The sequence below is a fragment of the Plectropomus leopardus genome, chromosome 13 (assembly GCF_026936395.1).
Source record: "Plectropomus leopardus strain MGB_pleo_1.0 chromosome 13, ASM2693639v1, whole genome shotgun sequence".
In the NCBI taxonomy this organism is placed as follows: domain Eukaryota; kingdom Metazoa; phylum Chordata; class Actinopteri; order Perciformes; family Serranidae; genus Plectropomus; species Plectropomus leopardus.
The window spans coordinates 31786711-31906904 of NC_142188.1; the positions used below are offsets into that span (position 1 = coordinate 31786711).

The 120194-nt window shown below is 38.2% G+C and overlaps 5 protein-coding genes across 14 annotated transcripts; 2 read left to right on the forward strand and 3 right to left on the reverse strand.

The window, feature by feature from the left end:
• Positions 1–10098: 10098 nt before the first annotated feature.
• On the reverse strand, positions 10099–15644 carry ppp1r35 (protein phosphatase 1, regulatory subunit 35). Of its 5 annotated transcripts, none has more exons than XM_088086835.1 (6): positions 15426–15644; positions 14253–14493; positions 13788–13866; positions 12811–12947; positions 11548–11638; positions 10099–10965 (listed from the first exon to the last, which is right to left on the reverse strand). In XM_088086835.1, exons 2-6 carry the CDS (start codon positions 14490–14492, stop codon positions 10676–10678), a joined length of 837 nt encoding a protein of 278 aa, XP_087942961.1. In that variant the 5' UTR covers position 14493; positions 15426–15644; the 3' UTR covers positions 10099–10675. The 5 variants fall into 5 exon arrangements, with proteins under 5 accessions (XP_087942961.1, XP_087942957.1, XP_087942958.1 ...); XM_088086831.1 differs by having other exon boundaries at positions 13758–13866; XM_088086832.1 differs by having other exon boundaries at positions 13758–13866; positions 15415–15644.
• A 6519-nt stretch (positions 15645–22163) lies between these two features.
• Positions 22164–36305, forward strand: LOC121954283 (cadherin-1-like). 3 transcript variants are annotated; one of them, XM_042501668.2, is made up of 12 exons: positions 22164–22350; positions 24206–24320; positions 25227–25315; positions 26362–26556; positions 27411–27551; positions 29190–29345; positions 30163–30307; positions 31338–31510; positions 33145–33273; positions 33919–34104; positions 34325–34508; positions 35714–36305. In XM_042501668.2, exons 1-11 carry the CDS (start codon positions 22300–22302, stop codon positions 34502–34504), a joined length of 1560 nt encoding a protein of 519 aa, XP_042357602.2. In that variant the 5' UTR covers positions 22164–22299; the 3' UTR covers positions 34505–34508; positions 35714–36305. The 3 variants fall into 3 exon arrangements, with proteins under 3 accessions (XP_042357602.2, XP_042357601.2, XP_042357603.2); XM_042501667.2 differs by having other exon boundaries at positions 34325–34500; XM_042501669.2 differs by having other exon boundaries at positions 22165–22350; positions 34325–34460.
• On the reverse strand, positions 36291–81129 carry vps8 (VPS8 subunit of CORVET complex). 4 transcript variants are annotated; one of them, XM_088087019.1, is made up of 45 exons: positions 80994–81129; positions 78466–78534; positions 78098–78228; positions 76811–76907; positions 75848–75880; positions 74740–74794; positions 64443–64567; positions 62742–62828; positions 62403–62470; positions 61547–61700; positions 61380–61439; positions 60681–60788; positions 59828–59908; positions 58473–58643; positions 56807–56881; positions 55829–55864; positions 55620–55710; positions 55485–55531; positions 55197–55286; positions 53628–53674; positions 52617–52839; positions 52229–52318; positions 51776–51827; positions 51581–51623; positions 50758–50830; positions 50424–50543; positions 49729–49800; positions 49174–49293; positions 48539–48595; positions 48008–48090; positions 47208–47292; positions 46805–46903; positions 45428–45517; positions 44377–44423; positions 44122–44266; positions 41719–41808; positions 41236–41409; positions 41035–41116; positions 40033–40115; positions 39335–39415; positions 38866–39035; positions 38377–38545; positions 38185–38238; positions 37641–37721; positions 36291–36776 (listed from the first exon to the last, which is right to left on the reverse strand). In XM_088087019.1, exons 1-45 carry the CDS (start codon positions 81063–81065, stop codon positions 36651–36653), a joined length of 4206 nt encoding a protein of 1401 aa, XP_087943145.1. In that variant the 5' UTR covers positions 81066–81129; the 3' UTR covers positions 36291–36650. The 4 variants fall into 4 exon arrangements, with proteins under 4 accessions (XP_087943145.1, XP_087943146.1, XP_087943147.1 ...); XM_088087020.1 differs by having other exon boundaries at positions 76811–76904; positions 78098–78231; XM_088087021.1 differs by having other exon boundaries at positions 58542–58643; positions 78098–78231.
• On the forward strand, positions 68347–71422 carry LOC121954284 (uncharacterized). Its single transcript, XM_042501670.2, has 3 exons — positions 68347–68489; positions 69506–69605; positions 69760–71422. Exons 2-3 carry the CDS (start codon positions 69538–69540, stop codon positions 70184–70186), a joined length of 495 nt encoding a protein of 164 aa, XP_042357604.2. The 5' UTR covers positions 68347–68489; positions 69506–69537; the 3' UTR covers positions 70187–71422.
• A 5497-nt stretch (positions 81130–86626) lies between the features above and the next one.
• pcca (propionyl-CoA carboxylase subunit alpha) lies at positions 86627–110137 on the reverse strand. The gene is made up of 23 exons (XM_042502659.2): positions 109999–110137; positions 106749–106826; positions 106428–106475; positions 105694–105762; positions 104898–105011; positions 104549–104602; positions 102888–103019; positions 102417–102453; positions 100614–100692; positions 100383–100485; positions 99612–99706; positions 97966–98116; positions 97245–97388; positions 96845–96919; positions 95524–95592; positions 95291–95366; positions 94969–95182; positions 94653–94755; positions 93177–93275; positions 92824–92877; positions 91735–91875; positions 87950–88027; positions 86627–87653 (listed from the first exon to the last, which is right to left on the reverse strand). The coding sequence occupies exons 1-23, from the start codon at positions 110050–110052 to the stop codon at positions 87585–87587; spliced, it is 2136 nt and encodes a 711-aa protein (XP_042358593.2). The 5' UTR covers positions 110053–110137; the 3' UTR covers positions 86627–87584.
• Between the last annotated feature and the right edge of the window lie 10057 nt (positions 110138–120194).

A 120194-nucleotide genomic window follows, 5' to 3' on the forward strand; every position in this document is an offset into this window, starting at 1 on the left:
TTATTTTGGGCCACCTCAAGGATGGACTGGACTTTGAATTCAGTAAGTGCACTTTTTTTTGTAGGGGTTAACACGACAAATGCTGTAGATGAAGGTAGATGTTATTGGAATAGCATTCAGATTACCTCAAATGGAGACACTGATGATTATTGTGTTCATAAGTGCTTCACTTTGGGGTTGTCTTGTCTGTACTCTCTTCGATAGATGTATCACTGAAAAAGTGCAGAAGCAATAGTGTTACTCCATTTTTGTACCACTAGCTAAGATGAATGTAAAAAAGTTGGCATCAAAATTACCCAAACACATGCACTGACTTGAATTCTAAATGCAGTAAGTGCTACTTGTTGGGGTAGTTTTGCTGACCTCAGAATTCTCTTCCAGAAGAAAACTGTTCTAGAATGTTTTACCATTTGAAAGATGGTTAAATCTCAAGTTAGTCATTAGTATTACCCTAACTTGAGCATTGACTTGAATGAGAAATCAGTAAGTGCTACTTGTTGGGGCAGTTTTAAGTGACAAAAGCAACTGAATGAATTGGAAGCCATATTTTCACCCTCAGATCACCTCAAATAGAGACACTGATGATTTGTTGCTCATAAGTGCTTCACTTTGGGGTTGTCTTAGTTGTGAGATTTTTTCAAGAAAAAAAACACAGATGAGGTCCAATTTTCTACCATTTTGAATGACTGTCTCCATGCTAAAAGTTGGCATCAACATTACCCAAACAGAAGCACTGACTTGAGCTGTGAATGCAGTAAGTGCTTTTTGTTGGGGTAGTGTTGCTGACCCTGGCATCCTCAGGACAACCATTCTAGATTGTGTGTTGAGCAATACTGTAACATTACTGAGTCATTAGTATTTCCTTAACTTGAGCATTGACTTGAATGACAAATCAGTAAGTGCTACTTGTTGGGGCAGTTTTAATTGACAAAATCAACTGGTTGAGCTATATTTTCTCTCAGATCACTGCAATGGAGACACTGATGGGTTTTGTGTTCATAAGTGCTTCCCTTTGGGGTTGTCTTATTATGAGTCTTCAACAGAGAGAACAACGCACAAGTGCCGACAATGTCAATGTTTCACCATTGACACACCAGTATCTCAATGAACAAAGTTGGCACCAACTTTACCCAAACACAAGCACTGACTTGAGTTCTGACTGCAGTAAGTGCTACTTGTTGGGGTTGTGTTGCTGACCGCTTCATTCCCAGGTCAGCCCTTCTTGATGGCATTTTATTGGTTTAAGAACACTGACACATTTTCCTGTTTGTATTTCCCTTACTTGAGAACTGACTTGACTGTAAATCTAGTAACTGCTACCTGTTGGCCTACTTTTTGGAGGACATTTGCAGTGCTAAGTGGCCTTCTTTGTATTGCTACAAAGTACAGCTGATGGAGCAGCAACTGGAGGCCACCAGGTGGCAATGACGTGCATCAATAAAGCTCTCTGAAGTCTAATTGACCACTCAACGACTGCAAATGGTATGCATAGATTTAAGTACCCATGATGAATGTCTGCTTATGAAGTCCAAACAGCACCATTGTTTACTTACAATTCTCAAGACCATTGAAACTACATTAAAAGGAAGGTGGAGTTGGGAAGAATTGGCTGCTTTGGGTATTTAAGACAGCCAAATTTGTGCAAGTGACATCACTTTAGCTTCTGCAGGAGACCTCACGCAGACAACACCAGAGAGAAACATCTAAACTATGAAGAATCTCATGAAAAAAGAAGCGTACACTACAAATCTCTTATTTTGGGCCACCTCAAGGATGGACTGGACTTTGAATTCAGTAAGTGCACTTTTTTTGTAGGGGTTAACACGACAAATGCTGTAGATGAAGGTAGATGTTATTGGAATAGCATTCAGATTACCTCAAATGGAGACACTGATGATTATTGTGTTCATAAGTGCTTCACTTTGGGGTTGTCTTGTCTGTACTCTCTTCGATAGATGTATCACTGAAAAGTGCAGAAGCAATAGTGTTACTCCATTTTTGTACCACTAGCTAAGATGAATGTAAAAAGTTGGCATCAAAATTACCCAAACACATGCACTGACTTGAATTCTAAATGCAGTAAGTGCTACTTGTTGGGGTAGTTTTGCTGACCTCAGAATTCTCTTCCAGAAGAAAACTGTTCTAGAATGTTTTACCATTTGAAAGATGGTTAAATCTTAAGTTAGTCATTAGTATTACCCTAACTTGAGCATTGACTTGAATGAGAAATCAGTAAGTGCTACTTGTTGGGGCAGTTTTAAGTGACAAAAGCAACTGAATGAATTGGAAGCCATATTTTCACCCTCAGATCACCTCAAATAGAGACACTGATGATTTGTTGCTCATAAGTGCTTCACTTTGGGGTTGTCTTAGTTGTGAGATTTCTTCAAGAAAAAAAAACACAGATGAGGTCCAATTTTCTACCATTTCTGAACGACTGTCTCCATGCTAAAAGTTGGCATCAACATTACCCAAACAGAAGCACTGACTTGAGCTGTGAATGCAGTAAGTGCTTTTTTGTTGGGGTAGTGTTGCTGACCCTGGCATGCTCAGGACAACCATTCTAGATTGTGTGTTGAGCAATACTGTAACATTACTGAGTCATTAGTATTTCCTTAACTTGAGCATTGACTTGAATGACAAATCAGTAAGTGCTACTTGTTGGGGCAGTTTTAATTGACAAAATCAACTGGTTGAGCTATATTTTCTCTCAGATCACTGCAATGGAGACACTGATGGGTTTTGTGTTCATAAGTGCTTCCCTTTGGGGTTGTCTTATTATGAGTCTTCAACAGAGAGAACAACGCACAAGTGCCGACAATGTCAATGTTTCACCATTGACACACCAGTATCTCAATGAACAAAGTTGGCACCAACTTTACCCAAACACAAGCACTGACTTGAGTTCTGACTGCAGTAAGTGCTACTTGTTGGGTTGTGTTGCTGACCGCTTCATTCCCAGGTCAGCCCTTCTTGATGGCATTTTATTGGTTTAAGAACACTGACACATTTTCCTGTTTGTATTTCCCTTACTTGAGAACTGACTTGACTGTAAATCTAGTAACTGCTACCTGTTGGCCTACTTTTTGGAGGACATTTGCAGTGCTAAGTGGCCTTCTTTGTATTGCTACAAAGTACAGCTGATGGAGAACCAACTGGAGGCCACCAGGTGGCAATGACGTGCATCAATAAAGCTCTCTGAAGTCTAATTGACCACTCAACGACTGCAAATGGTATGCATAGATTTAAGTACCCATGATGAATGTCTGCTTATGAAGTCCAAACAGCACCATTGTTTACTTCCAATTCTCAAGACCATTGAAACTACATTAAAAGGAAGGTGGAGTTGGGAAGAATTGGCTGCTTTGGGTATTTAAGACAGCCAAATTTGTGCAAGTGACATCACTTTAGCTTCTGCAGGAGACCTCACGCAGACAACACCAGAGAGAAACATCTAAACTATGAAGAATCTTATGAAAAAAGAAGCGTACACTACAAATCTCTTATTTTGGGCCACCTCAAGGATGGACTGGACTTTTGAATTCATTAAGTGCACTTTTTTGTAGGGGTTAACACGACAAATGCTGTAGATGAAGGTAGATGTTATTGGAATAGCATTCAGATTACCTCAAATGGAGACACTGATGATTATTGTGTTCATAAGTGCTTCACTTTGGGGTTGTCTTGTCTGTACTCTCTTCGATAGATGTATCACTGAAAAAGTGCAGAAGCAATAGTGTTACTCCATTTTGTACCACTAGCTAAGATGAATGTAAAAGTTGGCAGCAAAATTACCCAAACACATGCACTGACTTGAATTCTAAATGCAGTAAGTGCTACTTGTTGGGGTAGTTTTGCTGACCTCAGAATTCTCTTCCAGAAGAAAACTGTTCTAGAATGTTTTACCATTTGAAAGATGTTTAAATCTCAAGTTAGTCATTAGTATTACCCTAACTTGAGCATTGACTTGAATGAGAAATCAGTAAGTGCTACTTGTTGGGGCAGTTTTAAGTGACAAAAGCAACTGAATGAATTGGAAGCCATATTTTCACCCTCAGATCACCTCAAATAGAGACACTGATGATTTGTTGCTCATAAGTGCTTCACTTTGGGGTTGTCTTAGTTGTGAGATTTCTTCAAGAAAAAAAAACACAGATGAGGTCCAATTTTCTACCATTTTTGAATGACTGTCTCCATGCTAAAAGTTGGCATCAACATTACCCAAACAGAAGCACTGACTTGAGCTGTGAATGCAGTAAGTGCTTTTTTGTTGGGGTAGTGTTGCTGACCCTGGCATCCTCAGGACAACCATTCTAGATTGTGTGTTGAGCAATACTGTAACATTACTGAGTCATTAGTATTTCCTTAACTTGAGCATTGACTTGAATGACAAATCAGTAAGTGCTACTTGTTGGGGCAGTTTTAATTGACAAAATCAACTGGTTGAGCTATATTTTCTCAGATCACTGCAATGGAGACACTGATGGGTTTTGTGTTCATAAGTGCTTCCCTTTGGGGTTGTCTTATTATGAGTCTTCAACAGAGAGAACAACGCACAAGTGCCGACAATGTCAATGTTTCACCATTGACACACCAGTATCTCAATGAACAAAGTTGGCACCAACTTTACCCAAACACAAGCACTGACTTGAGTTCTGACTGCAGTAAGTGCTACTTGTTGGGGTTGTGTTGCTGACCGCTTCATTCCCAGGTCAGCCCTTCTTGATGGCATTTTATTGGTTTAAGAACACTGACACATTTTCCTGTTTGTATTTCCCTTACTTGAGAACTGACTTGACTGTAAATCTAGTAACTGCTACCTGTTGGCCTACTTTTTGGAGGACATTTGCAGTGCTAAGTGGCCTTCCTTGCATTGCTACAAAGTACAGCTGATGGAGCAGCAACTGGAGGCCACCAGGTGGCAATGACGTGCATCAATAAAGCTCTCTGAAGTCTAATTGACCACTCAACGACTGCAAATGGTATGCATAGATTTAAGTACCCATGATGAATGTCTGCTTATGAAGTCCAAACAGCACCATTGTTTACTTACAATTCTCAAGACCATTGAAACTACATTAAAAGGAAGGTGGAGTTGGGAAGAATTGGCTGCTTTGGGTATTTAAGACAGCCAAATTTGTGCAAGTGACATCACTTTAGCTTCTGCGGGAGACCTCGCGCAGACAACACCAGAGAGAAACATCTAAACTATGAAGAATCTCATGAAAAAAGAAGCGTACACTACAAATCTCTTATTTTGGGCCACCTCAGGGATGGACTGGACTTTGAATTCAGTAAGTGCACTTTTTTGTAGGGGTTAACATGACAAATGCTGTAGATGAAGATAGATGTTATTGGAATAGCATTCAGATTACCTCAAATGGAGACACTGATGATTATTGTGTTCATAAGTGCTTCACTTTGGGGTTGTCTTGTCTGTACTCTCTTCGATAGATGTATCACTGAAAAAGTGCAGAAGCAATAGTGTTACTCCATTTTTGTACCACTAGCTAAGATGAATGTAAAGTTGGCATCAAAATTACCCAAACACATGCACTGACTTGAATTCTAAATGCAGTAAGTGCTACTTGTTGGGGTAGTTTTGCTGACCTCAGAATTCTCTTCCAGAAGAAAACTGTTCTAGAATGTTTTACCATTTGAAAGATGGTTAAATCTTAAGTTAGTCATTAGTATTACCCTAACTTGAGCATTGACTTGAATGAGAAATCAGTAAGTGCTACTTGTTGGGGCAGTTTTAAGTGACAAAAGCAACTGAATGAATTGGAAGCCATATTTTCACCCTCAGATCACCTCAACTAGAGACACTGATGATTTGTTGCTCATAAGTGCTTCACTTTGGGGTTGTCTTAGTTGTGAGATTTCTTCAAGAAAAAAAAACACAGATGAGGTCCAATTTTCTACCATTTCTGAACGACTGTCTCCATGCTAAAAATTGGCATCAACATTACCCAAACAGAAGCACTGACTTGAGCTGTGAATGCAGTAAGTGCTGTTTTGTTGGGGTAGTGTTGCTGACCCTGGCATCCTCAGGACAACCATTCTAGATTGTGTGTTGAGCAATACTGTAACATTACTGAGTCATTAGTATTTCCTTAACTTGAGCATTGACTTGAATGACAAATCAGTAAGTGCTACTTGTTGGGGCAGTTTTAATTGACAAAATCAACTGGTTGAGCTATATTTTCTCTCAGATCACTGCAATGGAGACACTGATGGGTTTTGTGTTCATAAGTGCTTCCCTTTGGGGTTGTCTTATTATGAGTCTTCAACAGAGAGAACAACGCACAAGTGCCGACAATGTCAATGTTTCACCATTGACACACCAGTATCTCAATGAACAAAGTTGGCACCAACTTTACCCAAACACAAGCACTGACTTGAGTTCTGACTGCAGTAAGTGCTACTTGTTGGGGTTGTGTTGCTGATCGCTTCATTCCCAGGTCAGCCCTTCTTGATGGCATTTTATTGGTTTAAGAACACTGACACATTTTCCTGTTTGTATTTCCCTTACTTGAGAACTGACTTGACTGTAAATCTAGTAACTGCTACCTGTTGGCCTACTTTTTGGAGGACATTTGCAGTGCTAAGTGGCCTTCCTTGCATTGCTACAAAGTACAGCTGATGGAGCAGCAACTGGAGGCCACCAGGTGGCAATGACGTGCATCAATAAAGCTCTCTGAAGTCTAATTGACCACTCAACGACTGCAAATGGTATGCATAGATTTAAGTACCCATGATGAATGTCTGCTTATGAAGTCCAAACAGCACCATTGTTTACTTACAATTCTCAAGACCATTGAAACTACATTAAAAGGAAGGTGGAGTTGGGAAGAACTGGCTGCTTTGGGTATTTAAGACAGCCAAATTTGTGCAAGTGACATCACTTTAGCTTCTGCGGGAGACCTCACGCAGACAACACCAGAGAGAAACATCTAAACTATGAAGAATCTCATGAAAAAAGAAGCGTACACTACAAATCTCTTATTTTGGGCCACCTCAAGGATGGACTGGACTGAATTCAGTAAGTGCACTTTTTTTGTAGGGGTTAACACGACAAATGCTGTAGATGAATATAGATGTTATTGGAAATAGAATTCAGATTACCTCAAATGGAGACACTGATGATTGTTGTGTTCATAAGTGCTTGTCTGTACTTGTCTGTACTCTCTTCGATAGATGTTTCACTGAAAAAGTGCTGAAGCAATAGTGTTACTCCATGTTTGTACCACTAGCTAAGATGAATGGAAAAAGTTGGCATCAAAATTACCCAAACACATGCACCGACTTGAATTCTAAATGCAGTAAGTGCTACTTGTTGGGGTAGTTTTGCTGACCTCAGAATTCAATGGAGACACTGATGGGTTTTGTGTTCATAAGTGCTTCCCTTTGGGGTTGTCTTATTATGAGTCTTGAACAGAGAGAACAACGCACAAGTGCAGACAATGTCAATGTTTTCACCATTGACACACCAGTATCTCAATGTCTTCTAGAAGAAAACTTTTGTACTGAATGTTTTACCATTTGAAAGATGGTTAAATCTTATGTCCGTCATTAGTATTACCCTGACTTGAGCATTGACTTGAATTAGAAATCAGTAAGTGCTACTTGTTGGGGTAATTTTGCTGAATTCTCTTCTCTTCTACTACTGACTTCTCTTCTTCTAATGACTTACTTAGCCGTAGTGGTGTAGTCTCGAGTCAGTAGTGCCAACTTCCTGGGGTTGTAGATCACAGTCTGACCTGGTCCCTGAACACCACATCTCTGGTGAATAGAGCACAGCAGCAACTGCACTTTCTATGTTGGATGAACAGAGCACACCTTCCCCCTCCCTGGTCTGGAGGCTGTAATGCCTCAGACTAGACGTCAGTCCAGAGGACAGAGGAAAAGATTGAGGCTTCTCTACCTTCCATCCAGGCAATTGCACCAAAGCACCGTCTGACCAGGGCTCACAACATCATGAAAGACCCCACCCATCCCCACCATGAAATGTTCTTTCTGTTGGCCTCTGGCAAAAGGATCTGCAGCATTTTAAGTAAAACAGACAGGTTATACAATAGTTTCTTCCCCAAAGCCATCAGAACTCTGAGTGCCCTATATACCCCCACCACCCCCTATTGCACTACATAAAACTGTTCCATCTGTGTTATGTGTATTTTTTTAAATTCACTACTCATAATTGTGTAATCACCCTACTGCAGTATATTTATGCATATGTGCAATTTTATTTATCTATTTATTCTATTTTCATATACATACACACACACATTTCTGTTTTGTATTCCTTCTATTTCAGAGCCAGTTCAATGAAATCCATTCAATGTACAATTCAAGTGTATATCTGGGATGACAATAAAGATGATCTATCTATGTATCGATCAGACTGGGGTAGACCAGTCTGATCGATACACAATACACGATACACAATACAAGCCCCTCTCCAACTAGACTTAAATGGTAGCTTAGGTCATTCTGTCGGGTACAAATGTCTATTAGAACGGCCTACCACCTGCAAAAATGGAGTTATATGTAACGTAGGTCAACTGGACATGAACAAATGTCTATCAAAATTGTCAACCACCTCTCTTAGAGTTCAGTGATGAGTTGGTCATTTTGTCACAGACAAATATCGATCAGAATGGACTACTACCTGTTCAAATAGAGTTACATGTGGAGTGGGTCATTCTGATGGGTAAAACTATCAGAATGGCTAGAATTGTTATCGCTGTTAGAATACTGGCATGGTATGCTTTATAGTTAAAAGCTTGCTTGCTGCAGCTAACAGTTGCATATAAATATGCAAATTTGCATAAAAGTAAATGATAGCAACTTGGAATAAAACATAGGATTTCTTACTTTCAATCGTTCAGCCTGTTCATATGCTTTCACTATTTCTGCTGCCCTGAAACATTATGCAAACATCACAACTCTGCAACTTAGGTTTCAATGAACTTTCCCTATTTCCCACTCGTGATTATGAATTTGGAGGTCTGTGTACAGAAGAGTGAGAAGATGTAGAAGATGAAAAAAGGAAAACTGAATTGTGGGGGAATGCAGAGGACAAAGCAAGGTGCCTGCACAGTGACTCCTCTTGTACACCATGCAGTGTTCAAGAGGAGTTCAATTAATTAAAGTTAATAAAATCAGAGTGGAAAATGGATAGATGCATGCAGCAGCCACCAAGAAGATAAGCAATAATGAAATGGTTGGAGAGCCAAAGCAGCCGGAGAAGAGAAATAGAGGAGATAACATCTGCATGGAAAACAGGGGCCCTCATTGCCATGGTGGTGAGTTGTGCAGTGGTATACAGGGAAGTTTGACAAAGATAGACTTTCACATTTTGCTCTATGGCAAAATTCATCAGTAAATACACCATCCATAAATTTTAAAGCCTTAATGTAACTTAAAAGACATTTAGTAATAGGTGGCTAAATAAGACTTATAGCAACTTGAGTGAAGTTGCTATAACTTGGAAAGACTGATTTCAACAAACTTGGAAAGACTGATTTCAACAAACTTGTCATTTTTAATTTGCAACAACTTAACAAAATTAAGTACACATAGCTGCACTTTCAGTTAACTTAACAATTAGATGTAACATAAATTAAGCATAATAGTTAAATTACAGATCATCATCACGCTGAAAATCACTTTACAATTTTGTTATAGTGGTGACGTTGAAGTCACACGACTGTGGTGTATAGTTTATTTATGGCCTAATGTTACTATTTTGCAGTTAGTGTTTGCATTTTGGCTTTAAAAATAATTAAAGTGGTGCTTGTCTGTAAAAACTAGCTTGCTGAATTTTTTTTTTCCAGTTATCCAAACTGTAATAAAAAAATCCCATAGCCTTTTTGACAGAGTAAAAGTTTGATGATTGGCTGGGCCCAACTTCGAGTTATTATTTCTCACTTTTGAGAAGAGTTTTAACGGACTGAATAAAGAGGAGGAAGAGAGAGAGAGAGGGAAAATGAGAGAACGGGTGGAGCAAGGTGAATTGGGTGGCAGCAATGGAGGAGATGTAAACAACATGCAGCAAAGAGTAGTACTGTGCATACTAATCACACCAAGGAGAGCAGCCTACTTTGACGAAATACTTTATTTTATTTTTTTTTAAAATATATTTATAAAATGCAAAATGTAATATACTATAGGCCTATTTCTACAATACAAATTATTTTTTTTAATCAGGCTCAGGCTCAAACTGCTGCCGTGAGTCAGGCTCAAGTTGGGCTTGAATAAAAACTGGGGTCGGGCCTGATTTTTTTGAGCCCAATCAAAGCTCTAAAACCAGGGTGATGTTGACTTTCATGTCGGCCTACAAATAAACGACATCCTTGCAGCACTCTTACCATGTTCTGATTCTACGCAGTAATTCCTCTGTCTACTTCAGCTGAGTTACGCTCAGTTTTGTCCTTTATTTACAAAAAAACATTCTGATTGGACCACCTGCAGCTCAGCATCAGTCATGACATTATCACAAAGTTAATGTGCTAACGAAGACTTTATTGGAAAAACTAAATGTAGCTTTTTATAAGAACAAAAAGGGATTTCAGTTTATATAAATAATTGAAAAAATAGATGATTGTTATGATTCAATGACTTCACACACAGTCCCTGTGTGTGTGTGTGTGTGTGTGTGTCAGGGTGTGACCTCTCAGAATCTCCCTCTTCTGTAGAGGTCAAAGGTGGAGTTGGCCGGCCGTGGTGATGGGCGGGGCTTCTCGTTGACAGGCTCATCCTCCAGTGGGAGGGGCTTCTGCCTGAGGTGGTCAGAGGTCATGAAGAACCGAGAGGAGGGCACCTCTGCTGCCTTGGAGCCATGGCTAAGAAGCGGGGCGGGCAGCGGCAACCTGTGCTGCTGCACTTGGCTGATCAGCTGATCCTCCTTCACGTCCACACAGACCAGCGAGCTGAAGAGGAGCTGAGAGCGAGAGACATTCACTTCTGCAGAGAGAGAGAGAGACAGACAGAGAGAGAGAAAGAGATTGGCAGTAAAAATGATTGTAAAAGTGTCACCTAGTGGAAATAGCATGTATTTTTCCATAAGCCAAATGTAGTTATGCTTTGATGGCTGTGGAATCAAAACTGCAGTTTGAATGGGTGTCAATGGCACATTTTTACCTTAACAGTATGAATATAACAATTTAGTTTCCACAGAGTATTTTAGACTTATTGTAGGAGCTGAACTGGAAATTCAAAAATCAAACAATCTTGTCAAAATGTATGCCATATGCATGAACACAGCCAAAATGAAGAAAAAACGATCAAAGAAAAGCACATACAATGCATAAAACAGTCCCCAAGGGTTAAATGTGTCCTCGTTACCCTCACTTGTGTCTTTTCCTTACATCTTAGTCCCCTCCAACCTACTGAGGATAGAGTGAAGAATAGGGGTACAGAGGAAGTTTTTAGAGAAATGACTCGTCCTCTTTCCTCTGACCTATCAGCTAAAGCGATGTCCGTTTCTGATGATGATGGCACAGCTGAATCACCCCTTTTGTGTGTGTATGTGTGTGTCTTTGTCACCTTCAGTAGCTCTGGTGTTAATCAGGTGTTTGGTCCTCTCTGACTTCAGTAAAGTCTCCCGAACAGCTTTCTGGGAGTTAAACTCTGCCCCCTGCAGGAAAGCAGACATGTTGCCATGGGAACCATTTGTTAATCCGCTCAGCTGTGAATTGTGTTAGTCTGACTAAAACTGGACTTTTAAAATACTGTACATGTAAACATGTTAGTCCGACTGAAAACATACTCAATCAAATATCTCAAAATCGGACTAACGCACTTCGATAATGTGAGTGAAAGTTAAGCTATTCGGTCATGTAAACACCTTTGTCAGACAGAGTTTGCTCAGTGCTGTTTGATTATATTTACATGGTGTGGCGGTTTTCTACCCGAAGTTATTGCGAAACACTTATGATTGTGATGCAGTCTAAATCATAGACTGAGTACATAATATAGGTTTTTAACAACTATCTGAAAGGAGGCATATCTCCACCTGCTGTGGAGGAGTCAGACATTCTTCTGTCAATAAATGGATTCTCCCCCGCTGCTTGTATACTGGGACAAGGACCGTTAAAAACTGTTAAATGGCCTAATAGAGTGATGTAATGAGTTCTAAAACACAGAAGTCCGGCAGCCTTTTTGCTCTTCCGGTTCCCTCGTCTTAGAGTCTCAAAGTTTTTTAGATGGGTTTTCGGTAAAATGCCTTAAATAAGGTCTGTGGTGAACACAGGCTAAAGATATTTAGACATTTTGTTCTGCAACATACCTGGTACATACCTACAAAACAAACATGATTTTTTAACTTTTACTCATCTCTAAAAAGGCGGTTGCTAACAAGTGGCTAAATAAGAAAACTCATTAAACCCACTTTTACAGCTGTACAGACTCGCACTCAAACATGTAGATTTATTTGTTTATAAAATCTTTCAATTGTGTTTTAACATGTTTTTACAGTGTTTGTAGTTGTGTGACCACGATGTAGTTGGGTTTTAGCCTGACAATAGCTTTTTGCTTCTGGTGATTTCATTCACGCTTCAAAACACACAAAAGTGGTGTTCATCTGTGAAGATTATCATGCTAAAAAACGTGTAAGTCTCAAACTTATTTGCCACAGAGTTTATTTTTGGCAATAATCGAAAATCCCATTCAAAAATCCCATAAGGTTTTTGATGAGGGAACCAGTGCGACGCTAACTTCCTGGTTGGCCTACAAAAATACTTCATCACCTCACCACTCTATCATGTTATAACTGAAGCTCCACTTAACTGTGCATGTAAATGTACTGACTGATAAAGTGTGAACCTGCAGTGACTGAAGCTCCGCCTTCAGAGCCAGAGTGGTGTTCAGCTCCGCCCTCCCCAAACAGCCTGGATCCTGATTGGATACAGCAGCAGGAGGCTCCATCGACTGTGTGGTGCCTCCACCTACAGAAAGAGAGGAAGAGAAAAACTGTTTGGACTTTGAGTTTACTACAAGAATCTTTAGTTCAATGAAGAGGAAAGTTTGATTATTTACAGATGAAATAAACAAACTCAGACATGGTCCTGTTGTTGGCAGGCAGTTTGCAGACAGAATACATTTTATGAACCTTTAGGGCCCACTTTAATATTACACACTCGAATCACTCTTTTATGCGCTTTTCAAAATCAAGCATTCAAAAATATTTTACATTAATATTATTTTCTACTTGCATTGAGTTATTTTTTTTAACCAACATCAGTCATAATTATACATATAAAATATTCATTAATTTTCAGAGTTTTAACCCTTTAAATGCTAGGGTTTTGTCATGATGCCACTATGTTTTTAGATGAAAAAAAAACACAAACATGAATTATTTTCAATATACTACAAACAAAGTAGATGTTCTTTTTTGCTGACTATCACAGCTTGTAATGTGTCACTGATTTGCTGACTGCTGCAGTTTGAATGGGTTTTCCATGGTGCATTTTTTTCACTTAACACTCTGAATTTAACAATTTAGTTTCCACAGTGTATTTTAGACTTATTGTAGGAGCTGAGCTGGAAATTCAAAGATGAAACAAAAATATACAATCTTGCCGAAATGTATGCCTTATGCATAAACACAGCCAAATTGATCAAATTGAAAAGTTTAAATTCACCAAAAAGTTCCTACGGATTAATTGTGTGTTAGAGCTTAAAGAATCATGTAACGTCATCCGAGGTAATTTCCAGATATGGCTAGCTACTGCTAACTGTTGGCATCTGGTTACCATGGCAACATCCTCTGCTCCTCCTCTGACCTTTTACTGGCTGCTGAGGTGGAGCGCCTCTGCTCTGCTCCAGTGTTACAGTGACGACCATCCCCTCGTCAGAACACACCTGCAGGAAACCACAAACATGAGATTCATCCCAATACCTTTATTTCACATCTGCGATTCCCTCACTCGCATCTTAGCTCCTCCCGCGTGAGACACAAGAGAGAGGTGTGAGGGCACCATTTCATGGACAAAAAATTCCAAAACTTTTCCTGACTTTTCGAGGACCCATAACCCTTTGAAACCTAAGCAAATTGGCTCAGTTTCTTTCCTTAGCATGGGAAGAATACAATGAGCAACAGAAGAAGAAATGACCCACAAGAATTTGAAAAGGGAAAAAAAAGATGAACAAAAAAGAAAAATCGCAGCTGGATCAGCTGTCAGACGACTTTATAAACAGCTGTAGACACACACACACACACACACCAGGGTTATATGATATGTCATCACCTGTGTGTTCCCCTTTCTTCCGCTCTGTCCTTGGCGGCTCGTCTTCAGCTGTGATTTATCACTTTGCTGACTGGTCATCGTTGGGCGGGGCCTCAGGTGTGTGTGGCTGGTCTTGGGAGCGGGACTGAGCGTGACAGAAAGGTCGAGCTCAGGACAGCCAGTCAGGGAGGGGGAGGATGAGAGGGGGAGGGGCGCAGGGGGAGGAGGATGCGGGGAGGAGAGGACGGAAGAAGACATCATCCTGACAGGAAACAACAGAGTAAGATTGGATTTTCAAAATGCTGTGATCGAACATTTGTGACATAAGAACAGTTTATTTCATTAAACCACAGCCTAGACCTAAATGAAAAGTATGAAACTATAACAACTAGATAAGTATGAAAATTTAAAAAAAAATTTAAAAAGTATTGACTTGATTGATTGGACTATTAGGGCTGATATTTGGCATTTATTTTAATGACTGCTGATAAAATTAAGCTATAGCTAAACTATATTTTTTTTTCCAGTGACTTTTTTTGGAAAAAAAAGTTGCAGGGAATTTGCTGTATATGATGTTGAACGTTTCACTTTTGATTAAACATTTGCTGAAGGAATTTAAGCAAACTTCTGTGTTGGAGTTTGTTGTATTCCAAATTCTAAATATTGACAGAAAGATTTTTTATTGTAAATGCATATCGGTTCCAAATATCAGTTGGCGGTCTAATTAATCACTAATAATTGGTTTTGGTATTGGCTGTGAAAAACAGATAGATAGATAGATAAACGGGTTAGAAACGTGTAAAAACTATACAGGTTAACTGAGGCCAGATGATAGTTAGCTGCTGACAGTTTAGTCTGTTAGTTAACAGGTAGCACAAGTTAGAGAGTCACTTTATTCATTAACTGTAGTCTTTAACGTGTTAAAGCGTGAACACAGATAACGTTGGTTTGGTTAGTTACCGTGGTAACGTTAATGTCCATAAATATGACAATTATCAGCTGTCGTTAGCTTTCAGTTGCTGAGTTTCTAGTGACTAAATACTGACACGGCTCTGTGGCATATTACTTCATGTTAGCTCAGTTTGTTTCTGTTTGATTTTAGTCGGACTGTTTGTGATGTTTTTCCCTCTAAATATCGGTAAACACTGAAGCTACAGTTAGCCTGTGACACACACATCCTTACCCGTGTGTTACCTGTTTCAGTCCGGATAGAAACGATCCGCAGAAACATCTGTTCCCCTCCTTCAGAACAAACCTCAGCCTGTCTCTCTCCCTGAAGACGACTTCAACCGTTTTATTAGCTGACGCTTTCAGGACGGAAAGAATCCGTTTCTACCATGGTTTCTACTTTAAACTTCCCTCCGTCATCTTCTTCTTTGCCTTCTTGCTCGTCTTCTTCTCCGAGATTTATGGGCGGTTGGCAAAGAACGTTTTGGTGCATTACCGCCTCCAGCTGGTATGGAGTGTGAATTGCTTTTCCTCTTCTATTTTGAACTTTATTCAATATTACATCAGAAAAGTTTAAAAAAAAAAAAAAAAAAAAGGCAGATCATGGCCATGTTCACATCCTACACCTGAAACGAACCGAATGAGCAGCAACCAAAAAGATCAAATCATTAGACAGCCACAAGCAACCCTGCAACCAAAGAGTAAATCAAAAGACACAAAAGCGTTAGGGAAATAAAATTCAATTTAAAAAACAGTGGTCATTCAGGAACTAGGACCAAACTTAATATTATCATATGTTAGAATCAGAATACTGTTCACCATACTGTTTAGAAAGATGAAAATAACTGACAGGTTAATCAGCAGTGAAAACAATCATCAGCTGCAGCCCTAGAGGCCATTTACAAGCTGCCTCCTATTTCTTCGCCCTCTTTTATCTTTTAGAATTTAATCATAAATACACACTCAAATACTTATATATACATACATATTTTACCTGTCTTTACACTTGTGGATGTAAATTACAGATTCACTTGACCATGGAAACTTGGAGAAAAAAAACCCAAAATGACTTTACCTGTATCAGCTGAACATCACTCAGACGTTACATTCAACTGATTTTATGGATTTAAAGGGATTTGTTTGGTTCAGAAGTTTAGAGGGTGATTCTCGTCCAGTTGTCAGGGTTAGAATGACACAGTTCCACTTTCTATGATGTAATAGAACATACTGTCAGAATGTCATTAGAACTGGTTCTGATTAGAACCACAGAAAAAGAGCCCTATAGTAAAAAGGACCAATTCTGAAATTAGTATTATATAAAGGAGTTTCACCCTGATGATAAGATGTGCTTCAAACTCATGAAATTATATCATGCACTATTCATAAATGATGCTACAACAAGTATAGTCATTATTAGTATAAAACAAGTAACGATGAAATCAAATAAAAAATCTGTCTAATGTTTGTAGGCTACACTGTAATAAACTGTTGTAAAAATATGGCAAAATTCTACCAGTAATGTGCAGTTTTTCCATAATACAGTAAAATACCATAAATCGTGATGCTTTTTGGAGCCTATATTACACTGTAAACCTCACAAAACCCCCACAACATCAAGGTTTGTTACAGTTTAAGTAAAATTACCAATAAAACACTGTGATAACATTTATTAGAAGCAAAAGTCCTGCATTCAAACTCCTACTTTACTGAGATTACATGGTTTACTAATAAAACAAAATATAATTTAATTTCCAAAGCAAAGGCATCTGTTTTGCAGAAAATTTGTAATTACACAATATTATCATATACTGCATTTTTAGATTTTTAATATTGATTCACCACGTGGCAGTAGCTCACTGTTATAGATGATGGAGCTAGTCTATATTTTAGTTACAGCTAGATGTATAATATTTTCTTAACATAACTTTAAGTCGATATTTTGTGTTCAAATGCATGCAAACAAATAAGTCCAAACTAGGGTTGTTCTATATACAGCACACAATTTCAAAACGACCACAGGAAACAACAACAATCTCCATAATGACAAGTTGAATATTGAAAACTGCAGCTTTTGCCAAAGATTTGGCTCCTGCATTAAGGATTGTTCTTCATTCTTTCTTTGTTCTTTCTGTGAATTGTTTGGAAGGTATACAGCAAACAACAACTTGTGAACGCCCGATGTTGATCCATTTTGTGACACGGCCAGGTGCGGAAGAACTCCTCCTTTGCTTTTGACGTCAGAGTGTGAGCCGTTATCTCTGCCTGCAACACACTGCACGCCTGAGCAGCGTGTGACGGTAACCTCGCCAAAATGCATCGTCTTCCGCACTCACGGTGTTCATGCTGTTAGCACTGTTGTTGTGACGCTTCTGCAGGGCTGTTTGCTGCTATGCATACTGTATTTCTATATTTACAATCACAAATTGGCACAGCTGGCAAAGTGTGTGCCACCTCACTTCAGTCTCCCCCGTGATGAACAATTGTTGTTGGTGGTGTTGTGCCTTTTCTAGTAATGACTTCAGTTGTTGTATAGGGAAATAAGAGGTCATTTACGTACTGTGGGGCCTGGCCATGTAGGGCTTCATAAGTGAGCAACAAAATTTCGAAACGGATATTGAAATCAACAGGAAGCCAATGCAAACAAGGTAGAAATTGGAGTAATACGAGACCATCTGTTGGATTTAGTTAGGAGCTTTGCAGCAGCATTTTGTCCCAAGATGTGGACAGATGTGAAAATCACAGACTGGACAATCAGGAAGACATAGACATATAAGAAGTACTCACTTTCAGGTGACTCCAAACACACCTAAACCTCCTCTCAGACATAGCAACCTGGGAGAAAAACTAAAGCTCATCATCCACACTGATAAGAGAAAGAAAACAAACACAGAGCTTCATCATGGGCTGTGGGCCAAGATAGCTTCAGGTCTTGTTGTGGCAGAAATGTAGAGGTTGAGCGTGAGAAAACTAAAGAAAGGCAGTTAAAACATCGATCAAATCTGACAATGTTTTGGGAAAATTCTTTGGAGCTAACCCTAACCCCTCACGGGTAATTATTGCACAATGAAAGACCCGCAGCAAGGTTACTGGCAGCAGGTGCATAGACAGTTTCTTTGGAATATGACCCTTTACAGGAAGAGATTGCACAATGACAAAACCAGACAATTGGTTTTTTTGTGAATTGTTTGGAAGGTATACAGCGAACAACAACTTGTGAACATGTTGATCCATTTTGTGACACGGCCAGGTGTGGAAGAACAACATGCTTGGAAGAACACTCCGAAATTTAAACAAACAAAAAAAATACTTAACAGGGAAACAATGGAAGAAAACTCTGGTAGAGCAAACTTCTGGTTTATCGTACGTGTCACAGACACGAGTCACAAAGTGCCTCACAAACAAATTAAAATTAAATAGAATGAAATAAAATCCAGATAAAATATATAGTGAGAGCTAAAACACAGTAGAGAGAGATAAAAACACAGTATTATAACGTAAAACAAACTGTTTCTCAAAATCGCTGAGAGACTATTCCAAAGCTTAAGGGCTGCCAACTGGAAGGAGCAGTTTTGAAATGTGTCCAAGGAACACTTAGTTCACACATACTTTGTCCATACATACATTTTTATATTTGTATTTGTACAGTATTTGCCTCCTTTGTTTTTGACATCAGAGTGTGAGCTGTTATCTCTGCCTGCAACACACTGCACGCCTGAGCAGTGTGTGACGGTAACCTCGCCGAAATGCATCGTCTTCCACACTCACGGTGTTCAAGCTGTTAGCACTGTTGTTGTGATGCTTCTGCAGGGTTTTTTGCTGCTATGAATACTATATTTAAACATTTATAATCACAAATTCCACTCATTTATGAAGTTGTGCAGCTCCTGCATCATCAACAACACAGTCCTACAAATATTTCAAAATAAAATTCCTTGTGTCAACAACTTATTGGATCCGTCAACAGACGTTGTCAGAGGACTTTTATTTTAAAACGGAGGCGGGGAAGCAGGTATATTTAATAAAGACACTGAAACGATAATGAAAGGTGGTATAGAGTCAGTATAATTATCAAAACACCATTTTCATGGCCTTTTTCTGCTGACAGCCACATGCAGTATGCAGAAAAAATTGGCGAGCCACTGTTTCACTAGATGTTCTGCAGCTGACAAGCAGCTGAGATGCACCTGACAAGTGTTTCTCACATAGGCAAAGTATGTGCCACCTCACTTCAGTCTCCCCCGTGATGAACAATTGTTGTTGGTGGTGTTGTGCCTTTTCCAGTAATGACTTCAGTTGTTGTATAGGGAAATAAGAGGTAATTTACGTACTGTGGGGCCTGGCCATGTAAGGCTTCATAAGTGAACAACAAAATTTCGAAACGGATATTGAAATCAACAGGAAGCCAATGCAAACAAGGTAGAAATTGGAGTAATACGAGACCATCTGTTGGATTTAGTTAGGAGCTTTGCAGCAGCATTTTGTCCCAAGATGTGGACAGATGTGAAAATCACAGACTGGACAATCAGGAAGACATAGACATATAAGAAGTACTCACTTTCAGGTGTCTCCAAACACACCTAAACCTCCTCTCAGACATAGCAACCTGGGAGAAAAACTAAAGCTCATCATCCACACTGATAAGAGAAAGAAAACAAACACAGAGCTTCATCATGGGCTGTGGGCCAAGATAGCTTCAGGTCTTGTTGTGGCAGAAATGTAGAGGTTGAGCGTGAGAAAACTAAAGAAAGGCAGTTAAAACATCGATCAAATCTGACAATGTTTTGGGAAAATTCTTTGGAGCTAACCCGAACCCCTCACGGGTAATTATTGCACAATGAAAGACTCGCAGCAAGGTTACTGGCAGCAGGTGCATAGACAGTTTCTTTAGAATATGACCCTTTACAGGAAGAGATTGCACAATGACAAAACCAGACAAAAACAGAACTATTTACTAAGAAATACCTGAAAGTTAACACAAATAGATGAGTTTCAAAGTGAGATTTAAAGGCAACAATTGTCTGATGTCAGCAGGGAGGCTAATTATATAATAATAGTGATCAGACAGACTGGCAGAATTTTTGGCACCAAGATGAATTGTCTCAGACTTGCTGGAAAAGACAAACCTGACTTCTACTTGTCCTCACTTGCACATAACTTTGGCAGTGCATCTGGGTTCTGGGTTAGGGTTTATTATAGGGCCAGCTGTGGCTCAAGACGTAGTGGGTTTGCTTGGCAGTTGCAGCAGAAAATCGCAGAGTGATACTACAAAAATCCTGCACCGAAACTCCAAGATAACCATCATTCGACAAATCTCATCAGTATCATTCCATATATTGGCAATCTCTCTTGGACCATGATGGAAGGCTGCTTGATAGCTACCCAGCAGGAAACATTCCCACAACATTGGTCTAGCATTACCTACAAGTTACAATAATGTTTTAAAGAAAACATTTTAATCTAATGTTAAAAAACATTTTAAGGATGTTTGTCATTTCAAATTATGTTCCTATAGGGTTAAATGCTGACTAACATTTTAACTGCAACATTCTGAGGGTGTTTTGCTGACGTTGAGAGGTGACAGATCATAGAATATTCTTTTATAAAATGTTCCCACAATGTTACATGAGAACGAAGGAAGAACCTTTTTAAAGCAATATTCAGAACATGTAACTGAGGCCTAAAATTACAGAGCTTTTTTTTTCAATAAAAAAAATGATGTGATACTGTATGTTAACAATACAAAACATTTTAGGTGCCATCTTGGTATCTGTTTTTTAGCAAGATGTTAAAAAAAGAAACATGTTTAACTTTTTTGATGTTTATAGAGAATGATAGTCTAACTTTGATTAGAACATTCTGGGGCCTGAAAGAAAACTTGTCGCTGAAAACGTTACTAAACATTTTTGCGTGACTGCCTCTGCTTTTCAAAATTGTGGTCAGGGTATATCCGAAATACATTTGGATATATGAGTCCTAGGATTCTGTTCGCAAGAAGTATGACACATGTTATGTATGTTCTGAACTGTGAGGGAAGTTTCAGTTTGCTTATATTCATTGATCCACATATTGCATAAGGAAATCCAGAAGCTCAAAACGTTAATTGGCAAGCAGTTCCATTGGATTGAATAGGCCATCCATTCACCATGCCATCTAGGCAACTGTTCTTTAGTTTTATTATTATTATGATTATCAGGCACAATGTGACACCATAAAAGTTCACTGTACTCCCACTACATGATTAGTCTTGATCTCTGAATAGCGAGTTTAGCTCATGTCACATAGTCAACAAGGGTAGAAAAAATGACCGTTAGGTAACTAATGCTTTGCTGACATTCTACTTGAGTTTAACTAAAGTTGCTGGTATGTAATTTTAACTTAAAAGTAAAAATGACTGACTTTTAAATAGAGTTTTTACACTGGTTTGTTAAAAAAAATCTATTTCAAAATGTCTTTGGTGAATGGTTCGGTCAAACTTAATTGAGCATGTAATGGGCCACATAACATGCAAACTGCACACTAAAAATGAAATAACTGAAATATACAGTTTGGACATACAGAGTTGCATTTTTAGGCTATAGGTATGGAAATGGCAAGTGTGAATATATTTCCTTACTTTCTCTATATGCGAGGTAAAGATACAAAATGCAGGATTTCCCTTAAAAACAAGGTCTAGACTTATACAAGACCCACCAAGTGTTTTCTCATGACGCACTTGAAGTGTGACTGTCAGTGGACACTGGACAAAAAGTTGTGCAATATATCTTAGCTCAGACACAGCTTATAGCTGGTTTTGATAAGAGGACTGGCATTGTATTGATTATGATCTGATGATGATATTTGTTGATTATTAATTAATAGGGAGTGACAGAAACTACTGATGTCTGTCTCTTCAAGTGTGTTCGACCTGTATGAACATATAAGGAATATGAAACACATCCACCTGTACGCTGATGTCACACACTGAAAGTACTTAAAGTACTTGCAGCAACTCGTTCAGCTGAGCTCAGTCTGAATCTACCTTCAGGAGAGAAGACAAGAAGCAATAACAGATTGTTTTTTTTTCTTTTGTTGTGAGGAATATTGAAATTATTCTGCAAAATACTGAGAAGACATCAGACAAATGGAGACTGCCTGGTTTGTGGTTTTGAGCCTTTTAATCATCTTTTTCCAGGTGAGATTTCCTGCTGTCATTGCAACAAAAGCTAAAATCTCATAGATTTTCATTCAAATAAGTGTTCAAGTTACTATGTCTTGCCAAAAGTAGTAACCAGGCTAACAGGGAATGTTCCCACAACACTGGCTAACATTACCTACAAGTTGCAATAATGTTTTAATGAAAATACTTTAATCTAGTGTTAAAAAAACATTTTAATGATATTTATCATTTTTAATAATGCTCCTATGAGGTTAAATGCTAACTAACTGCAACATTCTAAGGATGTTTTGGTGATGTTGAGAGGTGACAGATCATAGAATGTTCTTTAATAAAACATTCCCACAATGTAACATGACAACAAAGGAAGAATAATTTCCAAGCAACATGCATGCTATTGAGGCCTGAGATTACAATACATATTGTAATCTGATATGTTACAAAAAATAAATAAATATATATTTTTTTATGTTTAAAGAGAATTTTACCTTAACTTTAAGAACATTCTTGCTGCTGAGAAACATTACTAAAACATTGCATTGGTTGCACTGTACCATTCTCAGAATGGTCAGTGAGCATTGGAACATAACGGTGATTGAGCCAAGGACCCACTGATGAAAGCCCTTGTGTTTGCAGCATTATGAGCTCGGGGTCTGTGCGACATTCCCAGGAAAAATCACAAGTGGCGCACAATCAATAATTTTCTGATTAACACAAACATGCGCACACTTACACGCACACATACACACACACACACACACACTGTCAATGCTCATACAACGAGCTGTAAAAAATACATTTGCCTCATTCTGAGAAGACAACAGATCCAATGCTGAAACTACAGCTGCAAATCCAGACACAGCTGGCTGTGTGTAACAGAATAAAAGGTGGAGAAATGGTATAAATGAATTGGCATGAATGTTACCTGAACATTACTGCCAAAAAACAGGACCATTATATTCTATCTGCCAGTCTGTCTGTCTGCACCCACTCACACACCTTATACACACAGAGTCCTATTATAAAACTGATTCTTATGCAAAGTCAAAAAGACAATTTTTTTTATCAGGTATGTCAAAATTCAGTAAGTCAATGATAGGTGCCACAACCTCAGGAGGGGCAAAAAGAGACAGACTCATAGTAAAATTGGAAAAATTGAATAATCAATCAAAATTATTTATCCAAGTAATTAAACATAGTGCACAAATAGGAGGGAGATATCTACAATCAGTAGTGCAGGGAGTGGATCGGCAAAAATGTGCTGTAGGGGTGTTGTGCTGCAAAAACAAAGACAGCAAAGACGCGGTGCAGAGTTCTGCCAGCCAGAGACTGACTGCTGCTGCTCTTACTGTATGTGCACGGAGCAAAGCAGGCTTTGGTGTGTCCCGTGACACTGATTGGGCTCTTCAAATCTGCTGCACAGTTGCAGAGGAACTTGGCAGATTGTTTTATAGGTAAGACTTGACCAATCAGAAACTGCTATGTACACTCTTAGTCGGGGACAGCACTAATGCGTGCTGATATGGTGATATGGATGGTGTGGCAGAAAAACTGCTGTATCATTGTTACTGAGTATAATTTCATGACATTGTTTGATTTTTATTTGCAGAAAAACTCAGTGAAAGCAGAAAATATGATTCTGTAATATTTGTTTGGCAGTATTTCAATTTCTTTTTCATGTGAGGCACAGGGTTAACTTTTTGCACTTCAGTGGAGGATTTCTGTTCAATACTTTTTTTTAACCACCCAAATGCCATTTTAACTTTCCTTAACAAAAAAAAAGATTCTTTTTTTTTTTTTTTAAGTCCACTGATGGCACCTTTTCCATACATCTCGATTATGATTCATTTAAAAAACTGTTTTCCTCTCTTAGGATTCTGCTTTGGTGGTTGCTGAGGAGTCAACATGTGTGCCTGGATTCAAATCAGATATATTGATTTTCCCAGTATCCAGACAGCACCTGAAGCGCTCCATGAGACTGGGAGATGGTACGAACAATCCAGAAAGCTGCTGTCTGAAACATATGCTAATACATACACCTAAAGGGAACTGCATTGTATTCATTCAACTTAACCACATTAGTTTTATTTTCATTAAATCACAGCAACAGTTATGCCATGATATTTTTCATACAGAGCAGGTCTAGACCACTTTTTATTGTTACAATATTTCAAATATTCAATATCATAATATATTAATTATTTTGAGATTGCACTATAATGTAAGTCCATTTCAGCCATGATAATATCATTGTGGGAAGTCGGTGTGTTGGGGGTGCTGAATCACCGAAATTTGTATTTACTTAAAAATTAATTAATTAAATGAAATTGATTAAAATCATCAAGATTAGTATGGACTAAGTGGCAACCTTTTTGGCTGGAAAATTAAGCCAAAACTGATTCAAGACTGCTAAAAACTGCAGTTCGTCTAATGGCCACAGGAGGCTGGCTCTACAACAGAGTCAATCCCCACAGAACCCCACATTAACCATTTGAAACCTGGATCAGCATCAGTTTTCTTGTGCTGGGTTCACACACCTTTCACAAGCTACCTGACCCTTTGAAACCTGAGCAAATTACTTTGATCTCTTTCAATAACTTGGGAAAAAAAAAAGGAAATGACCATCTTGGCAAGAAATGCCCTGCAAACTATATTGTTGCCGGTTGTTCACAGATTTCTCAAACCAGGGTCTGACTGTCAAATATGACTGATGAAAGAGATGGAGGAGGTTTGATCTGTGTCAAGAGGCAGTAAATGATACTTTAGGACTTACATTGAATGCTGATGAATTTTGCAGAAGGGTGTACTTTACTTTATGTTCGTAAGACTTGGCAGTTATTTCTCTGTATGTACTGCATTTATAATGGATGATCATTTTTTCTGTCCAATTCCAGTTGGTTTCAGCGACTGCACAGACCGCACACGGTTTGTTTTCAATAGTGAAGACAGCCATTTCGCAGTACAGACAGACGGCATACTCAAGGTCAGTCGAGTTCAACAGACTTTGATGGCATATTTGCAGTTTCTAATTCCTATCTCTCCAAAATTTTTACACATCCTTTTAAGCCAATACAGGTTAAAATTATTAGGGGATTCGAGTAACTATCCTTGGGTAATACGACGTAATAATGGGTTAAAATGTAAATTTTCAGCAACAATTCAGGTGGTTTATGGGTCTGTCTATGCAAAACAGTAAACTTCTGAGTAGCCACAACACTAGGACATGCAGACTCCAACATATAAAAAATTAACATCCAGTAATGGAGCATAGCACATTTACTCAAATACAAAACTTTCGTAGAATTTTGAGGTACTGGCACTTTACATGAGTATTTTCTGCTGCTTTCAATTTCATGGAACTTCATTTTTAATTTAACTTTATACTTACACTACATTTCATTGTCATAGAGCTGCTTAGATTGTCTAACTGAAATTAATTCAGACCAGTAACCACTATCATGTCCACTGTCCAATGTTTACAAAGAAACAAATGTCATGAAAAATGGTCAGGAATTTAGTGAGTTACGGTCAATTTTGTGGTGAAATCTGCATCTCTCATTACAGACGTATTTGTTTACTAGCAGATCTTGACCTCCCCGTGCAGACACATCACAGTGAGCATAGAACGCTGGTCAATATCTATGTTTCTAACATCTATGTGCCCTACACTGCTTACAAGAACTTCCAGGTCACAACAACAACAAAAAATCATCGCAAAATTGAGACATAGGATTTATAAGTACGTGTGTTGATTCCCGATTTCCATTTATGAGCACATCACATTTTGTTTTCAGATTTTTATTATTAAAACAGAAAATGGAAAATGTATCGTTTTCCATTTTTTGTCCTTTTTATAAATGGTAGTTTGGAAACAGCTTGTTTACTGATTTGGATTTTCTCATTTCAAAACAAAAACCTGTTGGCCACAAAGTACACAGAGTTGGATTTTGTCATGTAGAGAGCTTTCTCAAATACCCATTGGTTGCCAGAATGTTGGCCTTTGCTTCTGAGTGTTTTTTGCCCCTCCAGGTCAACAGACCGGTTGACATTCGTGGATACGTGGAATTCCTCATCTCCTCCTGGGACTCAAAAGGTCGCAAAATCAGTGTCCCTGTCAGAGTATTGTACTATAGGCAAAACATTGAGAACCACCGCCAAAATGTTGCACATGATCACAACCATCAGCAACACCTTACCGAAGCTGACTCTGGTGATAACACAGAGGTAAGATTAGAGACACTTTTAAAGGGGTCTGAAGGTAAGCTGCAACCCTCATTGTAATTTAAAGAAAACCCTTTGCATGCAAAGACAGTACAGTGGATAAGCTCCCAATATTGTAACAACTGTGCACTTTTTGAGAAAAGCATGCCATTTCTAACATAGCACATACCATAATGTTTATTTTCAGATGTTAAGAGAAGTCAGATTTGGCCTCTGAGGACAGTGAAAGGTCAAATCCAAGATGGCCACCAATCCTCAGCATCTGATGTTCAAACGTGTTTAATTTTGGAATTAGACACTGTGGAAAAAATCTGAGATTTCCAACTAAACTGGGGATGCCCATTCACTTGGTGGCAGTTTTAAGATCACCAGAATTCAAGGAAAGGTTTTAAAAGTTGAGGTCAAGGTCAAAATATGTTAAAAACACGTTTTAGACATCCTCTTGCTAATACATTTATTTTAGTTTGGACACTGGATTAGACAGCTGTTATACTGTGATTTTTTTAATAACAATTAAACATTAATTAAAAATGTTAAATAATAATTCTTTGTTTTTATGTTGTTGTACGTGTTTGCATATCAGATGGTGATGACTGGATTTAGCCTCTAATGGACCCCAGAGGTCAAATCTGACTTCTCTCCCCATCTGAAAATAAACATTATGGTACGCACCAACTATGTTATAATGTAATGCTTTTCTCAAAAAATGCACAGTTGTTGTGGCTAAGACCCATTTTTCTTGATAAACCATGCCCCTCTTTGGCTGTGTAAGAATCACCAAGACTCACTGCTTCCATCTTGTTTTGTTTTTTCAAGTGTTTTTCATCGCTGTTAACTGGCTACAAATACTTTTCCAGAGTGCGACTGAGCCACAGGTGCCCACTTGGGAGTTGCCAACTTCTGGTGGTGGGCTGAGGAGGAGGAAGAGAGACTTTGTTATTCCTCCCCTCTCTTTGGTTGAGAATGACAGAGGACCCTACCCCAAAAAAGTAGCTCAAGTAAGAGAGCCTTATACCCCTTGTCCCTGAGACTTTGATACTGAACTATATGTTATATATTTGTTTCTGAAAATGACAAGTTGATGGTTCCTACTGTAATCACTGAGCAAAGACTTTTTCATGCAGTGGCGCCAGTGATAGCCGCAGCTGGAGGCATTCAATTTTTAAGTTGTCCCTCTGTCTGTCTGGCCAGCCCACCCATTCCCATTCACACAATATTCACATAATAAGACATCCTGAAGAAATTTCTTCAGATCAACAAACATCTTAGAGTCAAGGATGAAATAACTAGATTTTGGTGGTTTTAGGTCTAGGTTCAAGGTTATTGCGTCCATCTTATGTTTGAAAACTTGTTGTCTCAAGAACACGTGGAGGGAATTCCTTCATATTTGGCACAAATGTTGGTGTGGACTTAAGAATGAACTTGTTAGATTTTAGAGGTCATAGGTCAAGGTCACAGTGACCTCACCTGTCTTATTCTGGAAAACACCATTTTAAGAACACCTTTAAGGAAATTTTTCAATTTTGGCACAAACATTCACATGGACTCAAGGATTAAATTATTAAACTTTGGTGGCCATAGGGCAAAGGTCAAGCTCACTGTGACCTTGCATCCATCTCACTCTCGTAAACACATTATCTGAAGAAGACCCTGAGGTAATTTCTTCAAATTTGGCACAAATGTTCATGTGAACTTAAGAATGAACTGATTAGATTTTGGTGTTCAGTGGTCAAGGTCACATTGAACTTGTATTTGTCTCATCTTTGTGAAAGTGATATCTCAAGACCACCTTGAGGGAATTTCTAGAAATTTGGCACAAATTGGATTTAAGGATTAACTGATTAGATTTTGGCTGTCAAAGGTCAAGGTTGCTGAGACCTTGCATTTGCCTTATTCTTATGAAAACGATATATCAAGAATTCCTTGAGGGAATTTCTTCATATTTCTCACAAACATTCACTTGGACTCAACAATGAGCTGATTAAAATTGGTGTTCAAAGGTCAAGGTCACTGTGACCTTGCATCCGTCTCATTGTTGTGAATGTAATATCTGAAGATGACCTTAAGGGAGTTTCATCAAATTTGGCACAAACATCCACTTGCATTCAGCAATGAAATGATTAGAATCTGGTGGTCGAATGTCAAATGTCAAAATCATTGTGACCTCATAAAACATGTTTTGGCCATAACTCAAAAATTCATACACTCAAATTTCACACAAATGCATTATAGGATACAATGATGCAGACATTTTATATCCAAGAAATCATAGGTCAACTGTGACACCGTAATGTTCTGCAAAAACACTTTTCTGTCCATTAATCAACATCATCAGTCAGAAGGGGCGATACTTCATCAGATATTGAATTTGTGTCACTAATCAATAAAGCAAAACCAGTTCTGTTAAAAATGTATTGTGGCCTCCTCTTTCCACCAAATAATAGAAAAGTATCAATAGATTAAGACTTGGATCATTAAAAAGTCTTGATAATGGTATCAATATAAAAAAAAGTAAGAATCCCCATCCCTACTCTGCACTAATTCCTTACTAAAGTGAAAATTGTTTAGCAATATTGTAATTATTGTTGTAATCAATACGAGGGAGGAATAACTGAGGCCTGGTGTGTTTTGTCCAGATCCGCTCTAGTGAGGATAAAACAAAGAAGATCTATTACAGCATCACTGGTCCAGGAGCTGATCAGGCTCCTATTGGCCTCTTCATCATGGACAGAGATTCCGGTTCTCTATATGTCAGAGACTCACTGGACAGAGAGGAACAAGACAGGTACACGGTAAGCATCCTCTCTTATGTTTTACACACACAGTCTTTGTTCACTTCTCAGGATCAGGTGGAGTTATCTAGAATTTGTTTAAAATCAGAAATAAACATGAAAGAGCTTCAAATTACTCCCAATTAATTTTGTACCAACAAGCACAATCACATGTTTCTTAAGAACATTTAGCCAAGTTTTCAGCATGTCTTTAAAGTTATACTTCATCCAACATATATACTTTTAACACCAAGCATTCAGCCTATTGGTGCTTTGCTCCTTCAGAAAACAGTGACTGTGGTTGTGGTTGTTTACTTACATCGCCTTCTTCACTGCCAATCTTGGTAGACTACCAACACCTGTAATGTAATTTTTGAATGTGAAACCAGTTCATCCAAAATTCATCCCAGAGTAATTTGCACAACAAATTTTTGTACTATTCTCTAATCCATCTTTTGTGTACATACTATTCTATTACTTACTTATTATTATGTATACATACCTTATTTCCTCTATGTACATACTTATTTTATTACTTATTTATTGTTATTTGTTATTGTTATTTTCTTTGTTACATTTCACTTTTTTTTCATGCTGCTGTAACATTTGGAATTTCCCCCAATGGGGGATCAATAAAGGAATATTCTATTCTATTCTATTCTATTCTATTCTATTCTATTCTATTCTATTCTATTCTATTCTATTCTATTCTATTCTATTCTATTCAGTGGCTGTACTGTGTTCCATCACCCTTGTGAATGCTAGTTATATTGCATTAAAGCACCTACATTGATTTTTTTTTTGCATGTATTAATACAAATGTGTTTGTTGTATGCAGTTTGTAGCACATGCTGTAGCAGATGGGTCAGTAAATGTCGAGGAGCCAATGGAAATTGTGCTGACAGTAATTGACTTGAATGACAACAAACCTATTTTCACTCAAGACACCTACCAAGGAGAAGTTGCTGAGGCCTCACCAAAAGGTACTGTACTTGCATTCCATTAAGCCTGTAAAAGATGCCTTTTAAGAGTTCAACAATATTGTTCACTTTTACAAGACAAAATAGATGCACAGAACTTTGACCTTATAGTTTGATATAGAGAATATACAAGTCCAGAACTTGCTCCAACACATTTGGAAAATACTACACAGCAGATTTGCCGGACCTGAATGGGACTTTCTCCAATGTAACCTGCACCCCCACAAAATAGTCTTTTCACTTTGATGATCCTGTGTTCCAAACATCATGTGTGCACCTTGGACAGATCAGCAGACAGTCATGTAATCATACATGCCCACATTCACACCTCTGGGCAGTTTATAGTCACCTGAGCTGAATGTCTTTGGAATGTGAAAGAAAGCCACAGCACCAGGAGAAAACCCACCTGACACTGGAAGAACATGCACACTCTGCACAGAAGGGTTCCCCTACCCAAGGTCTGAACCCCAACCCAGCCTGGGTTCGAACTTGGGGCCATCTTGCTTTGAGATGACAGTGCTAACCACTACACCTCTGTGCCACCCGGTAATAGAGTCAATAATAACAATTAAACAACAACAAGAGGATGCACTCGCAGCATTTCTCTGAGGAAAATACGTTTTTGACATTTTGCTGTCGGGATTTGGCAAAAGCTTGATTTATCAACGAAGATCATACGAATAGTAAATATGAATAAATTATATTGTTTAGACCATAACTGTCTAACTGACAGCATATTTGTGCAGTAGAAGCCAGCGTAAACGTCAGGATTGGCTCAAGACGTTTGTCTGTCAAAGCAAGTATTTCCACCTAATGCAGTCCAGACTGATACAGATAGTCAAACAGAATGTTGCCATCAGGATGGTCTTACCTGGTGGGTTTAGGCATCATAAATGGGTGCATTTTAGGTTGCAAAGAAAACTAGCATTCTGTTAGCCCTGTCAGGCTCAGCTTTATTTTGTAAATCATCACTTGAATGAAGTGCTCTGAAATCTCTGTACTTCGTTTTCTCTTGTGACTTTCCTCTCTCCAGGTTTTGAGGTGATTACGGTTGTGGCTACAGATCTTGACCAGCCAGGTTCTGACAACTCAGATATCCGCTACAGTATACGAAGCCAGAAGCCACAGTTGCCCAGTAACTTCCTGTTTGACATCAACCCAGTCTCTGGAGTCATCAGAGTAAATGCTGATGGCCTGGACAGAGAGGTGAAGCATCTGAAACATATTTCAGTAGAAGGTTAAATAATATTAATCATCTCAAAGGGTAAGAAACAAGTATCACAGTGTTAACTCTTTCTGTATCAGTGATGGCAAACTCCAAAGCACACTTGCTTCCAACTAATCTTAGTTGAGGGCAGTATTTAGAGTGACAGGACTTGACTTCAAACATGATTAGTTCACTATGTGACCCTCTGATATGTCACCAAGTCAACACAGCCAGATCCTTGTCTTGATCTTTCTCTCCATGGCCAGCAGCTGGGCTGCTACGCCCATCCCCCTGCTTTCACACCTAAGCTCTCTGATCTACATGTGGCCTGCTAAACTGAATTCTCTAAAACTGAATACAAAAGACAAGTTAGCCCCTTCAGCAAACACAAAGTTTGCAAGCTAACTTGCCAAGCAAAGGAGAATAAGCCAAACTGGCACCACACTGTTAATTCTGCAAGGAAAGCAAAGACTGAACTGGAACCCTCCTCTTTTAAGCCAGGCTCATCCAAAATGGGCACATAAGTTTTGACGCTCATATGAGGTGGTATTTCAGGTGATTTGAAAAAGCCATATTTCACAAATTTGCAATAGAAACACTTTTTTGGCCATGTGCTTGTCGGTAGGAGCTGGCTCCCTCTGGTATGACGCAGCAGGGGTTATAAGAGCTGTAATTGCGCCGCATAACTCTTTTAGCAGATCATCTGGAACTTTTGAATCCACAATTCCTCTGTGAAATTGTGGACTACAAACCTCCCAGAAATCCCTCATGTGTGGCTGCTCCCACATATAAGAGGCTCGCCAGGCCTACCTTGCCTTGGATTGGAAATAATGACTGCGAGGTTATTATTTAGTTGGCTTTTAGTTGCTAATGCGTTACGAAGACAGGGTCTTGCATACAGCTAAACATCCTTTTTATTGACCAGAGCACCTTTTTATAACATAACCCATACACATTCACTTTCAACATAGCTACACATAAGCCTCATTCCCACTGCAGAAAAAAAAAACACTAACACCCGCTAACATCTGGCTTTTTAATACAATGGGAATGTGATAAATCGGCATTCACACCCGGATCAAATGACTTTGCAGTAGACACAGGTTTTTATTGCCTCCGGCTCCAATCTGCATTGATGGGAACACAAAATCCAGGTGAACGTGGTAATTTCAGTTCCCTAACCAGCGAGATGCAATGATGTGCAGTCACTAATAAGTGTCCGTCTCCTCCTAAGCAGCTAAATCACTGATTTCAATACATCTAAACTGTGTTTGAAAGGGGAACTTAATAAGTAAGAGATAATTAACAAAAAGAAACCACTGAAAATTTTTCAAAGACTCCTGCTGCTGCCTGCTGTTTACCTGTCCTCCTGCCTGTCCATGACATCACACGGACACACCACACCAACACGCACACGCACGCACACACGCGCAAACGCGCACACACACACACACACACACACACACACACACACACACATACACACACACACACACACACACACACACCAGCTGACAAAAAGGCAGACTTGCTCCAAGTTAAGTGACAGTGGTAATACAGTCATTTTGTGGGTTTACCCATTTTTAAAAAAACAGCATCTGGCAAGTTAAACATAGTGTATCTCTTGTGACAGAAATACCCAACGTACACTCTGGTGATACAAGCATCTGACATGGCGGGAGAAGGGCTGACTGGACAAGCCACAGTAGTCCTTAATGTCACAGACAGCAATGACAATGCTCCGGCCTTCACCCACTCCTTTGTAAGTACATACTTATAACAAAGTAAGTACATACTTATTTTTTACAAATCTATCTTCTCCTTTTTAAGAGCAGTTTTTCAATCAGAGCTTAGCAACCATAACTTCACATAGCAAATCTGTCAAGCTTCGAAGTAGTGTCCATGGGGCTGTAATAAGAGTTATAGTCAGTGCTTTTGTCTTTTTTTTTTTTGTTAAGTAATGGCTTTAAAAGGTAATAATGTATCAACTGCCAGGGTCAAATTTATGTAACAACAGCATAATCATTTTTGGTAATGTAAGAAGTAAGCAATAAAGACTGCTCCTTTTTCTTTTCATTTAGCAGTTTAAGTAGCATTTAATCTCAGTTTGGGTTCTGGAAGTTTACGATGATTGAATAATCTTTTATCTTTAACAATAAATTTCACATCATGACAAGTCTTACACTAAAAAGACTGATGTTGGAAGGCAATTTTTTGCCCAAATTGGCCTGATGACATCGAACAAAGAATCCCATAGCTAGGCAGGGAAGTAATGAACTAAACTGCATGATGATGCAGATAATGAAATTTAGGGCGAGGTTAAAAAAATGTATCAAGAGTAACTTTTTTCTGGTCCTTGTTTTCTCTGATAATTTCACATTAACACGTATCGTTCTCGCTCTCTCAGTATGAGGCAACAGTTGCAGAAAATGAAGTGAACGCTGAGGTCATTACGATGTCAGTGACCGATGGTGACGAGCCACATTGCCTAGCCTGGAATGCCAAGTTCACGATAATCGATGGCGATCCTGGAGGACTTTTCACCGTAAAAACAGGAATTAACAAAACTGAGGGAACTATTTTTACTGTCAAGGTAGGAAGTCAACCAAGAACTCTCTAATAAGACACAATATTAGAGTTAAGATGATATTTTCAGTTTTGTTAGTTTTTGTCAGTTTATTACATAACACTCACTATAATGTATTATCTAAGTTGGAAAAAGTGACAGAGGAAGTTTTAGTTGTCCATCAGTACGAGTTGTGTAATACTTTTGGTGAAATTGTGCTGTTGTGCTTTTCCTTCCGTGCAACCAGGGTCTTGACTTTGAGAAGAGCAGACAGCACACACTGTTGGTTGCGGTGGAGAATGAAATTCCTTTTGCTATTCCACTACCCACTGCCACTGCCACGGTGAATATGCACGTCAGTAAAACACCAGACCCAGTCCAATGTACGTGTAAAAACGGAATGACGTTGCTGCTGACAATGAAGTAATGCAGTAAGCCGAGTTACATTTTGTATGGTGATACACCACATTCTCATCCCAAGTCGTCACATATTGCTGCTTTGTTAGTGGACTTCCATGTCAACGTATTACACTTCAGGTATCTTTTTGTGTCTGCTGTTGACATCCTGGGATGCCACTGCCAAAACTGGGGCATCAACACTACATGCTTAGGATCAGGCAACAAAGGCACGTATGATTAGTTTAGGCAAAAAAATCACATGGTGAGGTACAGAAAAAAAACATCATATTCAGATGGAAAGTGAAGCGACTCCCGCATTAAAGTCCAGGGTTGATGGACCCATCTACCACCCACCCCACAGACGAATCCGATGACCAATTTGTGCGCTGCACCATCTAGCGGCGCCGACATTACTGCTGTGGCAACTGACTGCTTCCTGGTGACAGTGACAGCAGGTAAATACAGTATTCAAAAATAACGTTATAACATTATGGTGACAACAGGGATCTGGATTGACAACGTTAGGCAGTGACCCCCAGTTACTATGAAGGTACTTTATATTGATGACAATCTTAACATTATTCAGATTTACATATTACATATATTCAAGAGATAAAGTGCTGCAATGTAACTTTATTTTAAGTTACTGTGCTAGCTAATGTTAGCACAAGCCCAAGGAAGCCAACCAAATTATGTTTACTTTGTGGTAATTTGGTTGCCCTAGTTAAAGAAAATACATATTTCATAGTAACGCAAAGGTATAAAATTGTACACTTGCATGCAAATGCAATGCAGTAATGGCAACTTGTTCACTTCAGGTACTTTCCTGGATTCCTGTTTCCTGTCTGATTGTTACTGGCAGTGTTTCAACCTGATGCTGTCCAGCGGTGTATCATGTGAACGCGACAGTTTTTGTCTGGCTCTGTTCTCAACTGACCATGCTCATTTGTCATCATGCTGTCGAGGCTGGTGCCATCTGTCTGTCCAGTGGCGTAAAATAACAGTGCAAACAGTTCGGTCTGGCTTTGTTCTCAGCTGACACCATCTAGCAGTGTATCATGCTGACATGAAATGTGGCTTTTGGCATCTGGATCTTACACAAAAATCGCTGCAAAAGCAGCAGTATATGACATCTTCGGAATGAGAATGGGCTGTCTTTTCCAACTCGAGTGTGCTGTATATTTAAATCTGTTTTGTAAGTTCTGTAAATTGAAAAGATTTTATGCTCCTTTCTCAGAACCTGAGACAACAACCCAACAGGATCCCATGTCTAGCAACTGAGAGCAGAACCAAAACTGCTTCAATGACTGCGGAACCTTCATTATGAAACTGGCTGACGTGATTTACGGAGGAAGGGAGTATGTGCTGTAAATATGCCAAAGAACAGATAACATGGATAGGTTGTGGTATGGCTGTGAATGTTAGATTGATGTAAGCATGAACTGATAATTGATAACTGATCATTTTCTTTCTGTGCATGGGGATTATGGTTTATAATTTTTAGTGTAGTGTGATTAGTGGCCACTGCTCAGAAGGCAGAGGATGAGTTTGCTTTTTATTTCCTTAATTGGAATAGTTAAGCAGTCTGTGAGTATTTCAAATGGCTCTTTAGTTGTAGGCTAAATACTAACTTTGCTTTCGGTTAACTTTCTTTGCATTAAGCATTTTTCTCAATGCTTTCAGTTGTACTGGTGACATTTGTGTAATGCTTGCAATGTGTGGTACGATGCTTTTGTTTAGTATTGTTGCTTGTTTTGTATTTTGCATTGCAATGTTAAAACATTTCTGTAGTTACTTCACTTGATTAAAAACACTTTGTTCATTTTGAATTTTTTTCTTTTCTTTTCACATCCCAGCTGCAACGTGCAAATCAGAGCAGTAGAGTTCAGCCAGCTGTAGTACAGAAACAATGCATGAAATTAAAGCTGAATTTAGTATTATCTTCAGAGCAACTATATAAAGTCAATATCAAACTGTTTGGAAATAAAGATTTTAAAAGACATCATATTAAATCATATGTCCCACAACTAAAACGCACTGATGGAGAATAGTTAGGGGAATGAAGGGAGTCAGAAGAAACCAAAATCTTCTGTCCTTAACCTGTCCCTCTTGACTCAAGTCTGCAAAAATAAAGGAAACATTGATCTACAGCCATGGTGGATGCAGTCAAGGTGTTACTCCTCCAGTAAAGGTGGAGGAGAGAGTTTGAGCTGGAAATTCTCTGTTCCTGGTTGGGCTGAGATTAGGAGCCCTGTCTTGTCACTGCTGTGGCCGTGGGAGAGTTCTGAGAGGATGGACAACTGGAAGAGAGAAAAAAAAGAAAATTACACAATTAGAAAAGGTGGTACAAGGCTCTATTCATTTCCCAGACAAGCTCAAACACAAACAGACAAACACACTAAATAAATTTCATGAATTACCAGTGTAAGTGCTAGAATTGTATATACAGTCTGTGTCAGGTCAGCTGAGTCTGTGCCACATTTTTAAAAAGCACATATATGTATGTATTTTTAAATAACACATATAAGCTGGCGTTTTTAGAATTTTGTTGTTTGTTATTTCTTGTACTTAATTATTTCCTTTTCTATCTCTTATATTGCTGATGTTCTGTTCCCTTTTTAAAAACTGCATTTTTCTTTCTCTTTTATGTTGTGCACCACTATGCAATTTCATTAACTGTATAACACTTTGGAAATGCTGTTTTTTTAATCATAACTATTATTATTACCATTTTCACACACCCTGCACATATGTCAATCAACAGGGTCGAGCATACCTGTGACAGCCTGTTGCTGTAATTTTGCAGTCAGCACTTCACTATATAACTGGTTGAAAATAGCATCTCAGATAAGTCAAAGTCATTCTGTACGACAGAGTGAGGATTCACATTAGGTTCTCAAAAAGCAGCATTTGTTGACTTTGTAGTTGATCTATAATGCTCATCTGAGGTTGGAAATATTCTCTTTTCGCTAGATTAGGTATAGGGCATTGCATTTATATTCCCTCAGCTCAGAACCTGTATCACTCATTGAGGACATCCTGAGAAAAGCAAACAGATCTATTCGTTCATTTAAAAAAAGGCTTTCTGTAGTGAGTTTAGCTCTCTTTACGCCAAGTGATGTAAAAATTGGGGGTTCTTCAGCTGCCACAGATAGAGTTCCTACCCTGGATGGTCCTCGGTATAAAGAACGTAGCTGATCCCAGGACTGTTCCTGCTGAAGGTCCAACGTTGCCTCAACAAACACCTGGACCACAACAAAGAACCAGAGGAATGTAGACAGAGCAGAAACACTGGTAATGGTAGTTTATTTCTGTCCTTGTTAACAATTTTCAAAGACGAATGTATGTAGATAGATTGATAGAAATATAGATAGATAGATAGATAGATAGGTATAACATTTTAATCTAATGTTTAAAGAACCTTAATGTTTACCTGTGGAGGTAATGGAATAAATTTTTATGGGAGCATGCACTAGTGTGCAGACTTTTTTTATTCTTTCTTATCTATTTTTGCTTGGTCCAGCACCTAGTTTTTATCACTTCTGGATGTGCACGCTGCTTGAACTTTTCTCCAAGATGAAAACTACCAGAATCAGTCTTTGAAGTCTGAAGACAAAAAAAAAAGAACAATCTCCAGCAGAGACAAATATGGCGGGCCACTAGCTGTCTACACTGTGGTCTCACTTATAGATGTATATAAAAAGTTACCTTCTTCCTGTGAGCCTCTGCTCCTGCGTCATAATGCATTGATGTAACACGAGTCTGAGAGTGAAGCAGAAGGACAGGAATCTGTTGTTAGCTGCTGTGATTAGCCTGAGCAGTATTGCTGTAATAAGTAAAAGTAAGTAGTAAGTGTATTAATTCCTTCATGTGCCTCGATCTTTCGGAACAAATACAAACCTGTGCCAGGGACGTGCTGCGGCCTCGTTTTTGCTCAGCTGAAGGTCCGCCCCTTCCTCCTTGGCTGGATGAACACTTGTAGCAGCTCCATAGCTGTTGCAGCTCTGAAGCAGGGCCCCAGCCAGAGTCCTTCTGCTGCAGGCACTGGAAGTGGTACAGGTGGCCGCAGCTGACAACACACGCATACACAAATTATCACCTGTAAATATGTCATTCTTTTAAAATTAGACAAAACAATTCTAAAATAGCTCAAGAAATGGCAATAACCTCGAATAAAGACACCAAGGCGACACATTAAAACAGAAACAAACTTTTCATATCAGACAGTCAGAAGGAGGAAATGTGACATGTGTTGTGTTTGTAGTCCACTTTGTGAACACTGGCAGGTTGTTAAGTCAAAAAGGAAACTACAGATGTAAGAAAAGATGTAGGAGACCAAAGCCCATTTGTATCTTTACTGTTTCTCAGGGCTCAAACAATGTGTGTTACCTGAACACAATGATCTCCTCAGCTGAGTCCTGCCTTCTCTTGTACTGCTGGAGACAGATGTTACAATGGTCTTGTCGTGGGTGGAGTCCCCTTGTGACAGCAGCACGCAGGTGAGCGAGGGACCAGTGGAGGTCATGGTTCAACAGACTGGTGGTTGTTTCAAGTAAAGTCTAAGACAGAAAACGCAGCATTATTATAGGCCAACGTGTTTTGTTTTGTGGCATGTCATTTATAAATATATTCAAATATGGGAATGAAGAGTTTGTAATATAGACAAACAACAGTGTTTTTCTTCACAGATCAAAAGTACAAATGTTTATTTTACAATATAAGCCAAATTCTCAGACAATATTAACAGCTAAGATGGAGTGCATTGGAAATCAGGGGTCAAACATCTTAAAGCCTTATTATTTAAACTGTGCTTCAGGTGCTACTTTATTGTTTACTCATAATATACACAGTTCTTCACCTGTTCATAGTTAAAAGTGTCCAGCATTCCCAAAATGAGGCCTTGGATCTCTGCCAACTTTCCTTTACCGTAGACTGGATCCTGACAGACACAAGCATGCAGACAGCTTCACACATCATGAGCACATAAATACAGAAATAAAAAGGGCATCGTCCATTTATCACAAACTGCTGCCCTTCTGTCCAGAATTAATGGTCCATCTCCAGAATTAAGGAACACATATTTAACACTTTGACTCTTGGGTTAAAAAACTAAAGAGCTTGAATCCTTCTGAGGAAATATGGCTTCCATGTTTCCAAAAAAAATCCTATTGGTGGCAAACCTAGTTAGGTGGACTTTAGTGGTTCTTGAGGGTTTCAGAGCACACTGAGTCTGACCAGTTTCAAATTTCAACTCCATCCCACTTATGGTGTGAGGGGCGTGGCCTTTGCAAACCTGATTTTATTGGGCCTTGATTACAGCGCCCCCATTAGGTCAAGTGACATTATCTTTCTCGGGCAGCATTTGCACAAAATTTAGCTGCACCATCAATCATTGGTGCAACTTTCGTGTGTCTGAGATGGACCACCTCACAGGAATTTAGGAAAATATTGTCATTTACTGAAGAAAAATTACAATAATAAATCAGTATAAATAACAGGGTTTCAGCCCTCTCAAGAGGCAAGATTAAGAAGGTGGCACAAAACACAAATACACACCTGCAGTATTCGCTGGATGATGGCAGGCAGAGAAATAAAGCTGCTCATCGAGTTGAGAACCTTCATCGTCAGCTCCTTAAGCACTTCAGAGACACACACAAACCTGATTATCATCTCCATCAATAGCTTTACCATCACATTCACACTGTTGTAGGTGGTGAAAAAATAAAAAAAAATAAGGTGCATAACCGATACATAAAATACAATCTTATCACACAGTTATTCTTACAAATGCATGAACTGATTTTGGGCCACTTTGGTCTTGTCTTGGTCTCGTCAAGTCTTGGTCTTGGTTAGTATGGATTCGACTACAACGTCACTTCCTGTCTGTCAAAGAATCAATATCAAAATACTGCTGTTGGTTTTTAAAACATTCAGCAGTTTATTGTAAAAAAATGTTTCCCTCTGGGACAGACTCTCTGTTCCTAGGATAAAAAATAAACATAGAGAAGCAGCTTTCAGTTATTATGCAACGCATATCTGACACAGACTTCCGAAAAACTGCTGATCCACAGCAACCTCTGTTCTCTTAAATCAAGGCTGAAGAAGAAAATCTGTTTCTGTCTTTGCTTAAATCAAATATTTATTCACCCCACTGCCACTTTTATCCTTGTATTTCGTACCTGTCTTACTCTATTTTAGCTTTTTATTTTCTCTTATCTTGCTTTTTGATGATGTTAATGATACTTTTTAATTGTAAAAGTCCTTTCATAGTGTCTTTATTTGCACTTTGTCTTGATATTTATGATGATTCATGTAAAGCTCTTTGAACTACCTTGTTGTCAAAAGGTGCAACTTTAATAAACTTGCCTTGCCTTTCGTGTCACACTGAAATCAATTAACACAGAAAACAAAATGAAAAGATGGATGCACTTCAGTGTTGTCCAGAAGCACAGACAGACCTGCACATATTAAATATAAAGCACCGACAGAAGTTTCATGACACAAAAGACTTTAACCCAGAATAATGTGGGACATGCTTAATCACATGTATGTGTTTACCTTCAAATGTGTGTTCGGCATTCAGACCCTTCACCAGTTTTTGAGAAGCCATCATGGTCTCCAGAAGTGGGAACCACAGAACCTGTGGGGGAAAAAAGAAACGAATGAGCAGACAGTGTGACACCTCCACACACGCACGCACGCACGCACGCACGCGCACGCGCACGCGCACGCGCGCACACACACACACGATACTCTTACCTCTCTTTGTTGCTGGTTGAGGCTGTCAGAGCTCCGATGACACAAGTCAATGATGTCGTTCAGTGAATTCTTGACTCTGGTCAGTGTTAATTCTCTGTCTCTCTCCTCTTCTCCCTGTCCTCTGTCTCCTGGCTCACTCTCAGCAGTGAGGATGCTCAGCTTTTCCTTCAGTGTCTTTAGAATAAGTTTAAAACATTTTTGTTAAAATATCAGCAACATAAAAGAGCATTATGGAAATGAATTACATTTAATTGCTGTGTTTCAGTACAGTTTGTGCTTGAGCATTTTTATTTTAAATGAATTTATGCTCCTTCTTCACAACACCATACACACACCGATATACCAGTATGCAGATATAAAGAGTATTACACACTACTATGTTCGAGCCCTTGTATGCATGTGTAAAATTGGTAAATGTTGGATTATTGCTTCATTATAAATCTAATGGAAAATTCGCATAGCATGTGGGTGTTTTGTATCTACCTCTAACAAGACAGCGAATGCTCCATGAACATCTCCCTTCTTCTCCAGCAGGTAGGCTGTGGCCTCATTGTGATGATACTTCTCTGTTATCTACAGATAAAGACGTGGACACAAAAACAGACACAAGCATATGCTGTCACAGGAGCAGGAACAGGTGAGCTGGTCCCGTCTGGTGCCATATCACCACAGTCCAGATAGTAAAATAATAGCCATCCGCAGTGTGATGCAGATCCCTAAACAGATACATTTCCATTATACCAATACACCTTTTATTGTATAAATATTTTGATGCTATGGTGAAAGTCCTTTTCTTTATCTGTCAGCTATTTAATTTTCTGAGTGAATATTTTTTTCCTCAGTGATGTTGCAGAACTGAAACTTCTCCTGTGCGCCAGGCGCATAGGACAGGGGTGTCCCAACTTTTTGGAATGGGGGCCAGATTAAAGAGTGAAAATACCAGCTGCTTCTCACATCATTTGGGTTATTAAAAACACATCACATACGAGTGAGACAAATGCAACTGTTTCCTCTTTAAGTGACAAAGTATTCAACTTCCCACCACTCTGAAAGCACCAGCCCTCGCTGTTGACTTTACTCTTCTTTGCCGTGGCGAATGTCTGCTACCTTGCAGGAAATATCTGCCTTTAGGTAAATATTTGTTTGCTTGTTTACCGTCTGTTTATGAAAAGACATTAGTCATGCCTGCATTCCAATGTGGTGCTTGTCTACAAACTGTATGATAGTCCTGCTATTGTGAGGTAAATGGACAACAGGTAAAAGTCATCTTGCTTGATTAACCAATACTGTGTTTATCATACAGTGTATTTTGATAGACAGGCAGCGGGTATTTTAAAGTCAGTCTGGTCCGACTTTGGACACACCTGGTGTAGGAGAACTATGGTGGATGTCATAAAAACTTGGAATACCCTATCTAAAGCCATTGTTTGGTTTGTCTGTTGTGGGCTACTGTAGAAACAACAAGAGGAGCTGCTCTGTATATAGATATAAACAGCTCATTCAAGATAGCACAAAAACACAACAATTCTTAGTTTCAGGTGATTATAAACTAATGAAAACATATTTCATATTCTGCTGATCGATGTCCTGAAATCCTATACACTGGACCTTTTAAAGGGACAGTTCACTCTCACACTCTGTAAATCAAAAATACAAACATATATAGTACACCCACCAACCGTATCACCAGTCAGAAGAAAGTGTGCATTAATGTGGACAAAAGGCTCTTGACAGCATGAGATGCTTAGTGGTGTCCTCCTCGGCTGAGCTGTAACATTAGCTAGCTCAGAGGTGCGAGGTGAGCTGGTAGTAGATGCACACTTCCTTCTGCAGGGTGTTAGAGCTGGTGGGTATAGTTTAGCAGAAAGAAAATAGTTCCTACATGAAAATGCTGAATATCTTGGATAACCAGGTCATGATTAATTGAAAGACACATTGCTGATGATTCTTTCTTTTTTGGGCTTTAATCACCACAAGCCGAGTGCCATCTACTTCCATTATATTGGCAGACATTTCTGTTACCAATATGGTGGGAAAACATGCATTTTTAATTTGGGGGTGAAAAGTCACTTTAAGGTTCCCTGGGCATACTGCTAGTCAAACTGGGGCACATTCACGTTTTGCACTGTTTTTCCTTGGTTTTTGGATTGAAAGTCGTTTCTTTGAAATATTATACAACGGGTTTTGAGGTAAGTTTCCTCCCATTTGGTGAGTGCGTCAGATTTGTTACCAAATCAGCAACAACATTTATATAAATAAATGTGTACACCATTACATATCATATTTACACTATTTGTTTACATTTCACACTTGCCTTCGATATTAGAAACATATGTTTCCAATGCCAAAAAGGTCCTTTGAACCAAACTGAATTAAACCCGGTGATATTAAAAGGCAGTGTGTCTGCGTAATATAACTCAATGTTCAACGTCCACTGTTTCTTCACTACGTTTTGTCAGAGCTGAATACAGCCCTGCTAGAGCAGTTGACTTTAGGATCTAAATATGTCATTGAATATAGTTGTATACATGATGAGTGTTTTAACTCCTGCTACCATGGAATGTAAACACATGTCAAGTGTCAAGCATACTTTTAGTCACTGTCTACCCATTACTGGGAGTCTTTTGAGCTTTTCTTTAGTCTTTTGACATTAGTGAAGAAGCCTTCTGCTGACAGCGTCCTCTGTTCTCTAACGGTGCACGAAACTATATGTACAGAAACTGCACGGAATCTAGTGAGACAAGGCGGCCCTTCACACTGTCACTATGGAAAGGTGGATATGGTAAACTACTCTTTCTGTTCCTGCTGTATGGACTCAGTGTTAAGTATTAAACTCTTGTACACAAAGACATGCAATTAAAATAATGAAAGCAGAACAGGTAGTACTTGTATGGCCTCCTCCAGTCTGTAGTGTTGGGAGGTCTGCAGGAAGCTCAGGAGCTGCTCGGGGGCAAAGCGGCACAGTAAGTCCAGCAGAAGCTCGTGGAGGTCACGTTCCAAAGGCAGGACGGCTTCTGAGTGATGGACTTCCCTGGATAACACATCAGAGGAGAGGTGAGGAGAAAGAAAAGGAGGAGACGAGGGGGGGAGGATTACTGGGAGGACATGCAGGAGTGAGGTAGCAGAGTTATCAGACTGTACCGTGGCTCCAGGAGGCAGCTGAGGAACTTAAAGAGCAGCTGGTCATCCTACAGAGAGAGAGAGAGAGAGAAATGGGTTCATAGAGAAACATTAACACTGGACCAGAGTCATGACAGTTGACCAGATGCCTCCTGGACCGCAGAAGAACGATTTGGCCGTATTCTTTGTAGTGTGTTCATGCTCAACTTTTTGGCCGACACGAGGGCGACGTGAGTTTTATCGCAGCTAATTCTTTGATTACGGTTTGGTGTGTCTGGGCTTTCATTTTTAGAAACCTGAGAAAACTGAAGTGATTTCTTTCAAAAACATGTGGAGAAGTCAATGAGCCATTTAGTGAGACATGGCACAAAAAATAGCAAAAAAAATAATTTAAAATTTACAAGAAAACAAGAAAAAAAGAAGTAGGAGAAAAAAAAGGGGGAATTTAAAAAACAAACAGGAAAATGACCCAAAACGTGCTGAAAATAAAAACATTAACAAAAACAAAAAAGTGCATTTATTAAATGCATTTTATTTTTTCAGTAACATAATTGAAAGTATAAAAATATGATATAGCTTACTGGACATTATTCCTTATTTTGGAGGTGTATATTTTTGAATGAATTAATTTTAGGGTAATTTTCTTGTTGCCTTTTACTCGTCTTACAATTTGTGAATTTGCCAAGTCGGTCATTGCTGGTTTCCTCTCCATGCTTTTAAAAGAATTCAAGCCATTGTGCTCAGGTTTCACATGGTCAAATAGTGTGTGTAAGGTGTGTGAACGCAGCACAAGAGTTAAAGGGTTAAAAATCTTGATGGTCTTTCTCAGAGGCATCTGACAAATTATTTTTCACACTTTTGGCACTGAATAGCTTCCTCTCCTGTATAGTGTTGGTTTAAACATGATATTAGCTCCAGTAAAAGTAAAAACAATCCTCTGCAGCAGAAATGTGCTGTGTGTATTACTGTAACAGTTTGTAGCTGGTAGTGTGTGCAGGTACTCAGATTGTCAGTTCTGATTACACCAGATAAGGAGATATGAGAATAAAATTATTATTTAATTTGGCCTTACCTGAAGCTCAGAGATGATTTGCTGCACCTCTTGAGCAAAGTGAAACATTACGAGGTCAGCTGACTTTATGGGGTCCAGGGCCACCAGCTCCTGTGAACACGTTAGTGAGTTCATGTGCTAATGCTAACACAATTACTTACATACATGTTGTTAGCCAGATAATGTCTTCTTTCAACTTTGTCCTTGCATCTGTGTGATTGATATAAATCTAAAAAACAGATCACTGCATTGAGAATATAATTTCACAAAACAAATCCAGGCTCACGTGAGGTTGTTCATATAATGAGTGACTGATCAGCCCTGCCACTTTCTCCTTCAGCCAGCTCAACACTGAGGCTGTGCTGTGCTACACAGCTATGCCAGTTACATACTAATATACTCATTAAATGCAAACTAGAATTACTGCCTCACTTCCTGTGCATGAACTTAAGCCACAGCATGTGCTTTCAGCTCCAGTTAGCAACAGGCTAAACTATACAAATTTTCTCTCCATCTCTGAAACACGTTTTATATCATTTTTTAACTCTTAGGGCCCGCTTTAATATTACACACACCTGTATCACTGCACACAAAATACTTTCATTGAGTTGATTATTTAACCAACATCAGTTCTAATCATAAATATCAAATATTCATAAATTTTCAGAATATCAACCCTTTAAATGCCTGTTTTTTCTCATGATGCCACTATGTTTTTATATTGAAAAACAAAAATGATGACAGCCTGGGATATGACTGTGATTTGCAGCAACATTGATTGTGACAGTGTTCCTAGTGGAAATAGCATGTATTTTCTCCATATGCCAAATATTGTAAAAATGACATCAACAGGTGAAAAATTGAAAAAATGATAAATTCCAAGGCAAAAGCCCAGAATGACACCCAGAAATAATACAATGCATGTTTTTATGCTTTGATGGCTGCGGGATCAAAAATGTCAGATTGAATGGCTTTCAATGGAGCATTTTTTCACTTAACACTATGAATGTAACAATTTCGTTTCCACAGTGTATTTTAGACTTATTATAGGAACTGAGCTGGAAATTCCAAGATTAAACAAAATTACACAATCTTGCCAAAATGTATACCACATACATAAACATAGCCAAAGTAATAAAAAAATGAGGAATGAAAAGCACGTAAAACATAACAAATAGTCCCTAAGGGTTAAACTACCTACTCCAGCTTTAATGTGCAGTATCAATTTAACATCCCAATGCCTCCTGGATCCTTAACATGCCTGACTATATTTTCAGTCCAGCTTTGGAGTACCTCAGGATCTCTCAGGAAGAGTTGCAGGACATGGCCGAAGAGCAGGACCCCCTCACAAGAATTTAAGTGATAAGTATCTTTATATGCGCCTGAGTATAATCTGACCTTTATGTGATGCAGAACTTTGTCGCTGACGGCTTGTTTCTCCTCAGGACTGTAGCCGGGCATGGACAGCAGATTGTGGATGTAACTGAAGATCTCCCCCTGTGACACACGCACATTTTAAACCCTTTATTTGAATCAGCTAGTTACACTACAATAGTCAACAGGAGTCAGATATATAGAGGTCCTTCTGAACACTTGCAGGTACAGAAAACACAGCCAGGCTGCCTGTTGCATTTGAAATGGAACAAAAATTTGACCAGCTTCCTTGCTCTTTCCTGGCAAGCCTGCCAATCAAAACCCACTGACAAAAATCACAAACACACACAAATTAACATTCATAAAAATGCACTATTTCAAATTTATCTGCCAAATACATGTTTGATGAATGTGAAATGTGTGGTACCTTTCTGAGGGGGTCTCTCAGGTAGCAGTCAATGATCTTATCATACAGATGCTTCTTCTCATAGAGAAATTCACAGATTTGGTAACTGGAAGGAAACACAGGGAGACACAAAGATATGCTACTGAGGCTACAGAATGGGATAATAATAACAATAGAAGTTGAAACTGATTTCCACTGTTTCAATGTTTTCAATGTTTTCACACGAAGGTTCAAAATGTCTAGATGAGCTCAGAAACTGGCGAGTAGCAGCACTGCTGGACTGAGCTCCAGCTGCTCACTTGAGATAAGACTGTTTGAAGGAATGACGTGATGGGTCGATAATGAAATATAAGAGCTGAATGTCACTCACGGGGTGGATAACTGATCTGCTGATACTTTCACAGCTGATCAGAAAGATAGATAAGAGAAGATTTTCAGATTTTTGTAAGTGTAAGAGAGTTTTAGGCCCAGCAGAGTAAATAGTTTACTGGTTTATATATTTTAATACCAATCCTAATTCACAGTCAGGCTCCACTGACACTATGGCGGACTGCTATAGTCTTGGTTATTGATGGGAAACACTAAGAGTCGTACATATTTCTTAGTTGTTTTCATTTTTGTGAAAACCAGCCGGGGGATATATAAGCTCTGATTTGCATAACCTGAACCAAGGATTTGAGCTTATGACCTTGAAGAGTTACAAAATACTAAACTTCTTAAAAAAATGTATAGAAAATATGGAAAAGAACAAGATGATATAAAACATTTTACAATTATGAAACACAAATGTCTTTGGTTCTAGTCTTTGGTCAGCTACTCACAACTTGGCTTTCTCTGCCAGGGCCAACAGCCGTTCTTCATTAAACTGGACCACACCTCCGACCTGCAGCAGCTCCAGCAGAACCTACAGACCAGTGACATGATATGATGACATCTAGCAAATCATACACTGCAGACACGAGTGTCAAGGTACGACATGAGTCTGTCTTTATAAATAGAGTGCGTGTGTTTATCATACAGTATACATAAAGGGGAAATCTTGTGTCCTGGTATTCATGTAGACGCCACTTTACCTGCTTCACCCACCCAAACACCATTACACACCAAGAACACCCCCTAATGACAACAGCTCTGCCTGTCACATTCGTCAGGACATTCACGAGCAGTTTTTGCAGTGTGGTATGGTGCATCGTCCTTCTGCGTTATCTGGCCCACAACAAGCTATCTCAAGCATCTTTTGAAGAAAATCATCAAACGTGAAAGCAGCAGTAAAAGCAACACAGTAAAACCGAGCTTGCTCACCAGAGCAAACAGCTACACAGTACACAGAAACAGGAAGTTGCTTCACCCACCTGCTGCCTCTCAGTGTGTCTGGAGTCATCGTCCGGGCAACACAGGAACTCAAGAACCTGCAAACACAGTGAGGGTGTCAGCTTTTCTCATAAATATATCCAAAGGATGAAGCAGAGAGAATATAATATAATATAATATAATATAATATAATATAATAGAATAGAATAGAATAGAATAGAATAGAATAGAATAGAATCTAGATTAGAATTGGTTCTAGAATAGAATATTATTGATTCTAGAATACAGTAGGTCAGAATAGAACAGAATATAGAATAATAGACTCTAGAATGAAATAGATCCTAGAATAGAAAAGAACAGATTCTAGAATATAGTAGATCAGATCAGAACAGAATAGAATATAATCTAGAATAGAAAAGAACAGAATAGATTATAGACTATAATAGTTTCTAGAATAGAATAGAACAGAATCTAGAATACAGTAGAACTGAACAGAATAGAATAGAATAGAATCTAAAATAGAATCCTCACAGCACACAAAACACACATAAAAAGTCACATAAATCTAGAATATAATCTAGAATAGAATAGAATAGAATAGAATAGAATAGAATAGAATAGAATAGAATAGAATAGAATAGAATAGAATAGAATAGAATAGAATCTTATTGGTTACCTGATCAAAGAGCTTCCTGTTCACAAAAAGTGTGTTGTCTGGTTTGGCCAACTGCCGAGCCAGAAATGTGAAGAGACCGCCCACCTGGGATGGAGTAAAGTCTGGGTTGTCCACCATCACCTAGGCAACCAGAGAGACAGATGTATGACCAAAGCAAAGAAACAGTAGTGGTAGTAGTCAAAGATATTGATAGCACCTTTTTTTATAATGACTGCTACTGTTCAGACATGTATGCCATTCAAGTCAGGAAATGCTGTCCTGTTGGGTTGTTGGCTTTGAAAAATACTGGGATATTGTGTAATATTTGTACTCATGATATATTTATAAAATATTTGTTAATTTAATCATCATGTCACTGTAAGTCACATTTAGTGGACATTTTTTGTCTGATTTGCTTTGAGGAAGGTTTGTGCAGTAAATTGTTCTGTAGGATCTCTTTGTCTCGAAAAAGGACTAAGATTACTAAGCCTCTCTTCATGCTCAGTGTTTGTCTCCTCTATCAACATTCACGTGAAACAAACACAACAGAACATGGAATAATATTTGAGACTTTACCTGAAGTAAGATGTCCACTATCCTCTGCTGATACTCCAGGGCCTGCTTGTCATTCTTAAAATCTTCAAATGTCTACAGGAAAAGAAGAAACTAACTTGAAATGACAGAAAAGATCCAACAAATAGCAAATATCACCTTTCTGAGGTGACTGTGACTTTTTCCAAGAATTAAAATGAAAAAGTGAATTAAAACAATTCAAGACGTATGATATATTACAGATGGGTGCCAGAAATAGTTGGCAGTGAATCATGCATGTAGTAATGGTAGACCCGTTCTCTTGGAGTTCAAGCTTTATAAAAAACAAAAAAGTTGCTGGGAACTTGCTATATATCATGTTGATAGTCTCAGTTTTTAATTTGAAGCATTTAAACAAAGTTTTATGTTGGAGTTTGTTATATTCCAAATTTTACATGTTGACAGAAAGATTTTAACTTTTATTGTAAATGTATATCGGTTCCAAATATCAGTTATCAGTCTCATTAAGACTAGTAATCAGTATCGACCCTGAGAGACCGATATCAGATGTCAAGTTACTGTAAGTGACCCTTCCACTCAGTGTGAGGGGGGTGTTAAAATGGCAGTGATTCACAATAATGGCATGCTATATGAAGATATGGATACATTCATCCAGCTTATCAACATGCTGACCACACACTTATCAGCATGATGAGAGCTGATGTATGAGGAAATCTCACCATGGCAAGGACGTTGAGAAACTCCCGTGTATCAAAGTGGAGAAGTGTACGAATAAACGGGAAAACCTCTTCCTCCTCTAACGAATCCGCTGAATGCAGGCGGATAAGGAAGTCAAAGACCTGACACAAACAACACACAGACAGCATTAGCCCACTGCGTTTCTTCAGATGACAGAAACAGTGATGTAATTCCTGATGACAAGCCTCCAAACTCACGGCACCAGCAGTGGTTATTAGGCTAATCAATTACAACAACAAGACACACACATACACACACACACACACACACACACACAAAGGTCTGATTTTTGTCAAATCCCTAGTATCTACATACCTGGTTCTTGACTTGAACCACAAGGTCTTCAGGGATGTCTCCTAGTGGATAGGCCCTTCCTGCAAGACAGCAGCTACACACACACACACACACACACACACACACACACACACACACACACACACACACACACACACAAACATTAATATATGTTTCGATAACTGGAAAATCAACAAGCAACATTCTGCCATGAAAATTTCTTATAAGTACTGAGTATATTAGATGATAAAAGGAATTAATTTTCAAAAAGTATCTGACAATCATATCAGCTATATGAGTCTGATTCACCTCCAAACTTTTTGGGTCAAATTTTAGCTGTCACACCACCGTTTCCCATAAACACAGTGGATAAGTTTTGTTAAACAGCAGACACAAGTTTCATCTGACATAATATCATAACATAATATCATCATAATACCAGGAAAGCCATGAGAGCAAAGTTTTTGTGACTTTCTGCTAATGCACCAAATCTGCTGTTAAATTTGAGTATTTTGTTCTTGCTGGGAATGAAGACAGACTGTCGGCATAATGTCCAAAGCCTCCAGCTGCTAAATTCTTCATGAATATTTTACAGGTGTGAATGGTTACTGTATTTAATATTATTGGAAACAATTCAAGTAAATTATTTAACTACCAAAGTGTTAAATCATTTGGAAGGAGATGTGTGGTCTTAATTGGAGTACAGAGGTGCTTGCTGACTACACCATAGAACAGCTTAACTGCCTCCTCTCATTATCACATTATATGTGTAACTCCTCTTTAACAGTGAACATGTAGAGGCAGCTGCAGGCAAACATTAAATAAAATAACTGTGTGAACTCACCTTATGTACACCAGCAGTTTATTTCCCATCACCACTTCCTCATCTGTCCGAGAAGAAAAAGAGCAGAGTTACAGATTTTAACGAGCTTTTCAAACATGAAATACTATTGACTTATTTGACATTCTTATTTGACTTACTTATTGCTTCAAATTGTTGGTGCTATGAACTCTGGGATTTGTGCTTTCAAGACTTTACCTGTTAGGCTCCTCCCTGCTCTGAGTGGTGGGCCAATCACTGCAAAGAGTTTCTGAAATGTAAATGTGAAGTAGAAAAACATATTGGTGTATGTTATTAATTAGTCGCAAGGCCCTGATTCACCATTTTTACCAAAAGTTTTTAATAATTAACAAAATGTAAACATAAAAAAAGACCTGGATCCCTCTTTACAACAGAATAAACACAATATGATAAATAAGTCATTCTGTAGATATATAAACATCTCATTTTAAGGTATCGAAAACATTACGATTCTTAATTTCAGCTGGCTAGACACTAATAAAAATGTAGTTATAAATATAGAATAATATATTCTATTACTTCCAATATATCCCCCTAAATCCGACACACTGGACCTTCAAGACAAATAATTTATCAAAAGCTCTCCAACAACTCTGATTGGACAAAACAACCTTTTGATGAAGGACTTACCTCCATAGGTGTAATGTAGTCATTCATGCCGCTGTTAAAAACGTAGATCAGTGCATCATAGAGTTGGTTCTCCCAACAAACTTGAACCACCTTCAAACACATACACACACGCACGCACACACACACACACACACACACACACACACACACACACACACACACACACACACACACACACACACACACACACACACACACACACACACACACACACAGAGACACACGACCATTAGTGAAAATGTTACCAGTGGAAATGTTGTGAATAATTACATTGTTTTCTAGCGAGTCGTCACTAATTTTGGCTGCTTGCTGCTGACCGCTGTAGATGGCTTTATTAGCTCTCCATAGTCTTCACTGTACACACACATAAACACGCACACACACACACCTGCTGTATGTCCAGGCTGGTCACATCCAGATGGACGATGCATCTCTCCAGGCTGTCCATCATACCGTTGCCATGGTAATGGGCCAGCAGGTCCTTCATGATGGGCGTGGTGAGATGACCGAGGCGATCAGCAATAATGTACGACTCCAGGGACTCCAAAAAGACTCCCTTAGCAACCATGTTCTCCACCAGCCGAGCATAGAGCTGGTTGAACAGCAGGTCTCTGCGTGCACACACGCAAACACACAGTTTATCTTAGCTATCATTAGGTTTCATATACTGGGCTTCTTCTTCTGGGCTGACAAATATACAGATCACTTCCTCGACAGTTCATCATCAAAAATAGATTAGACAGTAGTTTATGTTTTGATTTCATGCTAAAATCACATAACTACTGAACTGGTGTGCTCTCTCTCCCACAACCAATGAAAAGCACTAACGCTCACTAGGAAGTGGACTGAGACAGAGACCCACTGTTTATGTTGGTGTCAAAGTTGTCAATCGAACTTGGGTCAGAGTAAAATCACAGTCGCAGGTCGAGTGGTCGTCTTTACTAATAACACTTATAATAGTCCTTTTCTGGTGAGCTCTTTGTGACACCAGGGAGGTTCAATAAAGTCCATAAATATGATCTGAGTGTAGCCTGTGGGTCTATATGACACTTAAAATGCAGGATAACACCATCTAATTCTGGAAAAGGATAACACCATCTAATCAATGAGTAACCCTGTGGTTTACTCCTCTTGTTTTTCGTGTAAGAGGTCAGTGTAAACATGAAATGGTAGAGATCTAAATATCAACACTGCAGGCTTTTTTTGTCATAGTTTGCACTAAAATAAAAAAAAAAATAAAAAAGTACAGGTACAAAGGGGACCTTAAACTTGTCATAACAATGGTGCATCCATCCAAATTCACATTGTGTGGCTGAGCTTTGTTCAGACCCACTGACCTTTATTTTAAATTCTAGCAGTCTGCTTGCATATCTGTGACTATGAAAGCATATGTACTTACGGCCTCTTTAGCAGCAGACAGTGCTCTACCAGGACTGGAATCACATCCTAAACACAATACAGAGACAAAGAAGAATTTTACTTGAACCAATATCTAACTCATATGAACACCCCATAAAAAGACAAACCCTGACTAAATACAGAATGAGTGACTGTCAAGTGGCTACTGATACTGGCCACCAAACTGAAATTCATTCTCTTACCAAATGTACACAATACAAAGAAATTAGAGATGACTATTCTGGAAAAAACCATTTACCCTCCCAGAAGAAACACTTATTGGAATACTTTTATGAGAAGACAGCTCTACAGTACAGCAGGCAGGAGAATGTTTCTGCATGTCACAAATGTAGATACAATTAAATGAAAATGCTTGTTCTGTATCAATCTCTATATGTATTGACTGTTTTGTGTAATGTTACATGTAATGCTTTGGCAACACTATTTTTGTAATGGTCATGCCACACTGCAAAAATGCCCTGTCAAATTTAAGGCCAAACACCCTAGATTTAAGCATACCAGCAAATTTGGCTGCCAGTGCAGTAAGCAAATTTTGCTTGTTAAGATGTCTTAAAACCAGTAAAACTGTGTGCACTAGATAATCCATTTATACTTAAAACAAGACTAACTAGATTTTTTAATCCAAATATAAGATTATTACACTTGGTTAGATCGGCAGTTTTTGCAGTGCAATGAAGCAACACTGAATTGAATTGATTTGAATTGAATTGAATTGAACTAAACTGAGCTAAACTAAACTAAACTAAACTAAACTAAACTAAACTGAACTGAACTGAGCCCTGCAATAGTCTGGCGACCTGTCCAGGGTGTACCCCCAACTCTCGCCCAGTAACTGGGATAGTCTCCAGCCCCTCAGCAACCCTTACAAGGACAAGCGTTTACATAAAATGAATGAATTGAATTGAATTAAATAGAAATTAATTGAACAGTGCAGAAGCAAATTGAATTAATTTGAAGAGAGAGAGAGACACAGAAGGGGGAGGGGGGTTCATTACCCTAAAATTGTGCAAATTTAAACTTCCATTCATTGCAAAACTGTTTTTACGCACACATGAGGTGGTATTTTATGTAATTCAAAAAAGTCATATTTCACAAAATTGCAATGGAAACACTTTTTGGCTTTTACAGGTCGCATGATGTACAAAAAAGAGTTACTTCAAGAGGTGTTATTGTTATTGCATTGCATAACTCTTCTATGTGGTTGCTCCCACATATAGGAGGCTGGCCTTTCCATTATCACTTGCATAACACCCCTACGTGGTCTTGGATTGGAAATAATGACAGCTAGCATGGTGGCTGCAATATAAATAAAGCTGCTGATGTTTTGAATATCTATCACCATGCTTCTTGGAATGTTTTCACCAGAGGTGAAGTTGCAGAACATCACTCAGTGGAAATGCAGTCATCTCACAGTTGTGTTTTATCAACATCTTAAAAACACTGTTTAAATTTTGCCCAAATCTGTAATGGAAACCCACTCAGTGATTCAACAACAGACAGAGGCAGACTGGACACTGTTAAGTGTGTTTTTTAAGGTGTGTTAGCTTACGTGGAAATGTTGCTCCATCACTTGGATTTTGCCTTGCTCTGGACACTTCTTCAAAGCATGCTCTGCAAACTGGAAAAGGATCTCCACCATCTGCGTGCGCGCGCACACACGCACGCACGCACGCACGCACGCACGCACGCACGCACGCACGCACGCACGCACGCACGCACACACACACACACACACACACACACACACACACACACACACAGGAGTTACAAGTTCAGATATGGGCAAAGAAATGTTGATGTTTACAGTCAAGAGACAATATTCAGCCTCTGTCCTTACCTTGTCACTCACCACTCCCTTCCTTTTCATTGGATCTCCAAACAGGCCTGGAATAAACACACGTCACATGCCTCTCATATAGTAATCACTGATTTTTATTTGAAGAATTCTCAATTCAAATATCTTTATACCCACCAACCACAGCCTTAGCAGTCCCCTCATGGAAGGACCAGGCCAGAGAGAGAGCCTCGACAAAATGCTCCTGCTTCAGCAGACAGTCGATCCGCTACACACACAGACACAGAGAGGAACACGGATCAGGTGCACAGCAAGCACTAACCTTAACTAAATCATTTCAATACAAAGAAGAAATTACCAAAAAGGCAGAATATGCACACACATACCTCTCTCCAGTTCCTTAGAGTCATAATGTGAGCAGACTGTAAGACAAGAGAACAACATGCTGTTAAATTAGACTACGTTCACACTGCGGGCTCAAGTGATATGAATCTGATCCCCCCCCCCCATGTGACCCACATGTGGTTGTTAAAAGTCAGTGTGAACAACACCAATCACATGGAATCTTTTCAAATCAGATTTGGGCCACTTTAATATGTGGTTCTATATTAGAAACAGATCTAATTTTTTAAAAAATGCGACCTCAGTCTGAACGAGCCACGCAACCTGTATCAGAATTCAGTGCAACTTTTACGTCACTCTAGATTGACATCTTTTTATAAACTATAGAAAACTCCATTCATCTGTCAGTCTGCATCCATTTTTCTCTTCAATAGGTTGTCAAATCATTCTGAAATTGCACATGTGCATTGAGAATTGCCATAGGTAGAGACGGACAAAGCCCTTTGTCTTATTCACGCACCACCTGTTTTGTATAAAAATACTTCATAAATAATGCTGATTTGCTTCTTCTTCTGCCTGTGGAGTAAATGCGTGAAAACACAGACAGCGCCACTCACGGCTATATTAAAAAACTCAATCTAGAAAAAAATTGAGCACTAAGGCCTGTGGTCTGAACGTATTGTTAAAAACCCAACTGAAGACTAAAACAAGAGACATTTTTAAATTCCACACAGAATCTTAGCAGGTCCTCGTCTGACTCGGGCTTAGACATTAGATTGGTGTCTTTTTACTGGATACAGCAAGTCACAGTGAAACATTAATATCAGGGGGGGTTCAGCATTCTACCTGTTTTTGCCACTGCAAGTTTTTGCAGCACTTAATTTTCATAGCAGTTACCAACGATTACAGTTGGAGAAACACCTCCATATACACACTGTACTCACACACAGAACACACACACACACACACACACACACACACACACACACACACACACACACACACACACACAGACATAGTACCTTGGTGCCCAAATAGATGATCTGTCCTGCGTAGCTGGAGACTGATTGGTAGCAGGCCTTCTCTCCTACTAAAGCCTGAAACACATAAACATTGTTATATAAACACACACACACACACAGCTCTATTTCAAATGCTTTTTTAAAAGCATTATCACCAGAGCCTGACTAACTCAGACTAACAAAGCGTCCTATTAGCCACATCTGAACTTCAGAATGCATTCGTTAACAGTTTATGAACTCTATGTACCATTGTTAACTGTGGGAGGGAAGGGTTGGTCAGCATGAAGAGGAAGAATAGATGCAAACAAACCTGAACTTCATATGAGAGTGTTGTTTTAAAGGTATGATATGCAAGATTGTTGGTTACGGTTTGTAACCACACAGCAACCCCACATTGACTGTCATTTCGGGGGGGCTGCCTAAAGGTCTGGCACCTTCTCGCTACAGTTTTATAGAATACACTGCCACGCTGAGAGTGATTGAGAGGGATTACTTATGTATGAGTCTATATATACGTTGGATGACTTCTTCAAAGAGACCATTAGGCGGAAATGTTTTAACCCTTTGAAACCTAGATTAGATAGATTTTTTTGTGCTGCTTACAGATGCCTTTCACTAGTATTTAAACCTATGAGCCCTGAGCAAATTCAAATTGAATTATTTTAAAAAGAAAAAAAGGAAATGAGCACATTGTCCTGCAAATTGAAAGAAATTAGCTGATTTAGAAATGTAAAAAAAAAAACCCACTGATAAAATTTGTCCAGAAAACTATAATTATCTAAAATCATATATTTAAAATTATGCATCAGAATTAATATTACTTTTTCAGCACTTGTATATGTGTCATTTACATTTTTGTTTATTTGTTTTCACTTTCTGTGTGTCTGTGTGTGTGTGTGTGTGCGTGCGCGTGTGTACAAGCTAATTTTCAATTAATTTTCTTGTACTTTTCATTAATTTTTTCAAACTATTGGGAATTTTTTTCTGAAGTTGCTCATTGCCTTCTTCCCATGTTTTAAAAAGAAATCAAGCAAGTTTTCTCAAGTTTTAAAGGTTATTTATAAGGTGCCTGCTTTAACCACTGAGCCAACCGACGCCCAATTTGAAATGGTTTTTATTGTTATCTAACAATACAAACCAGCTGTCCTAACAAGTATATCTATACTTGTTAGGACAGCTTCAGCGTGAAAGGGGAGAAAGAAGGGATGAGATGCAGCAAAGGACTTTGGGTTGGAAAGGACATAGCCCTTGTACATGGCGGGCCCAAGCTACCAAGAGAGTTTCTTGGCTGCCCCTCAAAACCTATTTTTGTGAAGCAATGATGGAGCCCAAAGAATGAATGTTCACCTCACAAATCTGCTACATTTGAATCCACACTATAATAATCTGAGCTGCTCTAACAGTGAATCAAAGATCCCCAACATGCCAAGTACATGTGTTTTTCAATGGTCTGAATTGATAAACAGTAAACAAATACAACCTCAAAACTGCGACTAATTACCCAAATGAGTTTTAAACCTGAGCCATTTATTTATGATCAATAACTTCTCATCTAATGAATCCAATTCATTATCACTATTGTTATAAAGTTAAGACTCATCTTAAACTTGACCCAATACATGCAAAGTCTGACTCTGACCCTGTTCCCCATCATATAATCCCTCACCAGAGCCTGGGAGACATTCCCTCCAGTTGCCAGCGATTTGAAATGTCGGCTGTTATAGACGAGCTGCACCTGTTCCAAGTCCAGAGTCTCCAAAATCTCCTGACTGGGCCGGTCCACCACCTGAAGCTTCTCATGGCTGTCTACCAGGACCAGCGTCCGACTGTTGATCCACTGCAGAGACATGGAGACAGAGGGAGAACAAGTCATGCAGTGAACAGAGATAACTGTCTTTATTCACACATTGAGCATGCCTGAGGTAAAAAAAAAACCCTAAAAAACCCTTCCTGGTAAGCATCAAGGAAAAGAAAACAAAGGAAACTCAACTCGATGTTGGACCAAAAAACAAAATGTGCACTTATTGTAACGCCGTCAGTGCAGCTTCCCTTGCAAATTCAGCTTGTTGCTTAATGAAGGCAACCAGCACGGTTTAAGATAAAACTATGCATCATAGTAGACTGAGAACATGGTGACAGGACTTTCAATGTCTTTAAAAGCACAAAATCAAACTTTTAAATTCACATGCCCAAAATATCAAATGTTCCTGATGAAGCACAAGCTCTCTACTGCACTGATAGTGGGGGGGGTGGGAGGGGCAGTATTAGAAGTGGCCTATGACTTGTCTCAGGCCACATTTAGATGAGAACGGCCCTACTAAAAACAAAAAAGCCTTTCATTTTCATGTTTAAAACAATCTGTGGTTATATAACATTGTGAGAACGATCCTCGTGTACACGGATCTGAAATAAAAAAAAAACAGAAAACACTGTAGTATGCCTGCCAGGCCAGTAGTTGGTGGTGTAACTTTGTAACCCCCTCTCACCCCCTCCACCACTCCTTCCAGTTACTGCCATCAGTCAGACGCTACAAGGTCCCACCAGCCCGGAAGAATATCTACAAGAAATCTTTAATTCCCTGTGCAATAACCACTCCGAACAACATAAAATAGAGACTTTTAATTTCATTTTATTTCATTTTGTTTATCTATTTATTTTTAAATGCATTTTTAAGATGTTATGCAAACTGTGCGAACTGTATTGAGCCTGCAAAAGGAGAATTTCTGTCACCATTTGGGACAGACAATGAAGTTTATCTATCTATCTATGACACAGCCTGGAAGAACGCCATGAGTATAGCGAAAAAGCTGCCGTGACGTCACGGTTCTAACAGGTTCTGTGCATTGCCAGTTTACACAGTGACAGAAGGGGCTGTGTTTTCTTAAGATTACACTCTGAAACCTGGTTTCAAAAGTTTGCATCTTCAAACGCTGTTGTCATGTGAACGAAAGGCCAACCCACAAAAAGTTAAACGTGTCACGTAAGAACCGCTGCCATGTAAAAAGCCCCTTACATACTTACACTCAGGCTTATGATGTCACAGCTGAGGTGAAGTTGTTTTTGTTTGATGACATGTATGGTGCCCGTCTCCTCCTTCTTCACCTGAATAAACAGCAGCACATAGAGAAATATTTAACAAACTGATACCCACTGGTCATTACTCAGAAAACATTTTTTAAGCAGCTTAGCATGTTAATTGTACGGGGCAGCTGCCGATCTTCCAGAGGTGACACAAGGAGGCACGTGGGCTCCTTTCTGTATGAATCTAACTACAGACAACGCAGTGCATTTGTCAATCTATGCAACAAGCACAGAGACTGCAGCTGTGTATACTAGTCTGCCTTCTGCATGGTGATTTGTTTGGGGCGTGTAGTTCAGTGAACAGAAAACCGTTTCTATATGACCTTGCTTACACCAAGATCTGTGGATTATCCTGAGTAACCATGTCATGATTTCTAGAAACAGACACTGCTGTTTAATTTTCCTAAAGGTTTTTTTGGTGTTTTGAGCACCCACCACAAGCTGAGTGTCATCTAGTTCCATTACACTGAAGAGAATATCTCTACAGCTCACACCAAAACTATGTAGGTTAATAAAAAGCACTATATTGATTGCTATGATTTTGGTCTATGCTGCATATGCAGGCCTAATATAGAGAGACAACTATTTCTTATCTATCAAAAACTATGCATTTATTCATCTATTTACTTTGTACAATACCATTTATGAATCAGTATCTTTTTGAAAAAATTCAAACGTGTGTACAGTTCTTTCCCCTATTAAACTAGAAGTCGCATGATTCCAGTCACCAGCCAATCAATCGGTACATCTCAAATTTTACTATTTGGAAGTTAAGAGGTAGCACAGCAGATACCAGGAGGAAGTGGACTGTGTCTCCTTTACAAAACGCCAGGATCGGGTTCACCGTCTTCTGAACTGGAACAAACTGCCACGCCAGCTGAGGGACACTGGACGGATCAGACTGGTGAAAGACAAGACATCACACACATCAGTAATTAACCTCTTTAAAGTAATGTTATTAATGCTTATGGCTGTGTGAAAATAAGGCCGAAACACTGCATCCATGTGCTAATGAAAATGTCCACTAAGCCAGACACACAAACAACAGCACAAACAGAAGACAAGAGGAGCATTTATTCACATACATTTTAATAAGCATCACAGAGATTTGTGAATATCAGCAACATACTTTTCTCAAAGCAGACATGTTGAACTATCCTTGACATGTTGGTGGGGAGGGCATGTTTAAGACATTTTTATGGAGTTATCTATACTTTCCTACTTTTTATACTGCACATCAATAGAACTTGGACACATTTTACTAATCAGTTCCATTGCTAGCACGTGACCCACAGCCTTTGATAAGAGAGGTGAGATCAACCATTCAGTTTAATATACGAGTCCTTTAAAGGGGGGTTTAGGAACTCACACTTACTGATAACCTGAGCACAGAATCAAGTGTTAACACCAAATTAAACATGTCATTGTATCAATAAATCTGGGCAGACATACATATTACCAACAAGATAAACAAGCAGACACTTTCACAGACCTTACTGTAGGGAAAAGTCATCCAGACTTTCAGCGAAGGCTTCAGTCCAATGACCAGAATCTGGCGAGAGAAAACCAAGACAAAAACATCACAAAGTTACACACAGTTGGGTGGATAGGCAAAGGATGGAGGATGCAAAGTAAAAACAACTGTGTGTGTTTATGTACCTTAGTGAGCGAGGCCATAGCCAGCAGAGAGTAGTGTGTGATGGGATGGTCTCTGAAGTCTGGAGGAGCGTGTAATGGTTCGATGCAGCAGACCTCCCCTTTGGAACCACTGAAGAGACAGCGAGAGTCACAGGACCGCATCCCCATCACCCTCCTGGAAATATCAGACACCAGTGACAGAAACAGAGAGGAAGAGGGGAGCAAATAAAATCAAAACAAGAACAGAGTCAGAATACAGAAATAACAAGGGTAGAAAATAAGTAAGGGGAAAAAGCTGCACAATGGGATCTGTCACAGCTGTTACTAAATGCAGAATTTATTAGTAACAGGCAAGACAGAGTAGAGTGAAAAAAATAAATAATTAGGCTGCAAATCACTGTCTCATGATTTCAGAAAAACTACGTGCTTAGAACTAAACAAACGAGTTGTTTGTAGCATTTGGCCGTTTTTCTTTACACTGTTTTGTTTATTATAGGGATATCATTATGTGACTGTTGTCACAATGGACTGTTGCTGAGTTAGGGACTTAATCATAAAACTGAAACAAAGTGAAGGGAAGAAACAAGTGGGACTATAAAAATGTTCTGAATAAAACATAGTACAATCATTGTGCCTAGTAATGCACTAATCTTGGCTATTTTTGTATTTTTTTAAAGCACACTTTATCAAAGGTAAACCCAATGTTCTTTACGTTAAAGTCCATACAGCAACAGACAGAAGTGAAATGAGATAATAATCAAAAAATTACAAGAAGAAAACTAGACACCATCTTGAAACAGGATCACAGCCCCCTCCAGTCACAGGTGTCACCAGCGCGACACGTTAAAACTAAAAGATTTATTTTACAGTCATTCACCTGAATGCCAGCTCAAAAACGGATCCTCCGCTGTCATTACACACTGCAAGAGTCGGGTCATCTGTGAACTAGAGACACAAAAACAGGGACATTAAACAAGGGTTAGAAATCAGATCAAACTGATCGGGGGTCAGTCTCGGGTAAGACCAGTCTTAGACCAGTGTTTTAAAGATGTTTATTTTTTTTAATGGTTGTGTTTGGTGGAAAAACAGTGTTGATTGTAGCCACACACAGCCAGGCTTTCCTAAAAAAGGGGTGGCTAGGTGTGTGTGCATGTGTGCGTGTGTGTGTGTGTGTGTGTGTGTGTGCGCATGTGCGCGCATGTGTGAGTGTGTCTACCTTCACATGCAGTATAGCTGTCCCTGGAGGGTGGGCATCAGTAATGGTTCTCAGGAGCTTCCCACTGGCTAGATCCCACATTGTAATCTAATCATGAGGACAAAGAGAGAGAGAGAGACAGAAAGACACACACGCACACACACCCGCACACACACCCACACACACACACACACACACACACACACACACACACACAGAGACACACACAAAGCAAGAAAGACTATTCAGGATTTATAGTACAAAAAGTAAACACACTTTTGTTTATGAAGTTGGCAAACTTATCACTCTACAACTATTAATAATTTCTTGCATCCAGGTAGAAAATCCATCAGTCCCACAGTTCAGTAGCCTGATCACATTTTAAGGTCCTGTCACACTACCTGCAAACACCATTGATAAGGTCAAAAACTGTAAGCTCCCTCTAAGCATGCAACACGTCTGGCTGCAATTACGTTTCATGTATCAATGCAGTTCCATTGTAGGTTACTGACACCCAGTGGACAGAAACTGTATTACACCAAAGCCAAGCAAATTGATAAATGACTTACAATCCTCCTGTTAAATTTTAAACCACACACAGCGCTTAAATGAGTAGTCCTTAAATAAACAGAAAAATAATTTTAAAGACATAGATAATTTTAATATACTATTACTTGCTTGAAAGTGAAACTTTATTGATATATTTAGTTCATGATATTTGGCTTAACATGCACACAATTATGCCACTGTTGCAAAAACTGTGAGGAGAGCATTTTTGTGTTTAATCCAAGGCAAACTCAGCATACTTGAAAGGGCTCATGCAATTCTGTAAGACTGTGTGCCTCTACAAATTACAGCTGCAAAGTCTGACCAGGGCCAAAGATGATACCAATATCATACACATACACACAACATGAGCAGCAACAGACTTGGACAAAAACCGGCACCTGACAAAAACACAAGAAATAAAGCTAAGACACAGAGTCTGTTACAGAAAACAGGGGTCAAAATATTTGTGATTTTACAGCTGTCAATTATTTTCATAACCAAGCATTCTACCAAATGTCCAAAGGAATGTGGATCAAGCCTTCCTGATCAACACATTTTAATATACTTTAATAGACATTCAATAGTAGACATTGTATGCCAGTATGTGTAGCCACTGCAGTTGTATTACAGTTCTACTACACAGTTGTATAGACCTTTTCATTGCTAATCTTTTGCTAAAGAAAGAGCTGTTGTAGGTACTGTATCATAGAGTAACTAAACCCCCAAAATATTTTTTTTCAGCTAAAAACCAATGAAATATGGTATGTATTTTGGGCGTTCGATTCAGCTCCAGGTCTTGATATGTGAGCGCAAATTATCATGCTCCATAGTGCCCATACTGGGCATTGCTTGGGGACATACTTCCATCATTAAATCTATTCTCCCCTGGTGCTTGTATGGCCTAGCTGTAACCATAGCTCCTTTGACTGTGCATGCAAACATACTGTGGAATTTGGGTAACAACCTGAGATTTTCAGTCACAATTATCAACTCTCTCAGAGCACCTCTCAGCTTTATCAGGACCAGCTGCCAAAGAACAAACAACCACACTGTGTCCAACACTAGCCTGATGCACTTTCAGTGTCCTGTGTCCAACCTTTAGAACATTGTAAGCTCTAAACAACACCCTGTCAATAAACCTGTCATTACATAAATGTGTGCCTCAGTATATACCTGTCCTTTGGCGAACCCGCAGAGAAGTCGTGAGCAGTCGTGGTTGATGCTGAGGGCAGAGACAGCTCCAAACTCTGCTCCAGTTGCCTTGGTACCCAGACAGAGGCGCAGAGCCTGATTGTTATCTGGAGAGGGAGATGAAGAGGACATTTAGCTGCTGAAGAAGGGTACAGACTTAGAAAATGTGTGGATGGTAAAATGAATTTAAAAAAAAAAAGAACACAATTCAGGGTTTTCACACACTGATACCAAAACACAAGACACTGGTACCAAATGAAGAGCTGGAAATGCAATAAAAACTGCCACTTTCAAATAAGCAAATCAAAAAAAACAAAGCATGCACCAAAGCAGATTGGACAAATCAAAAATAAACAATAGCGGTGACGTCTCAGAGTCAGTCAGGCTGAATGCAAATGAATATTAATCCATAGTGAACTGTCTGACGGGGATGTTCATACCTTTTCCTGCCCAGGCATCGTTATGTCAGCAATATAAAGAGACATGGGTCAGCCCTGCTGAGACCTCAGCCCCACCTCAACCCCCATCAAACCCAAACATCATCACAGTATCAACTTTGTATCTGTGGACACCATCAGCTCTTTGCATCTTTTGACAATATCCCCAGAATTTTTAACAATCCTACATGCCATAAATATTTTATGTTTAAAATGCTTGTTGAAAATTACTCATGCTTTCTTTTAGCTAACTTCTGCTTTCAGCGAAAGCAGGTCAGGGCAGGGTTTTGTTGGTTGTACCAGACTTCTTCACATTCCCGTTACTGCAGTTACTGTAAACTTTTTTCAAATCGCACCTTTTAAAACAGTGTTAAAGTGCCTCACAAAATATGCGAATAAAAAAATGTTAATTTATGCATAAGTTAACAGGAAGTCAATGCAGGATCTCAAAAATCAGAGTAATGTGATCTCTTTTGTTCAATCCAGTTAACAGTTTTACTGCTGCATTTTGTGCATTCAGAAAGCATGAGAGTGTTTTATAGTTTAAGCAAGTAAAGGGTGAATTACAGTACTCAATTCTCCAGAAAATACAAGCATGAATAATTTTCTACTAGTTAGAGAATGATGGAAATGATCTCACTTTTGAAACCATTCAAAGATGATAAAACAGGGTGGGACTACATTTTTGACATAATTGTTTGAAGCTAAATTGGAATCAAAGGTGACTTCTAAATACATAGCATTTGAGAATGTGCTTAGTTAGGAACTGTATCATAGAGTACTAAAGTGTCTAGTGGCTCAAATAATATTATTTCAGATTTTTCTTCATTGTGTTGGAAGATTTTATGTGATATCTAGAACTTTATCTCTAAAGCAGTAAGTCTGTTGGGGGATCCTGGTTTTATAGATGCACAGAAGTGAGTGTCATCAGCATAACAATGGAAAGAAATTTTTTTATATTGAACTGCTCAGAGGAATCATGTACATCAAGAATAGAAGAGGACCTAGGACAGAGCCTTGAGGTACGCCGTAGTGCATAATGTCAGTAGATGATGATAAGTTACCAAGAGTGAGCATAAACTGTCTGTTTGAGAGATAGGAGATGAGCTATTTGAGAGCACTGTCTGTAACTCCAACATTGTCTTTTAGATTGATAGAGGGACTGCAATCAACTATATCAAAAGCAGTTAAGTAGGACCAGAGTAGACCCTTCACCAGCATCAGCAGCAAGTAGTAGATCATTTGTCAGAGCTGTTTCAGTGCTGTTTTTCTCAGATTAGAACTTGTCAAAAATGTCATGTTGGTTCATGTGGGCAGTAAATTGTTTGTAGATTGTTTGTAGATTCTCTTGCCATGTATTATATTGAGCTGCAGTAATGCCGAAAGCACATCAAGAGGTGCTGAGATGCAGCCTGCAGCTGTTTGATTCTGTGCTTAAAGTAAAAGATGGGCTAGTTTAAGTTTTAGTAGCAAATTGCGGCCAAAGAAAACCTGCAGTCAATCAGTAAAAAGAGTTCTGTGACTGCTGCAGTGAGCTGTACTTTGCCACTGCTTGATGTTTTTGGCATGAAGTGTTGAAAATAATAAAAGAACCATTCATAACCACAGATATTGTTTGAAAGTTTTCATGATGGGTGGGTGGATGGGTGGACTTTTTTATGTTTTATTATCACAACAGAGAAACTTACTATAACTATTAAATTATGGTCAACAGTAACCACAGTATGAGCGCAATGCAAAGCGGCATTAATGAGCTTACTAGTTGGATACACACATGCACAAACATACATGGCATCACTCTGCTCAGGACACTATGAGTCCTAGGTGACTGTTTGCATTATTCGTTGATATGTTTTCCTCTCATATTAAGGCAAACCTGTGACTCAGTTTTAATGTATTTGGCAGTGGCTTGATATTTAATCATTGTGACTGTGTGCCAAAGAGGCTGTGGTTTATCAGTGGAGAGTGGCCTATAGATTCTATCAAACCTGCAGGTCACAGCAGTATTTTGGCTGTATTTTTACTTAAGGAACAAGTTTTAATTTATTACGCAGCAGATTGTTGCTATGAAGATTGGTCAAGGGTTTAAATATTATGTCGTTGATCATGATTGGCTAACTAATGCATGGTGTTATTTGCACTGTAACGGCTTGGACATACTTTCAGCATTGAACATCCATGGATAGCTGCAGTCACATGGATTTGCACGCAGTTTTATTCATAGTGTAACTGAGGGTCAGCATCAGCCTCAAGCAGTAAATGGGAGAGCTGGGAGGTAAGCTTACCATCTCAGATCAAGTAAAACTGAAACAAAGAAGATGCTGCTGTATCTAGAGTGATTTTTGTCAAATACCCAACTTAAAACTTACTTCATCGTGGTGATGCAGCTGCAGCTGGCTTGACCACAATGTTTTGGAATGGAGTGTTACCCTACAGTCCTCACGGTAACAAAAAATGGGCTGAATGCTGACGACATTCATGTAACGTGGGCTAAAGCGAACCCGTTATGGACACACCAATACGTAAACTATGAATTGGCCTTTAGTATCAATATTTAGTCATTCAGTGAGCCCTAATCAAAGACCAGTACAGATTACTACTGTCATGGACAGTTACTTATGGATCAAAAAAATAACACTACAAACACAGTCTTTCTTATACTGTATGCATTCTGAAACTGACTAGTGTACATGTAGTGCATGCATGCATGTGTGTGTGTGTGTGTGTGTGTGTGTGTGTGTGTGTGTGTGTGTGTGTGTGTCTGCACGACTTTACACTGAAAGAGAGAGAGAGAGAAAATGCTTTGTACTTTAAAATTAAAACACTGTTTTAAAAATTATTATCACCCCTGCAGTGTGTTTTCCTGATTACACACATTGGTCCTCAGTACATGTGCCCTGCCAAAGTAAATAGTGATGACTCCATGGCTACTGCTGTTCCTACCTAAAGAGTTGGTATTGTTTTTGCATGCTACCACTATGACTCACTGCTACTATTATCACTTAATACATTTTAACTTTTATCTGCCCTTTGTGTACAATTTTTTAACTTCCTTAGGCTTAGAAAATGAAATTTCAAATTGACTGTGTGTAAAGCCCTAAACTATAAAATTATATTTTTGCAGTTATCTTGAGTCTTGCTTTTCACTGTTATCTTAGGGCAACTACTGTTGACTTAGTAGTAGTCTCATTTCATGGTCAGTGAATTAATTTGCTGATTGCTCCTCCTCATACGCTGTTTTGTAGTGTTACCTAGTTTACCCTCCTGAGTACGCCCTGTGCAAATTATAGATATGCATTTTAAAAAAAAAGGTCCAAATGAAAGCCCACATTGATGTAATCACTGTGATCCAATCCTTTTATGGTGATAAGGTGTTGGCGAGGTCCGGGAACAGAGGGGGGAGCTGATACTGGACGGGAGATAAGGAGGGTCAACTGGTGCCTAAAGCTCCAGATTACCAGAGTCAATAAAAGCCAGTGTGTGTGCAGCTTGTGTGCAATGTGACTTCCCCACATCCTGCCTAAAACCTGCACCATCTGCTCCAACAACTGGCTTTGGCTTTTTTAACACATCATCTTAAAATCATAAAAAGGTAAGTACTACAATAATGTGTGACTTTTAGACAGAGGACATTATTGATTCTATCTCAGTGTTCAGGCTGACACTGCTAATATTCTTTAAAGTTTCATGAGATTTATTTGCAGATGTTTTGTTTTATTCCCAGCCGTATGCAATTTTTCTGCACCACTTGTCTGTTTGGTCAGGTTAACATATTTCAATTAACATATAACATTTGAGAATGAGATTTCTAAAATAAATGGAAAGTTCTACATTATTTGGCCCTTAAGGCCCGCTTTTCTATTACACACACTCACATCGCTCTGCACACAAAATGCACTTTTCAAAATCAATCTTTACAAAATATTATACATTAATACAATTTTCTTCTTTCATTGAGTTATTTTTTTTAAACCAGCATTAGTCCTAATCATAATTGTCAAATATTCATAAATTTTCAGAAGTTTAACCCTTAAAATGCCAAGTTTTTATAATGATGCTACTATGTTTATAGATGAAAAAAACAGAATAATAAGGTTTATCTTTAATATTCTACATACAAAGAACTTTTTACATGATGACAGTCTGGAATATGTCAGTGATTTGCAGCAACAATGACTGTGACAGTGCACTTAGTGGAAATTGTATGTATTTTCTCCATATGCCAAATATGGTTAAAAATTGAGATCATCATGTACAAAATAGGCAAAAGGCAGTAAAGAAGGCAAAAGTTCAGAATGACACCCAGAAATAATACAATGCATGTTTTTGGGCTTTGATGGCTGTTGGATCAAAAATGTCAGTTTGAATGGGTTTCAGTAGAGAATTTTTTGCTCTTAACAGTATAAATGTAATACTGTAACGTATTTTAGACTTATTGTAGGAGCTGAGCTGGAAATTCCAAGATCAAACAAAAATACACATCTTGCCAAAAATGTATGCCATATGCATGAACACAGCCAAAATGATCAAATAAAGAATGAAAAGCACGTTAAAATGCACCAAACAGTCCCTAAAGGTTTAAGTGAAATTATTCTTTCTTGTCTCTAGCTCACAGCCAGTCTCCTCCACACCTCATCACAATGCCTCATCGCGTCTGCTCTGTTGAGATTAGCAACAACTCCAGCTACTACACTCTCGCCAACCCAAGGTAATGCATGCTTTTGTCTTTTTCTGAAGGTATAGAGAGTACATTCAAAACTCTTACATCCAGTAACGGGAAATCCTAAAATATAAAATCTATGGCATGATTTGAAAAAGAAGAATTTTGTAGTACCCTGTCCGATATGTGTCTCTGTGTTCAGGGTGTTCACCGAGAGCGGCTGCTGTGAGATCCCTCTGCCACCCATGGTGGGCCCCTGCTCCACTGCCACCGCTCTGTTCAATAAGACCACCGGCAGTGCGACCGGCACCGTCGGCGTCTTCACCTATGACCTTATCAATAATGAGATGAATGACTTTAGCCACATTATGGCCGTCATGTACTCGGTGCCCTATGACCGAAACCTCTACTCCAACTGGTTTGCTGTGGGGATCTTTGACAGAGGGAACGACTGCGACTACAACCTGTATGACATCATGTATAATGGCAGTCAAGATAACTTTGTGAGAATGAAGGCTGATGGCTCCTGCATTTCATATGAGGGTGATTATGTTATTGTCAGTGCCTCCATGTCAGACTCAGGTGAAACTGTCCTGAGGGTGGATGTCAGTGACAACAGCATGTATTGAGATCCTACTGTTGTTGGTGGTGGCCATCCACACCAAGAACGATAACTAGAACTATAAAGAGATCGTTTTAAAAATGGTTCCAAATCAAGTGGATGGTGGAGTCCACACAACAGCTATAACGACAACAAAAGTGGCAAACGCTATTGCTTGGATGCTTGGAATAGAGACAATTTCATGAAAAACTATCAGCCAATCAGTTTTCTTTTTGTTTTTATTTCTATGAATATAGTCATCAATAACTGATTGCTCTCCCTGACTGCAGAAGATTCTGGCCAGTAGATGGTGCTGTTGACTGCTATTAGGAGAAGAAGGTAAAAGAAAAAAAGTCCCTTATTTCAAATAAAAAACATCACCTTAATATGATGATTTATCGGCTCGAAAACAAATTTTGAGTTTAGATCCAAATCCTCTGAATCTGAAGTCTTCAGTTTGGGTGTCATCAGTAAATTTTAGGGACTTTTTTTTTTTTTTTTTTTTACAAAATAAAGTTGAAGGAGTGCTCACAATATTGGCTTCTTAACTGCAGCTTATCTCGCTCATTTAGGATTTAGGAATAACCTTTAATGGTATAATCACTCAATCACGGCTATTACCTGCTATATGAAATATTATTGGGCCTCAGATTTCACAAAACAGTATTTTTTTTCTTGAGCCATGCAGCCAAACACTCTCTGGCACTGATGGGGTCTCTGATGTTGGTTTTGTCTTTAATGATGTGCTCTTTTACCATCGCCACAACGTCAGCAAACTGATGTTGACTCAGACCAAAGGATGAATGACACTTGTCTGCAAGAGACGACAGCTCCTGTTTTGATTCTCCCAGTTCCTGTTATCCTTCTAGCTTTCTGTTTGTTTCTCCTCAGCCTCCTCGCAGCGTACAGTAGTAGCAGCTCGTCAACATCCATTTTCATGGAGAGTGTAGTGCGTGATCGGCCCTGCTATTTACAGCACGCTGTTGTTCATCAGTGTGGATGCTCACAGTTATCGTTGTAGTTATGGCTACAGTTAAAGTGCTTGATGTGGATGGCCTCTAAGACAGATGAGATGATCACAGTCATTTAAATGCAATATTTCAATTAGCTGATAAAGTTGGTCACAACCTAAAGTGGTACTCATTAATCAATATATTTAAATTAGGAGTGCATATGATTGTATACTAAATATTGGTTATTTTAAGGTGTTATTTTTAAAAAGTTGATGCCTTATTCCAAATAAAACACAAGACTTTCATGTGTCTATCAAGTCATTTCCTTCTTGTAAGAAAATGATAATCACAAATTTGGTTAGTTCTCGCGCATATATAGATATCTAGTTGATACGCAGCTGTTTCTGGACATTTTGGGGCCATATTGTCTAAGATTCTAACATTATCCAGGTTTCTGATAATCGGTGCCTATGACTCCTCCCTGACAGTTTTGTTATAAACACTGTGGTGCAGGTATTTTCAGAAACTCAGTCATTTTATCATCCAGTACTAATTTTTGCTACAGTCAGAGGTTTGATGACTTTTCCCCCATCTTATAAAACTGACAGCACATAATTCGTGTTGTAGCAAAAAGGTCCAACCAAGATTTAGACTGTCCTCAACATTAAGAAAATACTTAAGTTTTACATTTAAAAAGTTCATACATGATTTGTATGCCCTCTCTATGACTCTGAATATGAATGAGGCAGGACACTGGCGCACCCGCAAACCACAGATGCATAATAATGACTACATACCAGGCCCTAAAATGGTACTTTTCAGTTCAAGGGAGTTGCACCAAAAAAGTTTCAAGCTTCCAGATTTATTTCTGCTGTAGGTGCAAGGAAGTTTAAAAAGAAGAGAAGCCATGGTCTCATATTACATCACAGCACTGAGGTACAACAGTCACACAGAGAAATCTGGACAGCAGCTGCCAAAGGCTCCATAGCTGGCACACTATATTAGAATAAATTAATATGTAAAAGAAGACCATTAACAAATGCTTTCTATACATGCAAACATCCAACGTATATCAGCAACTCTCAATTCAAGCATACCCAAAACTTCTATGTGGACACTATCCTTTTATTTTGAGTGCTATCTGCTGTAACCCTCCAACACTGCAGCTCCAGATACATTATGCATGTGTCATACTCCAAAGCTCCCAAGGGTTCAAAGAGTGTGTCCCAGCCCAACTAGGCATGCGGCCCAGTGAATATGCACAGTAGTAATTCTCCCGCAGGCCCTGCCTGCAAGTTCTTGTTTGGCTCATAGACTTTACATTGTGATGACAGCACAAATTTTTAAATCACTTTTCTCTGCTTGAGGAAAGTTTTACAAATATAAAACATCCATGAATCAAAATCAGAATACAAAGAGTCATAACTGATCTTGTTTTTAGCCGGAGGTGTCCTGTCAACAGTTTTACAAACGTCTCTTTTAGAACGGTGTCTGTGGGGAAAACGCCCTTTGGGCCGCAAGAGAATTTTTTGCTGCTAAACTGTGAGTGGCCACTGAAAATAATTGGAAGAGAGGCTGAGCAGCATTCCCGGGGGCCAGGAGGACACACACTTCTTTTACTCGTTCTCAGATTGATGTAACAGGACTCTCTCAGGGCTTTTCCACACCTGTCTAGTTTAGTTTGGTTAGGGTGAACCCTGGAACGTTAACCCCCTGAGTGCATTTCATTTGGGCAGGTATGAACACAGTGATAGCACTCAGGTGCAGACCAAAATAACCGCACCGAGGCCTTGTTGAAGAGTCAATCTAAGTTTGTTTCAGGGGTCATTTATGTAAAAGCACTAATACCACCCTGTGAAAATACTCTGTTACAAGTTACAACTACACTTAATAAATTAAAACTAAAAGTACCAAATACAGAAAAATTAAAAAAACAAAACAAAACAAACAAAATACACCAAAATCTTAAGATAATAAAAAAAAACACACAAACACACATATAAAAGACTCGAAATAATTTAAAAAATAAAAAAATAAAAAACACCCCAAATTCAAAATTATTAAGAGAATTAAAATTCTTTTTAAAACACCCCAAAATTATGAGGAAAAAAAATAGAAAATACACCCCTAAAATTCCTTAACATGATGAGCATGTCTCAGTTTAACAGGATTAATGAGCGCCTGCTCTTCCTTAGTTCTTCCTTCCTTCCTTTACTGTTGGCAGCTTTCCTTCAGGGAAATTCTGACCAATAAGAAACAGTTTTCTTGCACATCACAAAATTTGTCTGCTGGTAAATGCTGCGATGTAAACACAAAACAAACTTGAGGCAGCATTGTAACCAACTGTTCCCTGACTCAAACCAAACCAAACAAACTATGGGTGTGAAAACACTGAGGGGACTTTAATGAATTTCCTAACATCCACTAATGAGACAGCGAGCCTGTTTGCAGATGTGTGTGAGATGGACAGACAGTAGAGGGCAGCAGAGCGTTCACAAAAGCTACAGTCAGTGTGTGTGTATGATGACTTGAGAAAGATTTTCATCTTTGGTCAGGCAAATGAACTTTGTTATAGTTACCATTTCATGGTAGGTTTCAACAAATAGAAGAATATGTATTTATTCCAAGAGAGAAAAGTGAAACAAAAATTGGATCTGACCTGTTGGATCATGTTTTTAAAGGAACATAACATCTACTGAACCCTTTCGTGGAAATTGTTCATTATTTGGGGGATGTCATGCATTTATATATATGATTTGTAAGTTGCAGCAGAAGTGCCAAGCTGGAATGATGAAACACATTGAGGTCACAGAATGTTGTATATGTGGCACCGGAACATCCCCTAAAATGTATTTTAAAGGAATTGATAGCAGCCCATGTAAACTCGTTTTGAATTAATATTTCACCCTCAAATGACTTTATTGACAAAAAAAAGTTATTTTACCTCACTTAACACAGAAGCTGCTGCTCTTTTGCCTCGATCAGTTGGTTTATTTGTGTTATTGTGTGACTTTGGTGTTATTTCCCTGAAAACTGGATGATCATTCTTTTCTTGTGCTGTATTCAGACACCCTTCACAAGTATTTAAACCTTTAAACCTGAGCAATAAGGTTTCATTTTCTTCAAAAACATGGGAAAAGGCAATGGGAAAATTACATGATACTGATAAGATGACAGGAAAACAAGCTGAAACTTAATTTAAAGAGAGAGAGGGGGAAAAATGTCCAGAAAGTATTTTCAGGTAATTTCTTTGTTTTTTTTTCTTTCTTTTCTTAATATGTTCATTTTCTGGTAATTTTCTTGTAACTTTTTGCTAATTTGCTGCTAATTTTTGGGTGATTTCTTGTAAAGTTGCTCATTGCCATGTTTTTGAAAGAAATCAAGCAAATTGTGCTTAGGTTCAAAGGGTTAAATTGTTTGTTTGAATTCACCAGTCACACAAGAGTAATTCATACACAAATGATTATTTGGGGGATGAAGTATTACTTTTATAAAATAACTACAGATGTACATTTAATTAGCCTAACAGTAGCTATACTGTTTGTATTTGCATTCTAAAAAGTTTCAGATGTTTAAATTTCATTCACACCACTTTGTGTATAAGGAGTGTGATGAAGTTGAGACTCACCGAAGACCAGAGCCAGACCATGAGACGTTCCTACAGCAATCACACCCGACACTGTCTGCACACAAAAATGAACAGCTTAGAAATAAACAGCCAGGAGTCAGGAAAACCATGGCAAGACATGGACAAAATAAGAAAAAAAACACCATAAAATAATATCAAACTTCCTGCCTCCACCAGCACTCACAATCAAGGGCCAAAATCCCACCTGTGGGTGGACTTCAAACTGACAGTGGTTGCTCTAAAGTATGAACTTTTCTTTTGCTAAGCTACATGGCATTTTTATAAACTATGAATCCTCTCGTAAATGTTTACCCCTTAAAATTTTCGTCCTGTTTCTCCTCAAATTTCTCTCAATGTTTCCACACTAGAGACTGTCTACAGTTGCGTTTCTGTTTTACATTCAAGAGTTTATTCTTTTATTGGCATTCAAACTGTTTTATATAACATTGTTTATTTTATTAGCGTATTATCTGCATGTGTTTTGTTTTTTTATCTTACTTTTTATCTGCTTAAATCAGGTTAATTCTCTTCTTCACATTTCATTTACTAATTACTAATTGCAGTTTTTTGTACATATTTTACTATTTGTGTTTTCATGTTCTAAATTTTGGCTATGTCATTGGGGGCAGGGGAGGGGCTGCATGGTTTCTGACATTTATTTTATTCTGTAAGCATGTTTAATTGGGAGGTACTTTGTGTTTAAGCTTGAAAAATGCTATATAAATGAAGATTATTATTGTATAAAACCTTCTGAAACTGGTCAATAATAATGTCTGCAGTGAATAGAAGTCATCATAGCAATTTAAACATATGCATATGTGCACTGATGCCAGCAAAGATTCCATGTCACACCTCTCTCTCTCTGCCTGTATTTTCTTTCCTGCTATCATCTGTTGATAGAGGCAAGTATAAGTAATGATTTTATTTTCAATTTCAAGTCTCTAATCTATGGACACCTTTGAAATTATTAAATTGGTGAAAATGCATCAAACATAATCAGCTATAGAAAGTCATAAAAAGAGTAATAGAGTGACTTATAAATTGTCTTAAAACTACTACCATCTCTCTTTTTCCAGATGAATTTATTGTTGAATAAACTGATACTCACTATAGCTGTTGGCAGTCCGGCATCCACTTTGTCCTGAGGAAAACATACAAATGGTTTTATTATACTTACATAAATAAATGCATTAGTTTACTGCAACAGTTGTGCAATTCCCACGCTATACATGAAGGACAAACTTCCATAACAATAAAGCATACAAATAAAATCGCTCTGCCTACAAAACAAGCAAAGCAGGAAAACAGAATTACTTTCCAAACAAAATCAACGCATGTGCAGCCACAGGATACGCACACAGACATATATGTTTGGAGTCACACTTGTGCACACATGTGGATTATACAGATGCACATACGACCAGGTAAGTTTTTGTATATCAATCTGTGGAGTCAAGCTATGGAAGAGTTTTAATGTGGAGCTAAAACAATGTCCAAATATAAACCAGTGTGAAATAATGTGTAAAAGCATGATTTTCACAAAATACAGGGATGAAAAGAATCTGACAATCACCAGCTGTTTACAGGGGTCACTGATTTGGATACTTCATTTTTTTTCCTAGTGTATCTTCCTCTTTTTTGTGTAAACAATAATGAAAATTTGTCAGTGGGATTGCATATGTTCAATTAATTATAGTATGGGTTTAAATTAATAAGGAAACTGTTTAATTAAAATCCAACGACTTATGTAGAAGAGGTGGGATTAAATAAGTATGCACTTCTCACTCCTTTTCAAATATGTAAACCAAGTAATCGTGTGTTAGATCATTTCTTTTGCTTTATGTTTTTATTTGTCTGTAAACATTACTTTTTATGTTTGTCTGCTTGTTTGTATAATCATTTCTCTCTCATTTTTTTTTTAACACGTTCAATATAAATCCAATCCAAAGATGTATATACAAAGTGGAGCTTCACCTAGATAATAATACCAGTGTATGTGCTGTCTCCTCTGTGGCCCTTTCACACCTGACACTGTGTGCATGTGTGTGCACTGTGTGTTTGTGTGTCTTACAGCAGCAGAGACAATCTGTGCAGAGATGCCCTTCAGCAAACTGTGTCGAAGAACAGACCCATGGACGGTCGCATTTAGATCCACTGTCCTTCTCCTTCTTCACACATGTTCATGTCCACGCACAGACGCACGTCAACAAAGGGAGACACACACACACACAGAAGACAGTTTCCATTTTATTATCCTGTATGTGCAAAGACAAGGCGGTGTGCATCAGAAGTACTTTATAATAAGTGATTGTGTTTGTTTGGTGGGTGGTCAAGACTGTGTTAGTGTACTCAGTTTGTATTGGCTGATGCTTGTGCTACTTTGGTCGCTGCAGCAGCATCTGTACGGAGTCACAAGCATAAACAAAGGTTCTAAATAAAATATATTTTTAACTTCATCACAGCATGTTAACATTAAAATGACTTGCTGATTCTATTTTGTTTCAAATTAAAACTATTTGTACTTGGCATGTTCTTTCTTTAGGTACATTAATAAGTCATTTAAATTGTATTCAATTTCTATAAGAGCTCCATTAGAGCCTCAAAGCACAGTCTTCTTAGATTTGATGCTGCGGAGAGGAACTAACACGGGACTGCATCTCTCCTGAACATAGGTGTCTGACCGCGCACAACTCTATATATGATCACAAGAACATTTAATTGAATTTGAATTTGATTGGGAGATAATTCAAATAAATTAAGATTGGAGTCATATGAGAGCATTTCGATGATCTTGTTAAAAGTTTAGCAGAAGCCTTTTGGGCCACTTGTAAGCAATCCAGGGATGTTTTGCTAAAACAGGTGAAGAGGAACTAACAATAGTTGAGAGAGGACAAAATTGCAAATAGTAATCTCCATCTCAGCTTGAGACACAATGAGCTCATAATGCTTCACCATGTTTCTTTACACAAACAGCAACAAATGAAACACTCACATAAAAGTTAGCACCCGGTCCATACTGACAGCAGGAGTTGGTAGAAAGGAGGAAAGTGAATCTATAGACTATCTATTATTTTAGGGAAAAGCCTTTTTCAAAGTGGCTAAATCATTAAATTATAACATATTGACTTTTTCCATGATTTAGCCACAATAATCAAGACTTTTTAATGTGATTCCTTCCTCGTTTTTTACAGTTTTGGAGTGCCTGGATTTCCTGTTTATCATCTTTAAAATGACTTATTATCCATCCAAGGAGAGGCATTTATGAGAAGAACAGAATAAGGACCCAGTGTGTGTGTGTGGTTGTGTGTGTGTGTGTGTGTGTGTGTGTGTGTGTGTGTGTGTGTGTGTGTGTTCTTGCCGTTTGAGGTGTGCTGGGTCTCCGCTGTCAGAGCTGGCCAGAGAGGAGGTGTCACAGGAGTGAGCATCCATGTTGTCTGTGTTTAACAAGCAGGTGTCCTCCAGCACGAATGGTTCCTCCTCATCCTCCAGCTGCTGGGACACAGGACAACAACACAGCTAAGCTCAGCTAGAACGCACCCAAAGGACAGCAAAACAAATACCCTTCCACTGTAAGGCTCCCCTACATCCATAAGTATACTACAGAGATAGAGAGAGAGAGAGACTGAGAGATACTGTAAAAGAGATGTGGAGCAGCGGATTAAAATCACAAAAAATGTGTTGTTGTCACACTGTTGACACTCTGCAGCAGTGTAGGTCTGTTTATACCTCATTGAGGATGCTCTCCAGTGTGGGAGGTGTGTCCACTTGGGGGATGTCAAACTCCTTATCATCGATCTGAGAACACAAGTATCACAAAAAACGTGGAGGGTTATAAATGAGAAGATGGTTTCTTTGTGCTTTCTTTGTAGTTTAACTCTTAAGGACTGTGTGGCGCATTTTACATTCTTCATTTTTCGATAATTTCGACTGTTTTCATGCATATGGCATACATTTTGTCATGATTGTGTATTTCTGTTTAATTCTGGAATTTCCAGCTCGGCTCCTACAGTAAGTCTAAAATACACTGTGGAAACAACAAAAATGTAACATTCTGTTGTTCACTGTTAAGTGCAAAAAATGCTCGATTGAAACCCATTCAACCTACAATTTTTGATCCCACAGCAATCAAAGCATAAAAACATGCATTGTATTGGGTGTCATTCTGGGCTTTTGCCTTGGAATTTGTCATTTTTACTATTTTCCAGCTGATTTCCATTTTACCATATTTGACATCCAGAGAAATTACATGCTATTTCCACTAAGTGCACTGCCACAGCCAATGTTGCTATATTACAGTGATAATCAAAAAATAATAATCTACTTTGCATGAAGGTTATTGAAAATTATTCTCCTTTTTTGTGTTTTTTTCATCTAAAAACACTGTGGCATCATGACCAAAACCTGGCATTTAGAAGAGTTAACACTGAAAATTAATGAATATTTGATATTTATGATTAAGACTGAAGTTGGTCAAAAAAATAACTCAGTGAAAGTAGCTGCAGTTTGAATGGGTTTCAGTGGCTATTTTTTTGCAATGAACAGTAAAAATAAATATCAAATATTAATTAATTTTCAGAGTGTTAACCCTTTAAATGCCAGGTTTTTGTCACAATGCCACTGTGTTTTAGTTGAAAAAGAAAACTCAAAAAAAAAATTTTTTCTGCTGACAGTCTGGGATATGTCAATAATTAGCAGTAACACTGATTATGACAGTGCACCTAGTGGAAATAGCATGTATTTTTTCCATATAACAAATATGGTAAAAGTGACATCATCAGGTAGTAAAACTGAGCAAAAATGACATGTTCCAAGGCAAAAGCCGAGAATGACACCAAGAAATAAAACAATGCATGTTTTTTTGCATTGATGGCTGCTGGATCAAAAACTGCAGTTTGAATGGGTTTCAGTGAAGCATTTTTTGCACTTAACAGTATGAACAGAAAAACTTTATTTACACAGTGTATTTTAGACTTATTGTAGGAGCTGAGCCGGAAGATTTAACAAAAACATGTGATCTAGCCAAAATGTATACCATATGCATGAACACAGCCAAAATTATCAAAAAATTAAAAGTGTATACAATTCGTCAAACCGTCCCCAAAGTTTACCATGCACAGACCTTGAATTATTTAAATAAAAAAATCTGATTTATATCTGAATACCAAAAAATGAGGGCACTTATCTTTTATCTCACAGTCAGGGCAATAACAGAAGCAACATTTGCAGGACAGGCCATTCTCTATGCTAGTCACACAGCAGGCTATGTGGATTTTATTTAATTGATTGCTTGATTGATTGATTGATTGATTGATATTTCAGAATGTGTTCTCCTCAGAGAATCAAGTCATGAGAGAAAACATCTGTGGTGATGGACCATTAAGTGCAAAGGGTGCTGGGAAAGCTGTTGGTCAGTTAGCACCTCAACTTGCAGTCTGGCTGCTTATTACAGGTAGCTTGATGCTCTCACACCTGCAACTAACACATGTCATGAATCATGTCCCCTGCATGGCATAAAATCTCATCTAATTTTTTTACAGACAGCCGTGTGATTCAGTTTACTCCTGTTTTTTGGGCGTGTATGGTGAAACAGAACGGGAAGTGACCGCACGTGAACGCACCACGGACTGCAAGCTGGTGTTAAATGTTGCCTTTTCCATCAGTGCTCTGAAAATAAGGGCCATAGAGCACGTTATTAAGTACATTGTTAAGGCACAGCTAGTGTTTACATTTCTTGTTAGAATAAACGTTTCGCTGACAGGCTGAGTACGAGCTGCAACACTTCATCACGTGATAATGTTAAGACTTGAGCACAGTGTAGTCGACTTCACTGTCACACATCCATGAGTCGACCAGTCTGTTCAGAAATGTGTACCTACATTAAGAACACTCCACATTCTGTTAGCAACATTAGCTGAAGCCGGTGTCCGTAAGGTGTTTCGCTGCCTAAAATGAACAAATAATATGACGACAGCATAACATTTTCACTATAAAATTCCAAGCAGCCTTCCTCGCGACACTGACCATGTTCTGGAGAGTCCAGCCGCGTGAGCTGGGCTTCATTCGGACCTGTCGCGAGCTAATGTTGAGTTTGTTATGAGTGGAACCGTTAATGTTTTCCTGTGGCCGCTGAGGAAAGTACACAGCACAGTGTAAGGAAAAGACCACCGAGGTTTACCGACGACGGGACAACGGACTGCTGCAGCAGAGTTAATTCATGTTTTTTGGGGCATAAAAGCAAGGACAAAGACTCTCACCGTGTCCACCTCCATCAGGTTGAGCTGTGAGGAAGCAGAGAGGAGGCTGCGTGCATCCGGAGAATCCGACATCTCTGTGTTTACCTGCACGGTGGCGCTCCACTGTCCCTCTGCTCCTCTCACAGGAACTGCATTAACGACGCCTTCCGGTTGAACTTTTCAAAATAAACCTACATAAGGTACAAAGTAGCTGGAAAAAAATACCGTAAATTTTGCAAAATAAAAAATACAGATAAAATAAAACAAAAATATATGATGATACAGGTTGATACAGGTATATATATATATATATATATATATATATATATGTGTGTGTGTGTGTGTGTGTGTGTGTGTGTGTGTATACACACACTCTGTTATTATTACGGATGCACTGTTTTGTTCGTTTTTCATAAATAGTTTATATAATTGGCAGTCAATAAGATTTGTCATTCCTCAACAATTACATTATAATCGGGATTTTATTGAACAAAGTTACCAATGATGACAATGGCATTTTTTTGCAAAATAGCTTAAAATTCAGTGTTCCAAATTATTATGCGAAACAGAGTTTCAAAGTTTCTGAGGGACTGAAAACAGAGATCTGTTGTAACTTTTTCATATCAGGAGGTAATTCTTCTCAGATCAAAGCTATTTCAATCAAAAAGATCTTTGCAGATCAAGTTACATATTAACATAGGAGCCCTTTGTAGATATCACCTTAAAAACTCTCTCATCCATTGAACTTGTAAGTACATGGATAGTTTCTGCCTGTATTTCCTTTGAGGATGCCAGAATTGCCTCAGAGAGCTGCTGTTTTGAAGTAAACTGCCATTCACCCTCATAGAGATTCCTTTTAAGAATGTTCCACAGGTTCTCAATGGGCATGAGGTCAGGGGATGATTGTGGCCACATCATGATTTTGTCTCCCTTTGTGCCCATAGCAGCCAAGGCCTCAATGGTATTTCTTGTGGCATGGGATGGTGTGTTGTCTTGCATGAAACTGGTTTTACTCCAGAAGGCACGGTTCCTCTTTTTATACCACTGCAGGAAATGGGCAGTTAGGAACCCCACATATTTTGCTGAGGTCACGTTAACACCTTCAGGCACCTTAAAGGGACCTACCAACTCACTTCCTATGATTCCAGCCCAAAACATCACTCCAACACCTCCTTGCTGATGGTGCAGCTTTGTGGGGACATGGTGACCATCCACCAACCATCCAGAACTCCATCCATCTGGACCATTCAGTGTAGCACGGCATTCATCAGTGAATAAAACATTGAAGAAAAGAGAGCTGACTGGTTTGCTCTGTGGATCACAATCAAATGTAGGTCACAAAATAAGTAGTATAAGTATTGTATTGTAGTACAAGTATTGGGTGCTCATGGAAGTGAGTGAATAAAACAGTTTGAAAATTAGTCTTCATATATTTCTGAGCCCACTGCAATCGTTTCTCCTTGAGCCTCTGAGAGGATCCTGCATAGAGAGGCTCTTGGGACTCCAGAGGCACCAGCAGCTTCAAATACCGTGTTTGCTACTCTTAATACAATGAATTTGCCTTACAGATACTTTCCTTACTACGCCTTTATCTGAACAAACCCGTCTGCGCTCTGAATCAGACACAAATCTTTTCACAGCACGATGATCTCGCTTAATTTTTCATGAAATATCCAGTGTTTTCATATCTTTTGCGAGATACTGCACTTCTTCAAGCTTTTTATCTCCTCCTGAGATGCAATGCAATTGAAACCTGTATTTGAATAACTACACAATTAAATGTTTGTTTAATTATAATTGTATATGCATAATAATTTGAAACACAGTGTGTATATATATATATATACATATATATATATATATACATATATATATATGTGTATACATATGGGCTTGACTCTTACCAAACATGAAATGATACTGAAAAAATACATCTGTAATTTCATATTTTATCATTTCCATGAAATGTTATGTTGATATATTATAGGCCTAGTCTATACTTTCGTATATTTCCTTTTTTAGAAGAAGAAGGAGGAGGAGAAGAAGAAGTATTAGTGGTTATGAAATGTCATTTTTTGCGGTGAAATTGTTATAGTAATCTTCCATGGATAACCTTCCATGTAATATAATAAGGGCAGGTTTATTTTCTGAAGCTGTCAAATTAATGTAACACGAATATGCATATAAATAGTAAGCCTACATACTGCTAATAGTATTTTTCATATTTTATTGTTATTTTCTTTTGTACCTTTTTCATTTTTTGCAATAGTTGCTTTATTTATTTATTTTTTTTTTAAGAAAACCTTTTAAGTAAACTGGAATCATCTTCTTCATGGCAAAAATCTGGATTTTTCTCACCAAACATAGAATTACACTAAAAAAAATTAAATGTGTGTCATTACTTACAAGGCTCAACAAATAATCATTCATAGCATTTTGTAATTTCAATGCAAATTTCCATGAAATGCTATGTTAAAACATTAGGAACAAATAGCAATACATTTATTCTCAAAATGATATGTTTTAGCTCCATAACATTATGATTTTCATCTAATAAATATTAAGTCATGTAATGATTTATTTTTCATTTAATAGAACAAATTAATTCACATATTATAACTTTATTTGCAATTATTTAATCCTACAGTCCTAAAATACATACTTTCTGCTTACAGGTTGTAACTGCTCATTTGCATAACTTTGAGTTAAAGTGCAACTAAAAGGAACAACAGACATCCGTGCAGAGAACAGAATTTTCATTATTATGAATCAATTCATCATATTTATTATTTTGTATTTTCCTGCTTTCATCCATTAACATCTGTGATTTAGTGTAAAGAGCAGTGCTCGCTCACTTCTTGACAGGAAGGTCAATTTAATGCTTGTGAAAAAAACTCCTCATGACGTGTCACTTTGGTCTTTTGATGTTTTTTTTTTTTTTTTTGACCAAGAAGAACACATACAGGTGCATCTAAAAAAATAAAAATAGTGTGAAAAAGTTAGTCAAGTCAAGAAAGTGAAAATTTGATATATTGTGGACTCATTACACGTAAACTTAAATGCTTCAAGCATTTTTCTGTTTTAATTTTGATGATTATGGCCTACAGTTAGAAAAATGTGGACATGTTTCAAAATATTAGAATATTTCGTTTCAGATTTGAGTGAATTACTATTCAAACAGTAAAAATACTGTGTATCTCTAAGTCTAGTTCAGTATACACAACCACAATCATGGGGAAGACTGCTGACTTGACACTTGTCGAGAGGACGATCATGGACACCGTTCACAAAAAGGGGTAAGCCCCAGAGGGTCACTGCTGAAAAGGCTGGCTGTTCGCAGAGTGCTGTATGGAAGCATATTAATGGAAAGATGACTGGAAGGGGAAAAAGGGAAAAGTGTGGTAGGAAAAGGTACAAGCAACAGAGATGACCGCAGGCTTGAGGTGATTGTCAAGAAAAGTTGATTCAAGAACTTGGGAGAGCATCACAAGGAGTGGACTGAGGCTGGTGTCGTGCATCAAGAGCCACCACACACAGACGTCTTCGGGAAAGGGGCTACAACAGTCGCATTCTTAATGTCAAGCCACTCCTGAACGGGAGACAACATCAGAGGCATCTTTCCTGGGCCAAGGAGAAGAAGAACTGGACTGCTGCTCAGTGGTCCAAAGTCCTCTTTACAGATTAAAGTAAAGTTTGCATTTCATTTGGAAATCAAGGTCCTTTACCAAGTCCAAAGTCAATGCAGCTGTCCATTAAGAGATTTTAGAGCACTTCATGCTTCCACCTGCTGACAGGCTTTATGGAGATGCAGATTTCTTTTCCAGCAGGACTTGGCGCCTGCCCACAGTGCAAAAACTACTTCCAAATGGCTTGCTGACCATGATATTTCTGTGCTTGATTGGCCAGCCAACTCACCTGACCTGAAACCTGATAAAGAATCTATGGGGTATTGTCAAGAGGAAGATGAGAAACACCCGACCCAAAAACACAGACAAGCTGGAGGCCGCTATCAAAGCAACGTCGGCTTCATAAAACCTGAACAGCGCCACAGGTTGATCGCCTCCGTGCTACGCCGCATTGATGCTGGAATTTGTAGTTAAGGAACCCAAACCAAGTATTGAGTGTATAAACAAACATACCTTTCAGAAGTTGGACATTTCTGTTTTGTAAATCATTATTTCCTAGGAAATATTCTAATACTTTGAGATACTGAATTTCTGATTTTCATGAGCTATAGTCCATGAACTCAATCATAAAAATTAAAACAAAAAAAGGCTAGAAATATTTCAATTTATATGCAATGAATATACAATGTATGAAAGTTTACCCTTTTAATTAAATTACAAAGAAAAATGAACTTTTTCATGATATTCTAATTTTTTAAGATGTCCCAGTATATCAACATTGTTTTTTTTTTGTGGCAGGGAGGTTTCACATCAGCTTTGCATACAAAGACAATTGGTTTTAATCTCTAAACAGGAATTGTTTATAGTAATATAATAACAAGAGAAGCATAATAATAATAGAAATAGCATCCAGGAAAATGGGGATTATACTGTTATTCCACTTTTTTAAAAGTCTATTTTTTATATTTTACTGTAATTTTCTTTTTCTTTTTTTAATGCCATGAAGTTGGTAAAATTCATTTGTTTTGGAAATTTTCCTTTGTGCAATGAAAATGTTACAGTAATCTTTCAGGGATAACCTTCCATGTAAGACAACAAGGGCCACTTTATTTTCTGAAGCTGTCAAACTAATGTGATATGCATATAAATAATAAGCCTAAATATTTTTTTCATATTTTCGTTTCTTTTGTTCTCTTTCTTTCTTTTTGCAATAGTTGCTTTTATTTTCTTTTTTCTTATTTGTATGCATCTATGTTTATGCTCTACACCAAAGAAGGTTCCTGTGTGACTTGGGAATAAACTGTATTCTTCTTCTTCATGGAAAAAATCTGGAATTTTCTTACCAAACATGGAATGATACTGAAAAAATAAATGTGTGTAATGACAAATATGGCTCCACAAATATTTTTTTCATAGCATGTTTGTCTTTTCAACAAAATTTCCATAAATGTTACGTTGATAAACAGGTTCTCCACATGAACAATGTGACACATAATCAGAATATACTTAAATATTAATACTTTGCACTCAGATGTCTAAAGTTGGACTCAAATCAATCAATAACAGAACTTAATACCAGTACATATTTCTTTTCAACGAAAAAACGGGGTTTTGGTTTGGTTACTCTTCAAACAATCGACCAAAATGTATTAATGAAAACATTTTAGGCAAGAAATAAGCAATGCCACTGCTATATGTTGTTTCCTTTCAAACTAAATTGCCTGGCTTTTTCCAGGTTTCATGAGTCATCCGCGTCGAGCTAAAAAGGCTCATTTGCATTCAATGAAATCTAGTCAATACTATGCAAATACAGACCCGCCAATGTACTGCGACCCCACCTCTAAACTCGCTGCAACACTCTCAGCATGCACCACCCGGCTGCTTCTCCTCTGTCAGTTGCCAGATCTGGTGGCAATGCACAATAATGTGTCCAGGGCTCGAATCCAGCCCATGTGCGACAGAATCTCATGCAGTTTAATCTGTGGTTTCTGATTGTAGCCAGACAGCAGTTCAGTCAGAGTCACTGTGTGTGGAAAAGAAGGAGCACTTTATTGGTTGTTTGTAGAGTGTCTTTTAAACTGTCAGTTCAACCAAATTACATTTTCCTTCTTGAAAGTCTGCACACAGGATTATACTGTCATGAATATTTCATATAATTACCACTGAGATGATGTTTGGAGTTTTATGCTCTTCATCAGACGCACGTAGCTTAAAATGTTGCCTCAGTGGTAACTATACTGAATATTCGTGGGAGCATAATCTAGTGTGTGGACTTTGTTTACTCTTCTCTTGTATTACATCTTGTCCAGCACTTTGCCTTTTTGTCATCTGAATGTGCGTGCTTCTGTGAATTTTTTGAACATTTTCCTACTTTCCTAGAGTGGTATCGAGCTATGTAGTCATGGTTTTCTCTGATGAGGTTTAAGGATATTTGTCTGAGATTTCTGCCTCCTCCTCCAATACAATTAAGGTGAATGGACATTCACAGAATGACATTTTAAAAACTCATTAGCAGCCTCTAAACCAAAGATCCACTGTGTTGTACTGGCAGCAGGCATTGTAGACATTAGTATGTGGATATCTCAAAACCTTGGCACATAAAACCAAAACTATCCGAAAGGCAGCATTGGGGCAAAACGAGAAAAGTTTTTTTTGTAATGTGGGTGAACTGACCTTTTCACAAAAACTAACAATCAGCTCTAGAAAAACACACAAAACAGAGGCAGAACGGAAAGATTCACAAGTGGCGTTCTTCAGGTCAGCCGCATCTAATTGAGCTACGTGGATGAGTGTGACGTGTGGAGACGCTGTGACACTGCTGAGCTCCCAGCTCAGCACAGTCACCATCAGGGGAGCTACACTCTGCTGAGGACTGACCACTGGCAAATAAATCAATCAGTTACTGTCCAGTCTATTTGCCAGTGCAGTCTTCCTCTGTGCACAGCTCATCCACGTGCTGACGGTGTCACACGTCATGGGTTGTGTTTTATTCGAGCTCTACCAACAAGTCTCCCTCTCCCACCGTCTCCCCGGGCTTACAGTGGACACTCTTCACCTGGAGGACAAGAAGGATGCACATACACAGTTAAAAATGAAAACATGAAAACATTTTAGGGCCCCACAGAACATTATTATCTCACTTGATCTGGTTTTATGTCTAATCAACCTCCATGTTATTTCTCTATTTGCAGTCAATAACTGCAGCAGCCTGTATTCTGTGCACTGACTGGCTGTTGCTTTTTTATATTCATTGGTAAGGACGCACTGATCTTAGCAACACGCTCATTAAAAATCTATGAACTTGACACCATGTGTTACTGATGATAATAAGTCAGTGCTTTGTTTTGTTACCTTTGCTTGCTTGACGGCGGTCAAACTGTTTTGCATCTTCATGGCTTCAATCACACAGATCTCTTGACCCTCTGCAACCTACACACACACACACACACACACACACACACATACACACACACACACAGACACACAAGCATGCACAATCAGAGTGTGACAAACCATGGTGTGATAGTGTTGAATGACCAAGAAGTCAGTTACGACCACCTCAGGTATGTAATTGCAGCATATGCACGACATAGAGCAGAAGTACCTGAAACCTGAAAATACCGCTCATATGTGAAAGCGAAATATGACCCTCCAAAAACCATGGGCATGCTACAATAAACACATATGTTAAAAACACAGACGCCTCATTGGATCGTGCGTCAACAATGTCGTCATGGTAGAGCAGCAAGATTTAACTGAATGTGGTCTGTAGCTTTATATTTATCTACCCTATAGGGTTACATAATATGCACGAGTTACAGCAAAGCATCATTTATTGATTCTGATCACATTTTCTGGGTTTGATTTTCACCCCAGTCAGTTATACAGTGGCTGAGAGTATACACACACTCATGGACATTGGAAACAATTGTGATACCATATAGCAGGCCCACAGGAGACTTAAAGCCCATACAGAAAATTCCACTTTGTTGTTTGTTCACGTGTGTGCAAGAAAAATTATATCTTTTTAAATAACTATTTTTTGTCTTTATGATGTGTATGTCTTTTTGGGGCACTAGATTACGCCATTAAGACTATTTTGATATCCTGAACTGGATGTATGCTGTAGCTTTATATGACCTTATTTGTCCTGCAGGGACACTTTGATTTTGATGAAGCTCAACTGTACATAGTTAATATGGTTTGGTGAATCTCTACAGCATCCCAGTTATCTTTACCACAGCATACATATCATAAGGATTGAGTGAATCCTAAACTCCTTTGTAGTATGACGTTTAATGTGTCTCAGTGGGAGTCTAAAAGAGAAACCATTATAAAGTCTCTCTATATATAAAAATGTTTTTTATGTGTGTATGTCTTCGGCCACTGGTTGTTGCCATTTAGGCTGTAATTTGATATATTTTACTGTATGTACTCTGTAGCTAGATACTTATTTATTTATTTACCCTATAGGAATACATTTCTTGTACAAGTTACGGCAGAGTGTGATTCGTCTACTCGGTGAAGTGACACCCTGTTAAATCTGCAGTGACCAAAGACATACATATCTTGCGACCTTGCTTTAGTATTTATTTGTATTGATTGTATGGTCTATCTGGTTGTGAGCCCCACCTTGCGAGATGTTTTTGAAATGGTGTTGATTGTTGAATATGTTTCATTTTGTAAGAGCACTTCCTGTATATAAGGGGTCGTTTCCGCCTATCGTTCACAACGCCGCTGAAGACTGTTGGTTGAAATGCGTTTGTCGTGTGGCTGTCATAGGCCCAGAATTGAAAGCATCTAAAAAGGACATTATTGTGTGCTGATTGTCAGTTTTTTCGGACATTGCTTTTTGAGTCATGCACCTGAAAAAAGGCTGTACACTGTATGTCCATGTCAATAACAGCACACTCTTCTGGTTTCAGATTATTTTTTGGGTGGTTTTATGCCTTTAATTAAAGGACAGTAAGCGTGACGGAAGAAGAGAGGGGGTGACATGCAGCAAAGGGCCGAGGCTGGAAATGAACCCATGGCTGCTGTGGCGAGGACACAGCACCTGTACATGGGGCATCCGCTCTATCCACTGAGCCACCGGGCACCCCTTCCATCTGATTTTTTTAACCTGGCTGCAGGGAACTGTTCCCATTCAGTAACAAGAGCATTACTCAGTACATTTACATGCACAGTTTAGTGGAGCCACAGTTAAAGCTCCATTAGGCCATTTAATTGGATGACGGTGCTTGTCCCAGTATACAAGCAGCGGGGGAGAATCCATCTATTTGTGGAAGTATATCTGACTCCTCCACAGCAGGTGGAGATATGCCCTCTTTCAGCTATAGACCCATATTATTCATATAGTCTATGATATAGACCGAATCATGAATACAACAGTTTATTTACAATAACCTCAGAGTAGAAAACCACCGTGCCACCAAAGAAAAAAGTCAATATCAGTTTGAATGTGGCCTACGCTATATTTATATTATTTATAAATCTATATATTCTCCTTTTTTTCTTCTTTGTCTTTACTATAAGCCTAACTAGGGACAGGAGTCAGAAACTAGCTAGAATCCTATCTTACTACAGCTTGTTTCTGACAGGCGGAAGTTGTACTATGTTTATTCATATTGTCCCAATCAAATAAATTATATAAATATAAATAAACACATTTTCCTTGCCAAAACAGCCGTTTTTTTTTTTTTTAAAAACAGAACAAAACAAAAACAACTAGACTCCATTGAGAAAAAAAGTTATTTTACTCCACTGCTTCTCTACTGCTGCCTCCATCAGCTGTAATGGAAGTTGAAGAGGAGACAATATTCAAACACACTGTTCACTTAAACTGTCTTAAACCTTTTAGTCAGCTAAAGTATGTTTTGCTGCAGCCTCGCCCACAGCAGCACATGGCCTGGCTTAGTGCAGGTGTTGTGGGACTGTACTTTGTTTATCAGAGGTGGAGGGTGGCTGGAGAGGGACTTTTATATCTAAAATCAATATAAATTACTACCTTGTCAAGTTGAATGTCCCTCACCTAAGCCAAAATTAAAAACACAAGTAGTGCCTAGATTTTTTTCATGCTTCATGCCTTTAATCAGACCAACTACCAACGACCAAAAGCAACAGACCAATAATTCAACTATTTCTAACATCATGTAAACGTACTGACTGATGTTGAGTGATTAGGTCTGTCTTCATAAAGCTTGCTTTGTTTATTGTTGAAACAGAAAAGGGTCAAATTCAGACTGTTAACTTAATGTTGGAAACACACTGTTGGTTAAAATATAAAGCTGGACCGATTTATCAGTCAACCAATATGACTGGCCAATATGAGCTTACAGAGCTTACAGCTCACAGACATATCGGAGCATATTGGCATCGGCATATATTTTTTTCTGATAAGACAATTATTTTAACAAATCATATAATGCAGAAAATGATGCTTAGGTGGTTTAGAAATGTTCAGCAACTGACTGATACTGAACAATACTGATGTTTATTTAGCTATTTATTCTATTGTATTTATTCTTTATTTAAATGGTCAGCAAAGAGCATGCAGTACAGATGTCTACTTTATTTTTATGTTTTTTATTTGAATGGTTATTCTTTATTTGTGTTTGTGTGCAATGTTAAATAAGTAAATTGTTAAATAAAAGTTGTTTGTTTGAGAACTCTGAGTAGTTGCAAAAGTCGGTGCAAAATCAGCGCACAATCCACACCGAAATGATGTATTTTCATTCCAGCTCAAAAATTCACTATATTGGTCGCCATATCGGTAATCTGGGAATTTTTCCACTATAAAATTGGTCTCGGTCTCAAAAATCCCATATCAGTCGAGCTCTACTAAAATATCTAGCGTATATATACCGTATATTTGCTGTAGCATTCCTATTTCCTTCGTTAGAACTAAGGGACCTGGACTAAACTAGGAAAAATAGACCCACACCAAAAGCACAGTGAAGTATGGGGACAGAGGTTACACAGTGTGGTTATATAGTCTGCAGCTGGGAGTGTTAGTTTGCTTTGTCTCTCCTGTAACATGTAACTAAGTGATAAAGATTAACCAGGCAGTAAAGTAAGAATTTCTGCAGATCTTGTCTGCAGTATATTGTGTCGCTCTACATATGGTGATGTGTTACCGTATCTCCAGGCTTGACGGACACAGCCACCACTGTGCCAGGCATGGGTGAGCGCAGGATACTGCTGGTGTCCTCTGGAACTTTCTCTGGCATGTAGGCATTAAGTTCTGCAGCCAACTTTGACAGAACGCGGACCTTAAACTGCAGAAAGACACACAGTGTATAAAACATAGGAAGGAGTCTGATGTCAAGTACTGCAATATGATCATTCTGACAGTGACTATGGTCACTACTTAAAGGCAAAGTCTGGGCGAGTGCAAGGCAGAATTTATCCCCGTTCTCTCCATAAACAGTTTACACAATAAAAACAAACACAATTAAGAAGATAGAAAATCAGTGAAAATACAGATAAGTGCAAGTTGTAATTAGCCCATCTTTACTTGTGTGTGCGTGATTGCTCTCTTCATTACACTTTACTCAGCTAGATTTGTTGACGTTCAAGTATGTAAAATATGAAATTACTATTAAGCTATTATTGTGAAAAATCTGCATATAGCGGAAGCTGTGTGAAGTCTGATTGAGTAACTGTCAGGTGGGGCATCAAACATTTAATTTGAATTTCAGTTCTCACATAAAATGACAACCCTGGATCTTATGGACAGTTTTTACATATTAATAAGGATTTGCCTAATTCTACATTAATAAAATGTAAAAAAAAAAAAAAAACTACTGTAGGCAAAGTGCATGTGTTTTTCTTTGGAGCTATTCTCATTTTAAGCATATATTTGCCTTCATGGGCCTGTTTGGAGGTCTGTTTTAGATTTCTTGATTATAATTAGTTGACATCTAATATTCAATGTAAACAAAAATTAAGCTTCGTTTTAATTTTTTTTTATCAAAAAAGTATATATGTATTTGTACTATTGATAAGTCGTTTTATAAATCAAATTCAGTCATTATGCAATGAGATTCTCTTCACACTTTGAAGCCACTGTCTGAGGTGAAAATGGCCTGGTCTCTGTGTGGGGGCTAACATTGCACTCCTCACTATAGCCCGCTTAGATAACATGAGGACCCAGAGGCAGCAGCCTGTGTGATAATGTGCGTGTGATTATATAATTACAATACAGTGAAGATATGCAACCTTACCGATGTGCCGAGGAACTGCAGGATGATCCTTCCTGAAGCATCTTTGGACAGACACTGAAACAAAAGACAAAATATCATCTGCAGCACATCTGTGGTCTCTACAACTCTGTAAACACTGAGGATTTTTACTTTCAATCTGCTGGTATTTTCACCTCTTACTCACGCCAAAAGATCTAACAGGATTTAGGGACACATTTTAATTTCATTTTTTTGAACTGCATCTAAAAAATGACAAATAAGTCTACCTTGTACCTTGTAAAATAACAGCAGGTGTGTGAGGTGACAAAGTTTATGATATTATGATATATTTAACAACCTGATCCTGTGTGTGTGTGTGAGTGTGTGTGTGTTACCTGTAGCATCCTGTTTGTGCCATTAATGGTGAGTGGTAGCAGAGGGGAGGCTAGGTTCCACTGTCCACTGACTTCAACCTTCCCTCCATCCACCTCCACCTACACAGACAAACACAGACGATACTGTTGTGTCTCACACTCATAACATTTCCATCTTAATTTAGCAAAACATGTAAATTAATTTTCACACTTGCAGTAAAAAAAAAAGTGCTATTTATGCGCCTTTCCACCCACTAGAAGAGTTCCAGTAACAGCCTTTTTTGCCTACATAAGCTTGTTAACCCTTTGACACCTTGAGCAACATCACTTTTCTTGTGTTACTTTCACAAGTATTTTAAACCTTTGAACCCCAAACAAAATGTTTCAATTTCTTGGTAAAAAATCTTACACAGATTGCAAGAAACTACCTAAGTTTTTTTTTTTTTAAAGGTACGGAAAATTAGGGGAAGGGGAAAAAAAAGAAAAAGCAAGGGAAAAACTATATTTATAATGATCATAATAACATATACATTTATGTTAAAAAATTCCTATAATTTTTAAGCACTTTTTCTGGGTCATTCCCTTGTATTTATTTATTCAATTATTTATTAATTTATTTAAGCATTTTTTAAATGCAGATTTTTTTACAGTTACTAATTTTTTTGATAAATTACTACAGTTACTTTTTTTTGGATAACAAATTGCAAGAAACTAATAGACTGTGAAAATTAGTTTCAAAAAGCTGAAGAAAATGTCTACAGAAAAAAGAAAAAGCTAGGGAAAAACTATATATATCATTATCATAATTACATTTTTAAATTTATGTTAAAAATGATTCTTATTTTTATGCACTTTTATACCAGGAAATTTTCTTGTGCCTCCTTTTTTAGAACTTTGTTATTTATTTATTTATCTATTTTACAAATTTTCACACTTTTATTGTTAATAATTTTTGGGCCATAACTTCTTTTGTTGCCTGTGGCCTCTTCCCATGTTTTTAAAAGGAATCAAGCCAATTTGCTCAGATTTCAAAGGGTTAAAAGCCATCCAGAGACTACAGCGAGAATTTGCAATCTCCTGTGCAATTATGGTATGTCATAACTGAATCTACTGAATCTGTTTCTTTTTCACTTATTTGCATTTACCTTTTATTGATACCAAAGTGTCAAATTTTTTTTTTTGTAAGATTTTGATTTTACTTTTTTTTTTGTGTTTCTTTTATTGTTTGGCATGTCGACTCACGTTTTTTATTTGCAATGGTTAAATTAATAAAAGCAAGTGGCTGGAAATGCACCCAATGACATATCGTAGTGAGTCTACACAGGGAGTATAGTTACATCATTCCATTTCCTGCTGACTCATCTCCTTTTATCTTCTGGAATGTGTGCTTGGGTTTTGATGCTTTTCTTATCTTTCAATTAGAGTAACACACAATGCTGCAGTCACTCATAGATATTAATATGTTTCATTTGTTGATGGATGCACATAAATACTCACAATATAAACATTTCCTGATTTGGTGACCTCCACATTATGGCTTCCATCCTCCAGCTCCACATGCAGCTCCCAGTGGCTACTTTCTAAAGGAGTGGAAGGCACCCTGCAAAACACACACGCAGACACGCAGACACGCAGACACGCAGACACACACACACACACACACACACACACACACACACACACACACACACACACACACACACACACACGTGCATTGCATATCATCAGGGCCCATGCATCAGAGCATCTTCTTCTTGAGTAAAATCCAGCTGAATAACCCTTGCATCATTAAACATACAAGAGCCCTCCTCACCTCAGGTTCCCGAGGACCTTCTGTGAGCGGAGCTGAGCGGTGATGTAGAGCGCTGCAGCCGAGGCCAGCAGCTCCCTGCGAGCGTCTGCCTCCAGCTGGTGGCCCTTAAAGCCATCAGGGTAAACCTCTGGCAGGAAGTTGGTGCTGATGTCACCAGAGATAAAGCGGGGATGTGTGATGATTTCCCGCAGGAGGGGGATGTTGTGTGTCACACCTGGAGAGAAGATTCCCAAACACCATTATAGTAAAAAACGAGCTAATGTCCATTTAAAATTTGAGCATGTGTCCTCACTGACATTACTGTTTAAGTCTGTCGCTGTACCTCTGATGACATAGTTATCCAGAGCGTCCTCCATCCTGGCGAGGGCTTCAGCTCGTGTAGCTCCATAGGTCACCAACTTAAAATAGATACCAGAGGGGATTACTGCAGAACCACAACCACTCATGGGATGTTGGAGTTTTGTAATCTACTTTTTTTTTCGTGATGACCATCTGTTCCTAAAAACAAGAATCACACTATCTACAAAACAATTGCATATCCAACATATCACTGACCTTAGAGATCATGGGATCATAGTAGATGCTGATGTCACTCCCTTCCTGGATGCCGCTGTCCACACGGACCTGACAGAGTGAGGAGCAGACGAGAAAATGCTCATATTGGCAGCGCACTTGCCATTCACTCAGGAGACTGAGTAGAGTGATAAGAAAATTATTTGAAAAATAAATCTGGTGAAACTATGTATGACAGTATCCAAGAGATTCTAAAACCCTGAAATTCTAGAGCCAACAACATTCTGCAACATTCCTTAACTATACGATTCTAGAACCCCAACATTGTAGAAGTAACTCCATTCTCAAGCTACAAAATTCCAGAACCATGAATATCTAGAACCCTAACCTTCTATAACTAACAACATTGTACAGTTGCATCACAACATTCTTGAATCCTAACATTCTAGAACTGCATCATTCTAGAACCATAACAATCTGGAACTAACTCAATTCTGCAGATGCATTATGATATTCTAGAACTGTCACATTCTACAATTGCTTCGTAACATCACAGTACTGTAGAACTTTAACATTCTACAATTATATCATGACATTGTATAACCCTAAAACTCTAAAACTGTAACATTCTGTAACTAATGAAACTCTACTGTAGCCTTCTAGAACACTAGCATTCTGATAAAAACAAACACTTAGAACTTAACTGTCTTAAATTGTACCATTACATTCCAGAATCATTACAAATACTGTAACATTTTAAAATTGCATCACAACCTTATAGAACTGTATCACACTAGAACCCTATAATTCAGATACTAAAATACATTTACAACAAACTATATTTTAAAATTGCACTTGCAACTTTCACACTAAGGCATGAGTCATAAGCATGCCGTGAGGAGAGGTTGCTGGACCAGGAGAGTGATTAAAAGCCTTTGTTTCTGCCAGTTTTGTATAAAACTTTTAAAATCAAGGATGTGACATCAACGGGGGATGCTGCACAATGCACAACAGAAAAACAGTAGCAGCAAAATAATGAATTACATTGTTTACCTGCAAACTTTCGTTCTGTTTCTGTTATCTGCCACAACAAAGATTTTTGGAGCTGGATTGTTCACTCGGACTGCTATTGGAATATATGTCTGTTCAGTTATTTACAGCACACTCAGGGCAGAGGTGGCGAAGAACAAAAAACTTAACTGTTCATTTGTTTATTTTCTAAATGGTGAAACACCTGTGTATACACAGATGTTTAAAACTGAAAACGTATTATTGTGGATGAGGCCTTAGATTTATGTCTTTTTCAAACACACACACACAAACACACACACACACACACACACACACACACACACACACTTACATTGCTGAGGTTGAGTGGCTCTTGGTATTGAGATAGCCGTCCGATGGAAGGAAGACCAAAAGACTTGTAAGGGTCCTAACAGAGCAAACAGAGGAACAAATAAAGAAAACGAAAACACTTAAGATCAAATTTCCTACTGTCTTCTTAAAATTTATTTACTCATTTATTTTTAATAATGTCTGGATGGATGGTCTACAGCTATTTTCATGTTGTTGTGGGTTACATGTTGTATTTGTCTTCTTAATCTGTGAAAAACTAATAAAACTGTTAATACGAAAAAAAGATCAAGTTTCACTCACAACAGTCGGGTAAGCAGAAAGGGTTTGATATTTAAAATGGAAACACTTCTATTTGTGTATACACACCTAACACGCACGCATGCACGCACACACACACTGACCTCAGCGTAGACACGGCTTTCAATGGCCCAGCCGTTTATTGGGATATCTTCCTGATTGTGCTGCAGCTTGTAACCCTTGGCAACCCTGATCATCTGCTCCACCAGGTCCAGGCCAGTAATGCACTCTGTGATTGGATGCTCGACCTGGGGTCAAAGGTTAAACAGAGGAGATACAGTTTCCATATTCAGATGAGTGTTGTGCTTGTTGAGCGTGAAACTTAAGGAACCCTTACTGGCCCAGGTATTTCTGCCACATTTGTCATGCAGACGGTGAAAGATTGTTTATTCAAACTTGATGCACTGATAGACAATGAGATGTGGCTGAGAGCTGAAATCCTCTGTCCGGCTGGGAACATTTGTTGCATGTTGCTGGACTGCTCTGTCTAACTACAATTACTGTCATCTCTCTAATGTCTCTACAATAAAAGCCACACAATGCCACAAAACATAAAAGTATTAGTTGTCTTTCTATTACTTACTAATTCTGTATAAAAAATGAGTATTATAGATTGAACACATTGAATAACAATGATGATGAATAACAGCATCAGGGTCGTGGCAAATTTTTCTGGCTTACTTCCCACTGAAAGTTATTCACGACAATCTAATAAAACTGATTATTCTGGAGCACCCTAACCCAAATTCCAGCTCCACCTTGTTTCAAGTCATGCCCCTCTCTTGCATCCACCTGCTCGCACCCACACGCACAGCCTACACTGACCTGTAGTCGTGTGTTCATCTCCAGGAAGTAGAAGTTCTTTTTAGAGTCCACCAGGAACTCCACTGTGCCAGCAGAAGAGTACTGCACAGCTTTGGCCAGCTGCACCGCCTGCTCCCCCATCGCCCGCCGTGTCGCCGGGTCCAGGAAAGTACTGCAAAGGACACGAGACCAGACACTCAGACTCACCTCTGGTGGTGTACATGGGGCTTCTAATAGAAACACATTCAACAAATCTATCATTTTAAGACACACACTAAAAACTCACTATAACATTATATAATGGTACATTCTAGAACTATACAATTCTGCAATTACAAAATTACATTGGGACATTCCAGAACTGCAATATTCTACAATTTCATCATTTCATTCTAGAACTGTAGCATTCTACAATTATATCATGACATTCTAGAATTGCAACATTCTGCAACTGCATCATGAAAATCTAGAACTATAACATTCTAGAACTGCAAAATTCTACAATCTCATGATAACATTCTACAACTGTAACATTCTAGAATGTTATATTCTAGAACTATAATATTCTGCAATTACATTACAATAGTCTAGAACTTCAAAGTTCTATCATTACATCACAGCAATCTAGAACTGTAGCATTCTACAATTACATCACAACAATCTAGAGCTGTAACAATCTAGAACTGCAATAGTTACATTCTAGAACTAATTTATAATATTCTACAATTACATAATAATATTCTAGAACTTCAACATTCTATAATTACATTGCAACAACCTAGAACTGTAACATTCTAAAATTACATCACAACATTCTAGAACTGCAGCATTCTACAACTGGATTTTAAGAATGTAGAACTGTTACATTCTAGAACTATAATTTTATACAATTAGATCATAACATCCTAGAACTATAACTACTAATATTCTACAAATACATTGTAACATTCTAGAACTGTATTGTTGTAAGATTATAGAATAACATACAACCATTAAATTCTAAAACCCTAACAGAAGTGTAACATTCTAGAAGCCTAACATTCTAAAACTAACAACCATCTACAAATGCATCACCATACTGTAGAACTTTAACACTCAAGTATTGCTTCAGAACCATAAAATTCTAGAACTATATAAAGTTGGAACTAACAAAACACTAGAATTGAATTATAATATTGACATTCTACAACTGTATACCTTCCAGAACACTAGAATGTAACACAAACAAACATTAATAACTTGTTAACCTCTTATCTAAATCCTACCACCTACCTTCAGCCCCCTTGCTCGGACCACACCATACTTTGAACTCAAACTTAATTTTGACCTCACCTACACATCTAATAAGTCTTATGACTGCATCTTGCACAAATTAAACTGTGCTTATAGTTTACTGTGTTCTGAATCAAGAGAACTATATCAACTCAAAAATGTGGTAAAAACTACAGGTGTCTGCAATGAGAGCTAAGCTGTCGAGGTAAGGGAACATCAATACTTTGCATTAAGTTTAGCAGTAATGCACAGTATAGCGTCAGCTTTGATGCAGTTATGCTTCTGTAGACAATGTGTCCTGCTGCTCACTGATTTTTCTCACGTTCTTGTGCAAAAACCGAATAAGCTGCATTCGCATTGAGAAATGCAAAGAACAGACTTAGTTTCTCACTAACCTGGGAGCTTCTTCCACCACCTTCTGGTTCCTCCTCTGGATGGAGCACTCCCTCTCATTCAGCCACAGAGCATTACCATGTTTATCAGCCAGCACCTGCAACAAGCACAAGCAAGTGTTCTCTGCTTAAACATATGCAATAGGAATGTATTATGTGATTTATTTTGTCACAATAGCTCAATAGTTTTTTGAAATAACTGATTTTTACAATGACCTATTATTGACATTCGTGTCAATTAACACTTGAATACGCCTTTAACTCGCATTTAAACTTGCATATAAACGTATAAAATCTGAGAAAATTGGTTTGGTTTCTTAAAGTTTCTTAAGTAAAAGGTGACAAGGACATTTTAGCTGGGGGGGATGTTATCAAAAAACAGGGCAAAGATGTCCAAAAAAAGTATATTAATAAATCTCTTAATTATATATTTAAAATTACTTCAGACAAAAAAAATAAAAAATAAATTATCCTACTTTCTTTTTTGTTTGTTTATTTTTTAAATTAGTTTTTTACTTTCCTTTGTGTGCTGATTTTTAAGTAATTTCCTTGTAACTTTTTTTTTACTACTACTTTTTTTCACTATTTTTTGGGTCATTTCATATTAAGCTCGTTGCCTTCATCCCATGTTTTTGAAAATAATAATAACAATAACAATAATAATAATAATAATAATAAAATCATAAATTGTAATAATTCTCACTGTATGTCCCGATCACAATTAAATTGACAAATTGTCAATACGAAATGACATCAGACCCCTGCGTGTGATACCTGGATCTCTATGTGTCTGGGGTTGTCTATGAACTTCTCAATGAGCAGCCTGTCGTCTCCAAAACTGGATGCTGCCTCCTGGGACGAGAACCGGAAGCCTTCCCTGTTCGAGTAAACACACAAACACACACACAGACACACACACACACACACATATTGTTTTTATGAACAATGTTGTTAAAACGAGTGGATGGTCAGTCAGTGTACACTGAGGTTGTGACAAAAACAGACCTTGTCTCCTCATCGTTCCAAGCAATCCTCATCCCTTTCCCTCCTCCTCCTGCTGATGCTTTGATCATCACTGGGTAACCTAGCAACAACACAAAGATGAAGCATTTACGCAACTGTACAGGTACATTTTCACCATGATTTAACCACACACATCTGACCACAAATACTTCCCACACTGTCAGACAGCTGCACTACCTGCAAACAGAGGTCTGTACAGAGATACAGATGCACTCAACATTTTACATGCACTTTCAAGGGCCATTTATTCCAATGCAGTTTAGGGATTTTAATAATTTTAATAAGAAATGTGCTTTGTTAGTGACAGAATGTTTGGGAAATGTGCTTCTTTATCACAAAAAATAAGAGCACTTTGCTACAACAGGAGTCTGTCCTTCAGCTTGACAAGGCTGGTGCAAAGTTAGCGTGAAGGCCACAGAAGCAACATCTATGGCAAATAAACCAGGTGGAAATCAAGCCGAATATTCCTTTTAGGTTTGACTTAAGTTTTTCATGACCCCAAATAATCATTAAAACAATGTGGTCATCATTTTATGTTTTTTTTGTACCACAAAAAACAAGGGGGAAAAAATAAAAAAAACGGTGCAGCTAAAACATCCAAAGAGTTGACAATGACCAAGCGTCAGGAGACAAAAACATTGAATTTGTCACAAAAAAAGGATGCCTATTACAGATATATGATGGTTAAAAAAAATTTTAAAAAAAGGGAACAAAAACCATAATGTAAGACGGGATAAAGCATGTGCTTCAGTTGAATTCACACAAAGTTGCACCTTCCCTGCAGGGCTGTGCAGACGTGGGTGGGTTTGAAACCTGAGCAAACTGGCTTTATTTCTTTCAGAAACATGAGAATAATGCAAAGACAATGGATGAAGAAAGGACCCCAAAACTGGCAAGAAATAAGTGAAAATTAAAAAAATTACCTGAAAATTACTAAAAGGAAAAAAGTTATTAATAAAAATAAGAAAACAGTTAAACAGACAAACACACAAACATGGACATGGCCTGGAAAAAGTGTATAAAAAATATAATGATTTTGTAACATAATTTTAAATATGTAATTATTTAATCACTTCTCTAGCTTTTTTGTTTTCTGCTCACATTTTCCCAAGCTTTTTCTTTTTTCCCTAGACATTTTCCCTTTTTTCTTATTTTACCTAGAGAGTTTCCATTTTTCTTTTTCCCTAGACATTTTACCTTTTTTCTCTTTTTTCCCCAAGATATTTCCCGTTTTTATTTTTTCCCTAGACATTTTCTCTTGTTTTTAAAAAATAATAATAAAATAAATTTAAAAAATAATTTTCTGTTGAACATTTCTTACCAAGTTGCTCTTTGCCTTCTCCTATCACAACAATTTGCTTTAGGTTCAAAGGGTTAAATCCAAGTTCTCAGAAGATGCACAAAAACTTTATACAAGAGACCAAACTTTTCTTTTGTAATAAAGCTACATTCGCCAATTATGCTGATGCACATATCAACAGCTGCAAAATCAGTTAAATCCCCAAACTGCCTTCACATTTATGTCCCCTCTGAGTGTAAAATTCATTTTGGACTGCAAATGTATGTAAAGAGAAAATCAGTACATAATGAATCTTTACAGCAGTTACAGATAATGACTGAATGAATGAATGAATAAATGAATGTAATAATGACTTAACACCTCGTCTGGCTCAAAGACAGAACGGAGTATGTGGTCAGATGGATCACACACACACACACACACACACACACACACACACACACACACACTTAACACTTTCAGTGTGTGGAGAAGTGATGACTTACCAATCTCCTGTGCGATCTTCACAGCGTCCTCAACATTCTGACACAGAGAGAAGTTTATGGTCACTGATGATCAACCAGACGTCACTGACAACAACACAATAACTGTCTCATGCAAGCTTTGAACTGTCTCCACACTGCGGGCGAGGCTTGTGTGACTGCTTTCAAATATGAAGCAGTTCTCTCCCTGAACAAAATGTCACTTTGTAGTGTGTTTTGATTGAATCACTCAGGTGAAAACGAAACTCTGAAACTCTTTTGTGTATAATCTGAATGACAACATTTGTAAGAACAGGACACAATAACTTTTTGTATTGCCAATTACTGACCATAAACAATAATGCTGATTTAATCATTGAATCAATAGAAAACATGGCTAATAGAGAGTACATTCCTCTGCTGCACTGTTGTGCACACTGCTGTGTGTGTGTGTGCGTGCGTGTGTGTGTGGCCCATTCACGTGTGTGGCCGTACCTCGACGACTCCATCAAATCCTGGGATAGTGTTGACCTTAGCTGCCTTAGCAATCAGCTTGCTTTCAATTTTATCCCCCATAGCCTGGATAGCATGGGTGTCTGGGCCAATGAACGCCACGTCCTCTGCTGCCTAGCAACAAAACAACAACACCATGAAAGTTACTAAAAATTATGAAACATAAAACTGTGATTTACAGTCCATGGTTTAGTATCTACTATGGTAATTGCCAGAAAAATTAGAGTCAGGTCATTTCTAGAAATAGTCCTTCTCTAACATGCATCTTCACTAAAATGTTACAATATAAAACATTTCTGTCGATGTGTAGCGTGCACTGAGCATGTCTGACGTGTGTGCATATGAGCTCTGCTTGAAAGCACACACCTGTCCAGGCACGCTACGTGGTGTTTTTGCAAAAATGCATGCAGCTGGGAAGCACTGAGCATACGACTGGATTCATGAGACTTGAATTACACTGCAAAAGTTATGTGAGATTTTGTAAACAGATGTTTTGATGTAATTTTACTGCTGTTAAACCATAATAAAAAGCAAACTCAAGATCTGCCTTTTTAGTTTGGCTTTTGATTGAACTTTATTAATTTACTGAATTTTTATTCATATATTTTAGTCTGTTCTACAGTTTTACAACTTAATCATTGTATCATTGTTATTTTTAACATATTTATTCATTATTTTACTTTGTTTTCATCTTGTAATTTACCTCTTTTTTACAGTTTGTGTATTTTACTTGTTTACTAATTTATATATTTATTTATCTATTTTATTATCGCTATGTTATTTATTAATCTATTTATCTGCTTACTTATTTATTTACTCTTTTTTTTAACTTTCTGTTTATTGGTTTTATTTAGCCTCTGGTGTTTCCTCACTTTTGGTTGCATTTCTTCAGTTCCTGGTTTTAATTAATTTGTTCTGTTTTTTATTCACACGTTTGTGTGCGCATTTTGGTTTTATTGTATCAAGCACTTTGCATTACAGTTCATTTGTATAAAAAGAGCTACACAAATAGTCTGATTGATTGACTGATTGAAACACGGATCCCATTTACTTAAATTTATGAGAAATGTTTGCCTTTTTGGGATTCCCTGTTCACCGTGGAGGTATGCGAGATAAACAAAGTTTTCTTAGCAAATTTAACATAGTACAGGTTGATTAACTGACATACAAAAGGCATTTTTGCAGGGTGAAGTACTCCTTTGACAAGAAGAAAGTAAATTCCCATCAAAGCATTTGTTTGTCAGGAATTTATTCTAAATGTATGGTCATAAAGTGTTTGTTTACTAAGATCCCCATTAGCTTCTGTATTAAACAGCAGCTACTCTTGCTGGGGTCTCTGTTATTTTTATTAACAACATTTCATGAACGAAATTACATAAATACACATCCATAACATTCACACACACTACACAACAAAACAAATTACAAAACCAATCGAACACACAACAATCGACACAAACCCAAAGACTGTCTGATACATAAAGTAGCTTTTATGATTTATCTCTTCAATAGTTGAGAAAATAAAGTACCTGCAAGCTTATTCACTAAATTATAAGAAAAAAATGGATAGATAGCTCAAAATCCATTTCCTATAAGTGTGTGTTTAGAGAAAATAGGTGTTTTTGATTTTATGTATTACTTACCAGCCGCTTTGCAAACTCTTTGTTTTCAGAGAGAAACCCGTAGCCAGGATGAACCTTTACAGAGAAAAAAAGTTCATCTTTATTTGATTTGCTTTCGGAAGATTTCAAACCAAGCTTTTATAATCATGAGTGTTTTCCATCAATGAAGAAGCCATTTGGTAGCACCAACATCTCAACTCTGACTGCAGAGAGTCACCAGTTTACACACTCTAGCATACTGGTGTACTAGCATGCATGATTTACTGCTTAGACGACCTTCATATTATCTTGAAAAGCATTTGTACACAGAATGTCATGCATGTCGTCTACCACAGTCCCACCATGTAATGAGAGCCATGGAAATGCTTACAGCTTGTGCTCCAGTGGTTCTGATGGCATCCATGATGGCGTCCATGTTCAGGTAGCTCTTACTGGTAGGGGCGGGGCCAACACATACTGCTTCATCAGCCATCTTTACATGAACCTAGAAACACACACATACAGGAGAGGTGAATGCAAATGTCACCTCAGCAGCAGACAGTAAGATATACACAGATACACAGTTACCATACGACATGACACAACACAACAACGAGAGATAAGATAAGATAGAATAAGATAAGAAGATAAGAGCCGATACGATACGATACGATTGAACTTCACTAATCCCAAAGAAAATTCTTGTGCCAGATTGCTCCAAAAATACAGTAGCAAAAAGAATACAACAGTAGAACATCAAATAAGTGAAAATAAAAGACAAAGTGTCTAATTGTAATGTTTAAAGGTAAAAGTAATATTGCAGATAGTTACCACTGACTCTAGCTGTCTGTGCATCCTGGAAACACCAAAACAAGAAATCTAAAACTTCACCTTATAGATAATTAACCCCACAGGTAACACAACACATTCAATTTCATCAGGAACTCGAGAATATGTTATAAAAATGCTACACATGCTACACAAGAAAAAGACTGAACTAAATGATTTTTTGTTGTAATAAGGTTTAGAGAAGGTTTTTGTAGTAGGATTATTCATCTTAACTCTACAAAAACCCAGACAAGAGGAGGCGCTTATTTTAGCAAGAGTTTCCGGAGATACACAGAAATCCTGGTAATTGATCCTAATTTTTAACCCCGTATGAAGATATGAAAATGATGATGACTCACAGCGCTGGCGTCGACATCACTGTGAACAGCTACTGTCTTGATGCCCATTTTGCGACATGTCTTCATCACCTGATGGAAAAATCACACAACATGAACACTAATCCTTCTGCTATGGACAACATCAAATACAACGCTGTTAGTTACTTTGATAGGTGCTGGTTGCCGTGGGTTTAGAGGGACAGTTCACTTTTTAATCAAAGGTCCACATAGTTTTCCTTACCTGTAGTGCTATTAATCAGTCTAGATAGTTTTGGTGTGAGTTGCTGAGTGTATGCGTTATTCATTCTAGAGATGTAACTTTCTATTCTATTTTTTTATATATGTGTGTGTGTATATATATATACACAGACACACACACTATATACACACTTTATATATAGCCACAAGCACAGTGCCTTCTAGTTCCATTCTATTGGGCAGAAGGCAGACATCACTGCAGAAAATATCTCTAACACTCAGCAACTCACAACACAACGATGTAAATTGATAAATAGCACTACAGGTAAGAGTAAAAAAACATGTATTTTTAATTTGGGGGTAAATTGCAACTTTCGGGTGGATATGTACTATTAAGAAAACCAGGGAAAAATACAGTAAAGCAGAGTTTGTGGTTAAAAGGCCTCCAGTGGTTTGAGGTCAAGCTCCAGTGAGTTTATGTCTTCATGCGTTGAACAGTAAACCAAAAGCAGTTTCAGTTTTTCATTTACATACATATCTGTATCAGCCAGTCTTACCCTGCAAGCAATCTCTCCTCTGTTGGCTATTAGGATCTTATCAAAGGTCTGTGGAGGGAAACAGCAGACAGATTAGCAGTGTTTATCATTGACACAACAAGGACTTTCCTCACGCCACCTGTTTGCCAGTAAGAAGACTTAAAAACACTTTCTTTACACCCTAACTCCTGAGCAAGGCATTCTGCATCAGAAATCACATCATTTCTCACTGATGTCAAATATGAATCACATCTTGTGAATCACATTCAGACTTTTTCTTCAGTGTGAACAGCTGCTTTTAGGTTACAGTCGAACAGGGAGGAGCAGGGAGCCATGCATTACCTTTTCACTGGAGTTGTATGTGGTGGAGTAATGAGCTCTGCAGTGCACGGCACAGCACCTGGACTGGAATGAGGCATACTGCAAAACACACACACATCCACTACATTAAGCTGCCATATCAGTTGAATTCATTTTTATTCAACAAGAGTTGCTGTAAGTGGTATGTGTTAGGGGGTTGTAAACATTTGCCTGTAATTAACTCTTAATTTCTGATTCTGAGTTTTTAAACTACAATATTTGCAAGAAAAACTGCCTCTATTTCCTGCAGGTCCCATCTGTCACAAACACTTGATTGGGATTTTTAATGGCTATATATGTCAGGGGTCGACAGATTATCGGCCCCACTGATTATCAGAGCCAATTTTGGCATTTTGCCGATAATCTGTGCCGGCATTTTATTTTAATGATCGTCAATAAAATTAATTAATTAAAGTGTGCATATTACACTCAACCAACAGCAAGGAAGGCAGTCTGAAATACATGCAAAGAAAGTGTCAGCACAGGTGGAACTTTTACTTTGTAAAACCTCATAGAGCTATTTTTTTTTTCATTTTTATTTAAATTTTCACTGAGCTTTATAAAAATGTTTTATTTGTTAGAGGCATTTAAATGAAGATTTGTGTTGGAGTTTGCTATATTCCAAATTCTGAAAAGGCGAAAAGAGGCAATGAATAACTCGGTAAGATTTATTATTTGTAAATGCATGTTGGTTCCAAATATCAATTATCGGTCTCATTGAGTACTAATAACCAGTATCGGCCCTGAAAAAACAGGATTGGTCGACCCCTGTTACATGTAAATGCATTGTTACAATAATTAATTACACATGAGATCAATTATCTGAGGTCTGAATTTAATCCCATTCAGTGCTGGAAGACAACCAACATCGACTGTCTGTAAAATACTGACGATGGATAAAATACCTCATACAACCCCACAAATATGAACTATGACTTTAACTTCAGAATTTATCATTTTACAAACCACACTACTATGTGTTAGGATTTCAGATATATTCTGTCTGCTATTACTGATATCAATCTTTTTTCCACTTCCACTGTCTTACACAGAAATCTGACAGCAGATCCTTGTATCTTTCCTTGCAGTTATACGTATATCCATCACAGAAAACGTTAGACAAGAAAAGCAGGCATGATAACTGATTTTTGTTTTTTGGGGTTTTTATAAATAAATGATATATCAATCAGTGGCTGTTTGGACCAGCAGGAGAGCTGAAACCCAATACAAGAAAAAGTTTTTCATGGTTTTTCAAGAGAATAAGAGGAAGTCTGAATCTGTGGAAAAAAGCTAAATTGGATGCAAAAACTGGCCCTAAAAGTTGCACTGCGACACCTGATCACTTCCGCACTATAATGTTGAAGTGACAATGAAAGAAATATGAGATTCTGGAAGAGTAAACAAAACAACAACTATGTGAGTGAGGCCCTCTGATCCTTCTCCAGGGAAAAATATTATACACAAACAGAAGCAGAGTGGTTTGTACAGAAAAACAAATTGTTTTTAAATATTTGTAGTGCTTTGAGAGAAACTGCAGTGGGGCTGCCAAAGTACTTTTGGCTCATTTTTTTGAAAGTGAAAATACACTTTTGCTTTTTCCAACAACTTATCCTTGTGAAAGCTGATTTTACTCGCTCACCTCATGAAAAAGCAAATAGAGGTCCAGACTGAACCTGCATCCTCCCACTTTAACACGCTATGCTACTCAGGTTTCTACAGTATATGTAACTGGGGGTCCCTGCCCTGTCTCTGACAGCCAAGGGGTCGTTGGCCTCAAAAAATGTTAAAGACCCCTGATTCTGATCTAGCATGCCGAAAATCAAATGCCCAAACCAGGGCTGGAAATTATCACCAGCCAAATGCTAGTAAAATATGCAAATGGCTTCCAGATTTTTTTCATTCACCAGCCAAAAAACAATGGTAATCTATTGAGCTTGTAGATTTTAGGATCTGCCAGCCACAGTGGCAGGTGGACAAAAAGTCCATTTCCAACCCATTGACTCACGTCTCAGGCACAGTGTCAGAAGTAAAAACGCCATGCTATGTTTTTGATAATAGTAAATAGTAAAAACAAAACACAAACAAGAAAATTACTTGGAAAAAGTAAACATAAATGCATATATATGTATACATATATATGTATATATGCAAATGTATACATAACAAAATTGTGAATTAATATTTTAATAATAATAATAATAATAACAGTTTCCTGAACATTTTTTTCCTAGTTTTATTTTTAGTTGTTTGTTTGTTTTCCTTTTCTTTTTTTTTAACTATTGTTCAGGTCATGTTGTCACCATGTACACATTTCTTAAATTTGTGGGATATTTCTTGACAGGTTCTTACCAATTACTTGGAAAAGGTGTATACACAAATGTATACTTTATTGTTAATTAGTAGTTTTAATAATAATAACAGTTAATAATAGTAATAATAACATTTTTCACCAGGTTTTTGTTTGTTTGTTTTCCCTTTCTTCTGAACTAATTCCCAGGTCTTTTTTGTCATCCTTTAATAATTTCTTGCAATTTCTGTGACATGTCTTGCCAGGTTGCTCATCGCCTTCCCTCACATGTTTTCAGAAGAAATCAAATCAATTTGCTCGAGTTTCAAAGGGTTAACCAGAGGACATGTGGGCACTGTGGGGGCCAACAATCACGTTTACTCGGGGGCCCCCTAATGGGCTGATGCTGTCAAGCATGAGACCCTTTAGAGGACCCCCTCAGAGAAACTTTGCAGTTACAGTCTGGGTACATTGTAAGCGATCCAGACATGTTTTTCTCAGACAAATATCACAATCGTTTGTGGAGGATCAAATAAATATGTCATGAAGGGTTATCCATCGAAACAGAACACACTGTTTTATGAAGCCGTGTGCAGCACAGCCTGCCTGTCTGTCTGACTCAACCTCAAAGTCACTTCATTTACTCCCTCTCTGATAAAACAAACGATAACAACAGCATTTACTCCTCAAGAATCTGGCAACAAACTTCCTCACAATTTCGCATCTCTAAGTTTCTGTCTCTTGTTATCTCTTCAGAGAAAGTTTCATTCTTGTGTTATTTTTTAGAGCTTTTCCACCAAGAGCGTTCAGGACTGTCCTGCTCGTCGTTAGCATGGTTTGGACTATATGTGTTGTTTGTGTCGTTCGCGTGCTGACAGGAAACACGCGGCTGTCGGTTAGATAAACGAGCTCGCGCTGTGCACGGTCACTGTGATAGCAGCTCACCTTTACAGAAAACAGCAGCCTATTCAGTGATGGAGAGAGCCAGTGCGTCGCCATGTTGCCAAACTGAGACGGTCAGCCACTCACGCTGACGTGATGACGTAGTAGGTTTAGAGAGACCGGAGTGGTGGAGAGAGAGGCGTCACCCGTGCACGTTTTTTCCCCCCCAACTTTATTGTAAGGCTTCATTTATCGCCTGAAAAAGTTATATACAACTTTAAAAAAGTGTTATAAAAGTGTTTGGTTTTTTTTCAGGCAAAAACAGAGGTCATAGGATAATACTAGTCCCATGTGCGCCATGTCTCTGTAATTTGCTGGTGATTGGGGTTGTTTCGGGGGTTTTGATCTTACTGTGGGAATAATGTCAGTCAATTCGTGTAAAATACAGACATCGCTTATCCTGTGTGAATGCGCCGCATGAAAGACAGACATGAGTTAAATTACATTAGGTTCCCAGGTAATACTAGTCCTGTACGAATAGCACTTTTGCACAATTTCAAACGGACTAACGTTTTGTTTTTGTCTCTATTCATTTATTTTTGCATTATTTATTTTGGCATTTTTAAAAATATAATGACTATTGTACTTTATACACAAATATAAATTATATAGAAATAAACGGATCCACACTCAGACAAAAGAAACAACAAAAAATCAAACAAAATCAGACCAATTTAGACAAGTTAAACCAGAAAACAACCACAGAACAAAACAAAACAAAAAACAAGAAAAGGAAAAAATCTTAACAGCTAGCTACAGAACACCTGCTCGGCACCGCAATCCCCCCCACACACACACACACACATATACATATATACGCATACACAATACAGTATACCCCAATACCCTCCACCACCTTTAAGGTGTAACTTCTCTGATATGAGCCACAAAGACTTGTGTGGGCTCTTCCGGTTGTGCAAAATAAGCAGAGCTGCTATGGTAAAACCTGTTACTGTCAATCCAGGTTCTGCTTTAGTGAGACCCGGTGGTTTGAGAGATTTGTCACCTAATAGACACAATTGTGGTAAATCTGGTAAAAGTCGCTGGAGCCACCCTTCAAGATTTTTCATACCATCTTCCGAAAAGGTAATACCAAGGGACAGTCCCATTGAGCATGAGTAAAAGTATCCACTTCATTATTACATTTCCAACATTTATTGTCTTGGGTAAGGCCCATTTTAAACAGTTTCAGGGGTGTATAATAATATCTATGTACTTTGTACAGTTTTATAGTGAATTAATTTACTTCTCGCATCCCTTGTAGCCCAGCCTACTTCTGAGATCACATCCTGCCATACATTTTAGTTTTAATGTTGGACATTTTCTTATAGAATACTTAGGCTGAATGTTAAATATGGGGGGAGGTTTTTTTAAGATATTTCTTGGGCTTGTTTGGCCTTTATTTGATAGGACAGAGAATGTGTGAAAGAGGGAGAGAGAGGGGACGACATGCAGCACGGCTGAGGCTGGAGCCAAACCCACGACCACTGTGGCGAGGACTCAGCCTCTGCATATGGGGCGCGTGCTCCATCCACCGTGCCACCGATGCCCCCAGTATGGGGGGAGTGTAAAAACTCTTGAACCTTATTCTCCTATTGCTCTTAGCTTTTCAGTCCCAAGACAGACACTACTCCTCAGCTGTAGGATTTTTCCAAAAATCTGCTCTATCCGTCAACTTAAACTCAAAAGACATGAATGAGCCATCTCTGTAAAGGTCATTGACAACATGTATATCATTTGCCAACCATGACTCCCACAAAAATGCATTTTTCCTTTGCAAATTGAGGGGTTATCCCACATGCAAGAGTAACTTTGTTTGTACTGTGAAATCCCCAAAATTTTGTGGGCCTTTTCCCATGCCCACTGAAAATGTCATAAAATCTGAATTCCCCCTGCTGTCGTTTTTGCCAGATTTTTCGGTGATAACACTTCCACAACCCCAAATGGATCCACAAACGCCCCCTCCATCTCAACCCACCCCAGTTTAGACTCGTAATTTGCCCATAATTTTGCTAATTTATTAATTTCGAATGCTATACTGTCCAATTCCATGTTTGGAAGACCTAATCCACCACTATGTCTTAAGGCCAAAAGTTTATTCAAGCCAATCCTGGGTATTTTTCCATGCCACAAAACTCTCTAATTAGACAATAATATTGCTTAAAAATGATGTTGGGTATTGTCACTGTTAACAGCAGCGAAATATAGATAATTGTGGAGCGCCATCCATCTTAATCATATTCATTTTTCCCTACAAAGTAAGGTTTAGCAATTTCCATTTGTCCAGATTTGCCTTAATGTTTTGAGTTAAAGGAGCCATAGTAATAGATATTATATTTTCTAAATCTGTACATAACCTAATACCTAGATACTTCATTCCCATCTGGATCTAAAACTAAAATGTGTTTACTGTTAATTGGTTGCACCCCCCTTTATACAGGCATGCATTCAGGTTTCTGCCAATTTATTTTAAATCCTGATGATTTTGAAAAGGATTCAACTGTAGATAGGACAGAGGGGATGGACATCAAAGGCTCCTTGATCAGTGACAAAATGTCGCATACAGGAACATTTTGTGTTCCCTTCCCTTTAGCAAGACCCCTTTAATATCACATTCCACCTTAATAGCAGCAGCCAGAGGTTCCAAGAAAAGCGTGAAAAGCAGGGGGCTTAAAGAGTCTCCTTGTTTCGTTTCATGTGATAGGCAGAGAGAGAATATCAGTCCATTTGTTACTGCTGCTGCTCTTGGATCTGAATAAATTGTGCTTACCCAGTTGATAAAACCCTACCCGCAGCCAAATATTTTAAGAGTATGTCTCAAAAAGCCCCATTCCGCCCTATTAAATGCCTTTTGGGCATTTAATGAAAAGGCAGCTACTGGGGTGCTTTCATTGCAGTTTAGCCTTATGAGGTGCAATAAGTGTCTGACATTATCCATGGATGACCTTCCCTTTATGAAGCCGACTTGGTCTGAATGTATTAAGTGTGGTAAAATACTTTCTAGCCTCATAGCAAGAACCTTTGTTAGAATCTTACAGTCCACACTGATCAGGCTAACTGGCCTAAAACTTCCTGGTTTAATAGGGTTTTTAGCTTTTTTAACAATTAGGGAAATCATAGCTACGTTAAATGCTTCCTGTAACTTTCCTGATGAGAACGATTCTTCATACACAGTTGTTAAAATAGTGGCTATTTTATCAACATACCTTTTATAATATTCTGATGGAAAACCATCCAGACCAGGCAATTTCCCAGTCTTCATTAAAGAAATAGCATTCTTGACCTCCGCCACTGTTATGGGACTATCCAAATAATCCCTCTGAACTATCAACATTTCAGGTAAACTGAACTTTGAAAAAAAAAAAATCATAATCATTCACTTCTGGATTAGCCTCAAATGTATAGAGATGGGCATAAAAATTTACAAATACCTTGTTAATATCACTTGTTTTTGTCAGCAATTCCCCTTTCTCATTTGTGACAGCAGGAATGATATAGCTAGCTTCCCTCCTATGTAACTGTCTTGCCAAAAGTTTCCCTGATTTTTCCCCGCTTTCATAGAAATTGCTTTTTGGTCTAAATAGTGCGTATTTAGCTTTCTTGTTGTATATGTCAATAATTTGAAACTTTAAATCGCAATCAATCAATATTGGATCAGTATGCTTCTCAGACAGTTTTTTCTCTTATACTTTGAGCTGTGATTCAAGATTTTTAACCCTTTGCATTTGCGCTCTCTTTTTTTTTTACTGGAGTAGGTTATAACTTTCCTCCTTATATAAGCCTTAGAGGCCTCCCAGACTGTCCCAATTTTATCTGCTGACCCAATGTTTACCTGATAGAAATTATCAAGTTCCCCATCTATCAACTTATTAAATTCTGGGTCCTGAAACAGAGATATATTTAACCTCCACCAATTTGTCTTAACACCCTCTGGTTCCATTTCTAAACTTAGCAGCACAGCCGCAACCGCAGCCGACTAATATATTTACATTTATATTTTAAAAGTCCTGTTTTTGTCAGACTAACAATAATTCGACCTTCAAGTGTTTGGTTTCTCAATTCTGGGCTACTGTGTCGAGATAGCGGACTCTGTGGCTGAGGACCCTTTTTCTTTGTAGATAAACAGCATTTTCTGTGGTAACAAAATACAACAATTCCTGTACTTGCTTTTTTAATTTTTTGTGACCTTTACATTTTTATAAATAAGATATTTAGCCACAAAATTAACAAGAAACATTCATATTCACCAAAAAATAGAAAAATAAACAACTTATTTCTAAAGTCCTGGCTAGAGGCCTGGACAAGGATAGACATAAAGAAGCGGATGTACACAGTTTATGTCGTCTAACTGCTAGATATAAAAGACTAACAGTAAGTAATGAATAATTAAATGGTTTATTTAATAAATTACTCGTTCATGTGCATGAGAAAAAAAAATCAATGACAAATTCATTATAGATCTTGTGTATTGCTCTGTGAGGACTGCATGTGACATGCTGTAAACCAGTGGACCTGCATGGACAAATGCAACTTTACTCTCTGTGCATAAGTAACCATTATGAAACTTTATAGTGCCTCTAACCAGTAATGTGGGCTACAACGCATTTTTAACAATAACTTTAAAAAACAACAATAAATGAATATACTTGTGAAAATACATACTAACTCTTGAATAAGTTTGTAACTGTCTTTTAATTCAAGGATAAAGTCAGTCCTTTTCATTATGAGTCTGACACCAAAATGCATGACACTCTTCCAAAAACTCACTGCTAGTTTATGAAACACTTTGCCCGACTGGTGTCTCATGTCTTGATAAACCTTTGAAACGTGGATTGACATCACTTTTCTTGTGCAGCTCTCCAACACCTTTCACAAGAATTTCAATCCTTGAACACTCAAAAACATGTGAAAATGGCAACGCAACTTGATAAGGAATGTTCCAGGAATTGCAAGAAATTAGTAGATTTAGGGAATTCGTTTTAAAAAGCTAGGGAAAATATCTAGGGGTAAAAAGGGGGAAAAAAGCTAGGGAAATTATATTCATTCATTCATTCATTCATTTCCCGTAACTGCTTTGTCCTCGCAAGGGTCGGAGAGGGGTTGGAGCCAATCCCATCTGTCATTGGGCAGAAAGCGGGGTACACCCTGGACAGGTCGCAAGACTATCACAGGGCCGACACATATAGGCAGACAACCTTTCACGCTCACAGTCACCTAAGGGCAATTTGGAGTTACCAATCAACCTGACCTGCATGTCTTTGGACTGTGGGAGGAAGCCGGAGACCCCGGAGAGAACCCACGCAGACACGAGGAGAACATGCAAACTCCACACAGAAGGGCCCCCTATATCCATAATTATCTAAATTAAATATTTAAAATGATGCCACAGAATTATTATAAATGTTTAACCACCTATTGCAGAAAGTTTTTTTAAACTTTATTTTCTTTCTTTTTTTAAACCTAATTAAAAACCTGTACTTTTTACTAATTTCTTGCTAATTTTTAAGTAATTTTTTTCTTTCATTGCTCATTGCATTTTTCCTATGTTTTTGAAAGAAATCAAGCCAATTTACTCAGGTTTCAAAGTGTGAAACAGATGGACACATGTTAAAAATTATCTCACATGCATTTGTTCTGTGTTGGCAAGTGCACATTGAAGATGCATCCTTAGTGAAAAATGGGTATCAGTCAATGTTAACTTTACAAGAAGCAGTCTGAGCAGGCAGTAAACACCTGATTCATCCCTGACATTAATCAGTCATTAAACCTAGCACCTGGATATGAATAAATTCAATTTGACTTGAGGAAAGCATTTGTCTAGCAAGCCTAATTGTTATTACCTCAACAGTTCACTGGTGGTGCAGTAGAATGACAAAACAAGTCTTATTTCATGGGCCACTTGCTAGCTTTTCCCAGAACATCTCATGGTCTTAATCAGCGTAAATGCAGCTGAAAGCTCCAGAAGAGACAGTAAGGTGGCTATGGGGTTCTTATCCTTTTTTTGTTAAAGGTAAGGGGCTACATGGGTCCTTATGTGTGGAGTTTGGGTTTTTTGGCTTTTCCTCCTACAGCCCAAAGACACGCAGGTGAGGTTAACTGATGACTCTAAATTGCCCAGGTATAAATGTGAGCATGAATGGTTGTGTGTCTCTAATGCCTTTTTCCCACTGAAATTTGGGTGTATATGCCTGTTTTTTAAATGTCAGAAAACCTGCTAAAATAGTCGAGACTGCTTTCCCTCTTTTAGTAGATCAGAGTCATACACACAGCTCTGCTGTAGACAAGTATGTCTGTCTGTTTTTTTGTTTTTGTGTTAGTGTGTCCCATTTGATGTGCCAGAAAACAGGTGAGTAAACAGTAGAAAACAGCATGGAGGCCAGTCAAAATGTTAAAGTGGTTATTTCCTCTTTAAAAAAAAAAAAATCTGTTATTTATTCAGTCTCTTAAATTCTGTGATAAATAATTTTGAAGTATTTTCGAATTCTGTTTAGGCAAAAGACAGACAGTATTTTTTGGCCATTGCATCTCACCAGGTGTCATATTTACATCACTGCTAAACAGAGCCCATCAGAGCTGAAGCTGGTAAACATTTCTAATGCAGAGACATCCTTCCCAAGAATTAATGCAGATTTTAACCTTTTCCACTAAATAAAGTGGATGTTAACAGGTTTTTGTCCAGTGGGGAAGGGTCTTCTGTTTCATCCTTGTGATAATCTGATGACCTGTCCAGGGTGTTCCCCGCTTCGAACTAAAATTTAGCTGTGATCAGCCTCCAGCAAGCCTGTAAGTACGAGCAGTCGCAGATTGTATAATACAGTTGGAAAGTATTTTCAGTGGGTTGGCTGTCATGCTCAGGTGGCTCAGTGCTCCTCAGGCACACTGGACATGAATCCTTCCAGTTGTTCTGATTTGCACCAAGTCTCTTGACCTCTTCACCTGTTTACACAGCAATGGTTCTTGCATGTAATGTTAAACTTTTGTTGCGATTTGGCCTTTTGCTCACACAACAATGGCATGTTTTGGGGCTTGAAAACACAAACTTCTGAAATACCATCCCTGTGAGAACAGCGACATCATGGCTGCACTTTGCACACACATGTGGTGTTCTTCTGTGGTGTGTCCCTGCAAAGTTACACCGCCAGCTACTGGCCTGGCGTGAATACTACAGCGTTTTCGGTTGTTTTTGAGGATCCGTGTACACGAGGATTGTTCTCACAATGTTATCATATGAACACAGATATTTTTTTTTAAACACAAAGAGAAGACTTTTTAGTTTTTAGTAGGGCCTCTTCATCTTAATGTGGCCTTAATAACTTTAACCTTTTGCTTTTGAAGCCCAGTGAGCTTCACCTGTTTCCAGAGTGCCATTTACACAACTCAAGATACAACGGAGTATTAACTCAAAACACAAACATTAGTTAATAGCAGCAGCATGAAACTTAAGGTTGGTTGGCTTTAATTCAATTTCTTATTCACGTATTTACTCACATAATTGTAACTTAGTGTTGCTAAATTGGAGAGTTGGGATTGTAAAGAGGACAAGATAAGATTGTTTGACTTAAGTTCATTGTAGCTGACTGCGTCTTACATTTTATCTGCTACATTAAATTAATGAATTTTTTTTTTGAAGAGGTTCAGTGGGTGCCTGAACTGGACCTGATATCTGAGGTGATACAGCGTCGACCAGCCTTACTCAAAAAAACTGTAGAAAAAGAACACAAAGATGTGCTACTCAGTGATTCTTAGCTTTGATATGTTGGCCCCATTATGAGGTAAAATTATTGAGTATATGGCAAATTTCACCCTGAGCAAATTTACGTGATTTCTCAAAAAAACATGGAAAAAAGGGAAGAAATTACTTAAAAGTTTGTTTAAAAATTAATTAAAATCTACAAGAAAATTTCCTTAATTTAGCACAAAAAAGTAAATGAACAAAAACAAGAAATGACTTGAAAAGTGATAAAATAAAACAAAAATAAATAAATAAATAATAATACTCATTTTTGTAACCTATTTTAAATATCTAATTAAAATAATTAGAAATATTGTTTTCTTGATTTTTTTCCTCATTTATTTGTTATTTTTTCGTTGACTCAGCATTAAATAATAATTATAATAATTAAAAGGCCATTTTCTTGTCTTTAACAGTTTTTAGCAATTCGTAAAACATTTCAAGGCAAGTTACATTTTTTTTTTTTTTAAGATTTTTTTTTTGGGCATTTTAGCCTTTATTAGAGAGGACAGATCTATAGCGTGAAAGGGGGAGAGAGAGTGGGGACGACATGCAGCAAAGGGCCTTGAGCGGGAGTCCAACCCGAGGCCGCTGTAGCAAGGACACTGTGTTCATTAATGGTGCCTGCTTTATCCACTCAGCCACCGACGCCCTGCAAGTTCCGCTTTTGACAGAAGTCGCACCAATGTGCTTTGGGTTTAAAGGTTTAAAAGGTTGTGAGAGGTGTCTGATTGCAGCACAGGAAAGCTGACGTCGATCCAGGTTTTAATGAGTTAATCACTCTATAGGTCAAGACATAAACAAACCCAGAGACCATGATAAAAAATATCAAAGCGGCAATCTGATTTCATTCACACACCAGTTACTTGTTATCAATAGCTGAGAGATTCTAAGAGGCTTTAACGTACTTTACTTTCTAACCCTTTTTTAACCCCTAGACCTACCTGCCTAACCCTAAATAACACATGAATTGCTCTCAGTTGCGGTTGCATGCCACGGATAACCGTCTATCCATTATCTGTAGCAGCTTATCGTGTGCAGGGTCACAGACAGCTGAAGTCTACCCCAGTTTACATTGTGTGAGAGGCATTGGTTACCAGTCTAGCATAGGGCTAACAAATATGGACTGACAACCATTCACACTTACATTTACAACTACAAATAATTCAAAGTTTGCAATTCATCAGACCTGTGTGTGCTAGGCTGGAAGAAAAAAAAACACAAAGACACGCACAGAACATGTAAACTCAACACAGAGAGGCCCCAGCAGGGGGGATTTAAGTCCAGGACCTTTAGCTAAGGTGACAGTGCAAGTCATGGTTTCACCGTGACATTCTTGTGAATAATACAAACTTAATAAACTGGGTACTCATACTCGTAATATTTTAATATTATTCACTTCTTTTTAATTCTGTTCTGCATTTATATATATCCACGTACCCTCTCCAATCCTAACTTCCAGATTGATTACTAGCTCAATAGTTTTGCTGTTAGTAAACCTGAATGAAATTGAGACTCAAATTTCTAAAGTCACTCACACCATTTAAAGGAAAATTCCACGGTTATTTGTGGTTTTGTCCACCATTCCTTTCAGTGATGTCAATGTGCACACTTAAACCCCCCGTCACACTGCAATCCTGAATTTACCAAGACATTACCCAATGGAGCTGTATGTGTGAATACAAATGTTCGATTCTGTTGGATTGGACAGTAAATGGACTGTACCCTAACAGCTCCAAAGTCTGTTATGTCTAAATGAGCCTGTATGTGAAGAGTTGGCATGTTAAAGACTACAAACTTCTAAAGGGTTACGATGGGTCATTCACAAAAGATGCCAACGAAAGTGTCTAACAGGAGAAATAATGATATTAGAGAACCTTTGCCTCAGCACCTCAGTAAGGACTAATGCCAAAATCATCAAAAAATTCAAGGAACGGCAAAAAACTCTGGTATGTAAATAGAACACTGATTTTCACAGTGTACATTTTGCGTCATGTCCTGCCTTCTGCATCCCTCACCTAAACCTATTTTTTATCAGGTAAGAATGCATCTAACCAGGAGTATCTCTTCTTGTGTGCTACATGAGTGAAAGGGCAGCCGTCCGGATCTAATTCTTCTGGAGTTCGTATGAGGAAACAACAATTTGCTAGCTTGGGAACAATGTGAAAAGAAAGGATTTAAACAAACTCCATGTGAGCTGAACTTACTTGGAAAAGAAAACAAAGGTGAACTTTCAAATTATTTTCCAAACTATCCCTTATGACCGTCCATCACACTTTACCATGGATGTATTAAGAAGATCTGGATACAGCACAGAGGCAGGGCCCTGTTCATTCCTGTGAGAGCTGCTCAGTAGCACATAAAGGAAATAAAACTCGATTTTTGCAGTATGGAAGTACCCAGATCTCCCAGATCTCTACTGGGCCCATTAGGCTTGTACACTAGAGACTTCTGGCAGCCGAGCACA

Bases quoted from the DNA above. Each gene is read 5' to 3' on its own strand.
- pcca (XM_042502659.2), bottom strand. From the start codon at position 110,052: ATGGCGACGCACTGGCTCTCTCCATCACTGAATAGGCTGCTGTTTTCT. The intron at 105,763-106,427 runs GTAAGACTGGCT...TTTTTCCATCAG, and splicing joins GAGGAGAGATTGCTTGCAGG to GTGATGAAGACATGTCGCAA. The intron at 91,876-92,823 runs GTAAGGTTGCAT...GTCTTTCTGCAG, and splicing joins TGCAGTTCCTCGGCACATCG to TTTAAGGTCCGCGTTCTGTC.
- vps8 (XM_088087018.1), bottom strand. From the start codon at position 81,065: ATGTCGGATTCTCCGGATGCACGCAGCCTCCTCTCTGCTTCCTCACAG. The intron at 61,440-61,546 runs GTACATAAACAC...TTCTCTCGCCAG, and splicing joins CTATGGCCTCGCTCACTAAG to ATTCTGGTCATTGGACTGAA. The intron at 38,546-38,865 runs GTAACACACATT...GTGTGTTGTCAG, and splicing joins GAGGAGATCATTGTGTTCAG to CTGCGGCCACCTGTACCACT.
- ppp1r35 (XM_088086831.1), bottom strand. From the start codon at position 14,492: ATGATGTCTTCTTCCGTCCTCTCCTCCCCGCATCCTCCTCCCCCTGCG. The intron at 12,948-13,757 runs GTAACCAGATGC...CTCTTTCTGTAG, and splicing joins GAGCAGAGGATGTTGCCATG to GTGGAGGCACCACACAGTCG. The intron at 10,966-11,547 runs GTGACAAAGACA...CTCTCTCTGCAG, and splicing joins TAACACCAGAGCTACTGAAG to AAGTGAATGTCTCTCGCTCT.
- LOC121954283 (XM_042501667.2), top strand. From the start codon at position 22,300: ATGGAGACTGCCTGGTTTGTGGTTTTGAGCCTTTTAATCATCTTTTTC. The intron at 31,511-33,144 runs GTGAAGCATCTG...CTCTTGTGACAG, and splicing joins CTGATGGCCTGGACAGAGAG to AAATACCCAACGTACACTCT. The intron at 33,274-33,918 runs GTAAGTACATAC...TCGCTCTCTCAG, and splicing joins CGGCCTTCACCCACTCCTTT to TATGAGGCAACAGTTGCAGA.
- LOC121954284 (XM_042501670.2), top strand. From the start codon at position 69,538: ATGCCTCATCGCGTCTGCTCTGTTGAGATTAGCAACAACTCCAGCTAC. The intron at 69,606-69,759 runs GTAATGCATGCT...CTCTGTGTTCAG, and splicing joins TACACTCTCGCCAACCCAAG to GGTGTTCACCGAGAGCGGCT.